Below are 103,437 nucleotides of genomic sequence, written 5' to 3'. Positions count from 1 at the left end.
GTTTTCTGTGGAAGAACTCTATTAGACAGTTTGGTTTGAATTCTATTATAGGAAAATAGAATATTGATAGAATTAATATTGCTTAATTTCTCTGAGACTCTTTCCTGTAATGTGGGGATAATAAACTTCCCTCTAAAGGTTTTTATGGAGAATGAAATGAGAAGTGAACATTAATGTGTCTGGCATAGACTCTGGTACAAGAGGTGAATGTCTGCTAGAAGAAATTATAGATGACAAGGCAGTCTGTACAAACCCCATAATATGGTCTGGAATGTTTTTATTAATAGAAACTGCTTATACTGTTTAGGTTTTCTATGTTTTGTTTCCTTTCCTTCAAAGTTGAATTACAGCATATATTTCTGATTGAAGATTCCTGTCAGTCACATTGTGGCACCTAAAGATCTTATTGCATTTTAGTCTCACTGGAACAGTAAAGAAAAAAAAGGTTAATTTAAAACTAGGGTGAATCACCCTTGTGGCTTAGCTGGTAAAGAATCTGCCTGCAAAGTTGGAGACCTGGGTTCGATCCCTGGGTTGGGAAAATCTCCTGGAGAAGTAAGTGGCTACCCACTCTAGTATTCTGGCCTGAAGAATTTCATGGACTGTATAGTCCATGGAGTTGCAAAGAGTCGGAGACAACTGAGTAACTTTCACATAAGGTATTGCAATAAGATGAAGAAAGAACAAAATGCAGACTTAGAAAATCCATTCTCCACTCCCTCCACCTGTAGTTAAGGTAACTAGGATCTTAGGGATAATGAAAATTAGATGGGCTATTGGCTAGCAGCAACCTAAGACATTTTAACTGTGTTCATGATATATTACGCATCAAGGAATCAGGCAAGGTCCCAGTTAAATCTAACATAGAAAGAGGACTGTCTACCACATCCCATTAGTTGATAAAACCTAGAGTCCACACTTTAGGGTCACCTTTAAATTGGTTCACTCTTGTCTGGCTTCCAACCTAGTTTAAATCATCATTACTAGTATTTCAAATTTTGCAGCAGCTTTATGTACAATCTCCTTCTCCTTGTCTCACCTACTCCCCTTCTATCCTTCATATTATAATCCCATCTTTTTTTTTTTACACACACATATTTGACAAACTTCAATATTAGAAAAGAACTCCCTAATGCTGGTTCTACCAGTTTCATTCTTGCCTACCCTACCCAACAGATCACAGCTGAAGGATTTTAAGTCATGACGTTTAAGGTGCCTGACTCTATTCATTTGGTCATTAAAATGTTTCTAACAGTAATGTCAGCATAGAGTAAGGCATTATTCATTTCTGTACTCCAAGAAGTCTATCAGGGAAACAATGCCTCATGTATATTTCCATGTTTCTGTGTGGTTTGGTTTCCTGAGCAAAGGAAATTGACATGCTATAATGATGTCTCCTTTTCCCAGAAACATTTAACTCTCCAATGCTCTTCTTCCCCTTATCTCCTGTTTAGTAGAGTCACACAAGCTTATATTTTATAGGGATTTGAAACCTGGAACCATTGGCTTATATTGTAAAAGACTGTACAATATTTGCAAACAAAGGCTTTACTTCCTCTCTCAGGAGGGGAAGAGTGCAGCACGTAGTTTATATAAACTTCCAGATTTATAACTTCAGGGTTCCTCTCCTGTAAACCCCATCTGAACATTCAGGGTGAACATACACCTGGCTCTTCTCACATTACTCTCAAGGAGGAAGAACGGGACAGGGGGAACCGCAGTGGTTACTGCTTTAAATGATAGTTAGTTTCTGATCTAGAAACCTAATTTTTTTGCTTTCAGGATAACATAAATTAAAACCTATCAAAGACAACTTCAAAAACTTACAAAATATATTCTAAACTAAGTTTCTCCAAAAAGGGGTTATGGACATTCTAAGTGGTGTACAAGGCAACATACTGGGGTGTGGGAGGAAAACATAATTCATTTTCATGTTTTTATAGAAATACCAGACCACGTGACCTGTCTCTTGAGAAACCTGTAAACAGGTCAGCAAGCAACAGTAACTACTGGACATAGAACAACTGACTGGTTCCAAATAGGAATAGGAGTACATCAAGGCTGTATATAGTCACGCTGCTTATTTAACTTATATGCAGAGTACATCATGAAAAACACTGGGCTGGATGAAGCACAAGCTGGAATTAAGATTGCCGGGAGAAATATCAATAACCTCAGATATGCAGATGACACCACCCTTATGGCAGAAAGTGAAGAACTAAAGAGCCTCTTGATGAAAGTGAAAGAGGAGAGTGAAAAAGTTGGCTTAACGCTCAACATTCAGAAAACTAAGATCATGGCATCCGGTCCCATCAGTTCAGTTCAGTTCAGACATTCAGTCATGTCCGACTCTTTGCGACCCATGAATCGCAGCATGCCAGGCCTCCCTGTCCATCACCAACTCTGGGAGTTCACCCAAACTCATGTGCATCGAGCTGGTGATACCATCCAGCCATCTCATCCTCTGTCATCCCCTTCTCCTCCTGCCCCCAATCCCTCCCAGCATCAGAGACTTATCCAATGAGTCAACTCTTCGCATGAGGTGGCCAAAGTACTGGAGTTTCAGCTTCAGCATCATTCCTTCCAAAGAAATCCCAGGGATGATCTCCTTCAGAATGGACTGGTTGGATCTCCTTGCGTCCAAGGGACTCTCAAGAGTCTTCTCCAACACCACAGTTCAAAAGCATCAATTCATGTTGATGTATGACAAAACCAATAAAATATTGTAAAGTAATTAACCTTCAATTAAAATAAATAAATTTATATTTAAAAAAAATCAATTCTTCAGCGCTCAGCTTTATTCATAGCCCAACTCTCACATCCATACATGACCACTGGAAAAACCATGACTTTTGACTAGTCAAAAGCCTTGACGAGACGGACCTTTGTTGGCAAAGTAATGTCTCTGTTTTTGAATATGCTATCTAGGTTGGTCATAACTTTCCTTCCAAGGAGTAAGCATCTTTAATTTCATGGCTGCAGTCATCATCTGCAGTGATTTTGGAGCCCCCCCAAATAAAGTCTGACACTGTTTCCACTGTTTCCCCATGTATTTACCATGAAGTGATGGGACCAGATGCCATGATTTTTGTTTTCTGAATGTTGAGCTTTAAGCCAACTTTTTCACTCTCCACTTTCACTTTCATCAAGAGGCTTTTTAGTTCCTCTTCATTTTCTGCCATAAGGGTGGTGTCATCTGCATATCTGAGGTTATTTATATTTCTCCCGGCAATCTTGACTCCAGCTTATGCTTCTTCCAGTCCAGCGTTTCTCATGATGTACTCTGCATATGAGCTAAATAAGCAGGGTGACAATATACAGCCTTGACGTACTCCTTTTCCTATTTGGAACCAGTCTGTTGTTCAATGTCCAGTTCTAACTGTTGCTTCCTGACCTGCATTGATTATATTCTTTGTAGCCAAAGATGGAGAAGCTCTGTACAGTCAGCAAAAATAAGACCGGGAGCTGACTGTGGCTCAGATCATGAACTCCTTATTGCCAAATTAGACTTAAATTGAAGAAAGTAGGGCAAACCACTAGACCATTCAGGTATGACCTAAATCAAATCTCTTATGATTATACAGTAGAAGTGAGAAATAGTTAAGGGACTAGATCTGATGGATAGAGTGCCTGATGAACTACAGACAGAGGGTCGTGACATTGTACAGGAGACAGGGATCAAGACCATCCCCATGGAAAAGAAATGAAAAAAGCAAAATGGCTGTCTGAGGAGGCCTTCCAAATAGCTGTGAAAAGAAAAGCAAAGGAGAAAAGGAAAGATATAAGCATCTGAATGCAGAGTTCCAAAGAGTAGCAATAAAAGATAAGAAAGCCTTCCTCAGTGATCAATGCAAAGAAATAGAGGAAAACAACAGAATGGGAAAGACTATAGATCTTTTCAAGAAAATTAGAGATACCAAGGGAACATTTCATGCAAAGATGGGCTCGATAAAAGACAGAAATGGGATGGACCTAACAGAAGCAGAAGATATTAAGAAGAGATGGCAAGAATACACAGACTGTACAAAAAAGATCTTCACGACCAAGATAATCATGATGGTGTGATCACTAACCTAGAGCCAGACATCCTGGAATGTGAAGTCAAGTGGGCCTTAGAAAGCATCACTATGAACAAAGCTAGTGGAGGTGATGGAATTCCAGTTGAGCTATTTCAAATCCTGAAAGGTGAGGCTGTGAAAGTGCTGCAATCAATATGCCGGCACATTTGGAAAACTCAGCAGTGGCCTCAGAACTGGCAAAGGTCAGTTTTCGTTCCAATCCCAAAGAAAGGCAATGCCAAAGAACGCTCAAACTACCACACAATTGCACTCATCTCACACGCTAGTAAAGTAATGCTCAAAATTCTCCAAGCCAGGCTTCAGCAATACGTGAACCATGAACTTCCAGATGTTCAAGCTGGTTTTAGAAAAGGCAGAGGAACCAGAGATCAAATTGCCAACATCCACTGGGTCATTGAAAAAGCAAGAGAGTTCCAGAAAACCATCTATTTCTGCTTTATTGGCTATGCCAAAGCCTTTGACTGTGTGGATCACAATAAACTGTGGAAAAATCTGAAAGAGATGGGCATACCAGACCACCTGACCTACCTCTTGAGAAACCTATATGCAGGTCAGGAAGCAACAGTTAGAACTGGACATTAAACAACAGACTGGTTCCAAATTTTACCATATCTGATGTTATTTCTATATTAAAATTACATATATATTATACAATAAAATTATACATCACAATTATATATCATTAAACTTTATGCATTATAGTAAATTCTGAAAGAGATGGGAATACCAGACCACCTGATCTGCCTCTTGAGAAATCTGTATGCAGGTCAGGAAGCAACAGTTAGAACTGGGCATTGAACAACAGACTGGTTCCAAATAGGAAAAGGAGTTCGTCAAGGCTGTATATTGTCACCCTGCTTATTTAGCTCATATGCAGAGTACATCATGAGAAACACTGGACTGGAAGAAACACAAGCTGGAATCAAGATTGCCAGGAGAAATATCAATAACCTCAGATATGCAGATGACACCACCCTTATGGCAGAAAATGAAGAGGAACTAAAAAGCCTCTTGATGAAAGTGAAAGTGGAGAGTGAAAAAGTTGGCTTAAAGCTCAACATTCAGAAAACTAAGATCATGGCATCTGGTCCCACCACTTCATGGGAAATAGATGGGGAAACAGTGGAAACAGTGTCAGACTTTATTTTTCTGGGCTCCAAAATCACTGCAGATGGTGACTGCAGCCATGAAATTAAAAGACTCTTACTCCTTGGAAGGAAAGTTATGACCAACCTAGATAGCATATTCAAAAGCAGAGACATTGCCAACAAAGGTTGCCAAAAAACCATAGTCAAGGCTATGGTTTTTCCAGTGGTCATGTATGGATGTGAGAGTTGGACTGTGAAGAAGGCTGAGCACCAAATAATTGATGCTTTTGAACTGTGGTGTTGGAGAAGACTCTTGAGAGTCCCTTGGACTGCAAGGAGATCCAACCAGTCCATTCTGAAGGAGATCAGCCCTGGGATTTCTTTGGAAGGAATGATGCTAAAGCTGAAACTGCAGTACTTTGGCCACCTCATGCGAAGAGTTGACTCATTGGAAAAGACTCTGATGCTGGGAGGGATTGGGGGCAGGAGGAGAAGGGGATGACAGAGGATGAGATGGCTGGATGGCATCACTGACTCGATGGATGTGAGTATGAGTGAACTCCGGGAGTTGGTGATGGACAGGGAGGCCTGGCGTGCTGTGATTCATGGGGTCGCAGAGTCGGACACGACTGAGTGACTGATCTGATCTGATAGTAGTATTATGTTTATGGGGGCAGAGTTCAAACTTTTTAAAAGGGTATACAGCCAAAAAAGTTTGGTTATCATTGTCCAAGACAACCATATTTCATTTTACAGTACTCTGTGGATCTGTAATTTATAATTGCAACTAAACTTTTTTTATTCTACTTAGAAATCAGCTAGAACAAAGATTTTTTAATGCAGTGAATATTACATATTCCTAGTTTAGAATGCATTTTAAAATTCCTAGTTTAAATTTAAACTAAATTTATGCATAAATGCATTTAAATTCCTAATTTAAAATTATATTGCATGCTTCGGTTTTCTACAAAAAGTAAAACCAAGTTCCTTTCTTATACTACTTTTTTGTCCAGTAGGTCAAACCTTTTATGGAAAGATTTTCTTCCTCTCTCCTCCATCCCAATCCTGTGTCACTTTCTTAAGAGCAACCATCTCTGTAATGTCTACCAGGTAAAATGCTGTCATTTCCTGTTAAGCCAGGGAACAAAGAGTATGAATCATGAAGTTTCCTCCTCAAATGGCTTCAAACTAAATATGAGCAACTCCAGAGTAAAAAGGCCTTTATTGTTTCAGTCAAATCTTGCACTTAAACCTCTAAATCATTCTAGCTGTTTTTCTCTTAGCTTGCTACTTTTTTTCCGTAATCAGAATGGCATAAATGTTGTTTAGTTGCTAAGTTGTGACTGACTCTTTTGTGACCCCATGGAATGTAGCCTGCCAGGCTCCTTTACCCATGGGATTTCCTAGGCAAGAATACTGGAGTGGGTTGCCATTTCCTTCTCCAGTGGATCTTCCTGATCCAGGGATTGAACACGTCTCCTGCATTGGCAGGCAGATTCTTTACCACTTTCCCACTGTGCCACCAGGGAAGCACTAATGGCACAAATATTAAAGGTAAAAAGCATAATGATTGAATCTTTTTTAGCATGTGAATATACCTCATAGAACGATTTGATACTGAATAGAAGGCAATGGCACCCCACTCCAGTACTCTTGCCTGGAAAATCCCATGGGTGGAGGAGCCTGGTGGGCTGCAGTCCATGGGGTCGCTAGGAGTCGAACATGACTGAGCGACTTCCCTTCCACTTTTCACCTTCATGCATTGGAGGAGGAAATGGCAACCCACTCCAGTGTTCTTGCCTGGAGAATCCCAGGGCCGGGGAACCTGGTGGGCTGCCGTCTCTGGGGTCGCACAGAGTTGGACACGACTGAAGCAACTTAGCAGCAGCAGCAGCACCAGCAGGTTGAATTATATACATGGATATTCAAATAAGCACTTAACTGCAAAACCTTAAGATTTTATACTTAAAATACTATACACAAATACTATAACTTAAGTACATTTAGGAAGTCTCATGAAACTTAATTCTCTAAACATATTCAAGAGAAAAGGAAATCACTATAAGTATTTTTAAAAGCTCAATTTTATGCAATTTTGAGTTATTAATCCTGACCTATGCTGCTAAGTCACTTCAGTCATGTCTGACTCTGTGCAACCCCATAGACAGCAGCCCACCAGGCTCCGCTGTCCCTGGGAATCTCCAGGCAAGAACACTGGAGTGGGTTGCCATTTCCTTCTCCAGTGCAGGAAAGTGAAAAAGTGAAAGTGAAGTCGCTCAGTTGTGTCCGACTCTTCTCGACCCCATGGACTCCAGTCTACCAGGCTCCTCTGTCTATGGGATTTTCCAGGCAAGAGTACTGGAGTGGGGTGCCATTGCCTTCTCCGATCCTGACCTATACACAATATGAAATCATATCTATTGAACGTATAGTAAAATGTTTTCATTCACTTGACAAGGCAAACTAGTCTACTGATCCTTAATTTCAGGCCATATCCGAATTCTAACTGTTCAAAAAAACAGAAAAGAACAAAACCATCTCTAAACTAATTATAATCTCTCTCTCACACACATACACTAACCCAGAAATGGGAGACTGTTTTCATCTTTTCTAAGGGTTGTTTAAAATTCAATCCAAGAATGGAGGGGCTTTTCTTTCACTGAAATATTTTATTAGCTTTCAATTAAAACTATGGCATAAATATCACTTAAGTATTTTTTGTTGTTGTATGGTAGGTATACTTCTGAAATGGATTCTCACTCTCTAGTGTACACACCATGCCTCTTGAGTGTGTATGCAATTTGTATTTGGGAATATGATGTTACCTTACATGGCACAAAGGATTTTCCAGGTATAATTAGGGTTGGCTTTGAGTTAATCAAAAGAGAAATCATCTCAGTGGATCTGAGCTGCTAACAAGAGACCTCTAAATCTGGGTCTGAAAGTCAGAGACAAAGGAAGTTGAAAAGATTCAAAACATGAGAGGAATTCTTCTGCTGGTCTTGCAGGAATAAACTGCCATTGTGTCAAAGGCTCCACGGCAGGGAACTCAGAAGTTGATTGAGCTGACTGTAGAGCTTCATCTTTGGCTGCAAATATAACCAATCTGATTTTGGTATTGACTATCTGGTGATGTCCATGTGTTGATTCGTCTCTTGTGTTGCTGGAAGAGAGTGTTTGCTATGACCAGTGTGTTCTCCTGGGAAAACTGTTAGCCTTTGCTCTGTTTCATTTTGTACTCCATGGCCAAATTTGCTGGTTACTCCAGGTATCTCTTGACTTCCTACTTTTGCATTCCAGTCCCCAATGATAAAAAGGACATCTTTTTTGGGGTGTTAGTTCTAGGAGGTCTTGGAGATCTTCATAGAATTGCTCAATTTCAGCTTCTTTGGCATTAGTGGTTGGGGCACAGACTTGGATTATTATGATGTTGAATAGTTTGCCTTGGAAATGAACTGAGATCATTCTGTTGTTTTTGAGATTGCACCCAAGTACTGCATTTTGGACTCTTGTTGACTGTGAAGGCTACTCCATGCCTTCTAAGGGAGGAAGTTGACAGCCAGCAAGAAAACAGGAACCTCCACCTGTAACAATCTGAATGAGTCTCAGATGGGACCACAGACCTCACTGATACCTTGATTTTAGAAATGTGATTCTGAGCAGAGAACCCAGCTGGTCTTGTGCCCAGACTTCTGACCTAGAGAACTGTGAGTAAATAAATAGGTGTTGTTTTAAGCTTTAAATTTTGTAATTTGCTATGAAGCAATAAAAACGATATAAAATATATCTCTTATGGAAAGAAAGTGAAGATGAAGTGAGAATTAAAAAAAAAACTGATGGGAAAGGCCTTTGAGGCTTTCATGTTGTACACTCCAGTGGCTTCCACATTGGGTATTTCAAGATAATTCTCAACGTATTCAAGGAAAATATTAAAGCTTCTAGATGTGTATTTCTCATCTTTAAAAATTACCCTTTGGGGGTATATTTAATAATATACACAATGTTAACACAAACAGATAATTTGTAAATGTTCATATATTTAGAGATGCTGGTTAAAATAATTTAGAAAACACCATTCTAATCACTATGTAAGAAGACATGTATCCCTCAAAAGATGTCCTACCCCATCTGACTCCTGCCATCCATTCTATAATAAAGTTTCTTATTTAGTCACTAAGTCATGTCCAACGCTTCTGTGATCCCATTGCCAGGCTCTTCTGTCCATGGGATTTCCTAGTCAAGGATACTGGAGTGGGTTGCCATTTCCTTCTCTAGGGGATCTTCCCAACCAAGGGATCAAACCCATATCTCCTGCACTGGCAGGTAGATTCTTTACCACTAAGCCACCAAGGAAGCCTATATGGGAAGCTACAAAATACCAAATTGGGAAATACTAGAAATTTTCGTATATCCTATATTTACTGTCATGTATCATGTTTATCATGTTACATGCTTAGGCATTTAAACTTCTGAAATGTTAGACATGCAATAAAAAAATCATTTTTAAGGGTTCTTCCTGAGATGGTGTTGTGGAGTATGTGAACTGGTAAGCAATTCTGCACCATGTGTTTTTGTTCTCCAAATTTATTGTTGAACATTCAGAACATCAAATTATGACAGATTAAAAAGAAAGCACCAAATAATGCCACACATTAATACCTGAGCGGAGACTGAAGGCAAATATTCGTCTATTAAACCCTATACCATAACATTGAAACACAGATAAAAACATTCACAACACTCTACGGAGTACAATAAATAGCACTTTTTGTGAATTACAACTAGTTAAATATAATAATGTTAATTATAATTATACAAAAAGTACACACAAAATTACACATAAATATATTTAGTATACCATACATTGTACAAAGTACTAGAGAAGGTCATGCATGTTTCAAAGGAAAAATCTGCAAGATGACAATAATTTTTCAGTATATATTATAGGATGAATTGTTTTGCACTGCTAAGTATTATGTGCTACATTTTCTGAATAAAATTACTGATTTGCAAATTAATGATTACTGAGTCTATCTCAATCTAACACATAGTTTGTCCTCTATAAACTTCTAACTATAATATAGAAACTGATGCAGGTTGACATGACAGCCATGTTTCTTACTGTATTACATACCCTTGCCCAAACTATTTCCATCTCAATTTGACCATGCTTTAAGGAAAGACATTTTCTTTCTACACACTTTCAGAGAAACCTATATTTTTGTCTTTGATGGGAGGTAGTGGAGGTTAAATGAGAAGAAAGAAAAATGCTGAGTTTATATTCAAAATTATAAATAAAAAATATACAAAAAATTCTGAGTACACGGAGATATGGGCATCTTTTAGCAGAGACCATGAACATCCTATGAATGGAACGATTTGTTTTGACTGAAATTATATCCATTATTCTAAATAAGCATAATAAAAATGTAAGTCTTTATATTAAAAGAAAATCCATTAAAAAGTGGGGCCAGTTTTCTCTTGGTATCTTAAAAATAACTAGGAAGAAAAGAGTAAAAGGGAAAATAATGTTTAAATATATACATGAATCTGAGTTTATATTTAATGAAAAATCATTATTGGCTAAACTAACTGATATACAAGGCTCAATAATCTGAGGAAAAAAATAAGTACATGTCTTAAAGAAGAATTCATGTCTTTGATAATTATTCATTAAAAAGACAAAAAAATACACTTGTAGGTTACGTTTTCATGTGTATTAATCTCAGAAATGCCACCTTTTCCTAAAATAAATTTATTTTCAAAAACTGTAGCCAAACTTAGTTTCTACATCTATGAAGTTAATTTTAATTTGAAATGGGAACTATGGAAATTAAGAGAGGCCTGTGGAGCAATAGTTCAGCTTATACTAAGGGTAATACTGATTAACTGTTATTTAAAATTTTTTACTTCACCAGCCTTAACAAAAGGATTTGCGGCCAATTTGAGAAGACCACCAATACTAAAATATATAATTATAAAACTTCATGGCATTCTTTCAGCATTTTAAGGCACGGTCTATTTTATCCCAAACAACTATAAGTTCAAGGTCACAGTGTTAATATGCATTCAATTTTGGTCTGGTTTTTCACGGGTATGTTGCTACATTTATAGTTAGCCATAAGCTTAAGAAATGGTAATACAATCACTTCAAAACAATATATCTAAATCATTTTTCTATTTTTTAAAATGTAAATACACAATTTCTTAATTTATATACACTAAAAACTGGATTTTTCTCCTTCTACAGTAGAGGCAGAGAAGATTATTTGTACCAATATTCCAACAAATACATATCTGATTATAAAGAAAACATGGTTATGTTAAATACAGGCATCTCCTATTTAGGACTATTCAACACAAAGGACACACTCATTCCAAAAATAATGTTCACTGAATTTTTAGATCTTATACATCATCTTTTTATTATCATCTACCCTCACCAGATAATTGTATAATCAAGGCCAAACACTTTAATATTTGGCTTTATCTGTTGCTTCTTTACTTCCAAGGCTACTTATGCAAACTGCATCAACATGACTGGGCAGAGAAACAGTTAACTGACATTAAATTAGGGGGAAAACCGTAAAATGAGGGACTGAAATTCCCTGTGAAAATTTCTATAGGAGAGAAATTGAAGAATTTCAACCATATAAACACAACAGTTTCTGAATCTATCATATTCCAGCTTTTCTCTCATGAGTACACTACCACATCAATGTTAACACTTCAGCGTTAACATCTTGATTGTCTTTACATTTTTCATTTTACAGTGCTTACTTCATTGTACTATGTTGCGTTCCAGTGGATAAATTTCCCCCGTGTGACTGTAGAAAGGGAATGAATGGAAAAACATAGAAAATGAAAGAAATTCCACAAAAAACTTTCTATTACATAAATGAGAGATACCTGTACTAAAAATGATCAGGGCAATAGAATTTAAAGTTTTACAGAATGAATCTGAAACAAGATTACCTAAATGATTTCTTCAACCAATTACTGAAAGATCATTATCAGGTAAACTAATTTTCATCCAATAAAACCAGAAAACACTATTTCAGAAATCAGACAAAATAGAATACACTATTCTGTAAGCTTTATATATTTTCAAAGAAAAATCAGGATACAGAATATAAATTTTGATGATTTGCATATTTAATATAAGTCCTAGAAGAAAAATACTGAAAAGATTATTTTTGCTTTAATCCCAATATGGTAAGAAAAGTTCATTGGCACGGATATCTGGAGGTATTTTAAAATTTCATTTAGCTTTGGTGGCAAAGTGTGTTTTGCTAACCATATGAATACAGTTCTATTTTCAATGCAGAGCTTTATGCTAAAAAAAATTCAAATGTGGTTTTTTTCCCTAAAAGAAGGGATGTAAAAAGTCCAATATGAAACAAAACAAGTACAACATTAAATACAAAACATGCCTATCATTTAGGCTTTTGAATAATAGTTCTATGCTTTGTCTATAAATCTTTTAGTAGTAACATTTCTACTATATAAATACTAAAAACCAAAATACCACCAAAAAAATTAGCATATGAACTTTACAAAAATGGCTACTTCTAGAGTTCTTAAACTAGGATTAGGGTTCACATATGCAAACAAATCTTCACTAACTAATCAAACTACATCAACAGATACAGTTTTTCAGAAGTGTTCCAGGTTACAATGTACAGAATGAGCACAGAATAAATCTGACTCATATATATCAAGTCCATACAAAGTCCATTAGAAATTAACTGGTTACTTGGTATTTCAAAACATAGTCATTTTTGGCAGCATAACATGCAAAACACTTTTAGAAAGTACTGCACTTGATTTAAAAAATTTCAGCTAGAGACAATGTAATCAAGATGTATCAATAGCTTAGAATATCATCTAACTTTTTAAAGTGATGTTACCAATTCAGGTATATTGCTACATTTCTACTATAAATGAAATAACAGTTTATTTCCAAATTTTGTTCCATTCTTCAGACTAAGTTACTAATATATAAAATTCAGTCATCTGTAATCATAATATAATTTATAAAAAATGTGAATTCTTGAGCATTTGAGTACACATATTCAGATTTGGATTACTGATTTGACTTTTCTTTCCTATTATTCTTATTAAAAGTAAAGAACATAAGTAGCCTTACAAGCTTTCTATTTCCTCAGGCTGTTAAAACATACTGTGAAAGAATGCATGAGTAATAATGTATAAGCAAAAGTTCATTACAGAACTTGAAATGTCCTCTGTTCCAAAATACTGGGATAAAATTTCAGTTCCTAATCATCTTAGCATTTTGTAAAAATATCTTCTACATTTACCTTACATGGCAAGAAGCTTTCTGTCTGGGTCTAATTTCATAACACAAAGACTTTTATTGCTTCTTTTATTCCTGGGGAGTACTATACTCTTCAAATTGACCATCCCCCCCCAAAAAAAAACTTCACAAGGTTATCTTGTTTCCTATAATTTCATAAATCTAAAACACAGAGAAAACACAAAGTGATGATAAAAAATAATCAACAAATACCTTAGTCACAGAAGTCCCTATACATTAAAAAAATTCTTCCCAACTAATTTTAATAACAAGTCACTAAAACATTGCAAATGTGGCACTGTAAGGTTTTGCCCTAAACCTCACAATAAAGCAAGACATAAAATACAGGCCAACTGAATGGTCTGGGATTCAGGAATCAACAGTTCTAGCTTACCTCATCGTCTCTGTTTTCCTATTTCTCCAGAGCTTTCAAGAATAAACTGAAAACTGAGTTTTACCTTTAATTGTTTTACTTCCCTTGACCACCTTCTGTAAGAGATGCTAATCAACAGTGAGGTAAAAAGAATACACTATGCTGTAAGTGAAAAACCTGAAGAGTTAAGAATGGGAACTAGATAGATAATGACCAAATCAGATAATCTGTCTCATGAAAGTATGTATGTGTGGTGGCAATGTGTAGCATCTGCGAGAGTGGCAGGATAATCAACAAAAAACATTTACTAGGCCTATTATAGTTCTTTCTTTCTTTTCCCTACTGTATAATCATGCAGATATTATAGTGTAGTTCAAACGAGAAGTACTCCATTATATACATAGGAACTTATCTGACTGAAATATAAAAAAAATTAAAGATTAATCAATACATGATCAATATATACTGAAGAGACACAAAGTCAGTGTTAATCAGGCACAAATGGTTTTTTTTTAGGACTAGTGTTTTAAATACTTTCATTCTGGTGAGAATCAAGAAAAAAGCTAGCAGAAATTGTGTACTTTCTAACATGAAAAAGATAAAGAAAAAAGTGTTAATAATTTCTATCATATCATCTGCTCCAAATTTTAACAGTAGTAACTCCAGAGGAGTCTTTAGAAACACTGAAAGTATTCAGTGTTTGTCCAGTCCAGGCTATATTTGATCTAGGTATCAACAATAGGGTCTAGGAGTAATTTTTATAAGTTAAAAACTCAAAAAAATCTAAATAAAGATGTTATGACAACAAAGCTCAGAAGTTTTCTAAATGAGACAATCCCTAACTGCCAATAAAGTTTCATTTTTAGTAACATTTCTGATGAACCTGTGCTGTTTTGCCAGCTAATAATATAGGTCTTAGGTATGCTTGAAAGAATGTGTAATTTAAAGACAAGGGACTTTCATTTTCTCAAGTGATAGAAACATTAGTTTTACTAATCTTCAGAAAGAGCCTACCTTCTCATCTCTGATAGTTATCTGGGTTTAAATTACATTAGGACTTGATGAAGACCCTGTGAAAATGAATGTGTGTGTGTGTGTGTGTGTGTGTGTGAATTATGTATAAGAACCCAAACGACTGTTGTTTATACATGCTTAATTAGAATCCTTTCTGTGGTCCTAAAATGAAATATTTTGTTGGAATAAGACTTTAGGACTACATGGTAACTACACTCACATGAAAATATTTTCATGAAGATTAGTGTGCCTAATCTGCTGCTTTAAAAAGCTAACACACTACCCACAAATGAGAAATTTAAGCTTGTTACATTTTACCGATGAGCAGAAATGACTAAACAAGGAGACTTTAGATCACATAAACACAATTATAGCTGTCAATTGTGATGAAAGTACAGGCCAAATTAGAAGATTCTAATTAATGAATTTGCTTAGGTTCTGTATATGGAACTAAATTCAAATTTAGAAATATTTAAATGACATATTTAACCTGTAACTTGAAATACAACTACACCTGAGTGAAAAAACAAAAGACATCCTATGTGCAAAAGCTGTTATGAACGTGTGTATAGCTAAACCTAGGCATATGTATCCTTGTTTAAATATGTATGTGACATGTCATGGGAAAGTGTACTCTTTCTTTTCAGGTTTGAACACACAAGCATTATTGTATTTTAATCCCTTTTGCTACTTTTAGCAAACAAGAGCCTGGTATGCCTGCCATGTCTATTATAAGGTTATCACTTCCCTTTAATGATCCCAGTAAGTGAAAATATGAATACTGAACATAAAGCTGAGAAAGAGAACAATAGAATAAAAAAACTTATAACTCTCAGAGATGACAGCAAGATCCTCTTCAAATGATGATAAAACAGTAACGACCTGACGGACAACTTAGAAAAGAAGTGAGGTAACCCTCTACACGCAGTAAAATGGGGGTGACTCTCTAATAGGCAGTAACAGCTGAGAGGCTGTAATGGAATTCGGTTGCAATGGCAGGTAAAATGAACCTGGTACTTTTGGACATTCCTTGGCACTAACAAGGACACAAGTTCACAAGTGCAACTGTGAAGTTACTGGAACATAAGGACTATACTTGAAAGGTTTTGGGTATTTACAGCATACACATTGGAAGAAAGGACTCTATCACCCGGTATACCCCAGCCTGAATTACATCTACTTTTTAAAAATGAGCTGAAATCTGAAATGAAATGTAATATTACTCTTATCTGTCAATTAGTAATTACCTTGGCAAATTAAGATTCTACTATTAAACCTAGTGACTAAATACTCCAACTTATTCAGGTATATTGTGTATACTTATGCTATTAATGGAATAACAGTTATCCACTGTGGAAAAACTGTTATTCCATTAATAGTTTAATTCTATACATTAAATGTAGTACTGTACTTGATCATGCTGATTTTTCTCCCTATAGGAGACAAAAACTGTGCAAATGCAGAGTTTTTTTTTCTGACTACTGGAATTTAGTTATTTTAATGATCCATCACAACCAGAGACACTTGGCAACGATGGGATCAATGAATTAAATAAAATGGTACAGACTGAATGACTGAACTGCTCCAATGCCTACAGGTAAATATCTATGAGAATTTGCCTCAAATTTAGCAAGACATTTCTTTAATAGTCTCCTGATAATCACTAAGAACACAAAATAAGATTCTTATTTGAAAAGCAAGAAGAAATTTTCATTAAGTTTTAAATTTGAATTATGTTTCTATTCACTAATCTTGCTTGGTTATCAAGAAAACATGTCTCTTTTGAACTTAAAGCATATTTTCACAGAAGTAAGAAAACAAAAGATCTATTTTGTTCACTCTGGCTGCCAAAAACTAAAGATTGTGGCTATTTTATTTCTGATAAAGCAGTTTAAATTTCATTAATCTTTTAAGACTTATTTTTCAATATATATAGTGTAGCAAATACAAAGTAACCCACTTTTCAGAAGAAAGCTTGATGAAATGAGCAGAATGTTTGAGGTGATGAGACAAAAAACAATGCTACATTTACTGAGTGTTTAGGAGAAGATTCTGGCATGGCCAATCAAGCAGACTAGTTCTGCAGAGAAGTCCTCAAAGACAGTGGCCACCATATCCTTTTACTAATTTTTCAAAAATGACTAGTACACAGATGTCATACCACAAAACAAAACCATGCTTCAGCTACTTTCCTCAAGCATTCCAAAACTAATTTCCTATCTTCAACATTGTAAAAATAGACTTGTCTTCTCCAAAGGATCTTGCTGTCGACACTGATGGATCTGTGTTGTTCCCACTTAATATTGTCCCTAAAGGCATAAATCATCTTTATCATTCCTTAAATCCAATCTTACATAAAGTTGCATAATGCATGGAGTAAAAGAGGAATGAAGACAAAGCATGGAACCCTGTATAAATGTGATGACCCAAAAGCAATCACACCAACAGCCAGAGGAAGTGGAAACTGTGAAGTAGTCTTCAATAATTTACTGTAAAGAGACAGAAATATACATTATAATGTTAACTTACTCAGTGAACAAAAACTGAATATGTCAGTCTTTTATACAGTTTTGTAAAGTATTCTATGTGATTTTAGATAAAGTAATTTTTCACATAAAGAATTTAACAGTCCATATTTTTAAAAAAATATCAGTACGAATACATTTTGGCTGGAAAAGAGAAACATATTCTATTAAGTAAATAACCAGTTTTGCTTATTCTTTTCAATTTTAAGCACAAAAAAATACTAGTTGGACTTATATTTAGCAATTTGACTTAAGAGATTTATTTTAATAAGAAAAAATCAATAATGTTTACTAAGATATAGCTACAGAAATATTTATTTTCAACCTATTTAATATCAGCAAAAAGCTTCAACAACATCAACAGAAAATCCTTAATTCCTAACAGGAGCATATAAAACAAGACACTAACTATTTAAAACTACTATCAAGAAAGACTGTCACCTTTTTACTCTGAAAACAGATAAACTGAGGGATTAAGAAATTTACTGAAGGACACAAAGCCTTAGATTTAAATCCTAGATCTGCCTGATTTTAGAATATCTGCAACTATCTGCCAGAATCAACTGAAAACACTCTCAGAGCAAATAAGCAGTCAATTAAAGGTAAAATTTTATTATTGAAAATCTTAAACATATATATAAGTAGATTAACAGTACAATGAACCTCATGGATCCACCCTCATCTATTATATTTCTACCTACTTTCAACTCCTGTATTTTGTTGGAAGCAAACTTAAATATCAAATATTTTAAGGATTAACTTTTTAAAGAAAAAAATTATTATATACTAACAAATAAAACCCATAATTAAGAAAACAATACATCTGCACATAAGCTATAATATTTACATATAAACCTAATTACTATTAAGGTATCACCTTTAGTATTGTCCAGGAAATTAGGAACAAAAGGTATGTTCCAGACATAAAAGAATACCAGGAATAGATGAGAGAAAAAGAAAGATTAAAAGACTATACCTTGACTTTATTGAAGTAGTGTAAGTATTTCCAAGAATTGCCATAGTTGGAATAAGGATAAATGCCAAAGGTTTACATGGATCAGGATTAAGTTTAAAGTAATACCTAGATCAGAAAGGAAAAAAGAAAAACATAAATCAACGAAGCATAGCCCATCATTTTAAATTATCAGAATCAATAAATAAATTTCAAAACCTTACAATTACAATGTGGATATAAGAAAGCTCTAAAGTGTTCACGAAATCATTAATAAATAAATTTTGCTCTACATCATCTTTATACTCAAGGTTTTAGATGGAGAATTATGTTCAGAAGCCACTAAAGGAAATGAAAATATCCAATATGGAAGCACTTCCTTTCTGTAAGTATATGCCTGAAATGTCATATACAGATAATATTTCATAAAACAAATTATTTAAAATATATTTAAATTGTTTTATTTAAATAAGATAAAAAAAAATAAAAGTTTACCCAAAGTAACTGTCCCTTATTTTTTCTTTAAATTTATTGTCCCTTATTTTTTAAAATCCAAATTCTCATCTCTTGCATTGAGTAAGATACCTACACCTTTCAGAATCATAAATTTGTGCTCCTGAAGTGGTTTTCTCCCCAAATCTGTGACCAAAAATCTGGACCTTGATTAAAGTTACGGACTTACTAAGTCACTTCAGTCGTGTCTGACTCTTTGCATCCCTATGGACCATAACTTGCCAGGCTCCTCTGTCCAAGGGATTTTGTAGGCAAGAATACTGGATTGGGTTGCCATACCCTCTTCCAGGGGATCTTCCCAACCCAGGGATCGAACCCGCATCTTTTAAGTCTCCTGCATTAGCAGACAAGTATTTTACTAACACTACCTGGGAAGCCCAAAATAAGGGACAGAGGAAGGATATTAACATCTGGTAACCAATGATTTAACTTATTGAACTTGTTTTGATTCATCTGACTTTTCAAAAAAACCCACCTCCAATATGTAGATAATCTGAAAATTTTACATCATTTATAAAATCTATATTAATCAGGAGTTCACTATTAACTGAATAAGGGAGCTTTTTAAAAAATGACAATTTACTAAAAACTAAATATTCTAGAAATAACCTTAGAGGGCATTTTTAGGCTTCATTTGACCTAGCACACAAATGACAGTTTTCAGTAGTAAATACCTGATCACTTACTCTGTTCAATGTGTAGGACACATCAGAAAAGTACACACTTCCTTCATTATTTCTATTATTTTAAATGTAGCATTTATCTTCCCCTCAATTTAATATAAAATTGATCATAAGTTGAAAAATTAAAGCACTAACATTATGAATACCTCAAGTCAGCAAAATAAAGCACATTTTCACGTATTTCTAGACTCAAAAAAGGTGAAAGGAAAAGTAAATAAAATAGAATTCCCCCCTATTGGGCAGATTTTAGGGAAGTTTATATTCTCATGGAAAAAGAGAAAATGTGAATATGCTAAAAATAAATTTCAGGTGAAAGCTTCTTGTTCTTGTGAAAGTTTTATGAATCATTAGTAATCTTGCAAGTCTCTACTTACAGATATTTATCATTTAAACCACATAAATTATAACTATATAAATAAAACTTACCTAAGATTCTTTAGCCAATAAATTAAAGATGGCATGCTGAGTAATACAATCCATGTTAATAAGTTAATCAAAGTACTGTGCATGCGAAGACTATCTTCAGCATCACTGGAAGATAAGCGGAGATGGTGTACTGCAGAGTCTTTATGGTGATTGGATTTTTTTTCACTTCTTCTAGAGTGTTTGGGATTCTATAAAGCAATAAAATTGAGATATTAAGTAAAATTATGTATTAATTTACTTAGAATCATACTCAATTATCGAACAGCTGAATACAGTTTTTCATTACCAAACTGATATAAAATACTGAAATTATCTTATTTGAAAGTATTTTAAAGCAGTTGTCAGTTATAAAACTTATTCCATTGACTTGTTATTTCCACTGCTAAGAATATATCCTCTAAGTAATTACTTGAAATAAAATTTAAGAGATAATTGTAATAACAAAAGCAACTTAAGCACTAACATCAAACTAAATGACAATCTCTAAGTCTCATTTTAATATTTATTACGTTCAATTTTCTTAAAGCTATTTAAATTCAAATATTGTAAACTTCTAAATATTGTAAATTTCTAACTTGTTTTTTAAATAAACTTTTATGTTTTTCCATGTTCTACAGAGCTATGAAAATAAAACTTACCACAGTCTGACTGTTTTTAAACGTTGTTAGGCTGGCTTGCAGATGAACAATCTATGAAAAAGAAAAGACATTAATTTTACTTTTATTTTGAAACAAAAAACAACCATTTTTATTGAAATTGAGAAGCATTATAATTTGAAGTTTTAAAAATCTAAATAAATAAAAATCCATTTCAACATTTAAAAACATTCTTTTAGAAAAGATAAATAATAGCTACATGTGCTTGCTATCATGGATTAAAAATCAGAAACAAATAAAACATCACAGAGTATGTTGGGGTTAGGATATAATGTTAGTCTTTACACTGTGTGACCATATGCTTGAATAGTGCCTTGCTAACGCAACTTAGAATGTCATGTAAGTCAAAAATTTGATTATATTCAGCACAGTATAAACATCTCAACAAGTGATATATAATCTAAATCTTTGAAAATCAAAACTCAATTATATAGGATGGTAAAATGTTTACAAGAACCTGGGAAAGTCTACAAATTTATTAGCTGTGCTTAAGTATTTGAGAAAGTTTTTCTTACTGTGTCAGTTGTTTGTAATATTCACCTAAAAAACTAAAAATATTGTATTTATAAATCAAATTAATTTATATTTATAAATAAAAACAATTCTGAATAGTTTTTTCTGATGGTCATACTTTTCCTTTGAAAACTGAAAGTAATCTATAATGGCATGTATTTAGTGATAAAGTGTTAGTCGCTCAGTTGTGTCTGTGTCTTTGTGACCCCTAGGACTGCGGCCCATCAGGCTCCTCTGTCCGTGGGATCTTCCTGACCCAGGGATGGAACCTGGGTCACCTGCATTGCGGGCAAATTCTTTATAGTCTGAGCCACCAGGGAAGCTCATTTGTATTAAATGCAGATGCAAATAAGTCTTTGCTAGAAAAAAAAAAGGAAAAAAATTATTATCCTTTCTGATATCAACTAACTCTATATAAGGTTAATGTGGAGCTCATGCAGTTATATAAACCTGAATTTTCCTGTAAAACTGACAATCTTTTTAGAAGCGTTTTTCATTTCCTCAGTAAAATTACCAACTTAATTATTTTTATCATTGTCATACGATTCTTCAGGAACATTTGTAACATTTTACATGTTTCAGCATGACCAACAACTTGATCCCATTGACATAACCATTTATTTTGTCTATTATCCATGTTCAAAGAAAAGTTATGAACAAACTGCTCTAGGAGAATGTTTTTCAAAAAGTTAACATTATTTGCTAAACCATCAAGTAATGTGAAACAGGTTATATCTCCTCCTTTGTTTTTTAACACAGAAACTCAATTCAGATTAGTTAACTTCAGTTCTACAGTTAACTTCATATATCTGAAATAGTTAAGATGTTAAAAAAAACAAAACAAAACAACTTTACCCATAAGCCTGGTATATAACAGAATATTACTGCAGCAGTGATTGAAAAAAAATTTTTAACAACTATGGGTAATTCTATGCCTGCCTGATACACAACTCAGGCCTTCTCGCTTTATTGATTTGACATACCTTAAACACATAGTAAAGATAAGTAAGAAGTATGGCAAAGGCTCCACAAGTTGTCCAGCTAATGAGGATAAAAATAATTGTCAAAATGGGCAAGTCTGGTGATATTATCTTGATATCTTTAGGAAGTTCAGAGGGCCTGGAATAACAAGAATAAGGATTTTAAAAGCATATTAACAGTTATTTAAACAGTCACAATTAAGGAGAAAACAGTATAGTGCTCTGTCAGCTTCTCCTTATTAATCTGCAAGCATTACTATAAGGTAAATAGTAAAGCTTTTTAAAATAAAGATGATGATGTCACATATTTTAAAATTCTGTTATATACTGTGGTAGTTTCTCTTGCATTTAGATATACTACGGATAGTATCAGTACTAAAAGAGAAAAAATATTGTTAAAGATAATTATTACTTATAGGCTCTGTACCATACAATTCTGATCTTGACATGAAAAGAAATCATTTTCTGTTTTTAAAGTCTCAAGGTCACTCAGACATCTTATGATGTTAATGTCAGAAGCATTTTAGAAGAAGTGGAGGAAGAAGTATCATGAGGAGAGTTAATTAACAGAAACTACATCACTGGTTTACCTGAAAAACCTACCAGCAACTTCAAACCATGTCTTTGGATCATAATAAAACTCTAGGTAATGCTTTTGGAACTCTTACACATTTCATCTAATCTGATCCTACATATCAAGATTGGAGTCTCTTGCTCTCAGACTTGACTAAAAACCACCACGTAAAATCATTGCCAGAAAACAAACACTTTCCCCTTGAAAAGATTTAAACAGTGAAATTTAAAAATACTTGTGCACTCTGTTAAACTTTTTTGACTTTTTGACCATCTTGAACACTATGGTCAAAATCAAATGTAGCATTTAACTTGAAATAAATCATTATCTATGACAGAAACATAAGTTTGAACACTAACCCGATCTTTTGCTACTTACACATTTTTCCTTAGACATTATATTTTAGTGAAAGCAAAGTAATCCTAAGGTTCTCTATCAGAATACGATTTTTTTCTTACGTTAAGAGCAATAAGAAAGATTTTAGTCACTCATTCTTTACCTTTTCAAAGCTAGCCACAATGAAGAAAGAAGTTTCACAGATGTAGAAGAGAGTAGGCCACCCCAGTAGGCAGTACATGTTCCAAACAGAAAAAGAATCAAAGATACAAGGGGGAAACACATACTCTGACTAGTTAAAATGATGGCATCTAATTCTGGTAACAGTAACATATCCCATAATTCTTTAAACCATTTATATCTGTGGATAAAAGAAAACAAAACAAAACAAAAAGCAAATGATACAATAAAAGCAAAAAAATCAACAACTCTCATTCAAGGATTTAACATTTGAAGCATTCGACCATTCACTAGAGTCCCCAAAGTTCCATGGTATTTAATTTGTAATTATCCTGAAAAAACTAACTTCAGTTCCTTATAAGGAACTAGTGAGTCTACTGATCTTCAAAGATCTGAGTCTTAAATCTCAAAGCAGTTTAACTGTTCTCTAGTAATCCTTGTATTGAGTCATAAATGTTTTTTTTTTAAGTTATAAAGACAATAGCTAGTTATAACAACAGAAGAAAAGACATCTAAGTAATGCTTCTTAATCCCCCCCCAAAAAAAAATCAGAATAAATTAAGAATGCAATGTTAAGTAGGGTAAAGACATCTAAAATATACTTTGTATGGGAAGTAATAAAAATAGTGTTCTGAGGCACTGTTTCATCAGTATCTTACAGCACTGTGTGCTCATAAATCTGGGATCCCCCAACAGCATGGACTGTATACATTCTTTTGGAAATGTTAAAGTCCTGGTATATTTATGGGTGTATACTGTAATAATTACTTTTCAATAAATACTTTTGAAATAGTTAAACTACTGAAGTAAACGTTGATATGCTTACTAGGCCTTTGCCTAAGAGAAAAATTCCATTTAATAAAACAAGTCAATTGTCTCATCTGTATGAAAATTTATGCTCCGTATTGGAGCCAAGCATAATATTGTATACATAAAATTAAAAATCATTATCACAGATAATAAAACTTACCCCAACAGAAACTTAACCATAATTACAAAAGGATCAACTTTGTATGGTTTGGCTTCTTTATCCAACATAGTAGCATATTCTAAGCAATGACCTAGTGATTAAAAATATATATATGTAGTAGAGAATTCACAGTAATTAAATATGAGACATATTACATCCTGCATTGTTTACAAGAATACCATATTACATGTGAGAAAGCAAAAGTCTTTATTATTCTAATTTGAAATACAATCAAAACTACAATGAAGTACCACCGCATTCTGGTCAAAATGGCAATCACTAAAAACTCCACAAATAATAATTGTTAGAGAGGATGAAATGGAGAAGGAAATAGCAACCCACTCCCAGATCCCTGGCTGGGACATCCCACGGGCAGAGGAGCCCTGCAGGCTACAGTCCACGGGGTCACAAAAAGAGTTGGACATGACTGAGGGAACTTGCACTTTAGAGAGGCTGTGGAGAAAACAATGTACCTTCTACACTGTCGGTGGAAATGGAAGCTGGTGCAACCACTAGGGGAAACAGTATGAGGTTCTTTAAAAACTAAAAACAGAACTACTCTCTGATCCAGAATCATATGTAGAATGTACACAGGTCAAGAAGCAACAGTTCTAACAGGACATGGAACAACAGACTGGTTCCAAATTGGGAAAGGAGTACGTCTAGGCTGTACATTGTCAGCTTGCTTACTTAACTTCTATGCAGAGTACATCATGCGAAATGCTGGGTTGGATGAAGCACAAGCTGGAATCAAGACTGCTGGGAGAAATATCAATCACCTCAGATATGCAGATGACACCACCCTTATGGCAGAAAGCGAAGAACTAAAGAGCCTCTTGATGAAAGTGAAAGAGGAGAGTGAAAAAGCTGGCTTAAAATTTAACATTCAAAAAATGAAGATCATGGCATCTGGTCCCATTACTTCATGGCAAATAGATGGGAAACAATGGAAACAGTGACACACTTTATTTTCTTGGGCTCCAAAATCACTTCAGGTGGTGACTGTAGCCGTGAAATTAAAAGATGCTTGCTCCCTGGAAGAAAAGCTATGACCAACCTAGACAGCATATTAAAAAGCAGAGATATTATTTTGCCGACAAAGGTCTGTCTAATTGAAGCTATGGTTTTTCTAGTTGTCATACAGATGTGAGAGCTGGACCATAAAGAAAGCTGAGCACTGAAGAATTGATGTTTTTGAACTGTGGTGTTGGAGAAGACTCTTGAGAGTCTCTTGGACAGTAAGGAGATCAAACAAGTCAATTCTAAAGGAAATCAGTCCTGAACATTCACTGCAAGGACTGATGTTGAAGCTGAAGCTCCAATACTCTTGGCACCTGATGCAAAGAACTGACTCACTGGAAAAGACCCTGATGCTGGGAAAGACTGAAAGTGGGAGGAGAAGGGGATGACAGAGGATGAGACGGTTGGATGGCGTCATTGCCTCAATGGACATGAGTTTGAGCAAGCTCCAGGAGTTGGTGATGGCTAGAGAAGACTGGTGTGCTGCAGTCCATGTCATCACAAAGAGTCAGACATGACTGAGCAACTGAATTCACGATCCAGAAATCCTACTCCTGGGTATATAGCTAGACAAAACTCTAATTCAAAAAGTTACATGCAATCCTACGTTCATAGCATCACTATTCACAACAGCCAAGACATAGAAATAACCTAAATGTCCGTTGACAGATGAATAAAGATGTGGTACATATATACAATGGAATATTACTCAGCCATAAAAAAGAATAAAAATGCCACTTGCAGCAACATGGATGCAGCTAGAGATTATCATACTAAGTGAAGTAAGACAGAAAAAGAAAAACAAATACCACATGATAGCACTTGTTTGTGGAACCTAAAATATGACACAACTGAACCTATCTACGAAAGAGACTCATGGACACAGAGAACAGACTTGTGGTTGCCAAGGAGGAAGGGGCTGGGGTAAGGATGGAGTGGGAGTCTGGGGTTAGCAGATGTAAATTTTTATATATAGAATGGATAAACGACAAGGTCCTATTGTATAGCAGAGAGAACTATATTCAATATCCTAAACAAAATGGAAAAGAATATAAAAAACAATGTATATATGTATAATAACTGAATTACTTTGCTGTATAGCAGAAATTAGCATATTATAAATCAACTATACTTCAATTAAAAATTAAAAAACATAAATATACCATACAAATATTAATTTAGTGGTTCTCAGACAAGAGTACATATTCAATCATCATTTGTGAAACAAATTCAGGAAGCTGATGCTATGGTTTCATCATGCGTATTTTTATAAAGCCCCACAGGTGAGCTGTTTTTTAAAAACAATTTTACTGAGATATAATTCTCCCAACTCAAAATTAACCCATTTGAAATATATACAATTCAGTGGTTTTTAGTACATTCAAAGAGTGTGCATTCACCACTCCAGTCAGTCTTAAAACATTTTCATTTCTCCCAAAGAAACAGTTCCCCTTAACTGTAACCTCCAATGAGTCACCATTTCTAGGCAACCACTAACCTACTTTATATGTCTAAAGACTAGCTTACTCTGAGGATGTCATAAAAATGGAATCATACATTATGTGGTCATTTGTGACTGGCTCCTTCAACTTAGCGTATTTCCAAGATCCATCAATGTTGTAGCAAATATCAGCACATTTATCCATTCATCATTGATGGACATTTTGGTTGTTTCCATTCTTTGACTATTATAAATAGTGCTCCTCTGAACATCCATGTACAAGTTTAGTATGGATGCATGTTTTCATTTCTCTTAGGTCTACACACAGGAGTAGAGTTGCTGAGTCATATGGCAACTCTCTTTAACCTTTTGAGGAACTGCTTTCCAAAATAGCTGTATCATTTTACATTTCTACCAACAGTGCAAAAAGATTCTAATTTCTCCAAATCCTCACCAAAATTTGTTATCATCTTTTTTATTATAGCCATTCTAGTGAGCATGATCTACAGGTGATTTCTGATAAGCATTTCTGGTTCTTTAATTGGTTTGAGACACAATCCCATACTCAAATCCTCTAATCAATATCATATATCCTTGGGGTCTCTGTGGACTACCTAGATACAAATCCTAAATGGTTGAAATAAATTTTCAAGTCACTTGAAATTAAGAAGAATGAGGTGTCTCTTGAAAAAAAATTATACTCAAGTATAGGAGATGTTGGAGAAGGCAATGGCACCCCACTCCAGTACTCTTGCCTGGAAAATCCCATGGACGGAGAAGCCTGGTAGGCTGCAGTCCATGGGGTCGCTGAGTCGGATACGACTAAGCGACTTCACTTTCACTTTTCACTTTCATGCATTGGAGAAGGAAATGGCAACCTACTCCAGTATTCTTGCCTGGAGAATCCCAGAGACGGGGGACCCTAGTGGGCTGCCGTCTATGGGGTTGCACAGAGTCAGACACGACTGAAGCAACTTAGCAGCAGCAGCAGCAGCAGCATAGGAGATGTAATATTGCCAGAATAATCTTTTAATCAAAAGGTTGGGTCTGACTAGATCACACTAAATGTTGCTTCCTTCATCCTGGAAGATAAGTTTAATCAGTTAAAATAAGATAAGATTTTAAGATAAAATAAATAAGATTCAGATAAGTTAAAATGAACACTAAAGGCAGATTTAAAATGGCAAAAAATCACTGTAAGGAAATGAGTAGCTATGAAAGGATTTGCCAATATGGAAATAGTGGAGGGGATTTTGGGGCTGCTTTTGTATGTTTCGGCTCCACTCTGTTTTCTTCTCTTCTACCTTCTTGGATTATTACTGCCCAAGCCCAGCGAGTGCACAAGGCTCCTGGGAAACTGTTCTAACTGCTGTACTCTGTATGTGAAAGTCGCTCAGTCGTGTCTGACTCATGTGACTCCTTTGTGACCTCTGCAGCCCGCCAGGCTCCTCCACCCATGGGATTTTCCAGGAAAAAATACTGGAGTGGGTTGCCATTTCCTTCTCCAGAGGATCTTCCCGACCCAGGGATTGAACCTGGGTGTCCCAGATTGCAGGTAGACTCTTTACCCTCTGAACCACCACGGAAACCCTTTTTACTGTACGCTAGAAAGGACTTTGTCCGATATACTGTACGGTCTATGTTTTCTTCTCCAGATCCATTTTCTACCCTTTACTTTGCTCTGAATTCTGAGAGGCTGACTTTTATGAACTGGCTTCTAGCTGGGTTCAGTGAATGACAATCACTAGCACTTAGGAGGGGAGAAGGAAATAAAGTTAGTGCATTTATTTCCCTGCCTTCTCCCTGCTGACCACACACTGACAGCAGCTGCAGCATTTCTGTACCTAAGGCTCAGGTGCAGTACTGTTACTTTTTCCTACAGCTCTCCAGGTTTGCTCCCTCATTCGTCCTGGTACCTAGAAGTATCAGATGGCTTTGTTGCTAATTTGGTACTTTATCATTTGTTGTTGGTTTCCCTTTTCCTTGCACATACCTTTGAAACAATCCCTTCAACTAAAATCTCAGTTATTCCATTCAATGTACCAGGACCTAACTGATACAGTTGATACAGTCCAAATATTATGCTGATTTCCAACTATGTTCCTGGCCCCAGTCAGGCACTGGGAATAGAATGGAGAACAAAAGCCCTGTCAATGAGTTTCTATCTCTTAAGAGATCCTCAGAACAGAGAGAATAAACTTTAGACAAAAGGGTATAAAATGCAGAATACAAGTAAGTAATTTTCTTGGGCACCTCTTAAAACTTAAAGAGGATCTCAAACGCCTATAAACTTGAGAGAGAAGGGTTGTGAAATCTTCAAGAAACTGATGTTGACATGTACACACTGCTTTATTTAAAATAGATAACCAACAAGGACCTACTGTATAGCACAGGGAACTCTGCTCAATATTATGTAACAACTTAATGGGAAAAGAATTTGCAAAACAATAGCTACATGTATATGTAAAACTGAACCACTTTGATGTATACCTGAAACTAACACAACATTGTTAATCAATTTTACCCCAATAAAAACAAGGAAATTGATGGGTCCTCATTAGCTACGTGTAGGATAAAAAAATTAGTAATGAAGCACTAGGGAAGGAAGAGAGGGAGAGAGGAATAGAAACATTCTTACCTGTTGAGAAAAGAGAGTATAACTGTCCTCCATAAGCAAGAAGGATACTAGATATGACGTAAGCAGGAAGTGCTCCACCATGAAATCTAACTACCTAGAAAACAGACAAATGGGCAATTTCTGAATGTTAATGTTAATGACATAAGCATACTTTTACATGAAATAAACCTGTTGTTCTTCACTTTATACATTTTCTGACACAACCACAAAGATATCTCCAGTAATGGGCATAAAAATTCTAAGTAAAATAAATGCTAAGAATATATGGTATATTAGAAATGTTTATCTAAATTTTTATCAAATGCATAAAAGAGAAAATATACAATTGTGTAGCAATTTTTTGCAAACTTTTTTATAAGATATGTTTATTAAGCAAATCAGGAAAGGAGTACATCAATTATATGCAGTGTATATCATGTGAAATGGTGGGCTGGATGAAGCACAAGCTGGAATCAAGATTGCTGGGAGAAATATCAATAACCTCAGATACACAGATAATACCACCCTTATGGCAGAAAGCAAAGAGGAACTAAAGAGCCTCTTGATGAAAGTGAAAGAGGAGCGTGAAAAACCTGGATTAAAACTCAACATTAAAAAAACTAAGATCATGGTATCCAGTCCCATCACTTCATGGCAAATAGATGGGAAACAATGGAAACAGTGACAGATTTTATTTCCTTGGGCTCCAAAATCACTGTGGGCGGTGACTGCAGCCATGAAATTAAAAGATGCTTGCTCCTTGGAAGAAAAGCTATGACAAACCTAGACAGCATTATTAAAAGGCAGAGATGTTACTTTGCCAACAAAGGTCTGTCTAGTCGAAGGTATGGTTTTTCCAGTAGTATGGATTGAGAGCTGGACAATAAAAAAGGCTGAGCACTGAAGAATTGATGCCTTCGAACTGTGGTGCTGGAAGACTCTTGTCTTGACAGCAAGGAAATTAAACCAGTCAATCCTAAAGGAAATCAGTCCTGAATATTCATTGGAAGGACTGATGCTGAAGCTGAAGTTCCAATACTTTGGCCACCTGATGCAAAGAACTGACTCATTTGAAAAGACCCTGATGCTGGGAAAGATTGAAGGTGGCAAGAGAAGGGGACGACAGAGGATGAGATGGTTGGATGGGATCACAGACTCAATGGACATGAGTTTGAGCAAGCTCTGGGAGTTGGTGAAGGACAAGGAAGCCTGGCGTGCTGCAGTCCATGGGGTCGCAAAGAGTTGAACACAACTGAATGACTGAACAGATAATTATAGAATTAAATGACTTAAAAAATCTGCCATGCCTATACTGCAAAACATTACAAACCAAAAAATAAAGTGAAAGTAATGATACAATAAAATTTTTAGTGAATTTTAAAACTATAATTTCTCTGACAAATCACTATTACTTATTTATGTCCAGGCTGTACAATTTTGCAAATTAAAATGATGTTGAATATACTGTAGTAGTTCTATGACTTGATATGTTATTTTTGTAAAACTATTTGCCTATGAATCATAGAAAGTGTTAGTCGTTCAGTTGTGCCCAACTCTTTATGGCCCCAGGGACTGTAGCCCACCAGGCTCCTCTGTCCATGGGATTTGTCAGGCAAGAATACTGGAGTGGGTTGCCATTCCCTTCTCCATGGTATATTTCCACCCAGGGACCAAACCCAGGTTTCCCGCATTACAGGTGGCCTCTTTACCACCTGAGTCACCAGGGAAGCCACAAATCATTTAAAGAAACTCCCCAAATGAATTTTTCAATATGTTTATTTTTAATACAAATTACTTTTACAATCTGAGCATGCACGACATAAAAAATTCTTGAAAATGTTCATTTATACGATAGAACTTACAGATTATATTGGGATATGAATAGCATAGTATAAGAAACAAGAAACTTTAATATAACATTCATTTAAAAATCAGGAAGCAATTTTCATTTTTAGGAAGTATCAAACATGAAAGTATCACCTTAAAGACAGGGGTGGCCAACTATCGACTTTGTGCCAAGAATGGCTTTCAGATTTTATTAAAGTGAGAGAAAAGAAGAAAAAAGTAGCTGAAGTAGTGGCAGCAGCAGCAGCAACAAGACACTATATATAATTTGCCTAAATATTTATTATCTGGTCCTTTACAGAAATGCTTACAACTTCTGTCTTAGAGTATGTATTCACAAGGCAATAAATAACTGACAAGAAGGCTCTCTTACCTGTCCAAGTATTTGTGAAAAGGAAGTCTTAACTGTCACCTAGTTTAAAAAACAATTATTTATAAAGGTTATTTTTCCTATACTCACATTTTATTAAATGAGCTCTCTACAACAATCACAATCACTACTTTGTTATAATGATGAACCTAAAGGTACTCAAGATCTGAAAAGAATTCTCCAAACCATCAACATTTAAATTCTATCAACTGCAGTTTACTGTTCAGAACTTTGCCCTTAATCAAATTCTTTTCGATTGGATGAATGCTATGATACATGAGTAAACTTTTACTAACTAATATAGTTAATTAATTGGAATATCTTATGACCAGATCATACAAGCTAAAGGAATTCATTGAATGACTGAATCCAGAATTTATACATTTATTTGCTGAAAAATTAAGTAAATTAATCAATTTTCTATGTAACCTGTACTTTAAAATCTCAAACCTACAATTGTACGGTACTAAAAAAAGCTAAGCAAAACCACTTCTGAGTAAATTTAATAAAAATAGGTTTCACATAATATAATACCAGGAACAAAGAGAGCACATGTAGTAAAATTTGAGCAAAAACAATATTTTAAAAAGAAATTCACTGTTCATTAATTATCTCTACCATAAATATACCTCCTTAGATATTAGAAAGTCTGGGAAAAGGGAATATATCTTTCATAGAGAAATTGTAAAATATCTAAATTTGGACTTTTTTGAAAATAAAATATTTGTTAAAACATGGACATCTGACAGCATGCAGTATTTGGAGCCGAATTACTAACACAGCTCTTCCTATTTCTATAGTATTAGAAACACGAAGGCACAAGTTGAAAACCATTACATCCCTGAAGAATCCTTCAGTGCTAGAAACACAAAGCAAGACATCAAAGCACCGATAACTTCCAAAAATCTAAAATAACTCATAGTATAGGTCAAACTGAAGCTTGGTTGTAGGACAGATTCTATTCACTTGACCTACTAATTCTGGTTTACCCTAAGAAAGTTCTAAAAAGGAATCCAAGTATTTCCAGTTTATTCTATAACTAAATCTTAAAAATTAAGCAAACATATAACTTACCTCATATTGACAGTCTGATGATGTGTACATTTTTAGTAATGCTACATGGCTGTCATTATCCGGTTGAGCAATATGGAGTTTCACAGAAATTTCAGTGGAAGATGGAACCCTGAAAATATAAACAATGAATTTTTAAATACAAAATGCTGTGAAATAACCATGGCTAAGTCAATACTCAGAACCACACAATGAAATACTGTAAGGAAGCTAGATGACACACACAGGAGTTGGGGGAGAGGGTGGAAAGGGGTTCCTGTTTGATGCAAGTAAGGTTAAATTCTACACTGCTTAAATAAGAATACTATATGTTATAATGTTATATGTATTATCTTATGAGCACAATGCTACATAAAGGAAACCTGTATTTTACTAAAAGGTACTATAATAATTTCACTAAAATTTTACTATGATTTAAATAAACAAAGTAAAATATGTATTATTCAAAAACACCAAAGTTTAAGGTAAATTCTTTGATTTACTTACTGTGCAATGGTTAGTGAATCTTCATAAGACCAGGGAATATGAAGTTTATAGATACTAGTAATTTCTTCTGTAAAAACATAAAGGAAATATGTATTACTAACTTTATATTACTAAATGTTATATAAGCTACTGTGATACATAACTATAGATGGGCTTTCCGGGTGGTGCTAGTGGTAAAGAATCTGGCTGCCAATGCAGGAGACATAAGAGATGTGAGTTCGATCTCTGGGTTGGGAAGATCCCCTGGAAGAGGGCATGGCAACCCACTCCAGTATTCTTGCCTGGAGAATCCTATGGACAGAGGAGCCTGGTGGGCTACAATCCATAGGGTTGCAAAAGAGTCACTTAGCATGCACATAGGCATGCTGATATCTGCATTTATACAATTACTCATTTCATTAAGAAATAATCAGTAAGAGTTATATCACATGATAAGAAATTAGGGAGAATTCTTTAATAATAATGTTTAATTAGGCCTACAAAAAGATATTAGAACATATGGGAAGTACTAAGAAATTGGAAAAAATTAAACAGCTAAATGTCAATTACTATTGCAATAGGACAGCAAGATATACAGTATTTTTTAAATGTAAATATTTAAAACTGATCAATATTTTTACTGTTAAAAAGGGGCTATGTTAAATTAATTGGAAGTATAAACAGCTTTTCTATTATCATATATTAAATATTAATTTACATATATGGAAAAATAAGTATTACAGAAAATTCCACTGAAGAAGACCTAAAGATTCTTCAAATGACAAAATTATTTTTTCAGAAAATATACTTACCTTTGACTCCTGAGCACTTGCTTACCACGTTGATTTTAAAAGCTTGGTATATCTAACAGAGTTTGACCACAAATAAAAAAAACAAAAAAACAGGTTTATAAGTTTAACTAAGCAGTAAAGTGAAATCAAGTCCTTGTTATTGTCAAGATAATTAATTACCTGTCCAAAGTTCAGAAGCTCTATATTATAGAACAGACCACTTGTATTTAATATCACTTTCCTTGAAGACAATCCTGTTGAATTAAAAGACTATATTACTTAGAATACCAAAAAAAATTTTTTTTTAAAGTACAAAAGTAATGACTTTAAACAATGTCTAAATAATGCCAACAGATTTTTGATATTGAAAGAGTTTATAGGTTCTTGCTTTTGGTATGGAAGAATGGACTCCTAAAAATTCAATCCTCATTCAATGAATTCTGGACAAAAACAGAACATTTATAATGACTTTATTCATTTTTAAAAGTTTATTATTGGAGTATAATTGCTTTATAGTATTAATTTTGCTGTTGTTAAACAACCAAAGTTTATCAGCTACATGTATACATATGTCCCGTCCCTCGTGAACCTCCCTTCCACTCCCCTTCTCAAACCTACCCCTCTAGGTTGAGTACCAGATTGAGTTTCCTGTGTTATACAGCAACTTCCTACTAGCTTTCTATGTTTCATATGGTAACATATATGTTTCAATGATACTCTCTCAATTTGTCCTACCCTCCCCACTGTGTCTACATGTTTCTTCTCTATGTCGGTGTCTCTATTTCTTCCCTGCAAATAGGTTCATCTGTACTATTTTTCCAGATTCCATATATATGTGATATTATTTAATATTTGTTTTTCTCTTTCTGCTTTACTTCACTCTATACAACAGACTCTAGGTCCATCCACACCACTACAAATGTCCCAATTTCATCCCTTTTTATAGCTGAATTATTCCATTGTGTATTATGTGGGATTCCATTGTGTGTATGTACCACATCTTTTTTTATTTTTAATTGAAGGATAATTGCTTTACAAACTTTTGTTGTTTTCTGTCAAACATCAACATGAATCAGCCATAGGTATACATATGTCCCCTCCCTTTTAACCCTCCCTCCCATCTCTGCATCCCACCCCTCTAGGTAGATACAGAGCCCCTGTTTGAGTTCCCCGAGTTATATAGCAAATTCCCACTGGCTATCTATTTTACATATGGTAATATGTTTCCATGTTACTCTCTCCATACATCTCACTCTCTCTTCCCACCTCCTCCTGCGTCCAAAGTCTGTTCTCTATGCCTGTTTCTCCATTGCTGCCCTGCAAATAAATTCATCACTACCATCTTTCTAGATTCCATATATATGCATTAGTATACAATATTTATCTTTTTTCTGACTTACTTTACTCTGTATAATAGACTCTAGGTTCATCCACCTCACTAGAACTGACTCAACTGCGTTCCTTTTTATGGCTGCGTAATATTCCATTGTATATATCACAGCCTCTTCATCCATTCATTTGTCAATGGACATCTAGCTTGCTTCCATATTCTAGCTATTGTAAACAGTGCTACAATGAACACTGGGGTACAAATGTCTTTTTCAATTTTGGTTTTCTCAGGATATATGCCTAGGAGTGGGACTATTGGGTCATATGGTGGTCTTATTCCTAGTTTTTTTTACGGAATCTCCGTACTGTCTTCCATAGTGGTGGTATCAATTTACATTCCCACCAATAGGGCAAGAGGGTTTCCTTTTCTCCACACCCTCTCCAGCATTTACCATTTGTAGACTTTTTATCCACTTATCTGTCGATGGGCATTTAGGCTGCTCCCATGTCCTGGCTATTGTAAACAGTGCTGCAATGAACACTGCGGTACATGTGCCTCTCTGAATCATGGTTTTCTCAGGGTATATCTCCCATGGTAACAAGGTCATGCTTAAAATCTTGCATGCTATGCTTCAGCATTACATGAACTAAGAACTTTCAGATGTCCAAACTGGGTTTAGAAAAGGTAAAGGAACCAGAAATCAAATTGCCAAAAACATTCACTGGATCATAGAGAAAACAAGTGAATTCCAGAAAAACATCTACCTCCATTTCATCAACTATGCCAAAGCCTTTGACTATGTGGATCATAACAAATTGAGGAAAGCTCTTAAAGAGATGGAAATACCATCTCTCATCAGGAGCTCATCAGACCACCTTACCTGTCTCCTGAGAAAACTGTATATGGGTCAAGATGCAACAGTTAGAACCCTGTATGGAACAACTGATTGGTTCAAGATCGAGAAAGGAATACGACAGGGCTGTCTGTTGTCATCTTGTTTATTTAATCTATATGCTGAGCACAACATGAGAAATGCCAGGCTGAATAAGTTACAAGCTAGAATCAAGATATGTGGGAGAAACATCAACAACCTCAGATATAAAGATAATACCACTCAAATGGCAGAAAGCAAAGAGGAGCTAAAGAGCCTCTTGATGAGTGTGAAGGAGAGTGAAAAAAGTCAACTTAAAACTAAATATTAAAAAAACTAAGATCACGGTATTGGGCCCTATTGCTTCATGGCAAATAGAAGTAGAAAAGATTGAAGCAGTGACAGATTTCCTCTTCGTAGGCTCTAAAATCACTGCAGATGGTGACTGCAGCCATGAAATCAGAAGATGATTGCTTCTTGACAGGAAAGCTATTACAAACCTAGACAGTTGTGTTGAAAAGCAGAGACATCACTCTGCTGATAAAGGTCCATATAGTCAAGGTCCATATAGTCTTCCCAGTGGTTACATACAGTTATAAGAGCTGGACCATGAAGAAGGCAGTGTGACAAAGAATTGATGCCTTCAAACTGTGGTGCTGGAGAAGACTCCTGAGAAATCCCTGGACAGCAAGGAGATCAAACCAGTCAATCTTAAAGGAAATAAACCCTGAATACTCACTGGAAGGACTGATGCTGAAGCTGATGCTGAAGCTCCAGTATTTTGGTCACCTGATATGAACAGCCAACTCACTGGCAAAGTCCCTGATGCTGGGAAAGATTGAGGGTAGAAGAAGAGGGTGTCAGAAGATGAGCTGTCTGGGTGTTATCACCAACGCAATGGACATGAACTTGGGCAAACTCCGGGGGATGGTGAGGGACAGCAAGGCCTGGCATGCTGCAGTCCCTGGGGTTGCAGAGTCAGGCACGACTGTGTGACTGCACAACAGGGTGTGTGCTCAGGAGTGAGATTGCTGGGTCATACGGTAGCTCTATTTTTAGTTTTTTTAAAGACTTTCAATAACATTTATGTGTTTTAAAAAAATCACTACATATTTCCAATTTCAAAAAGGTATGCTTTCTTGGTAGCTATTTTCTCTTTTTTTGAAAAACATCTTAATCAATTTAAAAAATTACACCCACTTAGATGTGAATGCCTTTGGATAAGAATATGCAAATACAAGTGTTCAGATGCTTCTTTGAAAAGAGAAAATAGGACAAACCACCATTGTGCAATAGACAGAAAAGGCTTGAAATAATTACCAAGTATATCACTAAAATGCTAATAATTAAAAAATAAATACTATATGATGTTAAGATTCTGTCAGGCACATTTAGCACCAGCTAAAACACATAACCAGTTTTTTCATAATGTTGCGTCCTCATAACTATTTTACAGGATCAATAATTGAATTTAAGAAAACAGATGTAAGAAATTTGATCAACATGTAAACAAATTTCTTAAATAGAAGGTGTACCATCAATTTGTGATTAATAAATCACTTTTAAGACACACTGCTTAGACATTCAACTACAAACCATTTTAATGAAGTACCTGTTGTAATCAGTATTTTAAAATACAGCACTGAATTTAAGGCAACTGAAAATGAACAATGGGAGAAAAACTATTGATATGAAGTGTCCTTCACACTTTACTTACTCTAATTTGAAATACCATTCATTGTGCTAACCTTCTTCACAAGAAAGATGGACTATCTTTTGCATGTTTTACAAATTCTAACAAGAGGTAAGAAATAATTTAAAAGTTTGCTTTTCAAAAAAGGAAATCAGAAGCTAAACATTGTACTTAAAAACCTTTTTAGTCTGACTCATACCCTAAAGACTTTAGAAAGAACATCTTTATTATTAAAATGTTGATAGGCCCAACACAGACAAAGACTGTTACAAAAGATAAAGAAGGATACTACATAATGATCAAGGGATCAATCCAGGAAGAAGATATAACAATTGTAAATATTTATCCACTCAACATAGGAGCATCTTACTACATAAGGCAAATGCTAACAGCCGTAAAAGAGGAAATCGACAGTAACACAATAATAGTGGGGGGTCTTTAACAGCCACTTACACCAATGGACTTCTGAACTGTGGTGTTGAAGACTCTTGAGAGTCCCTTGGACTGCAAGGTGATCCAACCAGTCCATTCTAAAGGAACTCAATCCTGAATATTCACTGGAAGGACTGATGCTGAAGCTGAAACTTTAACACTTTGGCCACCTGATGCGAAGAACTGACTCCTTAAAAAAGACCCTGATGCTGGGGAAGATTGCAGGCAGGAGAAGGGGACGACAGAGAATGAGATGGTTGGATAGCATTGCCAACTCAATAGACATGAGTTTGAACAAGGTCCGGGAGATGGTGAAGGACAAGGGAAGCCTGGCGTGCTGCAGTCCCTGGGACTGCAAAGAGTTGGACACAAATGAGCAACTGATGAACAACACCACCAATGGACAGACAGGGAATTACAAGGAAACACAAGCATTTAATGACACATTAGACCAGATAGATTTAGTTGATGTGTAAAAACGTTTCATTCAAAAGTAACAGAATATCCTTTCTTCTCAAGTGCACATGGGACATTCTCTAGGATGGATCATGTCTTGGTCACAAATCAAGCCTCAGTAAATTTAAGAAAACTGAAATCATATCAAGTATCTTTTCTGACCACAATGCTATGAGATTATAATACAGGAAAAAAACAACTATAAAAAAGAAATACAAACACATGGAGGCTAAATAGTATGCTACTAAATAACAACCAATGGATCATTTCAACAACCAATGGATCATTTCAATACATACTAATTAATCAATGTGGTACACCATACTAACAAACTGAAGAATAAAAACCATATGATAATCTCAACAGATACAGAAAAAGCTTTTGACAAAATTAAAAATCCATTTATGGTAAAAACTCTCCAGAAAGTGGACATAGAGGGAACATACCTCAATATGTATGGTTGACAAACATATTGTATGTCAAACAACCCATGTATGACAAACACACAGCAAATACGAAGAACTGAAAGCATTTCCTCTAAGATCCCATTTATCATCACAACAAAAAGATTATAATACTTAAGAATAAACCTATCTACAGAACTTCAAGACCTGTACTCAGAAAACTATAAGATACCAGTGAAAGAAATCAAAGACAACACAGATGGAGAGATAACAACATGTTCTTGGATCGAAAGAATCAATACTATGAAGATGACTATACTACTCAAAGCAATCTACAGATTCAATGCAATTCCTATCAATTACAAATGATATTTTACTAAGAAATAGAACAAAAAATTTTACAATATGTGTAGAAACACAGACAACCACAAACAGCCAAAGCAATCTTGAGAAAGAAAAGGGGAGCTGGAGGAATCAGGATTCCTGACCTCAGACTATACTACACAGCTACAGTAATCAAAACAGTATGGTTCTGGCACAAAAACAGAAAAATAGATCAATGGAACATGACAGAAAGTCCAGAGATAAACTCACACACCGATAGTCACTTCATCTATGAAAAAGGAGGCAAGATTATTCAATGGAAAAAGACAATCTCTTCATTACTTTTTTCTGGAAAAATTGGCCAGCTATCAATACATGTAAAAGAATGAAATCAGAACACTCCCTAACATCATATGCAAAAAAATCTCAAACTGGATTAAAGACCTAAAAGTAAGGCTGGACACTATAAAACCCATAGAGAAAACCATAGGCAGAACACTCTTTGACATAAACTGCAGCAAGATTTTTAATCTACCTCCTAGAGTAATGAAAATAAAAACAAAAATAAACAAATGGGACCTAATTAAACTTAAAAGCTTTTGCACAGCAAAGGAAGCCATAAACAAAATGAAAAGATAACATACAGAATGGGATAAAAATGTCTGCCAACAAAGCAACCTACAAAGGATTAATCTCCAAAATATACAAATAGCTTTGCAGCTTAATAAAAAAAAAAAAAAATAAAAAGATGGGTAGAAGATCTAAATAAGAATCAAACCACTGAGTCATATCACATGGTTATTCTAAGAACTATACTAGAAATACACACAAAAAATGTTACAAGGCTCTGCATTATTACAACTAACTGGCAAAACAAATCAACACTCTATCAAAAAGAAAAACAATTCTTAAGGTTTCCAAAATCCAGCTTCCCTGTTAGCTCAGTCGTAAAGAATCTCCCTGCCAATGCAGGAGACACAAGTTTGATCCTGATCCAGGAAGATCCTATGTGCTTCAGAGCAACTAAGCCCATGTACTACAACTGTTGGGTCTATGCTCTAGAGCCCATGAGCCACAACTACTGAAGACCGCAAACCTAGAGCACATACTCCGCAACAAAGAAGCCACCACAATGGGAAGCCCATGCATTGCAACTAGAGAAAATCCCACGCAGCAATGAGGAGCCAGTGAAGCCAAAAACTGAAAAAAAAAAAAATTTTCCAAAATCAAAGTACTTACCAAAGGAAAAAAGATGAGTTACAGGAAGCTGTATGGATCTTGTCTCTTTTTTAAAGAATTCACAATCTACAACAAACTGGAATATAGAACACTGATTTATTAGGAAAAAACAGAATTAAATTTATAGTAAAATATCTTCACTTGATATTTGAGTAGAAAATAAAAATCTATAAATTTCATTTTTGAAGAAGGTATTCTATTGTCTATTACAGTCCAACTCTCAAGCTATATTTAGAGGGCCTGAATTCCTCAAGGAGAGATGCTAAGCTACAAAAATTTGGTGAAAAATCTTAATAAATTATTAGAGGGTCGTTATCTATAAGAGCAGATGTACAGCAGTTTTCTTGTAGTTTGCTTTTGGTGTTTGTAGAAGACAGGGACCATAAACGATGGATAAAAACATTAAGAGCAAAAGTTAAGATTAATTAGGAATTTAGATAATATATCCCCGAATACTTTCAGTCAAAATAAAATGTGATTTTGTTCTTTTAAAAATTTCCATATTTATTATGTTTCTACAGTCTAATTAGACTACAAAAGGCTTTTGGAGACATACTGTCATTCATTTACAGATGCTTAATGCTATTCATGTAAGATTATGTCTAATCTTACATGAGGCTAAACAGTGATTATAGTAAATAGAAAACAGGTTCACTGTGTACAAAGAAAAAGAAATGTTATCTCAAAAAAAAGTAAACCTAAAATGTGACATCTCCATCACTGCAATTTCCATAATGACATTTCTCGTTTAATAACATGTCCACAGTGGTGTAAGGATCTTCATTCTCAGCTGTCTATAATAGAAGAGTTTCATTAAAATTGTTTCTACAATCCAACTAAATGACTCTAATCTATACAAGCTGAGGAAGAAATTAATCTGATGCCTAACTGTAGCTAGCAAGTAGTTTGCAATGCACAGTTAAGTAAAAAGCCAGTGGGGTCCATCTCAGGCTTTTCCAGTACTACATCTTGGACTGTATTTTAAACTGTGTTATTTTGTTTGGGTGGAATTTTGATTGTTTTTGAAAATGAAAAACAGATGAGGGAAGATGCTATCAGAATGCACACACATAGGGAAGCAAAAAAAAAAAAAATTTACTAAGGAGCTCTGCTTTTATTTTTCCCTCTTTAATTAGAAGGCAAAGAATACTGTCAGATATTTCCATTATAGAAAACAGTCATTATAAGATTAGAGAAATCACTTATTGAGCACAATTATTCATTATATTTTTATAGGTGTCTTTAGCTGAGACACTGCCTGAGATAGGAAGAAATTTTTAATCACTTTAGCAGGTAATTAAAATAATACAAATTTTATTATTACTTTAAAAATTTGGCCATTTCTTTACGGAATAAACCTTTATCCAAGAAAGAATTCATGAGTCTGTCTCTGAAATATACAGATAAGTAAATTTCTAATGGACTTAATTTTGTTTTCTGTCATTAAAAAATGCAGGTAATTCCATATTTACATTTGGAAAACTATATTAAGACAATCAGTTGACTCAAAAAGCTTTCAAACTGCCTATTTAAATACATGTATCCTTCTGGTGATGGGTTGTAACAGACACATAGAAATCATGACAGACCTAAGTTACTGTCCTTGTGAGACTGGGTGTGCAACAACTAGGGTCAGCAGTGTTACTTTCCAAAGAGTGTCCACTAAGTATTTATTAGGCTGCTAAGACTGGCTATTTGAGAAAGGCTCATTAATTTCCTGGAATAACCAGAGAAGGCCTTGTTTGGGAAGATGTTAAATTCATTCAAAACCAACTTACCTGAAAAAAAAACCCTTAAAGAGAGCTTTTAGTACTGAAGATGTTGAATTACCTCTCACTTGAGCTAAGCAAAACAAAACAATGAATCCATTACAAGGTACTTGTGAAACTCAATCTTTGAGATGACTCCTAACTACATCCCCTTTTCTTTTTTCCTTTGAATATTTCTAGTGATTTTGGCCCCAAATCTCATTAACTTTTTTATTCAAGAAACATTTTGAATGTGTATGTGGTGGTCTCTAAAGATTTCACTTCACTAAAGGTTTAGGATGCAGAGTAAAACCCATTTAGTCCTTACTCTCAATAAGTTCATACTATGGGATGGCAATAAAGACATAAATTATAATTCAGTGTAAAATATTCCTCAAAGAACTTATGAACAAAATATGGGACTCAGCAGTAGCAAGAGGTTATTGGAGTAGTCTAGAAAAGGAAAACAGGGCACACTTAGGTTAGATGTTGAAGTAAGTTTGTTGGGTAAAATGTGGCAAGGGTCTTTTACCTCCACCTTCTTTCCCTGCCTACTTCTCTCAAGAATTACCATCCTTTTATTTCTACTTCCACTGCATGACTACAAGCCTGCAAAACCCCTTGACAGGTGCCTGGTCTGTCTTGTTTCTAATCCATCCTATACCAAAAATAGATTCACTGTCCAAAACAAATAGCTCTGATCCCATTACTACCATGGTGAAAAACCTTTTGGTTCCCTTCTGGCTTCTGAATCTTCCAATGAAGACTTCCACAATATGGCCATGAACTAGTTTTCCAGACTTTTCTCCCACTACTTTTCTTTTTTTTTTAAATTTTATTTTATTTTTAAACTTTACATAATTGTATTAGTTTTGCCAAATATCAAAATGAATCCATCACAGGTATACATGTGCTCCCCATCCTGAACCCTCCTCCCTCCTCCCTCCCCATACCATCCCTCTGGGTCATCCCAGTGCACTAGCCCCAAGCATCCAGTATCGTGCATTGAACCTGGACTGGCATCTCGTTTCATACATGATATTTTACATGTTTCAATGACATTCTCCCAAATCTTCCCACCCTCTCCCTCTCCCACAGAGTCCATAAGACTGTTCCATACATCAGTGTCTCTTTTGCTGTCTCGTACACAGGGTTATTGTTATCATCTTTCTAAATTCCATATATATGCGTTAGTATACTGTATTGGTGTTTTTCCTTCTGGCTTACTTCACTCCATGGTAGCTATCCTTTTAAAACTATTTACTTATTCACTATTTTCCAAACATACCCTACACCTTCCATGTTCTGGTTTTACTATTTATGTCTCAAAGGTGTTGCTCATTATAACTTTCTGCAATAATGTTACTATTGAGCATCTGGAATATGGCTAATACAACTAAGGATCTGATTTTTTACTTTTATTTAAGTTTTATTAATTTAAATAGTCACATGTGCTAATGGCTCCCAAAGTAGAGAGCCCAGGTCTTGAATACTCAATCTATCTATAAAAACACTAACTATCCTTTAAGGTAATTTTAAATATCACCTGAAACTAATGTCTTTTCTGATTTTATCAGTCAGCGATACTCCCCTTTTAACGTTTTTCAAGGATTTGCAATATTCTGATTTGTATTATACATTTTTGGGTACCTCTTTCATTTTCACCCTTCCCCTGGCTATGAAATATATTTCTATCCCTCTACCAACAGTATATAAGCTTTCTGAGAACATGGTTCATGTCCTCCTCTTTTGTGTGCCTCCTATGATTCCTGGCACAGAGTTTTTGCACATAAAAGGGTACTCAATAATTAACATATTTTGAAAGACTGATAAAGTGGAAATAATTCCTACTTGAAACAAAGAGACTTGGATTTATTCTGCTTAGTTCAAGTCAGAGTAGATGATCTCAATGATTTAAACAGTCTTAGGTGGATCACCAACCCAGCCACTATTTTAGATGTTTTAGATAAGTGCTATGCTGAAGAATGTATCAAAAAATGACTTAAATATTTAGCATAAGTATCCCAGAAACATTCTGATAACAGACTCTTGGTTGTTACCTTACTTCCATGAATAGATGGTACATAAACAACAAGATGAGACAAAGATGGATAGTCTTGAAGTCTTAACGTCAGAGACTAAAAAAAGATGAAAAAAAAAAAGCTGATTTTATTTAGGATATACAGAACTTAAAGCATGTTAAAAGATAAATTACAAACCCATTTCTTACTTAGTATGTTACAAAAAAACTGACTTCAAACTTTATGTTCAGTACTTCATAAAATGCCCATGTTTACATTTTCAGGTCAATGAACCTGCTGAATGTCAAATTTATAATAATTATGTTAATGCTGCTACTGCTGCTAAGTTGCTTCAGTCATGTCCGACTCCGTGCGACCCCATAGACAGCAGCCCACCGGGCTCCCCCGTCCCTGGGATTCTCCAGGCAAGAACACTGGAGTGGGCTGCCTTAATATGGACTGCCAAAAATACTCCCTTGAACTATATCGCTTCAAGTAAAACAAATGAAATGTAACACTAAATTTAATTATTTTACAAAATTATTTCCAGATATGGTTTCTTATAATTTGTCTACTTGTTTTGTATAATATTACAGTATGGTTTCTACATTGATTTTGGTGGTATATGACAAAGAGCACTCAATAGTTGAATGGATGCTCAATATGACAGAACAACTGCAACTTAATCTGAAATGATTCTGATCTAGGCCACATAATAAACAGTTGCTGGCTAATGATGTATGAACATCATCCCTTGGAACTTATTCAGTAAGTGACAAGAATGAACTATGCAAGTCCAACAACACACCTCACCAAATGAGCATCTCTTCTGTTCTCAAAGCTAAGCCCATATCTTACAGTCTGTATTTTGAGGAATGACTAGATAGGAGACTGGTCTATTTAATGAAAAGCTAGGCCACCAAATGTAGTTTTCAAGTTTTTTTTTTCCTGACAATAGATGTGGGAAATGGGAGTAAGTTTTATGTTGCAACAATCTTATGCATTAAGAAAATTCTGCACTTAACATTCTCCACTGTTCTTCAGAAGCACCGTTGTGGGCAATCTGGACTGAGAACCTGAAGCACGCTATCACGAGTGGTCCTCAAACAACCTGACCAGATTTACCTGGGAGTGCTTATTAATCTCCTGGGCTGCATCTCAACTTACTAAGGAAAGTCTCTATAGCCAACTTACATATTCTAATGCACATTAAAAGGTGACAGGGGCTTCCCAGGTGGCACAGTTGTAAAGAATTTGTCTGTCAGATGCAGGAGATGCAGATAAATCCCTGGGTCAGGAAGATTCTTGGGAGTAGGAAGTGGCAACCCACTATAGTATTCTTGCCTGGAAAACTCCATGGACAGAGGAGCCAGGCAAGCTATGATCGCAAGAGTCAGACATGACTTAGCAACTGAACACACACATGCATGCTTGTGTGCTCAGTCATGTCCGACTCTTTGCAACCCCATGGACTATAGCCTGCCAGACTCCTCTGTGCATGGAATTTTCCAGTCAAGAATACTAGAGTGGGTTGCCATTTCCTACTCCATCGGATCTTCCGACCCAGGGATCAAACCCAGTCTCTTGCATTGGCAGGCAGATTCTTTACCACTGTGCCACCTCAGAAACCAGAGCATGTGCACACACACAGACACACACACAAAAGGACCACACAAGCCAAAGTTCCAAGCAACTGAAACCAACCAGATAAATGGTAGACAATATGAAAGATAATTACAAAGAACCATGGTTATCTGTGTAGCTATCCACTCTGAGAGCTTTTGTTACTCTCAAGAAAAATTTTTTTTCTCAAGAATTTTTTTTTCAGGTCAGTCAGTTCAGTCGCTCAGTCATGTCTGACTTTTTGTGACCCCATGGACTGCAGCACGCTAGGCCTCCCTGTCCATCACCAACTCCCGGAGTTTACTCAAACTCATGTCCACTGAGTCCATGATGCCATCCAACCATCTCATCCTGTCGTCACCTTCTCCTTCTGCCTTCAGTCTTTCAATTTTTCAGGTCAGAATACGTTAAAAAGATACCAGAGTGTCAAAGTACATTTACTTATAAACTTAAGCTCCATATAGTTATAAAATCAGTAGGAATTTGGCAAGATACTATTTATGAAATTGCTACATTAACGGGTAAGGGTAATACAAAGTTTGAAAATTTTTCAGTGTTTTAAAAATAAAAATTACCTTAATGCTAAGGTAACACATATAAAAAATCAAATACCAGTATTTGGATGTCAGAAACCCTTCAAGTTCTGCTGCTGTGTGTCAGGCAAAGCCGTGGTGCTACATTTAATTTAGGCAAAAGAATGACAAGGTAACTTTTCTCATATAACTTAGATTTCTTTCCAAAGGTAATTGTTCTCTTGAGAAACCTACATGCAGGTAAGGAAGCAACAGTTAGAACTGGACATGGAACAACAGACTGGTTCCAAATAGGAAAAGGAGTAGGTCAAGGCTGTATATTGTCACCCTGCTTATTTAACTTCTATGCAGAGTACATCATGAGAAACGCTGGGCTGGAAGAAGTACAAGCTGGAATCAAGATTGCCGGGAGAAATATCAATAACCTCAGATATGCAGATGACACCACCCTTATGGCAGAAAGTGAAAAGGAACTAAAAAGCTTCTTGATGAAAGTGAAAGAGGAGAGTGAAAAAGTTGGCTTACAGCTCAACATTCAGAAAACGAAGATCATAGCATCTGGTTCCATCACTTCATGGGAAATAGATGGGGAAACAGTGGAAACAGTGTCAGACTTTATTTTGGGGGGCTCCAAGATCACTGCAGATGGTGGTTGCAGCCATGAAATTAAAAGACGCTTACTCCTTGGAAGAAAAGTTATGACCAACCTAGATAGCATATTGAAAAGCAGAGACATTACTTTGCCAACAAAGGTCCGTCTAGTCAAGGCTATGGTTTTTCCAGTGGTCATGTATGGATGTGAGAGTTGGACTGTGAAGAAGGCTGAGTGCTGAAGAATTGATGCTTTTGAACTGTGGTGTTTGAGAAGACTCTTGAGAGTCTCTTGGACTGCAAGGAGATCCAACCAGTCCATTCTAAAGGAGATCAGCCCTGGGTGTTCTTTGGAAGGAATGATGCTAAAGCTGAAACTCCAGTACTTTGGCCACCTCATGCGAAGAGTTGACTCATTGGAAAAGACTCTGATGCTGGGACAGATTAGGGACAGAAGGAGAAGGGGACCACAGAGGATGAGATGGCTGGATGGCATCACCGACTCAATGGACATGAGTTTGAGTGAACTCTGGGAGTTGGTGATCGACAGGGAGGCCTGGCGTGCTGCAATTCATGGGGTCGCAAAGAGTCGGACATGACTGAGCGACTGAACAGAACTGAACACATACAAATGAATATACGTGATTTTGACTTTCATTTTAATGGAAAAGTTTACTTGCATTTAATAATTACAATCATCTTCAACTGAGAATAACTAAGATAGCAGAAGATTATAATCCTTCCTTTCTAACTTCTCTCTTCCACTTTTCTCCTCAAATCCAGCAGGCTTTTAATGCCACCCAGCACTTTCTTACAGCATCCGCTATAAAAAGTAAGCAGCGGGAAGAACTTGTTCTCCTACTGCTCAGCCAGCTGTTTCTTACATTTAGAAAAAAATAACACAGGGGACTAAAACTATATAAATACATTGTTTAACCTTTGAGACTAAAAAATAATATATTATTATTTAACATTTTATCAGGTTTTTAATCATTTATTTCCTTTTTTAATATAAATTTATTTTAATTGGAGGCTAATTACTTTACAATACTGTATTGGTTTTGCCATACATCAACATGAATCCACCACAGGTGTACACGTGTTCCCCATCCTGAACCCCCCTCCTACCTCCTTCCCCATCCCTCTGGGTCATCATTTCTTTCTTTCTAACTCTTAAATTGGGCTTCCACAGTAGCTCAGTAGTAAAGAATCCGTCTGTTTTGCAGGAGCCAGAGGAGACGTGGGTTCAATCCCTGAGTCTGGAAGATCCCTCAAGGGAATGGCAACCCACTCCAGTATCCTTGCCTGGAAAATCCCATGGACAGAGGAGCCTGGTGGGCTACAGTCCATAGGGTTGCGAGGAGTTGGACAGGACTAAAGTGACTTAGCATGCACAACTCTTAAATTACAGACTGAAGAGGATATCCAAACTGAAAATTGAAGGAAATATTTAACATATCTTATGAATGACTTGTTAGTAAGTACATCCTATTACTTTTGTTTTTGTTTTGCTCCTGTGTAGACAGTTACGAAAGAACTAGTGAGAGACCTTAAAAATGTTCTTGTGAGTGAAATCAGTTATTTGTCAAATGAAAACAAAGCTACATGAATAAATATGCACAAAGTAAGATCGACCAACGCGACAGAAAATACATCACTGCAATCATTCCAAAGTCAAGTGTAAGTGACTTGCTTTATTCATTCTGTCATCATTCCTCTCCTTGGTATAGTACAGACTTGACTATACATACAGATAAACAAACATTCATGAGGACAAATAACGAGTTGGGAGATGACCAGGACCAACCAGAGGACTTCACATTCAACTGTATGAATATAGTATTCATTATGACAATATTTTTTTGACAATATATTTTAAAGTATAGATTTATTTGAAGATTAAAACTACCAATTCTGGCACATGATTATCAGTGTAATAAATACAATGTGGAAATTAGAACAGACATTTTCTAATATCAAATTTTAGAATTGTTCTATTTTTCAACAACAGATTTTGTTGAGTATGCAAATTAACCTTTTGTAAAGACTGCTGACCTGCCACAACTGCTTAAGGAAATCACTAGCAATTATTAAATAAATTCTATGGAACCTCAGATAAAAGTAGATAGTTACTGAAGGGCTTAGCCACAGATAATATTGAAATTGAAATCTGTTTTGTGTCTTTTCGTGATGCTTACTTCCCAAAACAAATTCTGAGTATACTCAACTTAGTATTTTAAGACAGACCATTCTAAACAAACTCTCAAATTAAATCTTAAAATTTATCTATCTCTTGTTATGATGCTATAACATATAGATTTAATTTTATTTAGGAATGATGACCTGTTTTCATCTATGAAAGCTAAAAAAAACAAAAATAAAACACAAGCTATTCTTCATTAAGTGTATTTCTAGAGAAAATATTTCTAAAATGTACATTAGCAAATCTCAAAATTTATTTATTACCTAGATGAATTTAATCAAATAACATACTGTATATGCCTATATGTTCAAATATTTTTTTCATCTGGATATTAACATTCTAAAGCCATAATTTACCTTAATTGTTGGCAGCAGTTCAGCTTTCCATGATAAATCAACCCCTTGCCGGCTTGGAAATACATACAAAAATATAATTAAAGGACAAATATATTAAAGTATTATAAATTATAAATAAGCATCAGAACAAGAAAACATCTATGGACCTATCAGAGACACTTCTAATGAAGTCAAGTCTGATAAGTTTAACACGATACGCTTTATCCACATAGTCCTTTTGGGCACAGAAAGTCGTTTTTTCCTAGCAACCAACCACCAATGTTTACAAAAATTACTAGTATGTTAATTTTATTTATTTTTAATTTTAAAATCAATATTATAATTTAGTATGGTAGCAAAATGACAATAAGTATACTTGAAGCAATTCTGAAAGTGTAATTTGAGTATATCTTATGTTAAGAAAATGAACAACAAAAGGCCTTTTGTTTAAAACACTTACCACATAGAAGTGCTGTTTATGCAGCCAAAAATCCAACTATTTGTATCCTATTGATTGATAACACAAACAAAACATAATATTATAGAAAATAATTATATAAAATAAGCATTTCACTGTTTATGATATAGGGTCAGTAGGCATAAGAAACATTAAATAATAACTTGCTATTCAGAAATGTATTCAAAATGGTCTCAAAAGTCAAACAGGTCAATGGTAGGCAAAGAAGTTTAAAGTTAACACAGACAGGTAAGCAAGTAACCTGGAGCAGCAGTATGAGAGATGAGATGATGGGTAATCTTTCCATAGCATACTGCTAAGCAAGTCTAATATCTGAACAAACATTTAGAGTTCAGCAATGTCCACATTTTAATTAGATAGAAATTACAAAAAAAGTAACCTACATTTTAACAAAAAACAAGAATGAACTACAAGTGGACTTTCATACAAAGAGGGGGAAAAAAGCCAGAGTCAAGTCAAGCACGATGCTGGATGCTTGGGACTGGTGCACTGGGACGACCCAGAGGGATGGTATGGGGAGGGAGGAGGGAGGAGGGTTCAGGATGGATTTTCTTTTAAAAATTTAAAATAAATAAAAAAAATAAAATAAAATAAAAATAATCTAATAGAGCTTTTTAGTTTATCATTTGAGTTCTCATTTGATTATGAGACAAATTACTTTTATGCAACTGAGACTGTGCTTGGATTGAAACACAATTCCAAGGGTTTAAGACTAAAGCTTAGTTGCTACTTTATTAGTGCAGATTGGGAATACTGCAGAGATGGTTGTGGTATTTTAACAATATTACATATTCAGCTTCAGTTATTTAAAAGCACTATGACCAAAGATTGTCACTTCAACTTTTAATGAAGTAGTAAGACCACCGCTCCAAGATCTAACAGTACTGAACTCCTACCAGGGCATAAGAGAATAAGAAACACTGCAGAGACAGCACAACTTTTTCCCTTAGTATCCCTTAGTATATAGACAGGGCAATAAAAGTATCAACCCTTTCATTCAACTAGTATTTATAAAACCTAATCCGCAGCCAAGGAATTATGCCAAGCCCTCAACAAAAATGATGAATCAAGCAGATTGAGTCTCTGCCCTCATGGAGTTTAAATAAAATTTTAAGATATTTTTCAAGAATATAGAAAAGCAAGTTGAAAGAAAACAAGAACTATGTGGTACTTCTCTACTCCCCACTGCTGACAAAATAGTTGTCTGACTTCTTTATCAATTATTTGTGCTTCCCAGTACAAAAACATATTACAAAACAAGGCAACAGAAGAGAACTGCATGGGCCTAGACAAAGAAAATCTAGCAACCTCTCGATCCAACCCATTTGTACGATTGGTTTTCGCAGCTACTAAAGGAGCCTATATCAAAGATAGCCTTTATTATGAAAACTGCCAATATTCCAAACTACTTACTTTGGTGTCTAGGGAATTCTGATTCAGTCACTAACAGATTGAATACAGTGTTATTCAAACCAACCCTAAGACAGTGTTGTTAAAACCTAGAAGGTATCAAAAGAACAACTTCAGGTTATCTGGTAAACACTCTTACCTCAGCTAATTATAAAGCTTGTATTAAAAATCAGAGAAAAAGTCACTCAGGATTTGCTAACTCCTGAAGTATACAGAAAACGCTACTTGATCATTAAATGTATAGATCTAAAAAAATATCTATCTAAAAAAAAAAAAAAAATGACGTCTTCAACAGCTGCTAAAATCATTAGATGAAGGACTGACTAGGAACTTTATAATGGATCATGCCAGTAGGACCTGAGTTCACTGACAAATCAGTGCACTGATTCTTTTGTCACTCAAAGTGGGACAACCACTTACCTACTGATGTGGTAAGTGTGCAGCTCTACTTATAAAACACTCCCACCCCCCAAAAAATTTATTCAAGATTCTAGATCTACCCACCTACCAGTTTACAGAAAACACAATGGATAGAAATACATGTTAAAAGATACCACAAGAATACAACCAACTAAACCCAAAACAAACTCATGGCATGGGAGGAAAGAAGAGGGGACTGTTATAAAAGAGACATAAGATCTATGAATCAAATGCCATGTATGTACTTTTTAGATTCTGATTCAAATAAGCCAACTTAAAACTTAGCTGAACAAAGGAAAATTGAACATGGGCTAGATACCATATGATATTAAGGAATATGTAATTAATTTTGGTGGATAAAATAATGATATTATAATAATGTGTAAAATTCTTATCTGTTAGAAAGATTGAAACATGTATGGATAAAATGATAAAATACCTGAATTTTGCTTTAAAAATGCTTTAGTCAAAAAAAGTGAGGAAGGATTAAATCAAATTAGCATGGCAGAGTGTTGATAACAGTTAAAGCTGTTACAGTTATATTCTACTTTTATATGTTTGAAAACGTCTATGACAAAAATTGAAAAGATTTTTTAAAATTCTCCACATATCCATGGATCTTATTACAGAAAAGGGGTCCTCTAATGAACCAAACAGATAAATCTGCACTTTGGCAAAGATTTTTCTCAATATAATACTGCCATTTTTATTTGGAATAGTGTGGATGTTGTAAGCCATCACCCTCAGGGCCAGATTCTCTTGGGATAAACTGTTCATCCAAATTTTAGGCTGAGAGGGCATAACTGTGGCAATCCACTAAAATTAGTATTCACTATTATCTAGCCAGTGTTCTTGCCTGGAGAATCCCAGGGACAGGGGAGCCTGGTGGCTGCCGTCTATGGGGTCACACAGAGTCGGACACGACTGAAGTGACTTAGCATAGCATAGCATAGCATAGCATAGCATAGCATAGCATAGTATTATCTAGCCCACAATGCCTGCCTACCAACTCTTGTAAAGATTTTACTATATATCAAATGGCAGTATCAACCAACTAAGTGATATATTAGATTCTAGTCCTAAAAAATACAAATAATCCAACAAAAAGGAAATGAGGGAACTTAAATTCTGCAAGATGTAAATATAAAGTGAAGAATCCTAGGATATGAGGGAAAAAATCAGAATAGAGAGCAAAGCACCCAAATTGGGAGACAAATTCCTCAAAGCAAGAAGTGTTGATAAATTATTAAAGTTCTAATATAAGAAAAGATGCTAAAGCATATAACATATTTGTAGCATAGTAGGTACTCATTAAAAAGAAATACACAAACAAAATCATCATACTGACATTGTAAATCTGGGTAACACTGTAACAAAAAGTTACTAAACTACTTCAGAGAAATTTTGGTATAAAACGTACTCCAAATTTCAGTATGGAAGTCAATGGAAAAACAGGATTTACTTTATAAAACAGAGAACAGTTTTGCTTAAATGTATCTATTCTATAAAGTACTAACATAATTTTAGAACTAAAGAAACTCTGAACTGAATTCCTTCATCCTAAACACAATGAAACTAAGGTAGAAAGGGTGAAAAACCTAAGCTAGAGGCAAAGTACAAGCTAACAGTATACCAATTATAGAAACATTTTGATCAGTACTTTTCAATCAATACTGTCTGTCCCAGATAAATGTTTTTCAATTAAATGGGTTTAATAATAGTTCATAGCTAAAGATGAGATCCATTAAGCTGAATTTTAAAAATAAACAATAGTCAGTCTTTAAAATTTACATAAAAGTGTACCAATTATCTTACCAGCATGGTGCTCTGACAATAGACATGAGTGTAGATTTTTCTATGATTTGCAAGGGGAAATGTAAAATATATCTTATCAGATTCCTAAAAACAAGAGGGAAAACAATAAAACTATTGTGAGAGTAGATAATTTCATAATTCAAAAATTCACACAAAGTAAAAAATAATTCTTCTAATGAATTCTAATGAATTATTTTAATTCTATCATTCTTGGTGTTGAGAACCATTACTCTAGGAATGAAAAGAAGATATAGATGCAAAACAGTACAAACTCTGTACACCTGAACTTATCTTGGAAGCATCAGTATAGATGCATGTGTTTTTTTTTTGTTTGGGTTTGGTTTTTGGCCTTATGACCGGACATTTCTTAGCTCTGCTCACTGGAAAGGCCTTAGAAAATGATAACGCACTACTCATAACACCTGTAAGTGCCCCAGTTACGGTTTTTAGACATTGTTTACCAAAAACTAGGGAGAGCTACTTTGAGAAAAAGCCAGATTCAAGATCTGGGATGGGAAATGTTACACAATGAGCTAAAATACTGTCTCATACTAGAGTGAGGAAAACATCAAAGACAACTAGAGAGCAGCCTTATCAAAAAGATCCAGGAGCCTACATTGAAATGGCTTCCACTGGTCAAAGACAGAATAGTTTTAATAGCAATTTTAATATCAAAGATAGGGCAATTATAGTATTTTAGTTTAGACAGAAACACAGAAATGTCTGAGTTCATAATAACACTAGAGGAAACTGCTCCCCTCCCCTCCACCAAAATCTTATGATCACTGATGGAGGGTGTTGGTGAACCAACTATTCTGAAAACCAGTAAATATAATCTCCTAAGATACAAAGAATTATCATTTTTTTCTTCACAATCTATTTGCTCCACTCTAGATAAATTTAGTAGACGAGAAGTTTTCTATATAGAATTTCAGTTAATAAAGAAGGAATAATCAAACCATAGTCTTATTACTTTTGCAATAAATGAATTAATGACTCTACGCCTTCTTCATCAATAATAGCTGCTAACATCACAAAAAGAGAGTCTAGTAAAAAGAAAAGCAAAACAAAAATGTGAATCTGATGAAGCATCTAGACTCAACTACCAAGTCACAGGAAGGAGTAGGCAAAGGAATATACGGAATGACACTACAGGAATGCAATCAGCAAAATCAAGACTGTGAAACTCTGGGACAGATGACTTTTTTTTTCAACAAATAAACTGCAAGGAAAAAAAGGGTAAAGGAGATATTAGAAATTTAAAGAGGAGTAAGAGATATATCAACAAATATTATGTAGATTTTGTTTGTACCCTGATTTAAGCAAACTGGAAAACAAGGAAACAATAAAAAAAATTTGACAGTTATGATAAAACTAGAAAATTGAACACTGACTAGATATTAGGGAATTATTACTAAACTGATTTAATATGGGAAAAGACAAGTGGTTATCTTCTTTAAAAAGTCTAACTTTGAAAGAGAAATACTAAAATATTTTGGAAAAAAGTTGTTAAGTCCATTGGTGGTGTACTTACATTGTAAGCCACATATGTCCATTTGGACACTTTTACTGGAACCCACATAGATGTTCCTAAGGTAAAAGAAATTAATTTATTTTGCTTTTAAAAAATATTAAGTGATTTCTTTTACTGAATACTTCTCAATCATAACAGGATTTGAAAAAAGCATCTCCCTGAATACCGGCTATTTTAAAATATAAAATCCAAGGAGATGTTCTCCATATACTCATCACCAGCACTCAGATCAAGTGAAGCATTTAAAAATTATTTGGTGTGTAACTCCAAGAAGAATGAACAGAAGTAAACAAATATTTTCCAACCTAAGTACAGTATGACATACATATTAAAAACAAAATTTACCAGCAAAAGATATGCTGTTAAACCAGAAGACTAAAGAATGATACTAAGAAACTAAGTCAAGAATAATGTAGCATTGATTTTAAGTGGCTGTCAGGAGAACAGAGGCAATTAACTCTTTTAAACTTAGTTACTGTCATATTATCTTCAGTACAAAATTTTTATCAGCAATATGTTATAAATCACTTTTTAATTTTTTCCCTTAGTCAAGAACCTCATAAGAAATCAGCACAGGGAAATTAATGAAATATAATAGGATTTTAACACCAGAAGCATTACAAAGAGTTTGTCTGCTAATGACAAATTTACCTAAAATAATATCCAAAACTATACTTAAAATTAAAATGTTATTACTACCAACCTGTTAAGTCAGAAATTATTGATGGATTTTCCTCAAAGTGTTTTGCTGGGTGTCTTATAAAATGGTGATTCAAAACTGACAATTTCTTCTTGGGATTTTGAGTTATCTAGAAAGAACATTGATACATGCTGTATCCTTTTATATCCATTGTGATGACCTAATGAAACTTTGTTTCAAGTGTGGATTCTTTATCAGCTGAGCTCCCAGGGAAGTTCCAATAATAATAAAGTCAACAGTTACTCTGGTCCAGGCACTGTTCTAAGTGCTTAACCTGATACTAATTACGCTTTGAGTTATAGTTCCCTTGTATGTATGTATGTTTTTCTTCCTAAACTGAATGCTTCTTGAGAAGCAGGGCAACATCCTAACATTTTAGTGTCTAATGTTTAGTAAAATATCCTAACATTTTATTGTCGAATATTTAGTCTAGTCTATCATATATAGTGAAAAAAAAAAAGCTCAGTTTCATAGTATTTTGATTCTTAACAGTATTAGTCAAAAATTTCTCATCTGTCCCTTAAAATATATCTGTAAAACACCCATCCAAAATTATAATTTATTACATGCAAGTATTAGGGTTTTCTCATTTTAGAATTTAATGGAAAACAATATATGATTTGTTAAAATTAGTTTGATTTATCATTTTTAAAGTATATACCTGTCTGAAACTCATCTGTTATCAGCTGAAATTGGATTTTTCCTAAACATACTGGTCATAGCTAAAGAGTCACAATTAAAACAATGTTGAAAAGCTAAAAAATGTTTGCATTCCATGATTATACAATTGCAATATTAACAGTGTTAAACCTATAAAGCTCATTTACTTTAATACACTAACTTAAATATGGCATCTTGTGATTTAAAATGTGGTAAAACAGATCAATTTGTGTCTTTCTTTTATCACTCATTCTCTCTGATGATAGTTACGCAGCTTTCTGAAGGAGTAAAGAAAAGAATACACTACCTTATTCCTAAGAGAAAATGCTACAGGAGCAAGGTTAAGACACAATAAAAAGGAAAGCATTACCTAGAGAACTACTGAGAAAGAAACCACACATAATAGTTTCTCAAAGAACTGGAGCCTTCAGGGGAAAGAACTTCCAAAACCTGCCATAATGACAAATAATACGAAAAACAAAAGTAACTTTTTTCTCCAAAGTAGGTGAAAGTGAAGTCGCTCAGTCATTTCCGACTCTTTGTGACCACATGGACTGTAGCCTACCAGGCTCCTCCATCCATGGGATTTTTCAGTCAAGAGTACTGGAGTGGGTTGCCATTTCCTTTTCCAGGCGATCTTCCCAACCCAGGGATCCAACCCACGTCTCCCGCACTGCAGGCAGAAGCTTTACCATCTGAGCCACCAGGGAAGCCAGATCCTCTGTCTATGGGATTTTTCCCAGGCAAGAATACTGGAGTGGGTTGCCATTTCTTTCTCCCTCCACTCCCCCAAAAAAGAAGAACATATATCAAATGTTAAACAGTAAAAGGGAAGAACTGAGGAAGATTTATGGTATCTTTCATTCTTTCAATTTTACTGCATTCTTAATTATTACTAGTGATCAAAGATTACAGATAAACAAAGATATTTCCATTTGAAACTAATCACAGTCAATATAAGGTGTAGGCTTCTACTATCATCCAAGTAAAAAAAAATGTATTAAATTTTTCACTGCTCTAACAAAAAGTTTTACTTCACTGAAGTAACTTTTAGTTTAAAAATACATACTTGTTTAGTATCAGCATCAATAAGATCAAAGAATGCTCGAACTGTAGTCAATTGCAATTGTTTACACCTGAAGAATAAAATGTTACAAATGAAACTTTCTTTAAAAATATACTTTTGATACAAACATAAATACACTTTGATAAAAAACAAAAATTAATGGAATATAGAAGTTTCCTTTAATGCTGTGAACTCTAAAATTATTTAACAAATCATCAGTATTAAGCATACATCTTAAAGCTGCTGCTGCTGCTAAGTCGCTTCAGTTGTGTCCGACTCTGTGCGACCCCACAGATGGAAGCCCACCAGGCTCCCCTGTCCCTGGGAGTCTCAAGGCAAGAACACTGAAGTGGGTTGCCATTTCCTTCTCCAATACATGAAAGTGAAAAGTAAAAGGGAAGTTGCTCAGACGTGTCCGACTCTTAGCGACCCCATGGCTGCAGCCTACCAGGCTCTGCTGTCCATGGGATTTTCTAGACAAGAGTACTGGAGTGGGGTGCCATTGCCTTCTCCGTCTTAAAGCTGAAACCTATCTAAATAAAGTAAATTTAATCTTCCCAGATATTTCAGAGTAGAAAATTATCCGGCTGCTCTGTCTTCCCTAAATATCCATGTCTACCCCAGACACAGGCATATTGTCTATCCCATCTTCACATGCCTGAATGGTTGTGTTCCTGACACCACTGATTGCACAGCCAGAGGAAGGTGAAAAGAGAATCTTTAAGCCAATGGACACAGAGATAAGATACTAGGGTTTATGTATTTCCTGCCCCTTATTTCATCTATTTTATTTATATTAAGCATAAATCTAATTCCTACTTGGTTTTCCATGTGCTGCTCCAGAATAATCAATGCTGCAGTAATCAAGTCCCTGAGTTTGGTGATTGGACAAGGGTCTTTGATTCTGCCCAACATGACAAATCCCAAAACTTTGACATTTGACATTAGCTTCATTTGAGACTAAAGCTACTGGTTCTTCAAGGCATGGTTTTATAGGTTGTCAAAGACATCTTGGTCAAACCAGGACAAGAACAAAGGTTGAAGTTCTAATCCCCTAAGTTAATCTTTCTCCCAAACCCTTATTTATTTATAGATAAAGCTCTAAGGAAGATAACAAACCAATCAATTCACTCATGAGAAAAGACAACCACCACAAACTGCCAAAATAAGTTATATTAACTTACCATACAATGGAGAGGTGGTCTGTTGAGACCCATGTCTTAGGCACTGCTGAACTCTAAAAGGAAAGAAACAAAATCAAAGTTAAGAAAAGCACATTTGTTATTCTTCAACAGGCTTGAAATTCTTATAGGCTAATATTTAGAAACATGTAACATTAGTTTCACTATTTTATGATGCACAGACATTTTAAAATGTCTTATAAAAAGGTGACCCCAAAATATTACAATATTTCCTGCATAAAATAATTCTCTTTGTCATTACTTAGTCAAGCTTAAATTATTCTTTAAAAATTATTAAAACATCTACATGTTACTTATTGAAGTTTAATGTCTAACTCCTCATTACTCTAATAGAGGTTGAGTTTATGAATTTTTAATAAATCATAGTGTATGTGTAAATTATAATAGATATTTCAGTCATTTTAGTTCTGACTAGACTGACACTTAATAAATTCTAAGATGTTAATTCTAATCAGGATATATCTGAGAGATGCCTAGGCCTGGTGAGACTTTATTCAAAATAAATATGCCTAATCACAAAACTACCAAATCAGACTTTTATAAGTGGAGTACAGACTTTCATTTAAGAAAAAAAATCTTTAGATGATTAGCAATATATACTACTGGTTAGAGACAGAAGGGCAAAAGCCTAGTAAAACATATAACTATTTTCAGGTTTCCTAACAATGACCAGCAATCTCCAAGAACTAGAGAACTTTTTTATACAAGGTAATGACCTCCTCGTGAACGAACAGCATCTTACATACAATGGGGGAATATTAAGTAAATCTAATATTATTTTTCATATCATCTCTCTCTCTGCACTGTCAAAGACACAATGAGATGCTCTCCCTGGAAACGTCAAAATAAAATGAAAACAGGAAACTAACAATGCTATGTGTGAGAAAATTTAAAGGCCTAACATGCCTCTTTATTTAAAAAAAAAAAAGGTATTTATAACTTCTAAGGAGTCACTGAGTCATTGTAATCCTGGTACTCTGCCAATAACAATGTGTATTTGGGTTCCAGGCTCTACAGTTGAAGGAAAATCTACAGCTTACTAAATGAACTTATAAATGTTACATATCTTATTTAGGAATTATTGCTGGCAACTTACTTTAAAAACTGAGACAACCAGAGTTCACTGTGGTTCTAAGGTTTCATTAGATTCTCAGTAAAAAAAGAACTCAGTGTAGACATCATTTACTATTAACTAGGACACAAAGCTAATTTACCTTCAGTCTAATATCTGTGTTAGAGCTAAAAAAAGGAAAGTCACCACAAATAATAAAGGTAGCTGCTCATAATCTTTGTGGTAAAAACTGCTGAATGTCCACCAAAATCTGCTTCCATTTTTACACAGTTAGCTAGAATGCATATTTCAGTCTCTTTACGCTAAGGTGTGACTAAGTACTCTAACAGTATGTAAAAAAGAGTGATATGTGCCACTGCCAGGCCTGACTGCTCTCCCTCCATGCTCTTTCTCCTCCCTTCCTATGGGTTGAAACAGTGATGATTAAAGCAACCTTTTGGGTAAGGCATTCAAGAAGGGGGAGCCTGAGTCCTTTACTGAGCCTCCTTCATAAACCACCCACCACTTAAATGCACACCTAGGGCAGTTAAATGAGTAAAATGTAAAATTCTACTGTTTAAGTGCCATTATCTGCATAAGTGAATATTATAGAAGTTTGGTCTACCATACTAAAATAACTAAGGTCTCTAACTTGAATGGTTTTTTAGTCCCAATGGGTTTAATGTCATTTAACTGGTCTTGAGATAATCATTAAAAAATTACTTCTTAATAATTGTTTTTTTAAGGAGAACATACATGTAGATACATAAAAGACTAAAGATTATTTGGGAGCTAAAAACTAAATAATGAAATAAAACTCAGATTATACAATAACCAGCTTTAAGTTCCATAATAAGTAAAATATATTTTCATCAGAGACACAGATACACTAGTTGTCTTAAACACAATACATTAACAAATTGATTAGAAAAGCATGCGCACACATAGCATTAAAAAAAACAAAATTCCTTAAAAGCTGCAGAAGGGGGTATCAATATAGCATAATGCTCCAGATCAAGTCTGCTGCTAAGTCGCTTCAGTCGTATCCGACTGTGCGACCCCATAGACGGAAGCCCACCAGGCTCCCCTGTCCCTGGGATTCTCCAGGCAAGAACACTGGAGTGGGTTGCCATTTCCTTTGCCAATGCATGAAAGTGAAAAGTGAAAGTGAAGTCGCTCAGTCGTGTCTGACTCTTAGCGACCCCATGGACTGCAGCCTACCAGGCTCCTCCGTCCATGGGATTTTCCAGGCAAGAGTACTGGAGTTGGGTGCCATTGCCTTCTCCGAAGATCAAGTCTAGGAAATAAGTTATACCCAGTTTTACATGACTAAAATATCTATTTTTACTAGGAATTTCATATTTAGAGTTTTGAGAACTAGAATATATCTGCCCAAAATATTTCAGCAGCAAAAAACGAGATTCATACCAACAATGAGGTTAGAGAGGTTTACCAATTAGTAAATTACTACTAATTAGTTCCAAAGCTACTATGGCTATATCATAGCTTCTCCAGTAGTAAGAAAATGGTGGATAAGGGCAGAACAGCCTAATAATTTTTGTTCTATCTAGCATTCAGTATTTACTTAATGAATAGCAATCTAAGGAAGAGCAATAGTAGCTAAGCCGAGCAAAGGCATACCTATGAAGAGAACAACTATGAAACAAAGAACCATCATTTAAAAAGCAAAAGGAATGCTATGAATTTTCTTTGTAGAAATTAAACTCAGTTATATTTAGAGACAATGTGCATACTGAGTTTAAAAGTTCAGCTCTTATCTGAAGACCTCAAAGTTAAAAATACAAGAATAATGTAAGTCCTAAAAAGAAACCTGAACTTATTTTACAGAAACTGTGTATCCCAGTTAAAGATCAAATACCTGATGTGCTAGCAGGGAAGAATAAGTAGCAAGTTAATTAATCAGGTCTCTATCTACACTTTGATACTCTATCAAGTATCAATCACTCATTCCTGTCCAACTCTTTGCAACCACATGGACTGTAGCCCACCAGGCTCCTCTGTCCATGGGGTTCTCCAGGCAAGAATACTGGAGTGGGTTGCCATTTCCTTCTCCAGGGGAATTGTCCTGACCCAAGGATCAAACCCTTGTCTCCCACATGGCAGGCAGATTCTTTACTGTCTGTGCCATCAGGGAAGCTACTACCAAGTATCAAAGCTAATTTTAAAATTTTAAAACCAGTAAACCTTCATTCAAGTATAAAATTCAAGAGTATGGGAAATGTTTGATCTTCTACTACTGTTGTATATAGCATACCACTGAGATACACAAAGGGCCCTTGGACATCAGCCCACACTTTCTTATATTTAAAACTCTAATCAATGGATAGTCACTTTGAACAAGAAACAATCGTCTTCATATATAAGAGTGATATGCACGAAGTTTCTAATATTCTTTTCACTTTCCATGGATTTAAGTACCCATGCCTCTGCCTTCCCAAAATAATAATATTCATTTTTTCATATCTCTCCTCTCTCACACACACATACATGCACACATGTACACACAGTATACTACACCAACTCAGTAATCATTTCCAACCAACCACACATCACTTCTCCTTTCATGCCCCATTGTGACCATTATGTTACTACGTCAGTAGAATCTTTTAAAAAAATTACCACAACAGATAAGGCACTGGTATGATGGCTTAATTTTGGCAGAAAAGTCAGTCCTGAACGAACTTGGTAATCCCGGAATCCTCCAGCTACAGAAAGTGTGGTTAAATTTATCTGTCTAGCATTTAAAATCCAATAGTTGTTTACAGTCATATAAAAATCTGGTGGGAAATAAAAAAGACATACATTAAAAGTTAGTAACCATTCCCTGAAACAATAACCTATCTAAGATACTAACATTAAACTGAATTTCTGTTTAAGCCACCTGAATTGTCTATAAACAATGCCATCCACATTTCTCTACTTTGAGTAAAATCAGTTATCTTTACACATATTCTACTTTCCTCATCAGAGTACAAATACTGAGTTAGTAAACATATCAATAAAGAAAAAAGGTAACCCAATTTTACTAGCTTTGACAAGTCTATAGCAAACAGGTCTCTACATTCCACAAGGACGCATTTTGTTCATAAGCCACATAATATAGAAAGAAACACCCCAAATTCTTCCAAAGATACAAGTTTACTATGCTAAGGAGCTGTAGATCTTCCTAATCATGGCTGTATCCTTGTTTATAAGGGCTCAGCAGCTTTTTACTGCAGCCACTATAGTACTGGTGACCACACAAAGCGCTATTTAAGTTCTTAAAATACCATCTATCAGGGCAATGACAGTCACATTATTCTTGGGACTCTCTACTGTAGAAAATCTGATGTTTAAAAGATTCTATTCATTTAGTTTAACAAGCAGTTTCAAAGGGAACTACTTGGGGATAATTTTTCCACTTTATCTATGGAAGATGAGAAAAATTTAGTGTCAAAAATCTGAGGCCAGGGCAGGGAGTTCGCATTTCCTGTTCTGATTATCAAAACTTAACACTTACTCCTTGGAAGGAAAGTTATGACCAACCTAGATAGCATATTGAAAAGCAGAGACATTACTTTGCCAACAAAGGTCCGTCTAGTCAAGGCTATGGTTCTTCCAGTGGTCATGTATGGATGTGAGAGTTGGACTGTGAAGAAAGCTGAGTGCCAAAGAATTGATGTTTTTGAACTGTGGTGTTGGAGAAGACTCTTGAGAGTCCCTTGGACTGCAAGGAGATCCAACCAGTACATTCTTTTTTTTTTTTTTTTAAACTTTACATAATTGTATTAGTTTTGCCAAATATCAAAGTGAATCCGCCACAGGTATACATGTGTTCCCCATCCTGAACCCTCCTCCAGTACATTCTAAAGGAGATCAGCCCTGGGATTTCTTTGGAAGGAATGATGCTAAAGCTGAAACTCCAGTACTTTGGCCACCTCATGCGAAGAGCTGACTCATTGGAAAAGACTCTGATGCTGGGAGGGATTGGGGGCAGGAGGAAAAGGGGATGACAGAGGATGAGATGGCTGGATGGCATCACCGACTTGATGGACGTGAGTTTGAGTGAACTCCGGGAGTTGGTGATGGACAGGGAGGCCTGGCATGCTGCAATTCATGGGGTCGCAAAGAGTTGGACACGACTGAGCGACGGAACTGACTGACTGAATGCATTTTTTATCTTGTCATTTGATCACTTTTAACATTTTAGAACAGCAAACTCATCTCATTAAAGATTTCAGTCATATTTACTTAAGACTGCAACCAAGCAGACCCATTCCTAACATCTCCAGGGCCTGGGATAAGAGTTACCAATCAGGGTATATATGCCATATGTCTAAATACCAAAGTCAAAATTTCAGCTAACAAACTTAAATCAAACGTATTTTCTCTGCCTACATATATATCATATATATATATCACTGAAATAACATGAAAGGCCAGGTTCAAATTAAGAATTCCAGGCAAGAGGAGAAGGGGGTGACAGAGCATGAGATGGCTGGATGGTATCACCGACTCAATGGACATGAGTTTGAGCAAGCTCTGGGAGATAGTGAAGGACAGAGGAGCCTGGTGTGCTGCAGTTCATAGGGTTGCAAAGAGTTGGACAGGACTAAGCAACTGAGCAACAGCAAGAAGGACACCTCAGAGTTGGACACTGGCTGATGGCAGCATAGGGAGAACATATCTCTGTGGACATCTGCAGCATAAGGAGAGCAGATCACTGAGCTCTCTCCTTTACTTCTCATACACATTCCATCCTGCATCACAAGGACCTCCTGTGCATATCCAACTTCTGTCTGTACCTCAAGCAGAGCCACCCCTGGCTACAGTTCAAGCTCAGGATTGCACATACCTGTCCTCAAGACAGACCCAAGAAAGAGGCTAAGGAAGTGAGCTTGAGGCATACGGACAAGAAAATTCTGAAAGACTGGTTACCTGGATCATGGTCCCAGAAGTAAAGGTACAACCTCTAAGTGGGGAGGCTATTTGCCCTGTACACTCCACACCCTGTGTGTGTATGGCAACACCAGTGCAGGGCCCTGTAAAGTGCAGAGCCCAGTGCAAGGCTTCCTTTCTCCCTATTTAAGGACAGTATTTCCAACAGGTACAAACAGGGAATCTACTTCTGCACATAATATGGGTCTCCTAAAAACTTAAAATCTATCATGCTTTGAACTTTTGCTTTTTCATACTAATTATGGCTTGATGCAATAAAAAAATAAATACAAAATGAATGGCAAAGTGAAAGTCGCTCAGTCGTGTCCAACTCTTTGTGACCCCATGGACTGTATAGTCCATGGAATTCTCCAGGCCAGAATACTGGAGTGGTTAACCTTTCCCTTCTCCAGGGAATCTTCCCAACCCAGGGATCAAACCCAGGTCTCCCGCATTGCAGGTGGATTCTTTACCAGTGAGCCACAAGGGAAGCCCAAGAAGCTTGCTAATTACTGGGAAAGGCACCTTGATCCTAAGAAGCACTTTCAGCCTAAGCCAGTGGTCCCCAACCTTTTAGGCACTAGGGACAGATTTTGTGCAAGATAATTATTCCATGGACCAGGAATGGGGAGGGGGGGGGCAGTTTCAGAATGAGTCAAGGGCATTACATTTATTTTGCACTTTATTTCTAGTATTATTACATCAGATCCACATCAGATAATCAGGCATCAGATCCCAGAGGGTGCAGAAACCTGGTCTAAGCCATTTAGAGACAGACCATAAGTATCCTTCAAAAACACTAAAACCTGACTCTCTTGACAGTTTTTTCCTCAAAGAGATTTTTAAAAAGGATTTTGAGTAATTCTAATATAACTTGCAGGGCTCATCTACATACACCACATAAAATGCAGTAAGAGAAAGAAATCTTGATTATGATGACAAGTATTATGACTATGTCTTTAATTTTTTCTAAACCTATCATAAATAACAATAATTATTAGAATCAGGAAGGCATATTTAACTTCAATATAAAATTAAATTTTTTATTCAAAGAGTTTTACAGGCAAAGTTTTAAATATAATAAGGAGAAAAATCAACCTTCTCTTTAAGTACTACTGCACCAGATATCTCAGCAAATAAGTTACTCCCTGCCAATATTATGCTGAGATGGGTGTTTTGGAAAGCTACTTTGGTTTGGAGTCCTTAGGGTATATGTCTCACTAATCTATAAAAAAAATTTTCAGCACAATTAAGGCGATGCAAATTTTTATAGAATAAGAAGTTGTGCAAATTTACTGATCAGGAAAAATAATTATTTCTTTCTGAAGATTTTCTTCTACACATACAATATTCCAATAGGTCATGAAGACAATACTTGACTTTAATAAAAAGTTGAGAGAGTCGGCATTTAATTCTTATTCTCCAACATTATCACTATTTAATTAGATGATAGCAATCATAAACTCCTGTTCTTCACTTAAAATTCTCTGCAAAATTACAGTATTACCATAGTTTTATTTCCTCTGTTATCATAACTCAATTCAGAGGCAAAGGGTAAATAAAAGCACAGGCCCAGAAACAAGCTTGCCAGTGTCAACTACTGGCTCCATTATTTTCTTGCTATGTGATTTTGGGCAAGAATTTATCCTGGCCCCTTTTTCTATCTGTGAACATGGCTATAATAATAGTACCCACCTCAAGGGACTGCCCTAAATATCAAATGACCTAACCGTCATGTAAAGTTCTTGCCACAATATCCAAAATATAAGAGCTCTATAAATGTTAGCAATCGTAATTCATCTCATCATATAAAGTGTTCAGTTCAGTTCAGTTCAGTTCAGTCACTCAGTTGTGTCTGACTCTTTGCGACCCCATGAATTGCAGCACACCAGGCCTCCCTGTCCATCACCAACTCCCGGAGTTCACTCAGACTCACGTCCATCGAGTCAGTGATGCCATCCAGCCATCTCATCCTCTGTTGTCCCCTTCTCTTCCTGCCACCAATCCCTCCCAGCATCAGAGTCTTTTCCAAACTCAGCTTTTCCCATAAGGTGGCCAAAGTACTGGAGTTTCAGCTTCAGCATCATTCCTTCCAAAGAACACCCAGGGCTGATCTCCTTCAGAATGGACTGGGTGGATCTCCTTGCAGTCCAAGGGACTCTCAAGAGTCTTCTCAAACACCACAGTTCAAAAGCATCAATTCTTCGGCACTCAGCCTTCTTCACAGTCCAACTCTCACATCCATACATGACCACTGGAAAAACCATAGCCTTGACTAGATGGACCTTTGTTGGCAAAGTAATGTCTCTGCTTTTCAATATGCTATCTAGGTTGGTCATAACTTTCCTTCCAAGGAGTAAGCGTCTTTTAATTTCATGGCTGCAGTCACCATCTGCAGTGATTTTGGAGCCCCCCCAAAATAAAGTCTGACACTGTTTCCCCATCTATTTGCCATGAAGTGATGGGACTGGATGCCATGATCTTCGTTTTCTGAATGTTGAGTTTTAAGCCAACTTTTTCACTCTCCTCTTTCACCTTCATCAAGAGGCTTTTTAGTTCCTCTTCACTTTCTGCCATAAGGGTGGTGTCATCTGCATATCTGAGGTTATTGATATTTCTCCCGGCAATCTTGATTCCAGCTTGTGTTTCTTCCAGCCCAGCGTTTCTCATAATGTACTCTGCATATAAGTTAAATAAGCAGGGTGACGATATACAGCCTTGATGTACTCCTTTTCCTATTTGGAACCAATCTGTTGTTCCATGTCCAGTTCTAACTGTTCCATCCTGACCCGAATACAAATTTCTCAAGAGGCAGGTCAGGTGGTCTGGTATTGCCATCTCCTTCAGAATTTTCCACAGTTTATTGTGATCCACACAGTCAAAGGCTTTGGCATAGTCAATAAAGCAGAAATAGATGGTTTTCTGGAACTCTCTTGCTTTTTCCACGATCCAGAGATGTTGGCAATTTGATCTCTGGTTTCTCTGCCTTTTCTAAAACCAGTTTGAACATCTGAAGTTCATGATTCACGTATTGCTGAAGCCTGGCTTGGAGAATTTTGAGCATTACTTTACTAGCATGTGAGATGAGTCCAATTATGCGGTGGTTTGAGCATTCTTTGGCATTGGAATGAAAACTGACCTTTTCCAGTCCTGTGGCCACTGCTAAGTTTTCCATATTTGCTGGCATGAGTGCAGCACTTTCACAGAATCATCTTTCAGGATTTGAAATAGCTCCACTGGAATTCCATCACTTCCACTAGCTTTGTTCGTAGTGATGCTTTCTAAGGCCCACTTGACTTCACATTCCAGGATATCTGGCTCTAGGTGAGTGATCACACCATTATGATTATCTGGGTCGTGAAGATCTTTTTTGTACAGTTTTTCTGTGTATTCTTGCCACCTCTTAATATCTTCTGCTTCTGTTAGGTCCATACCATTTCTGTCCTTTATCAAGCCCATCTTTGCATGAAATGTTCCCTTGAGATCTCTAATTTTCTTGAAGAGATCTCTAGTCTTTCCCATTCTGTTGTTTTCCTCTATTTCTTTGCATTGATCACTGAGGAAGGCTTTCTTATCTCTTCTTGCTATAAAGTGTTAGCAGACCTATTTATTTTAAAAAAGGCACTACTATTTTACCTAAATATAAGTTTATTTTCAATAGAGTAGCCAGAAGAGTTAACAAAACACAGAAATATAAATACACTTCAGAGACTGGGAGTCAGCATCAAGAACAACTAAGCTGAAGCTCAAATGCCTAGAGGTTGTAGGACACATGCCGTCCAGGTTAAGATGCAACAGGCCGAGAAAACTAACAGCAGTTTCAGTTATGAATCTTAAGCTGAAAGTCACAAAAAGAGATGCTCAGAATTAGAAGTGCTGATTTAAACCTAAGCTGCTTCACACATGGATAAACCTGTAGCATACTCTAAAGGGAGTAGCTACAAGGATTTGTTTAATCCTAAACAACAATGGGGAGGTCAGTTAGAGTTTATGTAATAGTACTCACCTGTAATGAAACGATCTAATGGCATCACAGGAGCAACATGAGGTGTGGCTTGTGTAACAAGAAGATTGATCAGATCTTGTTTAAAATTTTTCAGTGTAAGCAATGCTCTTGCCACAAGGCCACCCATAGAATGACCGACTATTGCCACACTTTTGGGAGCAAATTCTTGACCCTATTAAAAAAAAAATCACCAAGACATGATTAAGGATTAGAATCACAGTAAACATAATAAATACTTCTCTCTACATATAAGCAACTTTATTGAAAAAAGAATAAACTATTTATATAATCTCCCTTAATAAGACAGAAATACATTTTCATATACTTGTAATTAGTATATACATACTGCTTTGTGTTCTGTAAGCATTTTTAAAAGTTAAGCTTTGGTTTTCTGAACCAAAATGACAACCCTTGGTCTAGCAAATCATGTTTTTCCCATTTGTTATATTGTATGTAAGAGGTGTGATTACATTTGGTGTACATCAGAATATTAGGTTTTATAGGATATATAAAGTGAGATCACTTATTTGAAAATGGAGGTATCACAAAAAAGCCACATCTATTCCAGTTGCCATAGCAATGTACTATTGAATCATATCAATGTATCTTATCTCATCAAATTATTTCTCTATTGTGGGCCTGGGCTTAAAAAGGAGTCAGCAATCCACAACATTTATTCACTGATAATTACATATTTTAATTTTAAAGTAAGTATTTCTTTTAAAAAAATCTTTTCTATCTCCATATAGGCCCAAACTTCTGTTCATCACCTTCCACGCTGATACTTCATCCATGCCTTCTCTCCTGTTACTATAATCTGGGCTTCATGAAGAACCAGAGTTAACAGAATAGACCTGAGACTGCTATCCTTATAACTGACTGTATTCAAGGTTGGCTGTGGTTTGCTGTCTGCGACCATAGACTTTGGAAGGGTTCCCATCATTTCCTGAATTATAAAAATGGCTCGTTATACCAAAACTGCTTTGTAAACATGGTTTATGTTGAGTACCTTCTGCCTTATTTTTGTTGGGATTTTGGCACATGGGAGGCACAGGCACAAGGTGTCCAGGTGACTGGTCCTCTAGAAGAAACTTTGGCTACTGACTCTCTAATGCATGTCACAATCGTTGCTGCAGGAATTAAACGTATCCAGAGTGACTTTCCTGTAAGGGGACATTGGGAAGCTTTCACCTGGTTTCTCTGGACTTCACCCCATGCACCTTTTCTTTTTGCCAATTTTGCTTTGTATCCTTTCACTATAATAAATCACAACCATAAGAACAACTATATGCTGAGTTTTATAAGGCCACCTGGAGAATCATCAGCCTGAGGATGGTTCTGGTGGTCTTCTGAAACATACTTGATCTTAGCAAAAGCCAAACCCTACATTTGTGCTTTGAAACCTACCCCCTTTGGCCTTCTCAAGGACATCACTCTGGCAATTCTTCTCACGTTCTTCTTGCATTATTGTTTCTGTCCACTAGATCATTCTCACTAGTATATAAATATGGTCTCCCCCACTGGCTCAGAGGGTAAAGAATTTGGCTGAAATGCAGGAGACACAGGAGATGTGGATTCAATCCCTCATCAGGAAGATCCCTTGGTGGAGGAAATGGCAACCTACTCCAGTATTCTCGTCTGAAAAATCCCATGGACAGAGGAGCCTGGTGGGCTACAGTCCAAAGGGTCACAAAAAGTCAGACACAGTTGAGAACTAAGCAAAAACAACTACTAGATCATTCCTACTAGTATATAAATATACTGTTATTCTCTCTTAAAAAGTAAAAACTTTATTTTTACTTCTACTTTAGCAACCATATCTTTCTTTATATACCCCTTGAGAGCAAAACTCTTCAAAAACAGTTGTCTGCACAGTACTTGCTGTATCCAATTTTTCAAACACCCTTAAACCCATTCTGATCAGGTTTTCCCCTGCAACACTATTTTAAAACTGCACTTACCTGGTCACCAAGGAATCTAAGGATCAATTCTCAATCCTCACCTTACTTGACCTATCAATGGCAATTTACATAGTTGATCACTTCTTCCTCTTTGAAAATGCTTTGCTTGGTTTCCTTGATGAGATACTCTTATGGTTCTCCTCTTACCTCACTGACTGCTCCTTTTTAGTCTCTTGCTGGTTCCTTCTTATCTCCCCTCACCTTTTAATACTGGTGTGACTCAGACCTCATTCCTTAAATATCTTCTTTCACATCTTGAACCCATTAGTGATCTCATCCAGTCTCATGGCTCTAACTACATCTCAGTTCTGTTCAGTTCAGTTGCTCAGTCATGTCCAACTCTGCAACTCCATGGACTGCAGCACGCCAGGCCTCCCTGTCCATCGCCAACACCCAGAGTTTACTCAAACTCATGTCCATTGAGTTGGTGATGCCATCCAACCATCTCATCCTTTGTCGTTCCCTTCTCCTCCCACCTTCAATCTTTCTTAGCATCAGGGTCTTTTCCAGTGAGTCAGTTCTTTGCATCAGGTGGCCAAAGTATTGGAGTTTCAGTTTCAACACCAGTCCTTCCAATGAATATTCAGGACTGATTTCCTTAAGGATGGACTGGCTGGATCTCCTTGCAGTCCAAGGGACTCTCAAGAGTCTTCTCCAACACCACAGTTCAAAACCATCAATTCTTCGCACTCAGCTTTCCTTACAGTTCAACTCTCACATTCATACATGACTACTGGAAAAATCATAGCTTTGACTAGACAGACCTTTGTTGGCAAAGTAATGTCTCTGCTTTTGAATATGCTATCTAGGTTGGTCATAACTTTCCTTCCAAGGAGCAAGCGTTTTTTAATTTCATGGCTGCAATCACCATCTGCAGTGATTTTGGAGCCCAAAAAAATAAAGTCTGACACTGTTTCCACTGTTTCCCCATGTATTTCCCATGAAGTGATGGGACCGGATGCCATGTTCTTCGTTTTCTGAATGCTGAGCTTTAAGCCAAGTTTTTCACTCTCCTCTTTCACTTTCATCAAGAGGCTTTTTAGTTCCTCTTCACTTTCTGCCATAAGGGTGGTGTCATCTGCATATCTGAGGTGATCGATATTTCTCCCAGTAATCTTGATTCCAGCTTGTGCTTCTTTCAGCCCAGAGTTTCTCAGGATGTACTCTGCAAATAAGTTAAATAAGCAGGGTGACAATATACAGCCTTGATGTACTCCTTTTCCTATTTGGAACCAATCTGTTGTTCCATGTCCAGTTCTAAATGTTGCTTCCTGACCTGCATATAGGTTTCTCAAGAGGCAGGTCAGGTGGTCTGGTATTGCCATCTCCTTCAGAATTTTCCACAGTTTATTGTGATCCACACAGTCAAAGGCTTTGGCATAGTCAATAAAACTAAAATAGATGTTTTTCTGGAACTCTCTTGCTTTTTTGATGATCCAGCAGATGATGGCAATTTGATCTCTGGTTCCTCTGCCTTTTCTAAAACCAGCTTGAACATCTGGAAGTTCACAGTTCACATATTGCTGAAGCCTGGCTTGGAGAATTTTGAGCATTACTTTACTAGCGTGTGAGATGAGTGCAATTGTGCGGTAGTTTGAGCATTCTTTGGCGTTGCCTTTCTTTGGGATTGGAATGAAAACTGACCTTTTCCAGTCCTGTGGCCACTGCTGAGTTTTCCACATTTGCTGGCATATCGAGTGCAGCACTTTCACAGCATCATCTTTCAGGATTTGAAATAGCTCAACTGGAATTCCATCACCTCCACTAGCTTTGTTCGTAGGGATGCTTTCTAAGGCCCACTTGACTTCACATTTCAGGATGTCTGGCTCTAGGTGAGTGATCACACCATCATGATTATCTGGGTCATAAAGATCTTTTTTGTACAGTTCTTCTGTGTATTCTTGCCACCTCTTCTTAGTATCTTCTGCTTCTGTTAGGTCCATACCATTTCTGTCCTTTATTGAGCCCATCTTTAAATGAAATGTTCCCTTGGTATCTCTAATTTTCTTGAAGAGATCTCTAGTCTTTCCCATCTGTTGTTTTCCTCTATTTCTTTGCATTGATCACTAAGGAAGGCTTTCTTATCTCTCCTTGCTATTCTTTGGAACTCTGCGTTCAGATGCTTGTATCTTTCCTTTTCTCCTTTGCTTCTCGCTTCTTTTCTTTTCACAGCTATTTATAAGGCCTCCCCAGACAGCCATTTTGCTTTTTTGCATTTCTTTTCCATGGGGATGGTCTTGATCCCTGTCTCCTATACAGTGTCATGAACCTCCGTCCAAAGTTCATCAGGCACTCTACCCATCAGATCTAGTGTCTTAAATCTATTTCTCACTTACACTGTATAATCATAAGGAATTTGATTTAGGTCATATGTGAATGGTCTAGTGGTTTTCCCTACTTTCTTCAATTTAAGTCTGAATTTGGCAGTAAGGAGTTCATGATCTGAGTTACAGTCTTGTTTTTGCTGACTGTATAGAGCTTCTCCATCTTTGACTGCAAAGAATATAATCAATCTGATTTCGGTGTTGACCATCTGGTGATGTCCATGTATAGAGTCTTCTCTTGTGTTGTTGGAAGAGGGTGTTTGTTATGACCAGTGCATTTTCTTGGCAAACTCTATTAGCCTTTGCCCTGCTTCATTCCGTACTCCAAGGCCAAATTTGCCTGTTACCCCAGGTGTTTCTTGCCTTCCTACTTTTGCATTCCTGCCCCTATAATGAAAAGGACATCTTTTTTGGGTGTTAGTTCTAAAAGGTCTTGTAGGTCTTCATAGAACCATTCAGCTTCAGCCTCTTCAGCATTACTGGTTGGGGCATGGACTTGGATTTCTGGGATATTGAGTGGTTTGCCTTGGAAACAAACAGAGATCATTCTGTCATTTTTGAGATTGCATCCAAGTACTGCATTTCAGACTCTTTTGTGGACCATGATAGCTACTCCATTTCTTCTAAGGGATTCCTGCCCACAGTAGTAGATATAATGGTCGTCTGAGTTAAATTCACCCATTCCGGTCCATTTTAGTTCACTGAATCCTAGAATGTCGACTTTCACTCTTGCCATTTCCTGTTTGACCACTTCCAATTTGCCTTGATTCATGGACCTGACATTCCAGGTTCCTATGCAATATTGCTCTTTACAGCATCAGACCTTGCTTCTATCACCAGTCACATCCACAGCTGGGTATTCTTTTTGCTTCGCTCTATCCCTTCATTCTTTCTGGAGTTATTTCTCCACTGATGTCCAGTAGCATATTGGGCACCTACCGACCTGGGGAGTTCCTCTTTCAGTATCCTATCATTTTGCCTTTTTATACTGTTCATGGGGTTCTCAGGGAAAGAATACTGAAGTGGTTTGCCATTCCCTTCTCCAGTGGACCACATTCTGTCAGACCTCTCCGCCATGACCCACCCATCTCGAGTGGCCCCACAGGGCATGGCTTAGTTTCATTGAGTTAGACAAGGCTGTGGTAGGTTTGATTAGATTGGCTAGTTTTCTGTGATTATGGTTTCAGTGCGTCTGCCCTCTGATGCCTCTTGCAACACCTACCGTCTTACTTGGGTTTCTCTTACCTTGGACGTGGGATATCTCTTCATGGCTGCTCCAGCAAACTGCAGCCGCAGCTCCTTACCCTGGATGAGGGGTATCTCTTCACTGGCTGCCCCTCCTGACCTTGAACGTGGAGTAGCTCCTCTCGGCCCTCCTGCACCCACGACTACAACTGCATGCTAGCTACACTTGGGATGTCTAAAATGTACCTTAAATACAATCTGTCTAGAACTGAACTCTTAATATCCTTTAGATCTGTTCCTTTTACATTTCTCCCCACCCTGGCTAATCATAATTAAATTCTTTTAGTTTTTCTAGTTTGAAATGAGGTAAAGTGTTAGTCTCTCAGTCATGTCTGACTCTTTGCGACCCCATGGACTATAGCCCACCAGGCTCCTCTGTCCACAGAGTTCTCCAGGCAAGAATACTGCAGTGGCTTGCCATGCCCTTCTCCAGGGGATCTTCCTGACCCCTGGGTCGAATCTGGGTCTCCTGCATTGCAGGCAGATTCTTTACCATCTGAGCCACCAAGGAACCCCTTTTTCTAGTTTGGGTCATCCTTAACTCTTCTTTTTCTCTCACATTTCCCCTCCATACCTGAACTGCCAGCAACTCCTTTTGCCTTTGAGATTTATACCAGTCTGACCATTTCCTATCATTTCCACTGCTATCAACTTGATCCAAACCAAAATTACCTTGCCAAAATTACTTCAGTAGCTTCCTAACTGGTGTCTCTGCTTCTACCTTTACATCCCTTCAGTTTATCCTCAAAAGCACACTGACACCAGAATGATACTGTTATAACCTAAAACAAGGTTAAATGGTAAAGAATTTGTCTGTGAACGAAGGAGACACAGGTTAGATCCCTAGACCAGGAAGATTCCACATGTTGCAAAGCAACTAAGACCGTGGGTCACAACTATTGAGCCTGTGCTACTGAAGCCGGAATGCCTAGAACCCATGCTCTGCAACAAGAGAAGCACTGCAATGAGAAGTCCGTGCACTGCAATGGAGAGTAGTCCCTGCTCTCAACTACTAGAGAAAAAGCCCGAGCCGCAACAAAGACCCAGCAGAGCCAAAAATAAATAAAAATTAAAAAGAAAAAACCTACAACACAACATGTTATTCCTTTGTTCAAAAACCTCTTTAGTGGCTTTCTGTATCATTTAATAAAAGGCAAAATTCTTAAAATTGCCTGCAAGATTCTATAAACTACCTTCCTCCCAAACTTTCCTTCTACTAACTTACTGTTCCAGCCATACCAGACTCGTTTTTCCTGAAATACAGGACCCATGTGTTTGCCTCATATATTTGTTTCCTCTTCCTACAGTACTTTCCCTAGGTATCTAAATAGGCTAAGTAAGTAAGTAAGTGAAGTCGCTCAGTCGTGTCTGACTCTTTGCGACCCCATGGACTGTAGCCCACCAGGCTTCTCTGTCCATGGGATTCTCCAGGCAAGAATACTGGAGTGGGTTGCCATTTCCTTCTCCAGGGGATCTTCCCAACCCAGGGATCAAACCTGGGTCTCCTGCATTGCCGGCAGATGCTTTAACCTCCGAGCCACCAGGGAAGCCACTCCCTCATGTCCTTAGTTCGTATCAAATTGTCTGTGTCTCAACAGAGTTCTTCACTGGGTGCCCTTATTTATAATTGTAGTCTACCTTCAACTACCTATCTCCCTTTTCTGTTTTTAACTCCTGGTATTTATCACAAGAAAGTATGTATTTTTCTTATTTATGATGTTTTCTGCCTGCCTCTCCATATTGGAACATAGTTCCATGAGGGCTTAGATTTCTGTTTTATTCATTCCTATATTTGCATGCAGACTCACATGATGAACGAATGTGGTTTCTTCCATCTAAAATGTCCTCTCACTTTCCCATACCCAAGTCATATCCATTCAACAAGACTGAGTTGTCTCTTAATCCCTATTGTACTTGCTTGTAACAGAAATAATACTTTCTAAAAGCCTCAATTTAAAAGAAAGTCTATTAGTTCTATTAAAAATGTAACATGTATTTGTTAGAGAAAACAAGACAACAACAACAAAAAGAACAAAAACAAAGCACCTAATACATAACATTAGAGACACAATTGCTTTTTGGGAAAGACATTTATGGAATTAAATCTCATTTTGAAATCACATCTAATTTATCTTATCTAATAACTATCAGATATGTAAAAGGTTCTGTTTCATCTTACGGCTTGTTTCATCCTACAATAAGTGTAGATTTAAGCTAAAAAATATTTGAAGTAATTTTATTTTTTTTGAAGTAATTTTAAAATGCTGACTTAGGCAACAAATCAAGACACCTAAATTTCATTTTCAAGATACACAGGAATACCAATGACTGGATGACTGTAGCTTTACAGTTAAGTCTTGAATCAGGCAATGCAGGACCTCCAACTTTGTTCTTTGCCAAGATGGGTCTTTTTTTTTTAATTATTTGTTGCTTTGATTCTTTCCACATAAGCATATCAATTTTAAAAAAAAGAACTACTGGTATTTGATTTGTAAAGCATTAAATCTACTGGTCTATTTGGGGAAAATTTGGGATTCCCTTGTAGCTCAGTCGGTAAAGAATCTGCCTGCAGTGCAGGAGACCCAGGTTCGATCCCTGAGTTGGGAAGATCCCCTAGAGAAGGAAATCGCAACCCACTCCAGTATCCTTGCCTGGAAAATCTCATGGACAGAGGAGCCTGGTGGACTGCAGTCCATGGGGTTGCAAAGAGTCGGGCACGACTGAGCGACTAACACTTGGGGAAATTTTACATCTTAATCTTGAGATTCTAAACCATAAAGTTGGTCTGTTAATTTATTTTGGATTTCTTTAATTTCTACCATCAGGGTTTGCAGTTCAGCAGGGTTTACAGTTTTCAGTGAATAGATCTTGCACATCTTTCACTAAATTTATCCATAAGATTTTTTACACTACTGTAAATGCATTTCAAAACTTCACCTTCCATTTGATCACTGATTTCTAAATATTGACCATTTACCTGTGATTCTGCTAAATTCACTTATGAATCCTAAAACTATACTTCTACTACTTTAATCTTAAAAATTCTGATGACATGTTTTCATTTTAATTCAATTCAAAACATTTTCAAATTTCACCCATGATTTTCTTTTTAACCTCTAGGTTATCTAGAAGTCATTTCCAAACATTGGACGATTTTCCAGATATCTTTTGTTGAGATTTCTAATTTAATTCTGTTATGTTCAGAAAATAAACCCTGTATGACTTCAATCCTGACACTGAGACTTGTTTTATGGCTTAACATATGGCATATCTTAGTAAATGTTCTATGTGCACTGAAAGAGATCACAGTTTGTTCAGTTGTTGGGTGTGGCCTATAAATATCAGTAAGCCCAGCTTGTTTCTACAGTTGTTGGGCATGTTCTATAAATGTCCAAAGGTCAAGCTGATTAACAGTGTTAAAATCTTATATAGTTTACTGGTTTGCTATTTATTTCATCAATTATTGAGAGACGATTGTTGAAATTATCAACTCTAATTGTGAATTTACATATTTTTCCTCTAGTTTGTTAATTCTGCTTCATCAACTTGGAAGCTCTGTTACTAGGTGCATACTCCCTTGAGATTCTTGGCCTTCTTGATGAGCTGACTCTTATCACCAAGAAATGTCCCTCTTTTTCAATGTAATGTCCTTTGTCCTAGAATCTATTTAATTGATACTAAGATTGCCATGCTAACTTTCATACTATCTGTATTTGTATGTGTATTTTTTCCATTCCTTTACATTTCTTAATCAGGATTTTTACATCTAAAATGGCTTTTGCTTTCCAGTACTCAGATTAGCATATAGTTTGGTGGCTCTTGTTTTTTAATCCAGTCTGACAAGATCTTTCTTTTAATTGGAGTGTTTAATCCATCTACAATTAATATAATTATTGATATTGATCAATTATTGATCTATCATCTTGCCATTTGTTTTCTGTTTGTCCCATCTGTCTTTCGGTTCTTTCCTTTCAGACTGAATACATTTTATTGTACTTTACTGATACTGCATTTTTTTACAAATCAAAGGTCTATGGCAACTTTGCACTGAACAAGTCTATTGGTGCCATTTTCCAATAATATTTATTCACTTTGTGTCACATTTTTGATAATTATTGCAATGTGTCAAACTTCCATTTTATTTGTTATTGTGAGCTGTGTGATCACTGACCTTTGATATTACTACTATGATGGTTCAAACGATGGTCAGCATTTCTTAGCAATATTTTAAAATTAAGGTATGCACATTTTTAAAAACATGATGCTATCACACACTTGATAGTCCATGGTATACTGCAAACATAACTTTATATGAACTAGACCCCAAAAAATTCATGAGACTTGCTTAATTGCAGTATCTGCTTTATTGCAGCAGTCTGGAACCGAACCTGCAGTATCTCTGAAGTAGATCTGTATTTCTCCTCCATTTGTTCTTTAGCTGCATCTCCTTTTTTGTTGTTGTTACTCTAGAAATTACAATATACAACCTGATCAGTCTATCATGAATTAACATTACACTTCTTACTGTAGTGGAATAATTCTATTTATTCCTCTTCCTATCTTTTCACCATTAGTATATATTTTCCTTCTAAATAAATTATAAACTTCATAATGAATTCATTACTGGAAATAAATTTTTTAACCTTTTAATTCTGAACCAATTAGACACTGGCTCTTTAATCCTAACCCTTCCTCCTTGGTATGCTATTGCCTTGTATTGCCATGTGCATACATAATGTAGCACTCAAAGACTAAAAGAATCAAATTTTAGAGCTCCTATCTATGCCTAGTTCTTGGTTCTCTTCCTCTCCTACTCTGACCACAAATCTAGCTATTTCTGTAGTCCCAAATGCCAGCCTCTGCCTTCTTCAGCGTAGTGATGTCAATTTGCTCTGTTTCATCTCTAAGAATTTACCCCATGGTCTGCAAAATGCTTCCAGGCAGAAAGCTGGGCCCTCATGGAGCTCCCATCACATGTTTTCCCTCTTTCAGTGATCATGGTCCTTTACCATTTGGTTGTCCAACATCTGAAAACATGTGCTTCAGGTATTTTCACTAGTTTTGTAATTGTTTATATATGGAAGTGGTCTACTCTGCTGCTGCTGCTGCTAGTACCAGTTATTTAGACAATTAGCAGAATTAACAAACTAGAGGAAAAAAATAGGTAAATTCACAATTAGAGTTGATAATTTCAACAAATCCATACTAACGGATTTAGGAAATGCACTGCACTTCTAATTAGTATATAAAGGGAAAAAAAATGTGTTTTCCCAAAATTCACAAGAAAGAGTACCTGTAAACTGAACTTGAACTTCAAAACCCACAACTGAATTCAAAGCAATAGAATTTCACACAAGAAAACCTTTGGGCCACTTTTGCTTCAACTTCTGTGTGTGTGTGTGTGTGTGTACACACACAACTCTTTGGACCTCATGGACTGTAGCCTGCCAGGCTCCTCTGTCCATGGAATTTGCCAGGCAAGAATACTGGTGTAGCAGCCATTTCCTACTCCAGCAGATCTTCCTGACCTAGGGATCGAACCTGTATCTCCTGTACTGGCAGGCGGATTCTTTATCGCTGAGCCATCTGGGAAGCTCATGTAAACAAATAATTTAAAATATGCTGAGTCTCTTCAACAAAGATACCAATAGGCTGATCACTACTGATTTGCATGATTATCTCATACCTTATAGAGCTTGAGAATTGTTTTAATGCATTCATGCACAAACTTGGTCTGTTTCTGAAGACTTCCACCATACAGTGCCACCAGTTCTTCATTGAAATTCACGCTAAAGAAGTCAAAGTGGTATTTGAAGTCAATGTCTTCGGCTTTTCTAAGTGCAATAGAGCCAATAGAACGAACTGCAGAGGAAAAGGATTAAGTGCATATGAAACAAAAATTTTTAAAGTTTCTTCTATTCTAAAGCTTCAAAATCTCTTAACAAATAACTATCTCACACTCTGAATAAAACCTATTTCAGGGTGACATCCTTAATAATATCACTTTAGAAGAACAAACCCACCTAGCCAATTGTGTGTCTTGTTCTATAAATTTTTAAAAATTAAATATAAAGTGAATGGTTCATTCATTCTCTACCTGTTTCCCCTTCAGCAGGGGCAACAACAGCTAAATGGGAAGAAAGGAATCCTTGCGCAATAAGAAGTAGGAACTTTGTCAAACTTGAGGATTTTAAGAGTGAGAAAATCCTACAAATGTCTGCTCATTACAGCTCATCACAGTGGTTTTAAATACTCATGGAAGATTTGTCTTTTTTTCTTACACATGACATCACTGTAAGTAAATCTTATCATGCTCTACCTTCTAAATATTTCCCCAATCAAGCCTTCTTCACCACTTCCACCACTACCTTCCTAATCCAAGCATCATCATCTCTTGCCTGAACTACTCTAATAGTTTCCTAAACAGGCTCTCTGTTTCTACTGTTGAACTTTGTGATAAAACATATATATGTATATAAGTAATATACATATATTGTGATAAATGTCACATATACTATACATATATAGTGATAAAGTGTGTGTGTATATATATATGTATAGAAACAATTTTTTAAGTTGCTGGTCTCTTAATTTCAAATGTAATTCCCATTTCCCACAATTATACTCTCTAGGTTTTGGGTTTAGTAAACAAAACATTTGTTTGCCACTCCATTTTTTTAAACATATATAATTCACAAACTATGTAACTCATTGTGCAAAGCATACAATTTAATCATATTTTGTATAGTCACAGAGGTATATAATCGTTTTCTGCAATCTAACTTCAGACATTTTTTAATCACTCCCAAAAGAAAACCCTTTACTCATTAGCAGTTACTCTTCATTATTCTCTTCCTCCTAATTCCTAGAAAGCACTATTATATGTGTGTGTGTGTGTGTGTGTGTATAAAACTGAATCACTTTGCTGTATACCTGTAACTAACACAACACTGTAAATCAACTATTCTTCAATGTTTTAAAAGATCTAAGATAAAAAATCAGTAAAAGTTACTTTTACTAGGTTAAAAAAAAATGTTAAGCAGAAGAAGCCAGTCACAGAATAATACACACTGAGTGATTACAGTGAAAAGTTTAAAACAGCCCAAAATTGGGACTTCCTTGGTGGTCCAGTAGTTAAAACTTGGTGCATCCACTGCAGGGGACACAGGTTCAATCCCTGGTTGGGAAACTAAGATTCTGCATGCTGAGTGGCAAGGCCAAAAATAAAAATAATAATAAAATAAAAAATATCAGCTCCTCTTTAAAAAAAAATTTCCTTAATAGCCCCAAATAAGTAGAATGAATTAGAGATGCACACTAAGATGCTAAAACTATAAAGAAAGTAAAGAAAATGACTACCTTAAACTTAGGGTTGTGGCTTCATCTAGAAGGGAAGGAGGGAGTTTTAATCAGGAAAGGGCACACAGGGGCTTCCAGGGTGCTGACGATCTTCTACTTCTTGACTTGAGTATGGCCCCTGGGTACTCACTCTATAATCATTTTTAACCAAATAGTGATAGTCTACACATTTTTCTGTTTATGTGTTATACTTCAAATACAATGATTAAATTTTAAAAATCAGAGTTTATAATTTCCTACCCAACCTCTCCAATAGTTATCCATCACATTTAAATCAAAATTCTAAGTCTCTTCCACAGCTTTTATGATACAGCCTGTGACTACTTTTCCATCCTCATCACTTTTCACTTTCTCTAGTCTCAGTAGCCTTGAATGCACCAAACGTGTTCCTGCTTCCACGTCTTCCCTGAAACAGTACCATACCTTAGTCCCTTGCCATACTCAGGCCTCTGCTCAAAATGTCATCTCCTCATACTGGCCACTTCATCTAGTCACCTCTTGACCCTGTTTATCCTTTATCCCTTACTCGTTTATTTTTCTAACTTTTAACATTGCTGCTAAGTCACTTCAGTCGTGTCCGACTCTGTGTGACCCCATAGACGGCATCCCACCAGGCTCCTCCGTCCCTGGGATTCTCCAGGCAAGAACACTGGAGTGGGTTGCCATTTCCTTCTCCAATGCATGAAAGTGAAAAGTGAAAGTGATGTTCTCAGTCATGTCCGACTCTTAGCGACCCCATGGACTGCAGCCTACCAGGCTCCTCCATCCATGGGATTTTCCAGGCAAGAGTACTGGAGTGGGGTGCCATTGCCTTCTTCAACTTTTAACATTACTGGCATACTAATATCTAGAATATCTAGAATACTGCCTAATATCTAAAACACTGCTTGGCTCATGGTAAGTACCTCATAAATATTTGCTAGCTAAATAGATAAACATGTAAGTAATTATACTTTGTTGCTGTTCAGTCACTAAGTTGTGTCCAACTCTTTGCAACCTCATGGACTACAGCACACCAGGCTTCCCTGTCCTTCACTATCTCCTGGAGTAATACTAAATGTTGAAATAATTCTATTCTCATTATTTAAAGAACACATCATTTTTTTTTAACAATAAAAAAGGGATTTTAGCTGAAATTACTTCTACATTGCTTGACTGTTACACTAGGAATAACTGTTATATTTCAATTTGGAATATGTACACAAATCTTCCCCAACCCCACCTTTCTGTGTTTGCCTCCGTATTTCTAGATCTAATTTAAATAGCTCCAAAAGAAAGAAATCAATCTCCTCTCTTGCTCAGCATAACTTAAACCACCCATTTACTTCTCTAGTCAATCCTTTAGGTTCTCTTTTGTGTACACTCAATTTCTAACATAAACCTCTTACCTCTGCTGATTCCCAAATCCCTATATCATCTATTTATCATCATCTTATCTTCTCCTACTTATTCTCTGCAAAGTGGCTTTCAACTTTTTTTTTATATACTTGTCACATACTTCTCTCAGATAAAATGTCATATATTTGTGTCTCCCAGTATGCGTAGTGAAGTAGTTAATGCAGAGTATGTATCTGAATTAATTCTTTAACTGAATTTCACAGCTTTCAAAATTTATTTTTGAGACTTACCTTGCTTATAACTTCCAGCATTACCAGGAAGAAAGAGAACAGGAATACCTGTTAAAGGGAGAACTTTGTGTTCTTCAGCATAGGACCCTTCTCCATAAAGATACAATTCATAAGCAGGATAGCGTTTTGCCAGTTTCTTTGGAAGTTCAATTTTCTATAGGAAAGAGAAAGCAATTTCACTTTAATATGTTTTAGTAATACAATTCAGTCTCACTATATCCAATTTTGAATTATACAAATTTGAAACAATACAATATAAAAACATTACTGATGATAAAAACTACATTTAATGAACAACAAAGTTCTATTTTTAGTTTACACATATGAAGCATCCGTCTTGAATTGTGTAAGTTTTAAACCATGTAGTCTTTAAGAAAACATAAAATGAGACTACTTAAAATTCTAATATAAATAGAAATTACTCAAAATAGCTGCTGACAAGAGAAAAATACTGGTTTATGTCAGCATGCTCCATGTTAACATAATTGAAAATGCATTATATTTAGTATCACTTATCAATTATACTTATAAATGATAAAAGCTTTCCATTATTAAATGAATTCTTTTTTGCTATTTTAAACTGTTTTGTAATGTCTCTCTCCTTTTACTCAGGTCCTAACATAAACTCCAAGCTGTTGTATCATTCAAAGGAAAGTAAGTTTGTTTTATAATGCAGCTTTCCTACCTCTCAACTTACTACGCTTGACCTACAATGTACTTAACAAATTAATCTGAATCCTACAGCCATGACTTGGTCAAGACATGGACAGTCTTCTCACCACAAACATTCCAATGAATTAGCATCTGTTTCAGTTTTCATGGACCCGGTGCATGGTTTGTCAGTGAGCCTAAAACTACTCTGCAATTCATATTATTATTTACCAAATGAGCCAGTAATTGACATTTCTTTCAACAAAATATAAATGAAGTCTTAATGTCATCCCCAAAAGGTAGGCATCTACAAAATTAGTAGTAAAGCATAAGATCTTCTTCTGCTCCTTTTTTTTTTCTTTTTCTCTTTTACCCCTAAGGGATAGAGACCATTAAGGGCTTCCCTGGTGGCTCAGACAGTAAAGAATCTGCCTGCGATGCAGGAGACCCGGCTTAGATCCCTGAGTTGGGAATATTCCCTGGAGAAAAGAATGGCAACCCACTTCAGTATTCTTGTCTGGAGAACTCCATGGACAGAGGAGCCTGGCGGGCTACAGTCCATGAGGTCACAAAGAGTTGGACACGACTGAGCAGCTAACACTGAGACTAACTGAGAGACCATTAAAAATGAAGCCAGTTATACTGAAAGTAGATTTTATTTAAAGAGACATCAAGAGATTTAATGATCTAGCAGTTATAGATCCTCTGGAGAAGGAAATGGTAACCCACTCCAGTACTCTTGCCTGGAAAATGGACAGAGGAGCCTGGTAGGCATGAGTCCATGGGGTCACAAAGAGTCAGACATGACTGAGCGACTAAACTAAACTAGTAATGTACACGTGCTTGGTAAAAATTTTAACTACTGAGTGAATTTTGAAAATTGTAAATGGGTAATGACTACTGAAAAAAATCACTTCTAAAAAGAATAATTCTGATCATTTATGCAAATTCCTGAATATTTGAGGATGGTACCATAACCAATCTGTGCCAGTAACACCATGAAAACAACTTCAGAGACTGTGAGCTTGTTGTTTAAGTTACTAGCAACTTTATCTCCTCAAATATTCAAAATACAGAGATATCAACTATTTGCTTTAAGATGTGTTTATTTACCTCAACTCAAATTAGTCCCAATATTAATTATGCACAGTAAATAACCAAAAATAAAAAGGATGCAATATTTTGTTCTTTAGGTGTAAATTATGCAAGGAAAAAAATGAGAGAACAAGGGAACAGTTATCTTAACTTCTTATAATTTAGCACACTATTTGAGATAGTAGCACACACACAGTAGGTTCTTTTTAGGACGGTGACTAAACAAAGTTTTGAACAAGTTGAAAACTAACTAAGAAGGATAAAACAATCAAATATATCCAAAAAAGTATTTAATTCCCTGGAGACAGAAAAATAAGCAAAAGAATATTATTTGATAAATTTCATAATCTACTATTATAAAAGCAATTTTATAGTGAGACAGTGTACATTTAAAAATATGACTGCGTATAATATGGAGTAGAAAAAAGCATAAAGATGGAAAAAAAGACATAGAACAAAATATAAAGTGGGAATCATAGGCAATGGCAAAACTGTGTTTCCAACAAAATTCAAGTTGGGAGTAAGTGGCAGGAAAAGACAGGAAGGGTATTGCCTCGATTGAGGACAGAAAAGATATAGGTACACAAAAAGGATGATGTTTAAAAAACAGAAGATGGTCAAGGAGTTTAAAAAAAGAAAACATTTATAGCAACAGGACTCCAATATATTTTAAATTGATTATTTTAAATGAGAACTCTCCCCTACCAAAGACTAACAATCCATTGTCCACACTGCTGTCAAGAAATAACCTTGTTAAAACATATAGCTTATGTGTTTCTTCACTACACACACAGATGATAAATACTTGAGAGGTCCTTTAAAACCTGGTTCTAATTACTCTTACCTACTTCCTTATAACTTATATATGCCATATTTTAAATGTTTTAATATGTTCCAAAATTCAAGATTCAACACGGTATATACTGAAAAAGCTCTACTACCCTTGGGTTCATTAGTTATCCAATTACCTACTCAGAAGGCAGTCAATGTTGGCAGTTTGTGCTTCCAGAAGTAGTTTACATGTACAGTATACAAAAATATAAGCAAATGTGTCTTAGGTTATTTTCTCCTCTTCATAAAAATGATAACATACTATAAATACTACTTATAGAATGTATCCTGGTACCTTCCTACCTTCACAAATGTTCTTTATTCCTGCAATTTTCTTGTTTCGGCACTGTGTGAACTACATACATATCCTACATTGCCCAGTACACAACCTCTTCTCTATAACCACTGACTACTCAAGATGAACATGGCTGTTCTCTTCTGTGAAGAGCCTTGTACACACTCTTACAGTGAAATTATAATGTTCAACACATTATATTTTGCCTATTCATTTCATTCCTGTCTCCCTCATTACACTTTAAAGACAAATTTAAAGGCACAATGTCTGATTTATCTCTAATTCCTCCTCACCCAAATCCCATATCTAAAATTTACTTACACAGAGAAGTCATTAAATGATATACTAAATAAACATCACACTTAGTAACAAAATAAGTGATTTTCATTTCCCAATATCAGCATTTCCTTTCAGAGAGGAGGTCACATATCTACAGTCAAATAAATTATTGTATTAAAAAACACAACACATGTTTTTGTCTCAAATTCTACAATTTGGCTAAAATGTAAGGCAAAAGCTTTCAAGGGTAATGTATATTTTGCCTGGTAGGTTTGTGAGATGTTCGACTAACTCTGAATACAGGAAAACCAAAGGTAGAGGATCAAGAGATAATAAAAAAATTTAAATTCAAAACAATTTTTAGGGTTTCAAATTCCTGTGCCACATTTTATTTTTAAAGTGGAAAATAAAACTGAGCATGTTTCAACCAACCTTTTAAATGCCTCTAAAATTCTGCTAAAGAATATGTAAACAAGAAGTAAAAAAAGAAGAAAAACATCAAAAAAGAGAAAAAAAAAAAAACCCAGTAACTAGGATATTCCATACGCTGGATACCAACGTGTGAACAATTAGAGCTTAATAGAAAATATAACTAAAAGCAATATAAAAATATGTTTAGAATACTTTAAACAAATAATTGGTTCTTAATAGAAAGCCCCCAGTTATCCAGAAATCTCACTTATTATACTCAAAATGACTCATTTCTGTAGGCAGCTTTTGCAACCTAGTGTGCACAATAAAATGAAGAGTCAAACACAAATACTGTAATGAATAAACACTTTTTACACCATAAACATTTACTGAAAATGTGTATCAAAACTCCTGCCACTCTAATATTACAGTACTAAGGTATTATTAACATAAGTATAAAACCTCAAAAATAAATAAAACTTCAAAACAGCAAAAATAAATAAGACTATTCAAGAACAACAAAAAAACCCAAACATCTCTTTTGCATTAGCTACACTAATTTTCTGTGTCTTTCCAGTCAATATTATGCTGCTTTGTTCCCAACACTAAGTGATTTCTACTACTTGAAATGTTAAGATAGCTTCAATAATTGTGGATAATCCAAAAATAAATGGGAATTAGTACTGTATTGTTTCCATTTTAACTAAATTCTTCAATGCAGTACAAAACTAAAACGACCTACTTCAATCTACTGGGAGTTTTCTAATTAAACCAAAGAAAAATAAGAGATTATAAAGGCTCTATTTTCAGTTTTAAAAAAATTTAAACTAAAAGCCCACATATTTAACTATATGCAGGCTCTGATAAACATAAACCAGCATATTCATTTAGAAATTAAAAGACCACTGTAATATGCTAAAATCTGTTCCCTCAATAGTATCTGATATCAAAAGCTTCCATTTCCATATAAGCACTGATCCAAGGTAAAGATCTCAAAACAAATGAAATCTCAATCCCATGCAAGGTAAAGATATCAAAACAAATGAAATCTAAATTTGAATTTTGCCCATGGGAAAGAATGTTCTTCAGCAATTTAAATCTTAAGTAGTTTTAAGATCTAAATAATAGCAGGATAATCAAATAATATCCCTCCATAATGACCTGTACACGGAAACAACCAGGATCTGCATCCCTCACCTCAAAGAATAAGTTTTCTATGGTTTTAAATGCATTTTATCAGTATGTATTATAGTACACATACTTTTTACGGTAGGGAGTTATCATTAAAATATATATTCCATAATTAGAAGATGCATTTAGAAAGGAAAGAATCATTCCGGTGAAATTTCTTTGGATGCCTGTGTAATTTGTCACTCTTTTTACAGCTGGTCATGAATGAAATTCTAGAGTCTACTATGCTGAACCGATAAAGCAACTGTGACTGAAAATATCGAAAACAGAAAGAAAGGTGGGGGCGGAGAGATAGAAGGGCCGGGTCTTTTTAAAATTCCAAACACAATGAGAAAACAAAAATACCACCAGGAAACAGATTTTACATTCAACTGGTAAGGGGCGACACGCCTCTATACACCCAGGACCTGCAAGACTAGGGGGCTCCGCAAAACCTTCCCAGGAGAGAAATGAGTTAGTTCCTCATTTACTTACTCATCAGGTTAGCCTTTCACATACAGGTAACCCTGAAGTCTCTAAAGCAGACCTGGGAACTAGACCTAGGCAATATACGCTCTGTAGAAGCTTGCTTCCCTTCTAGAAAAGCAAGAGCTGACACTCAAACTACTGGGCGGGAGGGGAAGAATTTCGGCGTGTGAGAAGCAAAGGAGGGCTCGGAGCACCTGTTAAGGCAGGAAGGCTGGGAGGAGGGATTTGGGGAGAGACTGGAGCTGAGTCTCCGGGGATGAGGGGCGTCGGGCCCGGCCCTTCTCTGCTCGGGATTCGGGACCGCGAACGGGGCGGAGGAACTGGGAGCAACCCCGAGGGGGGCGGGGAGGATGCTCCGGGAACCATCCATCAAGGACCCCACCGAGAACACAGGACACAAAGGGCAGGAGAAGGGGACCGCGGGGGGCTGCGAAGTACTCTGGGGCCAAGAAAGCAGAGACGCAGTAGGGGTAAGGGGAAGGGAGAGGCGCGGGGAGCCGAGGCAGGGGAAACGCACCGAAGGGTAAGGCTGGAGGGGCCCGAGCCTCGGAGCGGCCAGCGAAGGGAGGGCAGAACCTCACCTGATACTCCGGGTACTCAAACATGTAGCTCATACTGCACTTATTTTCCTCAAAGCCGAAGAAGACGTCCCATAGCCCCAGGGTGGCCATGAAGACCATGAGGGCATAAAACGCCAGGTTCCAGAGATTGACAGAGTGGAGTAACATGACGCCTCCCCCAGTATAGCCGTGGGGCCCTCAGCCCTGACTGAGGGAGCAGAAGAACGTCCCGCTGCCCGCGCGGGAGCGAAACCCGAGCAGCGCGCGCCTGCGTGGACGCCCGGCCTGCCCGCGCGCGCGCCGCGCGTTGCGCCTGCGCGCAGCCTCTCCAAAACCTTCCAGCCCAGCGTCTCCCTGCGAGAGCGGAGGCGGCGTTTGCCGCGGGAGCGCGAATCTGAGGACTGAGAAAAGAGAGCGCGGAGTGGGCTGGGCTGGAGAGTGAGGTGAGGGCGCAAGGAAAAGGAAAAGGAGGAAAGGCAAGGGGAGGGCAATGAGAGGCCGGCTGGAGAGAAAGAAGAGCGGTAAAGGGGGGACGAGAGAGGCATGGGAGAGCGCGGGAGCCCTAGAGCCGAGGAGAGGGAAGGACTGAGAGTGGGCGTCTGGTGGGCTAACCTGGAGAGAGAGGGAGGCGATTAACGATGGTGAGCCAACCAGGCATGGGGAGGGGAGACATCAGACCCCGGGGACCATCAGCTGTCACGTCGCGAACATCTCTCCCTGTGCAGCTTAAAAACCCTAACCGTTCAATTTTGAGACGCCTCAGGCCTCCGCAATTTCGGTTCTCCCAGCGGTGGTGGAGTACATCCACAGGACCGGTTAGCTTAAACAGAGATCAAACGGCGTTTTCTCCCCATCCTTGACCGCCGACGTCGGCCCAGTAGGCAACAGTGCTTAAAAAGCATGGGCTCATAAAAAGCCACCAGCAGGTCGACGAGATTCTAGTCTTGGTATAAGATAAAAGACTGAATCAAAAAGCATCGTTGGTCTTTAAATAATGTTACCAAATTTTTCCATTAAAACTGATGCAACCGATAGGTATCTGTGTGATCAATTTGCCGCTAACTTGCCTTACTCCTCAGAACCTCCACCTCTTCGGAAATTGGTTCCACATTAACATATGGAGACAAATTCCCTCAAGCTTCCACTCAGATTCCCTCAAGTGACTTAATTCATTTAAATGAATTTCAGTTTGGTTTTGCACAAAAGGGTAAAAAAGTAGCTCAGAAACCATTCATAATCACGTATAGCAGCTTCAAAACACTGAAATTGTTAGTAGTTAGACAGAGTAGCACCCTCTAAAGCTGACCCAAGAGCAGATAGCTGTGTGTGTGTGTGTGTGTGTGTGTGGCTAACTACAAAATTATTCTTATCATTATTTTTTGTACTGACTGAATTTCATTCCACTTGGGCTGATTTTCTGTGCAGATGAAGTGTGGCTATGATATGTAAAATAATTTTAAAACTAAAAGGAAGCTTATAGTTTATCTCATATGATACCATGATATTCATATGTTCAGAGCACCTGGTGTCTAGTGTGGAATTAGGAATTTGTGCGGGGTATAAGGAGTCATTTGGGAAAGGGTTTAAATTATACATTAAAAGTGGAGTGCTCAATAGCCTGGGATCTTGAGAACATCACAGGCAGGATATCTGCTCCTTGTTTCCCCTAGCATATCATCATCAGCACAAATAAACCAAGGGTGAAGCTGCACTCATATCTGTTTATCCCAGTGCCTCAAACTTAGTGTACATATGAGTTACTTGGAGATTATACAGCAGATTCTGGGCTTCCTTTATGGCTCAGTGGTAAAGAATCTGCCTACCAATGTAGGAGACACAGATTCTAGCCCTGGTCCAGGAAGTTCTGATGTGCTGTGGAGCAATTAAGCCACAATTATAATTGAACCTGTGCTCTACAGTCTGGAACCACAACTACTGAATCCATACACACCGATACCTGTGTGCCCTAGAGCCCATGCTCTGCAACAAGACAAGCCACCACAATGAGAAGCCTACACACACCATAACTAGAGAAAAGCCCCCGCAGCAACCAAGAACCAACACAGCCAAAACTAAATAATTAAAAAGCAGATTCTGATTCAGTTCTGGAATGAAACCCAAGATTCTGCATTTCTAACAATCTCCTGGGTGATGCCAGTGATGCTGGTCAGTAGACTACACTTTGAGTAGCCAGGATTTATCCTTCCTGAGAGCTCGGCTCTGCAGAGAAAACAATGAACCTGAAGATGACAGAACTTACTGTTCTGATGGCTTACATGAGTTGTGGCAACCTGCTATCTTGATTATCTTCGAAGAAAGGCAGAGACTCAAGTAATCCTTCTAACACTATACCTTTGAACTTTCTTTTTGCCTATTACAAAATTATCCCGATCCTGGCTTCAGTTCATTTCATGTCTAACCTAACCCAGACCATCACTTAACCACCCTCTGCCAGTGCTGTCAACTTCCTGAACTCTTGCCTTTCAATCTTATTCTGTTTATAGGCATCCAACCCTAAGTTGATATAATCTCTGAGCTCTGACACCAGTGTATCTGAGCGCTGCTGGAAAAAATGACACAAACAGTAGTTCAGAAGTATTTTTATATGTTTCTGGTCAACTCCCTCTCCTAGTCCTCAAACCATCTCTTTTTAGGCTGCCTACACCATCTTTCTGTTTCAGCAGATTATCAGTACATAATTTTATCTTCATATTCATATTTATAGATGATTTTGATTTTCACATATACATTCTTTCAACTCTTTGTTTCCAAGTTCATTATCTCCATCCAGTCCTAATTCAGTTAATACATCTTAAGTGATTGGAACAATGCCTGGCAAATAGCAAGCATTATTATGATTATTATGATGTCATTAGAGGACTTCAAAAGCAAATCCCTCTAGTTGTGTTTTAGTTCCCATTGCCTCCTTTCTCTTTTGGAAATTAGTTCTATCAAGTTAGTCTTTGTCAGTCTCTTCAACTCTTCTCTCTCCCTTGAAGCATATAAATATGCTCAGATCATATTAATTTTATTCTTCCAGTTTTATTGAGATATAATTGACAATTCTAAGGCATAGAGCATAATTATTTAACTTACATCATGAAATGATTTCCATAAGAAGTTTAGTAAACACTGATAATCTCACATAGAGACAAAATTAAAGAAATACAAAAAATTCTCCTTGTTAGGAGAACTCTTAGGATTTACTCTCTTAACAGCTTTCATAGATAACATACAGCAGTGTTATTTATATCTATCATGTTGTACATTATATCCCTAGTACTTATTTATAACTGGAAGTTTTGTCCTTTGACCACCTTTGTCCAATTCCCCTTCCCTCTACCCCAGCCTCTGGTAACCACAAATCTGGTCTCTTTTTCTGTGAGTTTATTTGTTTCTGAAGTATAATCGACCTACAATACTATGTTAGTTCCTGATGTACAACATAGTAATTCAATATTTCAATGCATTTCAAATTGATCACTACAATAAGTCTAATTACCAATCCATCACCATATAAAGACATTATGGTATTATTGATTATATTCCCCACACTGTACATTTAATACCTGTGACTCATTCATTTTGTGACTGGAAGTTTGTACCTCATAATCTCACTCACCTATTTCTCTTATCCTTGTACCCCACCTGCCTCCTGGCAACTACTTGTTTGTTCTCTTTATTTGTGGTTCTGTGTTTTGTTGTGTTTGTTCATTTGTTCTGTTTTTTTAGATTCCATATAAGTGAAATCATACAGTAGTTGTCTTTCTCTGATTTATTTCACATAAGCTAATACCTTCTGGGTCCACCTATGTTGTTGCAAATGGCAAAAAGTTTCATTTTTTATGGTTGAATAATATTCCATCATATATACACATACACATGTGTGTGCATGTGTGTATCACAACTTCTTTATCCACTCATCTATTGATGGGAACTTGGGTTGTGTCCATATTTTGGCTATTATGAATAATGCTGCAATGATCACAGAGGTACATATATCTTTCTGAATTAGTATTTTTGTTTTCTTCAGATAAGTACACAGAAGTATAATTGCCAGGTCACACGTGCATGCTAAATCATTTCAGTCATGTCCAACTCTTTGCCACCTTATGAACCATAGCCCCCCAGGCTCCTCTGTCCATGGGGATTCTCCAGGCAAGCATACTGGTGTGGGTTGCCATTTCCTTCTCCAGGGAATCTTCCCAACCCAGGGATCAAACCTGCAATTAATGTCTCCTACATTGGCAGGCAGGTTCTTTACCACTAGTGCCAGCTGGGCCAGGTCATAGGGTAGTTCAATTTAAAATTTTTTGAGGAACCTACTGTTTTTCATAGTGGTTACACCAATTTAAATTTCTACCAACACCTGTACCTCACTAACATTTGTTATTTGTTGTCTTTTTTATAATAGCCATTCTAAGAGGTGAGAGGTGATTTTTCATTGTGGTTTTGACTTGCATTAGCTCTTATTAAAATAAAAAGACAAATCTTCCCTGCAATTATTGCCTATAACTCTTATCTTTTCATCTCAGTTAGGATTTTTAAAGGTATGACTTTTTAAATTTGTGTGTGCGTGCTAAGTTGCTTCAGTCCGTCTGACTCTTCGTGATCCTATGGACTGTAGCCCACCAGGCTTCTCTGTCCATGGGATTCTCCAGGCAAGAATACTGGAATGGGTTGCACTTAAATTAATGCAAATTTCATAAAGGAAATGACCAGATTATAATCATTTGACAATCACCGCTCAACTGAAATATTTACTAAATTCATTAATATGTCAGTTTCTTAGGAACCAGAAATCAAATTGCCAACATCCATTGGATCATAGAAAAAGCAAGAGAGTTCCAGAAAAAACATCTATTTCTGCTTTACTAACTATGCCAAAGCCTTTGACTGTGTGGATCACAACAAACTGTGGAAAATTCTTAAAGAGATGGGAATACCACACCACCTTACCTGCCTCCTGAGAAATCTGTATGCAGATCTACAAATAATAGTTAGACCTGGACACGGGAAAACAAACTGGTTCCAAATAGGAATAGGAGTACATCAAGGCTGTGTATTGTTATGCTGCTTATTTAACTTCCCTAGAGAAGGAAATGACAACCCACTCCAGTATCCTTGCCTGGAAAATTCCATGGATGGAGGAGCCTGGCAGGCTATATATAGTTCATGGACTCGCAAAGAGACACGACTGAGTGACTTCACTTTCCTTTCATTTTCATGCGAAATGCTGAGCTGGATGAAGCACAAGCTGGAATCAAAATTGCTGCGAGAAATATCAATAACCTCAGATATGCAAATGACACCACCATTATGGTGGAAAGTGAAGAACTAAAGAGCCTCTTGATGAAAGTGAAAGAGGAGAGTGAAAAAGCTGGCTAAAAGCTCAACATTCAGAAAACGAAGATCATGGCATCCGGTCCCATCACTTCATGGCAAATAGATGGGGAAACAGTGGAAACAGTGTCAGACTTTATTTTTTTGGGCTCCAAAATCACTGCAGATGGTGATTGCAGCCATGAAATTAAAAGATGCTTGCTCCTTGAAAGAAAACCTATGAACAACCAAGACAGCATATTAAAAAGCAGAGACATTACTTTGCCAACAAAGGTGTGTCTAGTCAAAGCTATGGTTTTTCCAGTAACCATTATGGATGTGATAGTTGGACCATAAAGAAAGCTGAGCGCTGAAGAATTGATGCTTTTGAACCGTGGTGTTGGAGAAGATTCTTGAGAGTCCCTTGGGCTGCAAGGAGATCCAACCAATCAATCCCAAAGGAAATCAGTCCTGAATATTCATTGGAAGGACTGATGGTGAAGCTAAAGTTCCAATAGTTTGGCCACGTAATGCAAAGAACTGACTCATTTGAAAAGACCCTGATGCTGGGAAAGACTGAAGGCAGGAAGAGAAGGCGACAACAGAGGATGAGATGGTTGGATGGCATCACTGACTTGATGGACATGAGCTTGAGCAAGCTCTGGGAGTTGGTGATGGACAGGGAAGGATTGCAAGCTACAGTTCATGGAGTTGCAAAGAGTCGGACAAGACTGAGCAAATGAACTAAACTTTCTTAGGAAACCTTTTAGGCTTGCTTAAGAGCAATGGCACCCGACCCCAGTACTCTTGTCTGGGAAATCCCATGGACGGAGGAGCCTCGGAGGCTACAGTCCATGGGGTCGCTAAGAGTCGGACATGGCTGAGTGATTTCACTTTCACTTTTCACTTTCATGCATTGGAGAAGGAAATGGCAACCCACTCCAGTGTTCTTGCCTGGAGAATCCCAGGGACAGAGGAGCCTAGTGGGCTTCCATCTATGGGGTCGCACAGAGTCAGACATGACTGATGCGACTTAACAGCAGCAGCAGCAGCAGCAACAAGCTCCCCTTAGTTTTTGTCTATTTTATTTACTGGATGCAAAAACTATCCTGTCAACGTATGGTAACCACCCTCATATTACCTGACTTGGAATATAGGAAAAAGAATGGTGCTGTTTGGTGTGGGAATCTATATGCTTCCTAATATAATTCAATAAATTATACTGATATCAAAGTACTACACTCATGTGACAGGTTTTTAAATAAACTTTATTTCCTTTGTTTCTTTATACATATACATACACACACACACACACACACACACATATATATATATATGTACTAGATTGGCTCTTAGAAACTAAAATTTATTCTACTCAATTTGTTTAAAGCTTTTTCTCAAACTTGTTAGTATTTACCTCCTAGTACCTTATATGCACAGATTCCCCAGTGGCTCAGCAATAAAGAATCCACCTGCAAAGCAGGAGACATGGGTTTGATCCCTGGGTGGGTAAGTCCCCCTGGAGGAGGAAATGGCAACCCACTGCAATATTCTTGCCTGGAAAATCCCACAGATAGAGGAGCCTGGCGAGCTGCAGTCCATGTGGTCGCAAAGAGTCAGACATAACTGTGCAGCTGAGCACCTTTTATGTAACAGGCATTCAATAACATTTGTTTTTAATTTACTTGAAAATAAATCAGATTCTACAAATTACAGTTGTAAAGCCTCACCTTTTTCTCTGATGTTTCAAAGCTTGAAAAGAAAACATAATGCCAGCAACTCTGTGGCTGCTAGCTCTGTTTCCAAGGAAACAGAGAATAAATCATCAAAAACAAAATAAGGATTTTCAACCTGATTACCCTTTTCTCACCAGTTCAGTCTCCATTGCTGCAAAATGAAAGGCAACATAACCTCAGCCCTGCAATCCAGATTTTCAATTCTATTTGTGCTGTCTCTCACTATTAAAACCAGGAGAAAAATTTAATCTCTTGGGTTATATGTTGGTTTTCTCCTAGAGAGTTAAACTCATTCACAAGGATGAAGAATACCTTTTGAATATAAAATACCATGTACATTTGCTGAATAAGTTAATATGTTTTAACATCAAAACTGTCAAATGTTTAAATTATTGAATCTCAGATTTAACATTTCTTGGGAATAATATAAGTAATGAGAATTTCTAAGAAAAGGATAAAGAGTTCTAGGATGAAATGTTTTATTTAAAGAAATAAAGAGGAGAGGATGAAAAACTGATAGGAATCAAGGCGGAAATAATTGCATTTTCATTTCACAGAGCAAAATACCATTATAACATTGTTCTTTTTTCTGCAGATTTGTATCTACTGTGATAAAAATCATGCTCTGGAACAATATAGGTAGCTATAGATAACAAAACTTTGATTTATCATTGTCATATTACCTAGTGGTGCTATGTGTTTTATAAAGGCAGTGTTCCTTTCAAATCAACACATTTTACATCTTAAATTTACAAAATGTTATGTGTTAGTTATATCTCAGTAAAGCTGGGGGAGTAAAAAGCAGTATTCCTCTATTTAAAAAATGTAGTTAAAACCAGAAGATTCTCTTTGGGGTAAAGTGCACAATAGAAATTTGCTTTAATGAAAGTGCAGTTCAGGAGGGCCTAGGTGGCATATTAATATTTTTTAGATAATGAATACTGAAATTCAGATAATAGCGCTAATGGGAAAGAATGATTCATATCACCATTGTTTGGGGACTTCCTTACATCAGTTTTCCACTTATATATCTACTTCCCCCAAAGGATTCCAGCTTTTTAAAGGCCTGGCCTACACGAGGGTGTTGGTCATTTTTAATACATACACTCAGTATCTAGTAATTGGAGGTATTCTTCCATGTTTTTGAATATATATATTCAATTTTGAATATATATTTATTTAATAATACCCTATACTTTACATGAAGGTTTAGCTACATCTGGCCTTTTACTATGAAAGGCAAAATTTGTGGTATTCAAACACATTTTAATTATAAACACTTAAAAAAGACTTGGAGAATAAAATATTAATCTAGAAATTTAGCTAACATAAAAACCTTAATGTTAAGAGAGAATATATAGTACCAACATGTGAAACACACACGCACTTACTTTGAGAACAGTAAGACATATAGGAAAAAATGGTGAGTTCTGGCTAAAGGACATGTTTATATATTTAAGCAAAGTATGGAACATGATAAGACCTATAGAAATATTAGCAAAGGATCTGGAAATGTATCCTCATTTGTACACTGAGGAAGTTGAGGAAGTTGCACTAAATCAGAAGTCACCAAACTTTCTATAAAGGGCCAGATAATATTTTCAGCCTTGTGGGCCGTAAAGTCTCTGTCACAATTACTCAACTCCTGTTGTAACATGAATGGACCTGCAGATAATAGGTAAATAAATATGATTGTGTTGTAATAAAACTTTATTTACAAAAACAGGCAGTGGGCCAAATTTGGCCTCTTGGCCATAGTTTGTTGATTCCTGGGCTAGAAAATTCTCCCAATATCCCAGATTCAATATTCTATACCTATGAATATTAACGTTAGCCAATGCCACTTTTCTGATTTTCCAACTCATTAGACATTGGTCAAGAAGTGCAACTAATGATGAAAGAGCAGAAAACTTAGCTTTTAAGTGTTTTTCAAACTTTAGCTAAATGTACGTCAGTTTAACCAGAGTTCTATTTAATATCACTGTGCATATGCATGAAATATTGTGACATTGCTTGATATAGTATTATGACTAATTTTATTAATAGATCTATTTAAATTAACTACCTAATATATTTTATGAAGCATATTCATATATATATGGATATAAGAAATCTCTCTAAGAAACTTTAAGGCAAAATAATCACCACTAATTTTTTTGTTGTATTTGCACCATTAATTTTTATGAATCTTAAGTTTCCTTTTAGGGGGCTAGGGGCCAAAGTAATAGTCACTCATATGTTAGGTCAGAAAGCTAAGCCTACACAAAGTTCTACATTGCCTTTCTTACCATATGAGTGTCTCATCTACAAGATTCTTAATGCATGACTCCCCTGATCCTGGTGATAGACCAGAGAGAAAATAATCACATGTAAATATTTTTTTATGCTAAAAGCATTTTATACTTCCCTGGTGGCTCAGACAGTAAAGCATCTGTCTACAATGTGGGAGATCAGGGTTCGGTCCCTGGGTCGGGAAGATTGCCTACGGAAGGAAATGGCAACCGACTCCAGTACTATTGCCTGGAAAATTCCATGGATGGAAGAGCCTGGTAGGCTACATACAGTCCATGGGGTCACAAAGAGTCAGACACAACTGAGCGACTTCACTTCACTTCAAAAGCAGGGTAAGTAGAAGGTTTCTATGGAACTTGAGGGACAAACTCCTGTTTAAGATAATCTCGGTAAAAATGAGATGATGGTGGAAGCAAACTGACATTTCTAGGAAGAATTGCTATGGGTGGATTTCCCTGGTGGTCCAGTGGTTAAAAATCCACCTGCCAATGCAGGAGACTCTGGAAAGAGTCCACATGCCATGGAGCAACTAAGCCCACGCGCTGCATGCGCATGCCTAGAGCCCATGCCTAAAGCCCATGCTCCAAAAGAAGAAAGGCCCCAGCAATGAGAAGCCCTGCACATCACAATGAAGAGTAGCCCTGGCTCGCTGCAACTAGACAAAGCCTGCACATAGCAACAAAGACCCAGCACAGCCAAAAATAAATAAGTAAAAATTTTAAAACAAAATTGTTATGGGTATCTCGTTTTCCTTGATTAGTTAGCCTTTTAACGCTAAATTACTTATGACCTGATAAGAAGCAGAGGGAGTTTCCAAGGAGTCCAAACTTCAAAATGAACTTTTGTCAGCTAAGAGTTTAATGTAAGGAGGCCTGGTTCAGTTTTTATCTTTGACCCACAATTTTTAATGATTTGGGAAATTAATTATCTTGAGCCTCAGTTTCCTCATCTGAAAAACAGGAAGAATAATTCTACTCTGGGGATTGCTTGGAAGATTACAAATATCTGTGTAAAGTGTGATACGGTAAAATAACTGTGATATGTATTAGAAACACAAAAAATGTAACTAGTATTACTGTGAGCTTCATAGCACTTGGCTACTTAGAAAAGCTAGTAGTAGACTCAGTAAACTCAAAAAGACTTTCCTGGTACCAGAATGAAAAATAAAATAGAAAGACTAGTGGTTCACAAGTAACAGAACATAAGGACCACCATCTTTTTAATCTGTCAAACAGGCTAACAAGATATATGGCACCAATTCAGAAATACCGATTAAATTACAAAAGGTGCGAAGTCCTTTAAAGGAGAGATGAATACACGTTACTAACAGGCAGCAGAAAGATGCACGATCTTTTAGCATTTTTAGGGGATGGGTAGTTTCCCCAAGGGAAGCACATTTCAGTGAAAGCACAGAGCTTCTGTGGACAGTTGATTTCGGACCCCTGTCACACCTATGGTCCAGGGCAGCGTCCAGCATGTGTCTGTTTCTCTGTTTTAGTGGCTCTTCTTAAGGCTGTGTGACACTTTTCCCCTCTGTATTGCGAGGCTTACTGCAAACACACAGCTGCTATTATGCTTCTTAAGCCCTTTCTGCTGGGCAGTTGCCAGCTGCTAAAACCCTGCTTCAAAGACCCCAAGAAATGAAACATATGGGAAGATTCCAGGCTCACTTGCTGGATGTTGTGGAGGCCAATGCCAAGATAAGCACAATAAGGGTCCCTGGCTCCACTGTTCTGAAAACCTTCAATTCAGTGAGTCACATTATAAAGCTCTAGGAACTCCCCTCCAATAGGTTCTGCATGACTAATACCCATTTGGTTCTTTGGGCAGAGACAGAGCCAGTAGGCAGAATCTGTCTGGGAGGGGTTAGCCTGATTTTCAACTTGTTATATCTTTTCCTGTGTCTTGTGGGTGAGTCACATGCTGTGAGTTTTAAGCAGACAGGTATGTACTGGCACCCATGTCTGCTCAGTCTAGCCTAACAATTCCTACTCCAGTGCTCCTGACTTACCCTGATGGCTATGTGGATGGAAGACAACGAGTCCTCCTTTCTCCTAACTGGTGCCAAGATGGGTCCCTCCAAGCAGTCTGTTAAAAGAATCCAAAAAATAAGGGTAAGACTGAGGTCAGAAACTGAGGTGACAAGTTTCCAAAGTGTAAAGAAGCTGTCGTTGGTGCTATTGAGTCACTCAGTCATGTCTGACTCTGCAACCCGATGGACTGCAGCACGCCAGACCTCGCTGTCCCTATCTCCCAGAGTTTGCTCAAATTCATGTGCATTGAGTCAGTGATGCCATCCAACCATCTCATCCTCTGTCGTCCCCTTCCCCTCCTGCCCTCAATCTTTAAAGCAGAGTGAAAAGCAGAACAAAGTCAAGGTTTCAAGACAACAACCAGTGGCTTCAAGTCTGAATATAAGAAAAGGCAAGAACCAGAGTCTAAGGAGCAAAATGAAGATGATTGCTTGGGGGTGCCATCAGAGTTAGACAAGAGCAAGGGAACTCAAAATATAGTTAATATATCATAGTTAAATAGAGCATACTTCTATGGTCAGATGCCAACATGCCTTGGAGGCCCCAGATATGCTTCTATGGACCTCCCTGATTCCTCTCATCCATATCTACCTCTCCATGCTAAATATAAGCATCGTGGATTAATGGTACTAATATTGTGTGAAACTGGTAATGGTCCTCATCAGATATTTGGATACCCATGTTCATAGAAGCATTATGTGTTCATGACAAAATGTAGAAGCTACCCAAGAGTCCATATATAAATGAATAGATAAACAAAATATGGTGTGTGTGTACACAATATGTGTTTATACAACAGAATATAATTCAGCCTTAAAGAGTAAGGGAGTTCTGACACCTGCTACAACATAGATGAATCTTGAGGACATTATGCAAAATGAAATAAGCCAGTCACAAAAAAGATAAATACCATATGATTCCACCTATATGAGGCTCCAAGAGCAGTCAAATTCATAGAAATAGAAAGTAGAACATGGTTATCAGGGGCTGGGAGGGGCAAGGGTACAGAATTTCAGTTTTGCAAGATGAAAGAAGCCTGGAGATGAAAGGTGGTGATGGTTGCATAACAATGTAAATGCAAGTAAGACTACTGAATTGTACACTAAAAAATGGTTAAGATAGTAAATCTTATGTTTTATGTATTTTACTACAATTTTTTCAAGGGGTGATTGCCTTGGAGGATTATCACTTTTCATAGCAGTGGTGACTGGTGTGAATCATACACAAATTCTGTCCTCAATGCGTTTTCAGTTTAGTGAGAAATCCAATGATTCTTGTTCTTAGGAAAGAGAAAATATCAAAAGATATTTTTAGGAATTTTTAGTCTCACTCACAAATAGAAGTGTCTTCCTTTTGGCACCACCAAGAAGCGAATATTTTGCTGCCAATATGTTAAGTTTCCTGGGGAGTAATTAATAGCCCATCCTACTATGAGAGAAAGCAGGGGAGGAAAAGGAGGCAGATTAGGATAAAGTGTTATGTGGAATGCAGTGTGCTCAAGAAAAATCAGAAAAAAAGAGGAAAGGATGGGAAATGAAGATAACAGAAGTGAAAAGTAGAAAGAAATATAAAATCTGAAGAAAAAGAAAAAAATGTAGCGGTGCTCTGCTTAGTCAGTCATGTCTGACTGTTTGCAACCACATGGACTGTAGCCCACCAGGTTCCTCTGTCCATGGGATTCTCCAGGCCAGAATACTGGAGTGGGTTGCCATGCCCTCCTCCAGGGGATCTTCTCATCCCAGGGATCGAACACAGGTTTCCCACATTGCAGGTGGATTCTTTACCAACTGAGCCACCAGAGAAGCCCTCTACTAAAGTCTGTGAACCCCTAGCAGTGAGCATGACAACAAGGGCCTTGGAACTTTAAGGCACAATAATCTGTCAGCAGAAGAGCTCAACAGTAAAGACACTGTGGAACACATGGGAGAACAAGAGAAGGCTCTACACATGGACATCACCAGATGGTCAACACCGAAATCAGATTGATTATACTCTTTGCAGCCAAAGATGGAGAAGCTCTATACAGTCAGCAAAAATAAGACCTGGAGCTGACTGTGGCTCAGATCATGAACTCCGTATTGCCAAATTCAGACTGAAATTGAAGAAAGTAGGGAGAGAGAAACTGAGTATGGACCTCAGCTCCGCTCAATCTTTGAGCTGTTGTAACCCTCTGTAGGAGAAGGGAAGCCTAAACAACATCTATAGGCTTTCTTTAGAATAGTGCTCCTACAACTTTTGTAAGCATCAGAATCCTCTTGAAGGCTTATTAAAACAGAGAACGCTATGCTGACACCCAGAGATTCTTCTTTAGTAGATCTTGGTTGGGAACTGAAAATTTGCATTTCTAACAACTTCCCAGGTGATGCAGGATGCTATTCATTTGGGGACCACACTATAAGAACCACAACTCTAGAATTAAAGAGGTATAGAATATTGCATCAGTTTTCGGTTTTTTTATTGCTTAAGAAGGAAGGCCCAAAGCAATAATTGTAGTAAGGGACTGTACTAAAAATGTTTAAATCCAGGTAAACCTAGTCCATTCAATACCACAGTAATCCAAGTCTATGCCCCAACCAGTAATGATGAAGAAACTGAAGTCGAACGGGTCTATGAAGACCTACAAGACCTTCTAGAACTAACACCCAAAAAAGATGTCCTTTTCATTATAGGGGACTGGAATGCAAAAGTAGGAAGTCAAGAAACAACTGCAGTAACAGGCAAATTTGGCCTTGGAGTACAGAATGAAGCAGGCCAAAGGCTAATAGAGTTTTGCCAAGAGAATGCACTGGTCATAGCAAACACCCTCTTCCAACAACACAAGAGGAGACTCTACATATGGACATCACCAGATGGTCAACACTGAAAACAAATTGT

The 103,437-nt window shown here is 36.5% G+C and overlaps 1 protein-coding gene across 2 annotated transcripts; it reads right to left on the bottom strand.

Annotated features, from left to right (window-relative positions):
• Positions 1–9,746: 9,746 nt before the first annotated feature.
• PGAP1 (post-GPI attachment to proteins inositol deacylase 1) lies at positions 9,747–89,465 on the bottom strand. 2 transcript variants are annotated; one of them, XM_005894583.2, is made up of 27 exons: positions 89,202–89,465; positions 83,400–83,553; positions 80,099–80,274; positions 68,883–69,054; positions 62,579–62,736; positions 58,870–58,922; positions 57,689–57,755; positions 55,963–56,068; positions 55,260–55,315; positions 53,726–53,809; positions 50,063–50,109; positions 49,624–49,675; positions 44,357–44,434; positions 40,549–40,624; positions 33,980–34,053; positions 33,821–33,872; positions 33,030–33,096; positions 32,547–32,655; positions 31,476–31,514; positions 29,279–29,372; positions 24,180–24,270; positions 23,193–23,390; positions 22,123–22,258; positions 20,609–20,659; positions 19,971–20,158; positions 18,373–18,477; positions 9,747–17,360 (listed from the first exon to the last, which is right to left on the bottom strand). In XM_005894583.2, the coding sequence occupies exons 1-27, from the start codon at positions 89,346–89,348 to the stop codon at positions 17,222–17,224; spliced, it is 2,769 nt and encodes a 922-aa protein (XP_005894645.1). In that variant the 5' UTR covers positions 89,349–89,465; the 3' UTR covers positions 9,747–17,221. The 2 variants fall into 2 exon arrangements, with proteins under 2 accessions (XP_005894645.1, XP_070244901.1); XM_070388800.1 differs by lacking the exons at positions 80,099–80,274; positions 83,400–83,553; positions 89,202–89,465 and adding an exon at positions 69,892–70,032.
• Between the last annotated feature and the right edge of the window lie 13,972 nt (positions 89,466–103,437).

The sequence above is a fragment of the Bos mutus genome, chromosome 2 (assembly GCF_027580195.1).
Source record: "Bos mutus isolate GX-2022 chromosome 2, NWIPB_WYAK_1.1, whole genome shotgun sequence".
Lineage (NCBI taxonomy): Eukaryota > Metazoa > Chordata > Mammalia > Artiodactyla > Bovidae > Bos > Bos mutus.
This window is presented reverse-complemented; position numbering and strand designations above follow the sequence as displayed.

Coding starts and splice junctions, on each gene's coding strand:
- PGAP1 (XM_005894583.2), bottom strand. CDS start 89,348: ATGTTACTCCACTCTGTCAATCTCTGGAACCTGGCGTTTTATGCCCTC. Junction 56,069..57,688: donor TTGATGCTGATACTAAACAA/GTATGTATTTTT, acceptor TGTTCTTTCTAG/ATAACTCAAAATCCCAAGAA. Junction 23,391..24,179: donor ATGGTTAAGTTTCTGTTGGG/GTAAGTTTTATT, acceptor TTTTATCCACAG/ATATAAATGGTTTAAAGAAT.